The sequence below is a fragment of the Aulonocara stuartgranti genome (genome assembly GCF_965226115.1).
Source record: "Aulonocara stuartgranti genome assembly, chromosome: 12".
Lineage (NCBI taxonomy): Eukaryota > Metazoa > Chordata > Actinopteri > Cichliformes > Cichlidae > Aulonocara > Aulonocara stuartgranti.
The window spans coordinates 21,033,946-21,156,368 of record NC_138948.1 but is presented as its reverse complement, the minus strand read 5'-3'; the positions used below and the strand labels follow the sequence as shown (position 1 = coordinate 21,156,368).

The 122,423-nt window shown below is 40.2% G+C and overlaps 7 protein-coding genes and 1 long non-coding RNA gene across 21 annotated transcripts in view; 3 read left to right on the top strand and 5 right to left on the bottom strand.

The window, feature by feature from the left end:
- The first annotated feature begins 743 nt into the window (after positions 1 to 743).
- Positions 744 to 8,007, top strand: LOC309719060 (ceramide transfer protein-like). Of its 2 annotated transcripts, XM_082554870.1 has the most exons (8): positions 744 to 1,094; positions 2,937 to 3,029; positions 3,816 to 3,911; positions 4,146 to 4,278; positions 4,369 to 4,439; positions 4,548 to 4,676; positions 6,831 to 6,960; positions 7,538 to 8,007. In XM_082554870.1, the coding sequence occupies exons 1-8, from the start codon at positions 972 to 974 to the stop codon at positions 7,663 to 7,665; spliced, it is 903 nt and encodes a 300-aa protein (XP_082410996.1). In that variant the 5' UTR covers positions 744 to 971; the 3' UTR covers positions 7,666 to 8,007. The 2 variants fall into 2 exon arrangements, with proteins under 2 accessions (XP_082410996.1, XP_082410997.1); XM_082554871.1 differs by lacking the exons at positions 744 to 1,094; positions 2,937 to 3,029 and adding an exon at positions 3,049 to 3,643.
- A 66-nt stretch (positions 8,008 to 8,073) lies between these two features.
- On the bottom strand, positions 8,074 to 40,405 carry pip5k1bb (phosphatidylinositol-4-phosphate 5-kinase, type I, beta b). 3 transcript variants are annotated; one of them, XM_082554867.1, is made up of 15 exons: positions 40,129 to 40,405; positions 30,168 to 30,263; positions 30,005 to 30,067; positions 29,379 to 29,509; positions 26,253 to 26,370; positions 24,080 to 24,232; positions 22,623 to 22,922; positions 16,436 to 16,632; positions 15,998 to 16,081; positions 15,509 to 15,557; positions 15,259 to 15,343; positions 14,398 to 14,556; positions 12,432 to 12,558; positions 10,462 to 10,585; positions 8,074 to 10,375 (listed from the first exon to the last, which is right to left on the bottom strand). In XM_082554867.1, exons 3-15 carry the CDS (start codon positions 30,065 to 30,067, stop codon positions 10,373 to 10,375), a joined length of 1,593 nt encoding a protein of 530 aa, XP_082410993.1. In that variant the 5' UTR covers positions 30,168 to 30,263; positions 40,129 to 40,405; the 3' UTR covers positions 8,074 to 10,372. The 3 variants fall into 3 exon arrangements, with proteins under 3 accessions (XP_082410993.1, XP_082410994.1, XP_082410995.1); XM_082554868.1 differs by having other exon boundaries at positions 30,168 to 30,260; XM_082554869.1 differs by lacking the exon at positions 40,129 to 40,405 and adding an exon at positions 32,369 to 32,647.
- An 11,435-nt stretch (positions 40,406 to 51,840) lies between these two features.
- On the top strand, positions 51,841 to 69,825 carry LOC309719460 (cobalamin binding intrinsic factor-like). 3 transcript variants are annotated; one of them, XM_082555601.1, is made up of 5 exons: positions 65,780 to 65,957; positions 66,317 to 66,411; positions 66,523 to 66,658; positions 67,105 to 67,220; positions 67,328 to 68,254. In XM_082555601.1, the coding sequence occupies exons 2-5, from the start codon at positions 66,345 to 66,347 to the stop codon at positions 67,420 to 67,422; spliced, it is 414 nt and encodes a 137-aa protein (XP_082411727.1). In that variant the 5' UTR covers positions 65,780 to 65,957; positions 66,317 to 66,344; the 3' UTR covers positions 67,423 to 68,254. The 3 variants fall into 3 exon arrangements, 1 of the variants encoding a protein (XP_082411727.1); XR_014280249.1 differs by lacking the exons at positions 65,780 to 65,957; positions 66,317 to 66,411; positions 66,523 to 66,658; positions 67,105 to 67,220 and adding exons at positions 51,841 to 51,955; positions 52,544 to 52,659; positions 69,565 to 69,825 and having other exon boundaries at positions 67,328 to 68,606; XR_014280250.1 differs by lacking the exons at positions 65,780 to 65,957; positions 66,317 to 66,411; positions 66,523 to 66,658; positions 67,105 to 67,220; positions 67,328 to 68,254 and adding exons at positions 51,841 to 51,955; positions 52,544 to 52,659; positions 52,773 to 53,594.
- LOC309719458 (uncharacterized protein) lies at positions 55,571 to 74,621 on the bottom strand. Of its 2 annotated transcripts, XM_082555600.1 has the most exons (4): positions 73,459 to 74,621; positions 58,348 to 58,996; positions 57,831 to 58,113; positions 55,571 to 57,649 (listed from the first exon to the last, which is right to left on the bottom strand). In XM_082555600.1, the coding sequence occupies exons 2-4, from the start codon at positions 58,578 to 58,580 to the stop codon at positions 57,131 to 57,133; spliced, it is 1,035 nt and encodes a 344-aa protein (XP_082411726.1). In that variant the 5' UTR covers positions 58,581 to 58,996; positions 73,459 to 74,621; the 3' UTR covers positions 55,571 to 57,130. The 2 variants fall into 2 exon arrangements, with proteins under 2 accessions (XP_082411726.1, XP_082411725.1); XM_082555599.1 differs by having other exon boundaries at positions 57,831 to 58,996.
- On the top strand, positions 71,915 to 76,633 carry LOC309719461 (cobalamin binding intrinsic factor-like). The gene is made up of 5 exons (XM_082555602.1): positions 71,915 to 72,223; positions 74,633 to 74,704; positions 74,789 to 74,918; positions 75,580 to 75,695; positions 75,809 to 76,633. The coding sequence occupies exons 2-5, from the start codon at positions 74,638 to 74,640 to the stop codon at positions 75,868 to 75,870; spliced, it is 375 nt and encodes a 124-aa protein (XP_082411728.1). The 5' UTR covers positions 71,915 to 72,223; positions 74,633 to 74,637; the 3' UTR covers positions 75,871 to 76,633.
- A 24,408-nt stretch (positions 76,634 to 101,041) lies between these two features.
- LOC309719777 (uncharacterized protein) lies at positions 101,042 to 111,939 on the bottom strand. 5 transcript variants are annotated; one of them, XR_014280316.1, is made up of 8 exons: positions 109,946 to 110,204; positions 105,076 to 105,132; positions 104,737 to 104,973; positions 104,345 to 104,365; positions 104,175 to 104,261; positions 103,948 to 104,023; positions 103,706 to 103,872; positions 101,042 to 101,824 (listed from the first exon to the last, which is right to left on the bottom strand). XR_014280316.1 is itself a non-coding variant. In XM_082556148.1 (7 exons), the coding sequence occupies exons 1-7, from the start codon at positions 111,806 to 111,808 to the stop codon at positions 103,824 to 103,826; spliced, it is 534 nt and encodes a 177-aa protein (XP_082412274.1). In that variant the 5' UTR covers positions 111,809 to 111,939; the 3' UTR covers positions 101,924 to 103,823. The 5 variants fall into 5 exon arrangements, 2 of the variants coding, with proteins under 2 accessions (XP_082412274.1, XP_082412273.1); XR_014280315.1 differs by lacking the exons at positions 101,042 to 101,824; positions 109,946 to 110,204 and adding an exon at positions 110,230 to 110,462 and having other exon boundaries at positions 101,924 to 103,872; XR_014280317.1 differs by lacking the exon at positions 101,042 to 101,824 and having other exon boundaries at positions 101,924 to 103,872; positions 109,950 to 110,204.
- A 2,014-nt stretch (positions 111,940 to 113,953) lies between these two features.
- Positions 113,954 to 120,076, bottom strand: LOC309718433. Of its 2 annotated transcripts, none has more exons than XR_014279977.1 (5): positions 119,868 to 120,076; positions 117,317 to 117,382; positions 116,811 to 116,966; positions 116,266 to 116,358; positions 113,954 to 115,968 (listed from the first exon to the last, which is right to left on the bottom strand). It is a non-coding gene; the product is annotated as an uncharacterized lncRNA (long non-coding RNA). The 2 variants fall into 2 exon arrangements; XR_014279978.1 differs by lacking the exon at positions 119,868 to 120,076 and adding an exon at positions 118,963 to 119,314.
- A 905-nt stretch (positions 120,077 to 120,981) lies between these two features.
- Positions 120,982 to 122,423, bottom strand: part of unc45b (unc-45 myosin chaperone B) — a 6,841-nt gene continuing 5,399 nt past the window's right edge. For all 3 annotated transcript variants that reach the window (XM_082553474.1, XM_082553476.1, XM_082553475.1), the window contains exons 18-20: positions 122,197 to 122,314; positions 121,946 to 122,101; positions 120,982 to 121,594 (exon numbers count right to left, since the gene is read on the bottom strand). In XM_082553474.1, coding sequence (XP_082409600.1) covers positions 121,322 to 121,594; positions 121,946 to 122,101; positions 122,197 to 122,314 — 547 coding nt within the window. In that variant the 3' untranslated portion in view covers positions 120,982 to 121,321. The remainder of the gene's footprint in view (positions 121,595 to 121,945; positions 122,102 to 122,196; positions 122,315 to 122,423) is intronic.

Sequence of the window (122,423 nt, the reverse complement as noted above, 5' to 3'; positions counted from 1 at the left end):
ATGGTTATTCCACCAGAATATGCTTGAATATTGTTACTGCATTCCTGAACAACACTAATTTTAGTGGTTGTATGTGATACTTGATTAATTTCTGACTTCTCAGAGACGTTCAGTGGCTTCAAATGTGGGTAAAAAGCTTGAATTAAGTTCAGTTAATGTAGTCATTTTTATTTTAATCAGGTTGTTTGATTGTTTTTTGACAGATTTCGAAAATATTCTTTTTTTCTTCTTTTTATAAAAGGTAGTTATTTTTTTTTAACTTTCAGCTGTAGTCTGTATTTTACTTATTCATCAGTCCTTAAACACAATCATGGCAACATTAGAAAGAATAACTACTGACATCTAGCGGTGAATACTTTACACTACATACACTTTAATGCAAGTTAGCTCCGGTGTTGGTGCGCCTGCTGAAAATGCAAATCAGATCGCATCCAAAGGAAAAAGAGACTGTAGCCTGTGTCCAGGCAGCAAGAAAAACAGGAAAAGTCAGTTCCCCGGTCCTTTCCATGATCCAACTATCCGGATAAAAGCGGCTACTGTAAACATGTTATGAAATTCAACTCCTACAGTCACTGCTCAGTAAACATGAAACAAGTGGACAGTTTGAGGTCCTGTAACACTCTCTGTTCATGTTGACACTGATTGGCCTGTGCCTTTAAAAGAGCTCCTCATGTATGTCCTGATCTCAGCTGATCTCGACAAACCAGTTCTCTCTCTCTCTCTCTCTCTCTCTCTCTGTCTCTGTGTGTGTGTGTGTGTGTGTGCGTGCGTGCGTGCGTAAAGGTAAACCGGGAAGTATTTCCTGTGAGTTAGACTACCTGAGTCAATCAACCACAAACTTATCAGTGTTTGGTTATGTATGTGAAGTTTAACTGCGGGTGTGTGGGGTAGAGACATAGAAACAGTCACAGAGCAAACACACGAGGAGCGGGACACACCTACCCACACTTGTTCAGAGAGTAAGTTAGAAAATGAGTACCGGGACTTCGTTGCACAGTTCACCGAAGCAGTCGCGGAAAAGTAAGAAGAAACAGCTGCTGAAGCAGGAGACTCAAAGATGGATCCCTGTGCAGACCTGCAGCCATCCAGTTACAGTAGGTCTCTGTGTCCTGGTTATACGACACATTCTATTTATTTTGTGTTGTCTGGAATGCCGACACCTCCCTTTATACCTGTTTGTTTGTGTTTGTGTTTGGTTCCTCTGACTTTAATAGTATTACTCTGTTGTTAGCATTACAGTTCACCGGTAGCCACACTTGATTTGTTAGTTTATCCACACAGCAATTAAAAAAACAAAGTCCAGATACTTTAGCTAGTTTGCTATAATTCCTTTCTTCTAAGTCATAGATCTGAATAATACTAATTGGACTGGGATAAACTATTGAATATAATCTAACCATTTTACTTCTTCGCTGATTAGCTGTTATGTGGAATGGCAGCATTTCTTCGTGTAGACAAGGAGAGATAAGATCCAAACGGATTAATGGACAAAGATACAAAGTAGAACAGAAACAGTCACGTGGAAAGGAAAGTCAAGTCCTGTGGAAAACTGAGTGCATCCCCCAATCAATAGCTTCTAGAAGTACCTTTAGCAGTAATAACCTGAAGTCCCAAAATGATTTCTGTATGACTTTATCAGCCTTTCACATCATTATAGAGGAACCTTGGTCCACGCTTCCTTACAGCGTTGCTTCAGTTCAGTGAGGTTTGCGGGCATTTGTTTATGCGCAGCTCATTCTGGACTTTGACTGAGCCATTGCAACACCTTGATTTTTCTTCTCTTTTTTCCAGTCATTCTGCTGTAGATTTGATGCTTTGCATCAGATAATTGTCAAATTGCATGCGGGTAAAGCTTTACAGTAGCTGTGGGACAAATACTTTTATATTTGACTGAAGAAGACTTTGTTATAGAGAGGAGTTCTTGGCTGGCTGTAACGTGGCCAGATCCTGTGGCTGTAAAACAAACCCCAAATCATCACACCACCACCACCACCACTATGTTGATGTTTTTATTGATATGCTGTGTTTGGCTTTCAACACACATAGTGCAGTTCTTCATGGACAAACATTCCCACTTTGGTCTTGCCTGTCCAAAGGTCTTATTAGTGATTTGTTCAGATAAGCTGTGCAGCCATGTTCTTCCTTTTTTGTTTAGAGAGAGACAAGAAGCTTTCTTGTGGCAACCCTTCCAAACAAGCCACACTCTTTCAGTGTTTTTGCACTGTCGTGAACTTTAACATTTAACATGCTAACTGAGGCCTTTAGACTGAAATGTAGCTCTTGGGGGACTGCATAGAGGCCTGTGCAAAACTTTCTTATGATTAAACACTCAAGCTATAATATTATATTAATTACTGTTCATTTTAGGTCAAAATTAGGCTGCCTCCTCCTTGCATCTTCACTGTTACACCTGTCTCCCTCTCATTCACACACACATATTAGGTCTTTCTTCTACTGTCTTTCATGTCTCTTCACTCCAGAGGATACCTCCACCTCCCCAGGCTCTCTTCCACCTGCTCCCTACTCTCATTATAGAACACATTGTTGTATGTGAACATCATAGTCAGAGCAAAATATTTACTATATTTTATAAATATTTTGCTCTTTTACAATGTTTTTCTTTTTTTTACTGTACTATACTGCTGAGTGACTGTCTTCTGCTCGTCACATACATTTCATTGCAATGTTGACCCTGTGCTAACTTGCATATGACAAATAAAACTGAACTTAAATGAACTCATAGTCTGCAGAGACTCTTCTCTAAACTCGTATATCAGTCTGTCCATCACGAGAAGGGTCTCAGAGCCCAGCAACACCACCTTGAACCCATCTGTCACCCTCCTCACTGCTGTCTCAATGTTCTCATTCATGGCCTCCATAAACCCATTTCTGTCTCCTTGATCTTCTCATCTTAACTCATCTGCTCGTTCCCTCAGAGCCAGTCAAGGACGGTCTGGAAAGTTCAACTGCCTTCAGCTTCCTCCGGTCATGAATATTCCAGCATCGGCACACACAGATTTGCCAACAAGGTGCGAACCATATTTATGTTTGTTTGCTCTGTGCTATTCACCCTCCTCCTGTCCACCTTTGTTAAAATTTAAGGTAACAAGTTGCTGCTCTTATCTTTGTCTTATCATCCCTGTACAAATCAAGGTCTTCTTGGTGCTGATGACGCTGACATACCTGACCTTAATCTTAATCACATCATTTTGTGCTCACTGCAATATTAAAGTACAGATTCATATGAAATGCTACTTTTTTGGGGTTGTTATGTGTCTTCTGCTCTCCTGCTGTGGAGTCTTTTTCAGTTTTTGTAGTTTATTCCTTCTTCTTTTTAAAATCTTTCTCCGATGTACAGCTCTATATCCACTCTCCTTCCTCGTCCTCGATCGAGCTAATCAGTCATCTGCTTCAGATAACATTCACTGATTCAGCCCTCAAGTGCTGTGTTTGGGAACGTCACATAAACGCCTGCTAAACCACTCCCTGCAGGATTTCACAAACGTTTCCTGTGCTCCGAGGATCAGAGTCAGGTTGCGCTCAGTATATAGCACCACCTGACTATACAGGAAGTCAAAATTCTGGGAGAAATCAGGGACCGTGACGCGTTGTTGAGGTTTTGAACACACCCAAGCAATATCAAGTGTGTAATATTTATTTAGTTGGATAGTAAATTTGCTTAAGACATTTCTGGGATTCATGGCTTCTCTTATTTTTATCAACACCTCTGTTTAAAAAAACTAAATACACAGGTAGAAGGTGTGATGATCGCTCAGGCATATAAATACTGTAATGCTATAATATCTGACTCTTAGGTGGAGGAAACTGTGCAGAATCACATGGCTTACTCCATCCAGGAGGAGGGTGGAGGTGCCAACTGGCAACTGGTAGCAGAAGAAGGGGCGATGAAGGTGAGGACAGAAAACATGAATTATTTCTGTTGTTTGCTGTGAATATTTAAATCTCATTCACATTTTAAAATGTACTGCAGTAGTAACTTATTTGTGCTACAGTGAAAAAATACGCCGCTGAAATACACGGTGATTTAAAACTTTTAAAAGCCTGAGAAAAATCATCTTAGTTTTTAGTAACGGGTGAAGTTGTTAGTGTGTTTATAATATTCTGTCTGTGGTGCTGTGTAACAGGTATACAGGAGGGAAGTGGAGGAGAACGGCATCGTCCTGGATCCCCTCAAAGCGACACATGCTGTGAAGGGGGTAACTGGACATGAGGTCTGCCACTACTTCTGGGACACTGCAGTCCGATTGGACTGGGAGAGTAAGATCTGTGTTTTAGTCCAACATATTATTACTATTTGACTTTCCTTGTGTTATTGCCATGACCTGATGTGAACTCTCCCTCCCACAGCCACCGTTGAAAATTTCCACGTTGTGGAAAAGCTCTCTGATAATGCCGTCATTGTCTACCAGACGCACAAGGTATACTGAGTGCACACTGCACAGTGAAACACAATGCACATTTCATCAGTTATATTGCACAGCCTGTTTTTGATTGATTGAATTGATCACGTGTCTCCTTTGTTTTAGACAGTGTGGCCTGTCGCTCAGCGAGATGTGCTCTTCCTGTCAGTCATCAGGATGATTCCACCGAGAAATGAAAGTGAACCCGACACATGGATCGTCTGCAACATCTCTGTGGAGCATGATGATGTACCTGTAAGATTAACCCTCAGAGGCTTCCCTTGTGTTTTTAGCGCTAGACTGTTGTGCTGTGTTCATTTAATTAATAGATGATGTTCAGGACATTTTGTGCCATTCAGTTTTTTATTTTCTGTTATTTCTTTTATTTCTTTTATTTTCTATTTTCTGCTGTGCTGAATGAATATAGCTGATATTTGCCAAAAGATATATTTTTTAAATTTTAGAATAGTTGTCTCAACTCCTTAAATTAGCTTAAAATGGTTAGGCTATGCACATCCACATTTGATCTAAGGCCAAAAAATGCCCCATTGAAAGCTATTGAAATTCGCTTCAATTTAAAATGTTTAGATTTGTCCACCAGATGGCGCTACTCTTCTGTTTTCTGCAGGGGTGTCTTGTCACTGAACTGATAAGTTAGTGCCGCTACTGATGTTGGATAAGTGTGTGTGTGTGTGTGTGTGTGTGTGTGTGTGTGTGTGTGTGTGTGTGTGTGTGTGTGTGTGTGTGTGTGTGTGTGTGTGTGTCCAACTTAAAGTCTTCTCTTTCTTTTTTTTCCCAATTAGTAATTGTTTTGGTGAAAAAATCTGACACTGTACAAAAAATGCATGAAAATCAACAGTACGGCTAATCATTAACCCATCTCACAGCCTAACAAAAATAGTAATAATAGTCGTATAATCATAATAATAAGTTTTTTTACATGTATATTTCAGGCTGAAGTAGTTTTAAAACTACAGCATATCAGCATTAGCACATCAAACCAACTGTCAGACACAGTGGTGGAGGAATGATGTTTCGGAGTCACAGGAACCTGAGCACCTTTCATGAACTCATGAAGTATTATAGAGTCAAATCTGACACTGGCAGCTAAAGCTTGGGTCACGCGACAGGACAATGATCCCGAGCACAATCATGTGAGAGGCTCATAAAGTCATACACAAGACAATTACTTCGGGTTACAGCAGAGTCCCAGTGCTAAGCACTTGAGTTAAAGGCAGCTTTACTTCTTTTTAGGTTTGTGAAGGTGAAACATCTTTCCTTTTGACATGATGACAGGGTGAGTCAAAAACTCTCAGGACCACCCCCAAGGTGACAATCAGAACAGAATCAGAACACTTTATTGATCCTTAGGAGAAATTATTTTGGTTACAGTGCTCCAGTACAAACAGTAACAAAGACAGACATTACAAAAAGTAAGAAATACCACAATATATACATACATATAAGTTACTTATTGATAAATATCTGAATAAGAAAGAAGGGAATGTGCAAAAGGGGTGTAGCTATTGCAGTATACAGTGTGCTAAGTGGATGAGTTGTACAGGGAGATGGCCACAGGCAGGAATGATTTCCTGTGTCGTTCAGTGGTGCTTTTTGGTAATCTTAGTCTCTTGCTGAACTTCTTCTGTGACTGACCAGCATGTCATGGAGTGGGTGGGAGGAATTATCCAACATTGCCTTCATCTTGGACAACATTCACCTCTCCAACACCACCTCAAGAGAGTCCAGCTCCATCCCCACAACATTACTGGCCTTGCGGATCAGTTTATTGAGTCTCTTACCATCAGCAACCCTCAATTTACTCCCCAAGCATACAACAGCATAGAGGATCGCACTGGCCACAACAGACTTGTAGAAAATCCCAAGCATTGTCCGGCAGATGTTGAAGGACCTCAGTCGCCTCAAAAAATAGAGGCGACTCTGGCCAATCCCAGTAGAGGTTAAATATTTGGGCCTTTATGACTGAAGAAGACTCTCTGATGAGATGTGAAAAATCTTAATGAAAGTAAAAACACGTCCAGTTGCCTTCAGCTCGAGTGCTTAAGCGTGCCATGACCTGGATGACTGAAAACAGACATAAGCACTGCTCCTGGTATAAGAACAACTCTTACATTTGAGGTTTAATACATTATGCCTGACAAAGAAAGCTGGGTAAACATACTGCTTATGCATATTTTTCTCTTCACACCTCCAAGTGCTGTAACAGTGCATCTAGTTCATGTTAGTATCAAACATCATCTTGTCAAACAAGGCCTTATTGAGTAAATGGGAGAACAATGTTAACCAAAGTCTGTCAGTCATATCAGTTACAGTGAGATATGTGTCTGTTTTGGGGGATTTAATTTGTTTTTACTCCTATTTATTTATTCATGTATTTTTCACTTTCAGCTAACAAACCGGTGTGTTCGTGCCAAACTTAATGTTGCAATGATCTGCCAAACGCTGGTTAGTCCACCAGAGGGCGACAAAGAGATCAGCAGAGACAACATCTCGTGCAGGGTCAGCTATGTTGCCAATGGTAAGTGCCTCTTAAGAGCATCTGGATTTGATCTCAGCAGACAGCAGAACAAAGCCTCTATTTAGTCTTACAGTCCTCACATGTATCACTAGATTTTGTACACGACAGATGAGAAAAGCACACTTTGAATGTCTGAATGTTTGGTTATTCAGTCTAATGGAAGCGTTTGTTAGACCATCAAAGAAAATATAGAATTGGTTATTCATTCGTTTGAATGACTGACATGCCATTCTTTGTTTTGGCCCTTTTTTGTTTTTGTTAAATGAATTTTGGAGTTTTGACACGAGGATGACCCAGCCTGGGGTATTACTTTGAAATTGTAGTCCAGACTGCAACTTCTGCCCCTGCAGACAAGCAGGTTATTACATAAAGCAGCGCTGCAGGATGAATAAGCCAGTTTATTGTCAGAGATGCCGTGCGAGTCGAGGGAGTTCATTTAAAAACATAAATATTAAATCACCACGTCCCGCCAGAGGGCATCCCACACAGCTGCCTGTGCAGGTTTATTATTAATAGTTTTATCATAAGTCAGCGGGAACACACTGTTTCCTGATTATATTTCTCTGTGTGACTGCAGTGAACCCCGGAGGCTGGTTTCCAGCATCAATCCTCAGACCTGTGGCCAAGAGAGAGTATCCCAAGTTCCTCAAACGCTTCAGCTCCTACGTCCAGGAGAAAACCGTTGGGAAGCCCATCCTTTTCTGAATTCAACGAGGTAACCAGGACCCCAAGCACAACTTGACTGGCAGCTACATCTTCTATAATTATAATTAATTATATTTGTATATTTTTGTTTTATTGGGTTAATTTAATTACCATGCATACCATCTTTGACCTTTTAAGTTTAACTAAGTTCATGATTTTTTTTCTTTTTTGAGATTGGATTGATTTTATTGAAGTGAACGAGGTAAGATCTACAGAATCTGTAATTATTCAGATGCCCCTCGAGCTTTAAAACAAAAGTAGTTGTTTATGATCTTAGCTAGATCATGCTGGTCATGGGCGCTTTTGTATGTAACCACAAGAATTTCATGAGGTGATTATTTTTTTTTTTTGGGGTAAATTATTTCGTGCATTTCTATTGATTATCCATTTCCTGACTTTTTTTTGGGGGGGGGGGGGGTGTCTTGCTCTAATTGGTAATATTACAGCTGCTTTTTTCTCCTTTTTTGGTACTGCTAAACTTCACTAAAGGTCAATTAAACAAACAAACCTAAACTGATATTTACAGCAAAAGCACTGATGAGGTGGGAACACTTTCACTTCTTCCCTCCCTCTCGTGACGACTCTTTGCAGTTTGATGGCCTAAAGCTTTGAAATCTTTAATATTGTTATAAAGTAGCTTTCAGAGAGCACAGTGGACACGGTGTATTGTACAGAGAAAACTCTAGATGTCAAATAAATTATCACTTGTGACTCTTAAACACTTGAATTTATTGACAGAAACAGTCAGAAGAAATATAGCTTGGGCGATGAGGAGCATTTAACTTTGGTTTGGTGCCTTTTTCATATGAGTGTTAAAAGGCTTAAACTAAAACCATACCTCTGAAAATGGTCGGGTACAAGGAATGGACTGAAACTGTATTTAAAATAAATTAAAATTGTATTTTTTTTATTTTTTTTTTTTATAAAAGCAGCCAATGTCTAAAGAAAATCTTTGGAAGAGCCCAGAGAGCCATTTCTGAAAACCACTTTAAAAAATTACAAGAAAATCTGGAGGCAAATGTCACGAAATGAGGCGTGGCTGCAGACGTTTTGCACAGTGTTGTAGCTACATGAGCAGAATGCATTTAGTGATTTCAGTTTTGTCTGTATTTTAAATAGTTTGTATATTTTTAAACTGTATATGAGAAATTTTATTTGACAGTAAATGTTTTGCAATGTTCTGTAAATTAAAGTTAATATACAGCAGAACCGATCGTATTCTTTTCCTCACACTGGCGTGACAATGAAACTGGTTTCTGTGGAAAGCCGCAATAATCAGCGTTGGAACAGAATCAGGTCACGGCCGTTTCTACGTGGAGTTTACGTGTTACCACCGTGTTTGCATGCCTAGGGTTTCTACCCATACTCTCACTAAAGACCGCCACTTCCTAAACATCCACAGCTATGACCTGCAAACGCATGACATGAAATGTTTTGAGCATTCACAGGCAGACACAGAGTTTAAATTTTTTATTTATAGGAGTCTCTTCTTTATATAAATACGCATTGTCTATACATTCAGCGATGAAAGTATATTTTCAGCAAATGGTAAAATATTGGGATTTACATAATAAATTATGGTCTCAACTGACGTGATCGTGGAGTTCAAACACTTATAGCTGGATATGATTTTGATGGCGCGGTACTGGACCGCCACCGAGTGTCTCAGAACTTGAACTTAAAGAGGACACACTTATTCAGTATCAAAGGATATCCTGAGTAAAAGCATCTTCAGTCATGACGCAAACCTCATGAAACTAGTAGTTCCACATCAAACAGAAAAAAAAATATCTACAGTGTTGCTTCATTGTCTTTGTACATGTAGTGTCAACGACAAAACAAGTGTGCATTTGAATAATAAAGATTTTAAAAAAAGTGCATGTTCACACATCTGTGCTTCTATCAGGTAGCCCACCCGCCTAAAGCAGTGTCCTTGGAGAAATCATAACATGGCAAAAGTGCCTCCTGCTCCGGGCTTCAGACGAGGCCTGGCCGCAGTCTTTGCTCGCTTCACGCTCCTCTCCGGGCGGCACAGTTAGGAAAAAATGCAGGCCGCTTAAACCGGATCGCACCTCGGGTTTGGCCTCGGCAGCTTCAGTATCTAGTCTGTTCACAGGAGTCTTTCCTGGTAGGTGTTGGATGCGGCTACAAAACCAACTTGTGTCCTTCGTTTGACAACGCGGCGTCCCTCCTCATTGGGGACAAAGATGCCACCATAAATTCAGTGTAAACATTTCTCATTTTAACAGCAACTAAAGCAGTCGCGAATCGTAAAAGTGTCCTTCATGTCTTTCTGAACAGCAGGGAAAGAAAAAAACCCCAAACCAAACATCTAAACACATGAATGGTTTGCATCTACCGTCTCCTCAAATATGCTGAAGTTGTTTTGTAGGCCTTGAAAACAGTACACACATATAAAACCTAATGGTGCCGCGGCATTGACGCATGTTCCCAAAGCTCAGTCTGATGTACAGCACGTGACACGGTATGTTGCATGGTTCCTCGCAGATCTCCTTCACTTTGACTTTTCGTCCAACAACCAGTGGAAATCTCAGTACTTTTTTTTGATGTGTTGGCAAAGACAAGTGGTAACATGGATCTAGCAGCACTGAAAGTGAGTCAAACGCCAGCATGGCCTGTCCAGTGGGGGTGTGGCGATTGTCTTATGCTTGGCAGGAGAAAATGAATGTTTGTAAAGCTGCTCCTTTCACTGTGAAACAAAGAGAATAAGTCAGTATATCCAGCTGAAGCCTAGTCAATATTTAAACAAGAATAACCTGAAATAAATGAACCCACCAGGTAGACGTCAAGAACCGATCCGTCATCTCGATCCATGTCCACGTCCATGGTGCTCTGCTCCGACGTAAGGCAGATGGCACTGTCCTCCAGGGTGAAGGTGGAGCTGGATGCGACGTCATCCCTGAAAAACACGGTCGCACGTTAACTTGTAGACGGACCTGAGAGCTTATCATCTGCGTCAAAGCCCCGGTTAGAGCAGGGCAGCTGTATAAACAGTGCTGGAAAAGGGATTGGAAAAAACCCCTTAACAAACGAACCGCAGATTTATTGCGGACTCTGACGTAAAGAGACAAAGAAACCTGTCTGGTGTCGGGACGTAGAGGCTCATTGTCTCAGAAACGCCAAACGGGAGGTTGAAATTGAGAGGAATTGCTGGGAGAGAGAGTCCTACAGATTTCTCAATGTGGAGTAAGAGATACAAGTGAGCTTTAAAAGAGATTTCTTCCAGGAAATTACAGACCTAAAAAGTTAACTCCTTCATTTTGGTTTCCACTGGAGGGAACTTACATCCACAGAAATTCCAATTTTCTATCCTTTCTAATAAAAACTGTAGCATATTGCACTCTGACAGAAAATGTGTTCTTTTTCATGCATGTACGCATTCAACGAATGAGATCCAGCTAACGCGCAGCCCACAGATCTTGGAAATTCCTTGCAGTAGTTGAATTGGACGAGGAGGAATGGGGGGAGGGACTTATTAAAAATGGATCAAAAGCGTAATGCTGAAATAGAGTGCTATTAGACTGAATCCATACAGGAGTCAGATAAATGGATTTGAACGTAGCTCGCACATTCGTACTGCAAAATTCATCCTGCCTTTAGTTGCAGTCTCTGGTTCACCACTAGGGGGCAACAAAAGATCGTTTTCCCTTATATGCACATCAGCAGACTTCCTGATAAATTCAGGAATGTGTTTTTGCCCTTTTCTAACATATGACACACTATGTTAGGGGTTCAAAGAGATGTAATCCAATTAGAACAAGAGCAGCATGTTGCTATAGTTGTAGAGATAACAGATGGATGTGAGACATACGGATAAGCTACAGCTTTATTAATGATAGATAGATAGATGTGACAGATAGATGTGACACTTCAAAAGTGTGTTACTAAAATAAAAGGCAGAGCGGCTGTCAGACAGGGATTATTGTTGGCTGATATACAGTCTCCACAGCGCCGCTTGTCCTCTTTTGTCACCGTATTTGTGCAGCGTAATGGCACAGAGTAAGAGTGTGTCAAAGCTGCTGTTTAAATATTTATAAAAACAGTTGACAGAACAATGTCAGGGCAGCAGCAGGTGACTGATGAAGGGACAAGACCGGGCAAGTCACACAATGCAGCCTCAGAAAGCAAGCTGAACTCGACACTGTTGGACAGGAGGAGCACTGAAAGGTGGAAGGGAAGAAAAAAATGCAAAGGGCAGGGGATGCAGGGCTTAGAGGCTTTTAGCAGGACAGGAAATAAAGCTTTAACACACTTTCTCTCTCCACACTGGTAAAAGTCACAATGAAACCTGTTAATGTAACACTCTGATTGTGTTAAAAATCAGGGTTTCAACTATTAGTCAATGCTGTGCCATTAAAGCATTTCATTAAGGGACGCTTGAGCCATCCAAAGTCATTCCTGCCACAAGAGTCCAATCAAATAAAAGTTTTCCTGGCATCCACTACAACACCACGCATCCTGATTCATATGTTGTCTATGAAGCGTGCACGTGTACTTGGATGCATGCAGGCAAACTAAGTGAGTAACATGCTCCATGACGCACGTCACCAATAAGACCGTGTGACGTAGACGCACAGGTAACAATAAGGCGGGAGTGCCCGAGCATGTGCGTGAGTGTACATGTTAGGCGTGACTTCCTTCTTTTCTTCGTGGCCTTGCGTCATGGTTTAAGGTGATCAGCTTAACATTTCAGGATCATGTGAGTGTAGGAAAACAAGGAAACGTCAACACAGGAGACACTGTACCTGTCCTCTGTTTGGTTTTCCACGTTTACAAAGATGGAGGAGGTGGAGATAGTTCCCATGGAGGAGCCCTCGTAGAAGGATGGGTTGGCTGGGACAATGTCGGGGCGCAGATATGAACCGAACACGGCTGAGGAGGAAAAAAGAAAACTAAATTTTAAACATGTGACGGTTTCCTATCTCAGGTGCGCTCAGTTTTAACTTACATGGTGCCAATAAATACAAACAGTCATCTAAAGATGCTTCCTAGTGACGGGAAAGGCCCCACAAAATCACAGAGAAAAACCTAACGATTCAGCAATCTAACTATGAGCAAACACTTGGCGACAGGAAGAGCGAGGGCGAGGGCGGCCATCTGCCACAACAGCCTGATGTTAGAGCGCACCATAAAACAGTAAAACAATAAACACTCCTGTGCCTTCAGACTTTCAAACTCCACAATCCAGGTAAGCGCATTTTGACCTCTACGGTTGGGCGATCCCACACATTTTACAACTTTAGGCTGAGTACTTCGGCTCCAGATAAGTGTGGGAACACCAAACGCTGTAAAATCAGAGTTCCCCCTTAAAAGGAAGCATTTCCTGGAAGCTGAGCTGAATAAAATCTAAAGCTGACACTGGATGTATCCTAGGAAAAGTGAGTATGTTTTTCCTGTAATTCTGCCGTGTCTTTGCAGACTTCAAAACCTAATCATCGACACAAGGCAGCGAATGAGAGTTTAATGCAACTGATTAGATTAGGGTGTCAAACATAAGGCCTAGGGGCCAGAATCGAAAAGGCGAAGACTCTGATCCAGCCCACGAGACATCTTTGGAGATTGTGAAGCAGAGCATAAATTTTGGACTTTTACCTGTATTTTCATACATTTTACAGATGTCCTACTGATAAAGATCCCCTCCCACAGCCATTCATATGACACCAAAGTAATGAAGTAATAGATAAATGACTGAATGACATTCAAGTTCCTATAGACATTTCTGTGAATTAAACATTACAGGGCAGTCTGGGGAAATGAGCTACTACAATTCTGTACTTTTACACATTTTGTTTTTACCATTAAAGGCCAAAGAGTCGTAGTGACAGATTTCTTTCATTAACTACAGCCGAATTTCTTTATCATGAAAAACAAAAACCAAAAACGGAGACATACTGTTAAACACACACTTTTTTTCTCATATTGAGATGGAAATGGATTAAATATGTAGATAAAATTCTTTACACTGACAGAAATGGGATTTTCGCTGGTCCAGCCCACTTCAGATCAAAGCAGCAGCATGTGCGACACACTTTGTTTAGATGCTTCCGGTTAAACTGACATACGAGCCACTCCCTTTAGAGTGAAAACCGATTTCCTGCCCTTCCCGAGACCCCTTCAGTGACCATAAGAGCGAAGGAAAGTTTAACAACCCAAACGGATTTATAGTTTGTTGCATCACAGCTGGAGATACAGCTGGGGCAGGGCTCGATTAGAGGAGAGGACAAATGACCCCCGTGACTTATCTTTCTGCTCCACACCCACATTTCTTCCGGTGTGCTGTTGGCTAAATAACTCGCCTTATCAAACACAAAGATCACACAGATGTAGCTGCTTTATCACGTAAGAATGTAGGGGGAGCTCAATCTAAGGATGGTTTATACACAGTTTGTACACACAAATACTGTAACTGATGTAATGTTAATAGGAAGGTAACCTCTGTTTATTTCCATCAAAGCCAAACAATACATCAACCACTGACTGCTTCCTCCTCTTGGGAAGTGCTGAGAGGACAACATTTTTATGGCTGAGTGGAAGCAGCTCTTTAGTGGCCTCGAGTGTTTCTAAAAAGCTCTAATAAGCCGCAAAACGAAGCTTGAAGAGGCAGACGTGGCGAGGATTAAGGTAAAATGTCAAGTGCTTTTTATGATCTACCAATCCCACCCCCACTTCCTTGGCACAGATGCTGATCTGTCAAACTCTTGTTTTGTGTACCTTGTCCATCCAGGCTGGCGAGGCTGCGCGCTCCTACCAGCCGGTCCCTCCTGTCCTCCTCGTTCCTCTCATCCGCTTGCGATGAAAGGATCTCCTGTGAGCACGACTTCAGAGCAGGGATGGAAGTGCGGGTCCTCTTTGAAGGGGAGAATCGAATTGCTGTGGAGCCAAAATTTAAAAAAAAGGAGCACATGAGTCAGGTAAAGGACCACAATCTGATATTCAGGGACTTGGAGGCGAGGGAGACAAAAACTGCAATAATTAGGGGGGAGATAAATCAAATCAGTGTTCACACAGAGGAAAACTTCAATCCCCTGCTTCCAAAATTAGAAGCTATTAAACTGTTAAAATGCACAATGACGCTGACACAAATGTCCCCTAAGCCACTTCTTATTCTGCCTCCTGAGCAGGGCGTGAAATAAAATCCTTTCCTGTCATCTCCCTCTGTCGGGACTTGGCAATGGTTAACAGCGCAGCTAAATCCTCAAATCAGTGCCTCAGCCATATGTATTTCCACAGAGGGGGTCCGACATGGTAACATTTGTTTCTATATTTGATGTTCCAAAACAGCTTCCTGGTTTCACCTACAGCCACACCCAGGACACTGAGAATAGATGCTACGGATAAAACTATTAAAAAACTATTTTCCTATCTCGGAGTTTACGGATCATGTGCTTCAAAAGCTTATCCAATAGCCAACTCTAAAAGACCCAGTGCCATTTCAGTGACATCAAAATACCCAGTAATTCATAAGATAAACTGCCTACAGTTTCATTCCTGTTACCAGAGCAGGATTTCCAGCTTTCCACATTTTGTTTCCTCCTTTAGTTTCACATGACCATGATCAGTCAGCTGACTTACGCTGAGTCTTCCTGAAGACCCGTGTGCTCATGAACTTCAGGAAGCGGCTGGCGTAAAACCCGGGCCGGTGGACTGAGACGGAGTCCTGAGGACAAATCAGAAAGGGAGGAAAGAAATTTAAAAAAAGAAAAGAAAAAAAGAAGTCAGGTTTTTATCAGACAGCCACGGGTAATTTTAAAGAGGACGTAACAAAATAAAAGGCTCATTCATAAAAGCTGCTCCATCAGATTTGAGCAGGCTATCAACTTACACCATCGTACACCAGGGCTTTCCATGAGTGCTCCAACTTTTTAATGAACCTGCAGGAGAAACACAACAAAAAGAGGCCTTGTTACGAAGGTTATACAACAAATTCCCCTTTATGCCCGATCAAACCTAAAAGGTTTCACTTTTCCCTCTGGGTGCAGCGCAAAGCTTTGCTCAACTTAAAGTTCTGCCTTTAAGTTAAGCAACATTTAGCTTTTAAGAGAGCAAAAGTACACAAACTCTGCCTTTTCATCATATCTGACCTGATCTGACTTCGCCTTCGCTGTCAAGAGTCTGATGCCGACAAGGCTCACAAAGGTTTATGCGATGCTTTTAAAGCACCACGAGTAGGAAAAGCTGATGACCCAAAAGGCTGTTGGATCTCATAAGACTTCGTGGCACAAGAAGTCAACATATTAATCTATTTTCTAGACAAAGTAAGAAGGAAAGGCAGTAAAAATCCAGTGTTTTTCAGTTTCATTAGCATCAGTACCTGTATGACTGTAGAATATCTATGATGCCCAGGTAGATGAGCAGCTTTTCATCTTTGTGTGTCCGGGCTGGGATGCCGCCCATCCTGAAAAAGAAGACAGAAACCAAAACATGGCAGCATTTAGAAAGCAGCTGTAGTTCAAATGAACGTTCAAACGTGCCTCTGCACTTTTTACGAGTGTTTGTAAAAGAGGCTCCTGCAGTATTTACATTTGTGTGTGTGTGTTGCTGTAAATATGCAGACCAGTGTTTGTATTTTTGTAGCTATGGTTATGCGAGAGCCCGACTGTGTGTTCGAGCGTTCTGTGGAAGGTTGTGTAACGTCTGCGAGGGAAAAAGTGGACATCAGGAGACAAACAGAGGAGGTGTGCGTGTGCATGTGTGTGTGCATGTGTGTGTGCATGTGTGTGCTTCGCCCCCCCAGGCTGAATAAACTCACGTGTCATCAGTGGTGAGGGCTTCAGCAGCCTTGCCGTCTCCTTGAATGGACTCCATGGCGGTGGAGTAAAGCACCCTCTGAGCCACGGGTCTCCTCCCATCACCCCCTGCCTGACCCTGCTCGCCCCCCTCTCTGTGGTCCAGGACGTGCACGCCCAGCAGAAGACTGTAGTCCATGATCTTGAAACTCTCAAGCACCTATTGCAAATTACAAATAAAAAGAGTTCACTCAATATCACAATCTGGATATAGTTACATGATTCAATCTCCCACCTCTCAAAACTTTGAAAAGTTTTCTACTAGACTCTCATGAGGAGGGAGTTGTTTCCTTCCTAAAACACTTTCATCACCCAGCTCAGTCAAAAGTGTGTCGGGTGATGAAAGACCAGAAAGCCAGCAACAGGAAATCTCTGCTGAAACCTGTTCAGAGCCAAATACACAAGGTGTTTCACCACAGAGAGCCAAGTGTTACACACCGACCCGTCTGAGGAGCCTTTTACCAAGCTTCCCATAAACCCTCTGACTTTATGGGAACCCAGCGCTCAAGAAAAGCCACCCTGTGGCAGGAAAAGGGCAGAAAGTGAGGTGGGAGCTTGTTCTGGGAATGGGATTGAGGTCACTGCCATGTACTGAGGCTTACTTTATGACCCAGACTGAAACAAACAACCAAGAAAAATAAGACAAGCTATGGTAACGGTTTAATATTCTTAGCTTGAAGCCATTTGCTTTTGCAAATACAGTCGGCAGAATAAAAATGACACACATCTTCTGATGGGATCGAGCTTGCAGCTACGCCACGCCTACCGCTGAACTCTGCCTTCGTTTAAGGTCAAAACAATGCCAGTTGAGCTTTTGAGTCATAAATCGCGCTTCCCTCGACAGCTTTAATGTGTTTATATGGGATGAAAAATCAGATGAAACAGGCTGTCTAAACATGAATGAATAAACCAGATAAATGCTTTAACACTATGCATTCCCACAAAGATTTCTATATTTACTGCAGAAAAAACCTGACATAATCAAAGACAGTCATGGCCCAGAATCCAGAGCAAAATGAAGTTATCTATAGTCAGAAGATTTTATTAGTGTTCATTGTAAATCAAGTTAGCATTTGCTGATATTTAAAGCCAAAGCGGCACACACTCATGCACACAACTGCAAGCAGACTTAATGAGTGACTCAAAGCAAACACAGGGCCTTTTCACCGATCACCCCCCACCCCTCTCTTTTTTCATATCAACTATTTGCATCCCCTCGCTCAAACTCCCCCAGCCTATTCAAACAGCAACCATTTTGAATAGAGCCATACACATCACGCTGCCTACAGAAAGCCACGACCGAGCATCCGGGCCCCAGTTTTCCCCGACGGACAATCAAAGCATCACAGCAGACAGAGAACACCCACGTTTGTGTGTTATTTATGCAAAATTTCTCCTTGTATTTTTTAATCTGACTTATTCTGAGGGGCATACCGGTACAGTCTTTAGTTCCTGCTTTCAAACACAACCGTTCTTGTCTCATAGTGAAAGTAATAATAATACTGCTCTAAAGCTCCCGTGAGACGCCAGCTTTGTCATAGCAAAGCTTAATCCTCAACAAAATTCGATTTTTCTCATCATAGTCTAGCCTAAAGCGCTCCTCCACCCATTCAGCTCTGAGCCAGTAGAGCCGCCCGACTTTGCACTAATACATCAATAATACACAAATACATGTGTTCCCTATTCATTGAGCAAGCTGAAGCACTTTTTCCAAGTATACACCGACTACGAGTCCAGTTCAAGAACGCTTGGTTTGTCGCAGAAGTCGTGATGGGGCAGAAAGGAACAAACACCAACCCGCCACCTGAGGAGGTCACAAAAGCCACAACTCAAATCCCGCAATTCCAGCACCTTTGTGAATCTATGCTATTCTATGGCACTTCTGAAGGCATACAGGGGGCCAAACCAGTACTAGCAAGTGTATCTAATAAAGTGGCCAAAAGTGTATATTTCTTAATGCTTTTTTGGCCTGAGTTGCCCACAAGATGACAAAGTGTTGACAGCCAAGCATGTGTTGTGAAGAAAAGTCTCCTAACAGCTTGATTTCATCTTCAGCATCACAGTCATTATGTTTGCCTCACTGCACAGTCACTGTAATGTGACAGCAATGCTCTTCACCACGCACGCACGCACGCACGCACGCACACACACACACACACACACACACCCAGAGTCAGACTGGTAGATGCACACACACTCTACAATAAACCCTCTCTGTCTCACTCTCTCTGTAGAGTAGAGTTCAGCATGAATTATTAATGCCTCGTGTTGTTTTGGCATTTGGGGGAGTATCAGGGGAGCTGGAGAGTAATGGAGAGGAGAGACTTAAGAAGAGAGCACATTTCTCGTATCGGTTATTTCTGAAATGTCACAAGCATTGCTCATTGCTCAAACACCATTTCTTCTTTTATCTAAACTGACTTTCCACATTCCCACATTCCCTGAAGGATCTGGAAAAACAGCTGAACATTACTTTTTTTATCATAGCTATTAAAGGACAACTCTTTCTTCCACTTCCTCGTTCCCTCCAAAGCCCCCTATGCCCCCTGTTGCTTAGCTTCTGCCGACCCTTACTCTGCGTTCTGGTCCGCAGCCTCTCCTGCGGTGACGGGGTTAGCTGCTTACTCATGGAAATGGACAGAGATTCTGCTTAGAGGGCACTTTGCTTCCCGCTTAGGAGGCAAACGCAGGAAGCCATGACAATAAACTATACAGCACAGTCTCTGTAACAGCTGCTGCAAAACAGTCCAACTTGCATACACCATATAGGTTTTATAAACTATATACATTAATTTTATACACACACAGACAGCCAGTGCATCTCTGTTGTACTTTGAGCTTGTGAACTGCTTGCGTGCGCTGCCAGGTTAAACATTAAGAAATCACTGAATTAGCCAGAAGGGAGGATGTCGGTGTCAGTGTGCTTAAGAAAACAGAACTTTGAGAAAGTCAACACACTGGTTAATGATAATGAGAAACACTCTAACTTGAGGAGATTACATAAGGCTCTGAGTTTATGGTAGCCTGACTGTAAGTCAACATCACAAGACCCAGATTTACCGCAAAACTCGAGATAATGTTTGACTTAAAAGGAGGGAAAGCAAGAGGTGATCACACCTGTTCATGCAGCAATCCTGTAAGAGGAATCAATTTCCCCTAAAGAGGAACAAAAAACTACAAACTAATGCAGCAAAAGATTTTCTGTAAAACTGAGCTACCCATGTCATTACTTGTTTTCTGAGTATACAGAAATTAGAGGACACAGATTGTGTTACATAATAGGCTGATTTAAACACACAGCATCCCACTATTCATTAGCTTTAATTCTTTCAATAAAAACATCATGTTTGTTTCCTCTTCTTCCAAATAAAAAACTGAATCATTTACCTGAAGTTTGGTGTAATGGAAGTCATTAAGTTGTTAGCTATATGGAGCCTCACGAGGTTGCCAGGTCTGGCAGGTTGGCACGACTCAGCAGGAACTTTGCCAGGAAGTCTTTCTTTTGCTGTTCCCTGAACTCATCTGATGTACCCATCAACACTTGCTGTAACATCCAGGTCTATTTCCAGGTTAAATACAGCAGGCTGTTAACATTTTTTTTCCCCCCAAAAACAACGATTGAGGTCTAGATTTTCTGCACTTTGAAATGGCCCTTAAAAACATAAGTGGGCAATTAACTTTCCCAAGAGACCACATGACAAGCTGGGGCTGTTGTGAAGCGACACACCAAAAAGCCCAACTCAATTTTACTTATTAATTTTCTTTCTTTATAAAGTGCTACTAGAAAGAGTCGTCATTGCAGTTAGACGATGAAAATGTGACACAGTAAAAACGTCAACATTTAATCACCATTTACTCAACATTCCCCAAAACAACTGTGAACTGTATGCGCATATTTTTGCACAAGACTTAACTTTATACAAAATACTGTTGCCATCTTGCTTGTAGGTAAATGAATTAATCTGTGTTTTTTTATTTCTTTTTTTTTTTCCAGTGCAGTAAAACTAGCTGGCTTTGGTCTTAAATAAGTGCATTAAAATCATCAGATTCAGTGTCTAAAGTTGAAATGTGAAGGACAGTCACAGCGACAGCAAATGCAAGATCTGCCTTCTATTCTGCATCTGAGAGCTCTGGAAAGTCTGTGCCTTTCTTCTCATAATGCTCTTGACTTTCTGGTCTGAGGTCCCATACTCTTTCCCCAGGCTGAGCCACCTGACAGCTGTGTGGTAGCCTATGTCACCATATTTAGTTTCATGTTCCTTCAAAAGTGCAAAAAACAGTTCAGCGTTCTCGCCCCCAATTAACTCTATTAGTTATGAACATGGTTAATTTTTAGCACCAAGTTACACACCTCCTGCTGTATCGTACAATGCTAACATATGAATTTCAGTTCTGGGTTCAGTTCAGTTACTTCTGTCTAAATCTGCCTTCAATCATTTTTAAAGTGTCCAAATCTGAAATTTGTCAGATTTGGACATAACGTCTGCCAGTTATCTGTGAACAAATCACTCCCTGTTACAGTCCCTTTCACTAAGGTCATTCCTGCCAGCTCCTCTGTAATATACTTGGGATTTACCTAAAATAATAAGTAACTGGCCTGTGTAATTGTCACTGGGTGGGATTGACACAGCCCTCACCCAGAGCCAAAGAGAAACACTCAAAATCATCTCTGTGTGTTTAGTCTCAGAATGGCGATTCAAATTGTACTCCTCAAACACACAAATGAGCTCTCCACAAGCAAAGCACACAGTCTTACCTCTGACCTCAGTAAATACATACTTACATACATGTCTTGTTAAAAAAAACTCTACACCCTGAAACTGTCTTTTTATTTTATTTTTAGTGCGAGCTGACATTTACATATCGTATCATATCTCTCATAAGTGTTTCCACGAACATGTTCACAGTGAAGCTCCATTTGCTTGCACACATGTACATATATAGATTTAAAAACAAACAAACAACAAAACCCCAAAGGTGACTTTAAAATAAAAGCACAACTAACTAGAGGCTGTCCGATGCCCAGGTCTGCTCTAACCTGATTATCTAGCGTTTGATCATGGTGTATAAATAGCTTCACAAATATGCCACCTCTCTGTGTTTAGAAAGGGTATTTTCCAAATGGAAACTTCTGCTGTAACCGACAATGAGCCAAAGGTTATGTATGCTTAGTGCTTTATTAGGGTCTTAATTCAACATTTCAGAAAGCTCTAATGTAAAAAAGCTTAATATACAGCCATTTGTTTTATGAGTTTATGGTGCACAACGCCTGAATTGTTGCCTTGGGAGGGGAACAGAGGCTGCAGACATCAGTACCAAGTAAGTTTTGTGTCTTTTGCTTTTTAAAACCTAGAGGCTTCTTATTTAATCACAGCTATGGCCCACAAATCTGAAAATTTACTGTATACGATCCATCAGGCTCCATGACTAGCAACAATTCTTCCTAACTAATGTAATGCAGACAGACAAAGGGATATGAAAGGATGAAGTTTATGTGTTTGCAGCATAACGTTTTCTTTTTTTAAAGATTTGGTGAATCGCCAGATCACAGCTCATGTCTCTTATTAAGCTCAAACTATCCTCCTTCAGTTGAACAATTTCACGGTGTCTGCATTAATACAGAGAAGAATGTGAGCCTTTAGATTGGAAGACTATCTTTGGACAGGGCTCTGAGTCTCACGCTACCAGGATCATGCCTTAATCACATTCAGTGTTTGGAGAGCTGTCACGTAGTGAAACATAGCCGTGCAAGGAAACAAGAACAGAGACCCGAGGCAAACTGAAAGTTTAGCTGAACACATTGTCTTTCTCTCTGTGGCAAAGACAAGGAAAATTCTCTTTTCAAAATATTTCGTCCCATCTAGGATACGCACTTATTATCCCAAAGCAGTATATAATGTGATTAAGTTACAAGGATGCATGTTGCTGGTGTTAGAATACATACCAACCCTTTAAAAAGATATATTTTCTCACTAGACTAAGATTTCCAGCTTGAAAGGATTTCACCAGGAAAGCGCCGTGCTATGAAACCAAAATGAGATCATCCTAGACTTCCTTATTTGTTGTAGGGAACAATAGAGAGCTTCCTGTCATGATACGACTGCCATTTCAAAGCCAGTCTGTGAGAAGAACATCCATAAAACTACCTACCCGACAGTCTCTCTGCAGAGTCTTCATGAGGTTGTTGTACGTCTCGGCGTCAAAGTAAAGCCCCTCCTCGTGCATGTCTTGAAAGTCCAAGTCTTTGTAGGTCGGACAGGCCTTCTCTCTCTCTTTCCTGGACGCTCGTCTCTTATAGGTGGATCCCTTCAGGTCGTATTTGTAGTGCATTTTGACAGAGCGAGGCAACACATTGTTCATCACCACCAATCGGATGTTGATGCCTCCAGACTGGATGCAGTACAGGCCGTAAAACTTGGGAAGCAAAGTGCGTGGATTCTGGTTCAAGTTCTGTGAATTTAGAGAAAGCACAGGGGTCGCAACGACGTTGACTTTTGTAGACTGGGTGCATTTTTTAAAAGATATATTAATGTGTGGGATAAAAGGAAGCAGTTTGGTAACTAATTTGTGCATGGTCAGAATTATATTGCAGATAACTGTGACGTACCTACCCCAGATAAGGAGCTCTGTTAGTGTTTGTAGATAGAGCTATAAATTGTGGACCATCTGTTTAGTATTTATACTACTATAAAAAAATCTGTAGCTCCGCTGATTTAAAAAAAAATAAAAAATAGACCTTTGCAGAGGACTTTAAACTTGTGCAAAGAGCAAACTTCTGTGTCAGACATATCTGATTTTCATGCCAAGAAGAGTGCTGAGTCTTCTGTTACGGCTCAGAGCACAGCAGTTTTCAGTGGAATGGCACATAGTGCCCAGTGAGCGTGCTTTTCGATTTTGCTATAACATTCAAGGAGCTGTCCAAACTGTCTCCCAAAGTTAGACTGCTGAGGGAAAACATTCAATAGACAACTCAAAATTTTGTGAGTGTATTTTTTTTTCCACATTAACAAAGTCTTGGCTCAACACCTTCAATTCTTGCCGGATATGGTTCCCTGCGACTTTACCTTCTTCTCCAAAAAGAAAACATTCAAGTGAAGGGTTGCCGTTTTGACACAGTGGATCAGATCTAAAACACACTACTGGAGCACAAGTTTAAGTGGTCAGAACAGCACTTCTATGAAAGGATATATCTAAAAATAGCAAGCGGTGAATAGAAGTGGCGAATTGCTGCAGAAGAGGACTAACTGGAAGGGGAAGACTGCGTATGGTTTAAACTCCATATGTGGAAAACTTGGCACCATGTACACTCCATGCTTCACTGATGTCAAGCAGAATGTGGATGCAATAAATAAAAACATGAATAACAAAATGAACTGATCAAATTTTGGACTTTTATCTATGCAACTGCCACTGTCCTCAGTCAAGTTGAATTGCTATTCAGGCTCCTAGTGCAGGAGCTAAAGGGCATTTTCACTCCATCTCATTTTTGCCTCTGACGCATCTCATGAGTAATCACTCATTTAACACCGAGCGGGTTTTAGACACCAATCAGCAACAATTTTCACATGCCATCACGAACTGTAATGAAGTAACATTAAACTTCTCACCATGTAGTATCCAGGTAGCAGCCTCTGGAGAAACTTGGCCTCCTTGTGCTGAACGGTTTTAATGATGAACTCATCGTCGCTGGTCAGGTAGAAGAGAGAGCCGCTGGCCCCGGGGTTGACCAGCTCAATCAGAGGCTCGTTTACCAGGGAGTACTGAGGAAGAGAGCCATAAACATTTCATATCTAATACATCAAATTCACAAATCAACTCTTTATGGTATAGCTTTGCATGCAGCAGAGCAGGAAACAGAGGTCCCTCGGCTGGTGCCACAAAATTGGAGGGCCGCTTTTGTAATGAAAAATCAGCCCCAAAGTCTACAGTTGTTCACATGCGTATCGGAGAAAGCTGTCTACATTGTTTTATTGTTCCATTAATGCCAGCTCTGCTTCACATCAGTCTACTGTTTATCTGTTTGTCAAACTTTATAGGCGCCCACGGACATGTGAATCTTCCTGCTAAGAAACGAGAGCCTCTGTCCCGCAGTGCCCATCTACATACAAGAACCCGCAAGACTGTAGAGAAGCGTTAGATATTAATCAGTGCATTATGAGAGCCACATTTTCAAAAGAGAGAAACACTGGAGGCATCCACTCTCCCTCTCCAGAGACTCTTCCACTTGATGACCATCCACAGTCATGTTGCGTTACCAGCACAAACACATCCACACTTTATTGCATTTGCACTGAGGCTGGCTGTGTATGCGTGTCCACATTCTCTCTTAATTAGACACCGCAGTGTGGCCTCCGCCTGAATGAATTCATCATCACCTCAAGGACATCAGTCATTAGCACTACTCCTCAACGCTGGCGGGCCTTATGCCATCAACCCTCTTCGGCCTTGAAATAACTTTTTAATCTCCGACTCTCTTCTGGAGCTTTTTGTCTCTCATTTATGCAGAAAAGAATCTGGCCATCAAAAGGAACAATGTAGCCTGATGGGTTTAGGAAAGACTTCGAGGCATAAGGAACGCAGGAAGATGCCGCCACAGCAGGATAAAGGTCAGAGGAAATCACACCTTTTTGAAATCTAATTTTATTTATATACAGGTAGAGTATCAATTTAGCATTAAATTAGAACTGTCAAACGTTTGAAATGAACACCAAAGACTTCAGCCAGGGAATATTTTCACAGACAAAAACACGTGCAAACGAGCAAAAACAAAAACATGAATCACACAAAATGCTTCTGTCTAAATGTCAAAATGTGCACCTGTGAGTCTGCTGGGAAATCACTGCATGTGTGAGGATTACAGCTGTGCTAATGAGGGCACATGCTCTGTCATTATTAGCTCCAGTATCTCCACCACCCCAATGTTTTGCCTTGACTTCACCCTCCTGGGGACTGCAGCATTACTGAACCTATTGGATTCTACATTAGTCAGCATTTAGTTGGTGGAAAGAAATTCCAGACAGACAAAAATAACGAGGAATTCTCTCTTCTTTATCAGACTTACAACTGATTATCTATGTCAGTTTGTGACGTGTGCATGTAAGAACCAGGTGAATCTCGCTGTAACACAGGAAATCTCAGCCTGTGTGGTTGTTTCTTTGGCTGCCCACTCCTCCTACACAACCAGGGAGATGACAAATCAAACTTGGCATGTAGAACATCTTAAAAATGCATCTACGTCATTACGTAGACTGGCAACCGCCTAGCAACAGCCTTAAAATGATGCGATTTCAGCATTTATGCCCCTGTAACACCTTACGTTGAATGTGAAGTTATAGCACCTAGCAAGCAGTTAGCTGAGCTTTGCATCGAGGCTGGAACAGGTAAAAAATCAAAATCCAATGTCATAGATCTCACTAATTTATAAAAATGATCTCTGTTTAATCTCATAAACAGCAGTGAGTTTATGCGGGTTATGTGCAGGGAAATACTGGGCAGGCAGTCAGTGACAGGAAGTGACTCAGCATATTTTCTTAAATCTCCTTTTTTTTTTTTTCCTTTAAGTCTTGAAAGCAAAAACTTAAAATGACCTTTTTTTACCCCCTTGAATAGGACCAGCAGGTTAATTTCAGTTGCTGTGCTGAGAAATGAGAGTGCACTAGATTTGCTTCCTGCGGCATGGCTCCATACAAATGAGGTGGTGATCCAGACGGAGCTGAGGTCTGGATTATGAGCATGAACACAAATAATGACCTGCAAGGTCTGCCAGGTTTTTAGTCTTACCAGGTAGTCATCTGGCTTGATGCCGAACAGATCTCTGAAGTAGCGGAAGGCCAGCGGGGCGTACGTCTTGAAGCGGAAGTCAGGATAGTGATGTGCTGGAGTCAGGTTGCTTCCCTCACTGGTAATATTTGACCAAGACAAGATGAGACAAACACACAAACGGGTATATTAGATACATCTTTCAACACTAACTGACATGAAATTTAAAAAAGAAGCTTTAACATTACAAAAGGAAACATGTTAGTGTCAGTAACACAGATGCATTCTCGCGCCCCCTGGAAAACTGGCACTACCGCGGGAAATGAACACCAGCACCTAATCTTTGTGCCTGGTATCTACGCTATTGACTCTGGGTAATTTTATCAGAGGGCCCTTGTATTTTCTTCCATTCCTGCTTGAACAGGCTTCAGTAAGTCCTCTATGGGAACCCAGATCCACCAGCATTGTGCTAACAGAGATAGGTCTGTATAGAGTTCTTCGCCTGGAGACTGAAGATGGCTCTAATTACTGGATCGAACAATACCAAATAAAAAACATGCACTTCAGCTCAAATGGGGAGAAAATGGCTCAAATAAAAAGGTTTAAAACCAAACAAAATGAGACACAATAACCTGCATGTTTTTTTTGTTTTTTGCCAAGCGTGGAGTGGGAGACGTTTCCAGACGGGCTTCGACAAAGGCTGACCCTGTTTCTAACTAACCTAACCCATAATCCTGTAAGCACATTGGATAAGGGTAGCGTGAGTCAGCCGTCGAGTCTTTTTTTAAAGCTAAACTTTCATTGGAATCAGTTTTGTAGTTGCAGAAATAGGTTAATAAAGGTTTTGTTTCCCAGGGCACCTCTAAATCTGGTTACTTGGAAGCTGCTCTGGGTAGAGAGGCCCTTTTGTTGTTCCCTGCGTGTGCTATATTCAGTGACACGGAGGCAAGGCGCAGGTGTAACACTATATCTGTGATCACGCAACAATGGCATTTGAATGGTTTGTTTAGTGCGCGAGGACAACGGGAATCATTTGCCACTGATTGAGAGTCTACTTAAAAGAAAAAAAACATTAAGCAACACAAGCGCCCGGAAAAATTTCAGTCTAATCAGGGATTCATCTCCCTCTCTGTGTCTGCGTGAGTCTGCGGAAAGGTGTGAGACAAACTGAAAATTAAGCGTGTGGGAGTCAAAGCGACATCTCCGTTTCCATCGTTTAGTCACTTGTTCAGGGTAGTCCTGCGGTGGGAGGAAAGAGAAGGGTTTGTGTGCTATTACAGAACAGAAGATAAATGCTGAGGGAAAGCAGAAAGAATAAAATAGGAAACTGTTATGTCAGAATAAAGATGTAAGACATTCATTTTCTCCCCTCACTCATTACACTCTGTTTGTTCTGTCTTGTGTAATTTTATTTTCTTCCTAACAACATGGCCTAGATTCTTTCTCCCCCTGTGAAAAAGGTGGCCCTGGAGACTGCCACCACTTTCATTTTAATTCAAACTTGGGCTGGATGAAACAAGCCTCATTTTAAACCAATTGTCGCTCGTCATTTTGCGCTTCAGAGCCTCAGCTAGTGTTGCCAACTCCTCAGTAAGGAAAATCGCTATTGGTTGTCCTAAAAGTCGCTAGAAGTCGCTAAATGATGTCATCGCTTAATTTGCATAATTGGTCATGCTAATCTAAATTGTAACCTATGTTGTTGGAGAGAGAAATAACATCGTGGAAGAGACATAAAGTGAGTAAAAACCGTCCTAAATGCATTTAGAGTTTATTTAGAACTACAAATTAAATTTCTTTTAGCAATTATTGTTTTTTTTAATGTCACAATTCCAGCCCTGCTTCTTTACCCGGGCTTGGACCGGCAAAAGTGACCCGAAATAGGCACTCTGGTGGAGTTACTTTGTGTGTGTGTTTATAAGTAGTTTTAAACCTTGTGATCCACAAAACAGCATAAGAGTAAAAGAGTAAAAGAAGAACTGACTGCGTTACAGCACCCGCTGCTTGTTGAGAGTAAAAGCGATACGCGCTTTCACGTCTGTTTTTAGCGACTTTTTTTAGAAAAAAAGTCGCTAAGGGGTCTGAAAACTCGCTAAATATAGCAACAAAGTCGCTAAGTTGGCAACACTGGTCTCAGCGAGAGATGTGGAGTTTTCATCAAAGTCTTGAAAGTCATCAGGGCCTTTATCAGTCAAACACAACAAGAGCTTTGTTTGGCTGTTGCTGAGGAGCAGGACTGGTGTGCGTGCCAGAAGGAGGTTTGCATAAACCATGCCCAGTTTGCATATCCTGGTGCAGCATCTCTAAGGTAAACCACAAAGTACATCCTGATAGGACTGTAATTCTCCTCCTGACGTCCAAGGGTTAAACACAACATTGAATGACCTTGGATGTATTTACACTGGGATGGACAAACAGCAACTAATAGACATCTTTTGCTCAGCTGCTCCTGATTTAATTTGTTTTTGTAGTTCCTCTACAGCTCTAAAAGAAAACAAAAACTGATAAAGTATGTGCCGCAGCATCAGCTGTGTGTTAATAAACCATATGTGTGGACATAAGGCAACACTTTCGATGAATTCCTCGTCCTGCTTTAGATTATATAAAGCATTTCTTTGAGCTGATGATGTAATTTTGAAGATAGCTCAGCGGCGCGCCGCCGTACGTTTTGCTCTGTGGCAGTTAAGAGGCACACAGTAAGCTGATTCCACAGTTCTTGGCAAGATAATCCACTAGAATAGTTTTATCCCTGCGTCATGACTTAGACTAGCAAAACTGTTGATAAATGATGACGCTGGCAGTTTGAGGTGGTACCACATTTTCTTTGGAGTGGATTTCGAGCGCATGTAGTTTCCACCGAGCGGGATTAATAACAGCGGTTAATGTTTTTCATTCGAGATCCAAACATATAATATTTGCGGAGGCCGTCCAGGCGAAGCGTGCCCTTCACTCACTTCCCATTCATTCATTCACAGCCAACCTACACACAGTCTGTTTTTACGAAGCAGCTCTCCTATTCACCAAGTCCTGCAGATAAATAACCTTGAGCTTACGCGACAAGGACGCAAACCTTCAACGCACAAAAACACATATGCTGAGAGAGTGTTTCTGTGAATGTAACACTGTGGATGTGCGTGTGGGATCACTGACCTGGGCAGAAAGACACTCTCCACCACATAGAAGTCTTGCATAAGAACATCTCTGTCAGGCTTGGAGGTGAGGTTTCCCACTGTATAGCCAATACCAAGCTGAATGGCTCCCTTTAACGCCGAGGATGTGGTCTGGATGGGAAATTCGAAAAGAAAATATCACATTAGTCTAGCCGTGGCACACTTGCTCCCTTGTTTACCCTTTGATTTGATTTGAAATATGAGAATTTCCACACAAACACATCCAACTGCACTTGCAGACTTGGACACAAATCCAGTTTGTGTTTTTATTGCATGACACCTCTAAAACATATTTCCCCAAACCTGAACAGAGGTAGCTAGTATAAAGAAATGCATTATGGGTGAATCTTAAAAGAAAAGAAAAGAGAGAGATGTTTCCATAAGGAGTGACGTCTACAGTACAAGAAAGAAAACAAATGTACCCAGCACTTGACTGACTGCTGGCAGCTGGCTGTGGGAGGGTCACGACATAATGTGCTGCAGAAGGAGTTAAGGGACTCGAGTGGCTCAGAAGCAAAAGCTGACTCTAAACAGCAGCATTAAATGTTAAGGGATCGTGCTCATATTCATCATAACATGAAAATGTTACCAAACACACTCCTTTACCTTCTTGTAGGTTTTCTCTGAGCTCCGATTCCCTCCTGTCCCATTTTCTGTGGCCGTAGACATCTAAAAGTGACACAAAGTCATTCAGGCAACAAACTATAACACCGTAATTCTTGTCAATTGTCGTATCACTCTAAAATTTACTGAGCAGTCAAAAGCATACCTTGCTTAATGAAAAGCTGTGCCTGACGAGCAGCAATCAGGGCAGCAGCTCTTGATTGTCAGGCTGAGCAATCATCAGGAGTTGTCACAGGACCTTCTGTAAGAGAACGGGTGCCCAGTAAGTTACTATAAAATATTTTTAAAAAGGCACTGACATTGCATTAAAGTAAGTGAATCTTGCTGATTCTGCTAATCTCCACCTGATAAAAAAGGCACTTTAACTCTGATAGTCACTCCTGACTCATGAGATGTACATCTGTGTTTTGTAATAAACATCAGAGTTCTGCTCGAGTGCCGTGTTGGAGAAACAGTCCTTTCCTGCCTGTCACTTCACCACCTCACAAATCACAGCGTGCAGATACAGAAATCTTGTTACACTTTAATCTAATCGCCGGCTTCTCTGTTTTCATATTGCCTCCATATTCAAGACTTTGTACGTGCAGAACAACACCTCATAAAGGAGTGGAGCTGCACAGCGTGTCACTGCCCGGCTTACAGCTCATCCAAGTCCTCCCTGAGCCACAAAGCACCAGTCTGTCTTGTTTCTACGTATGCTCTCCATGAATTTTCCACTCCTCCTTAAAATGTGTCTGTTTTTCTCCACTAACACTCCCAGAGAAAATGAGACAGAGTGGCGTAAGTCATTTAAATGTTGCCTCAGGACACACTGAGAAGAAGTGAGGAGTAAGAGCACTTGCAAAAGTTGGACTTTGACAAGCTCTCGCAAGGCTGCAGTCACCACATCACCTGCATATAAATGCGCCTGCTGTTACTGGAGCTTTGAGTATCGCACAATGTCTTGCTGCCCTCATGCCCTGCAGTCACCTGTTTTGTGACCAGCTGTCACATCATCATCACATCATCGCCATGCAGTGGAACACTAATTGAAAAAGTCTTGTTTGTGTTTGGTTCTTGCAAAGTAAAATCCTCGCAATATGTTGCACCTTTGTTGGAAATAGTCTCCAAATGGAGTAAGGTGCACTTGGACGAAAATACGCTCACACGCAGAGATTCAGATATTGAGAGTGTAGCAGACACTCAGCTCTTATCTCCAGACTGGCTCCTAATCTGCACACCAGCTTCTCTGTTGCTATAAACACATAAGAGACAATAGCACAGACCACAGAGACCATCCTGGCTAGAGGCTTACTCGGTCTTATTCTGCCTCTGTGAATCATTCATAGCTTTTATATCACCTTAAAAACAATTTCCTTCCTTACGAAAAGGACACGAGCACATTCGCTCACACAACAAACCCAATATGGTTTTTTGTGCGAGCTCCTGTTTTTTGTAAAGCTCACGTCTGTCATAAAATCCTGTTATTGATCTCGAGCCTCGTCAGTCAGTGTAATGAGGTGTTGATCCACCTGAGCCTTTACACTATGTGCCCTGAGCCTGAGGAATGTTAATAAGCCCGTAGGCAGGCCTGTCTGGCTCTCAGCTCAGCACCGGCCTGAGTGTCAGTGTCAAAATGAATTGTGCGGACCTCTCTTTCGCTCTCTCTCTCGCGCTCCAGCCACCTCTCCCTCACCTGACCCCACAACCCAGCTGGTACTCTAACAGACTGCTTCGAGAACAATCCACGAGAGGCCCGCAGCTGCAGTGAACAACAGCAGGTCTCTTGTTCACCTCTCAACAAAAGAGAGGCAGACAGATGGTCGGTAAAAATGGACGGAGGATCCTAATCAGGAGCGTCTCACCGCTGTCAAACACTCCCATCCCATGGTAAATGCCACTCACACAGGACTCTAACGAGGAAAACAAGAGTACACTGTACACGTGTAACACAATACCTCGTGTTTCACAATTACATTAGACGACCTCGCTAACACAAAAACGCAGCTTTGTTAAATCAATGCCTCTGGTAGACAGTGGATGTGGATATTTGTGGTCTTGGGCGAGAACCAAATGGGGAAAGTGATCCAACGGGTCAATAAAAAGGAAACTTAGTACATGAAAGCCTGAGTCTGAATGGAAAACTCACACAGGCGTGTGCATAGGGAGTTGATATTTCGATGCCTTTGTGAAAAAGCAAGTAAGGTCAAAGATAGCCTATGTTACGATAAGACTTTGCAATGACCTGAAGAAAATTCCTAAGCAATGCAGGAAATGTCATTCCAGGATCAGCTTTCAACAACTTGATAAACTAAACGCAGACATTAAAGCCATTTAGTAAAACATTAAACTTTTTCCCTGACTTACCACAACTTCATTATGAAACGTTACTTTTCGAGCACCGTGTCCTTCCCTTCTTGTGAAGCTTTTTTTGTTTTTGGTTTTCTTTCTAAAACTTTGCATTTACCTCTCATCTCTCCCTGAGCCTCACTGTACGTAAACAACTCCATTCCCACTCGTCCCTACAGCCTTGTCAGAAACTCTACCACCCTTCAAACAAACACACTTGAGTGCAGCTCAAACACTGGCTCTCATGCCGTATCTCCTCCGCGGCTTCGGGGTTATTGCCAAGGCTGCCATTCTGCCCCTGTGGAAGTCAAATAGCCACTCTGCAGCCAAGGCAGTCCTTGAAAGGAAAATATGTTGCAGAGAGCAGACGTGGGCTGTCTGGTATGATGATTATGCAGATTGAATAAATCTAAGCTGTCAAAAACTCAAAGTAGCTGTGCTAATATTCCCTCAATGATCCCAGCGGGCAAACCAGTAGTAATAATAAAGGCAGTGGTCAGGCAGATCAATCAACACATCATTAACCATGCTACGGAAATTATACTCTCTTCAAAATGATCTATATCTACCAGTGCCCTTCAGTAGAATAGCTAGGCTAAAATTAGGACAATCTGGATCACAATCTTTTTCAAAACCATCTGACTATGACTTCAAGGCTGTGAGGTATTCAGTCAACAAGGCTCCCACAGTCTCCATCTCCAGAGATATCACATATGGGTTCCTTTTGCTCTGCTTCAGTCCCCGGATACTATTGGATTACTGCTGCAGATTGGAGACATAATGGAAAATCAATAGCAGAGCAGCAATGCTGAGCTTCAAGGACTGGGCTGCTGGGCTTTCATGACCCATGCAATCCCACAACTCAGATGTTAGATAAGCACCGAGATCTGGATTTGGGTGGATACAATCAAGAAGATGCACGGGGAGCCAGCTTAGTCAGCCTGAAGGGGATCAGCTTCATCAACTTAAATGCTCTCATCCTTCACAGAAACTCGGGATGTAGGGCATTCAAAAAATATATACTCAATATTCCCAATAAATACACAGAGAAAAGGCTCATTGTCTGTATGCATCTGTCATGTGGGGCAGTGATCATTATACTTTTGATACCAGTGCTCTTTTGGTGTGTCAGTGTGATTACCTAAGGACTTTGTTTCCCCCATCTTGATACAGTAAGGCAGACAAAGACCATAACAGCAAGGAAGAACTACAGTTTAGCATGTATAGATACATATAGGTTTTCTGGTCCAATGCACAGCCACACACACACACACACACACACACACACACACACACACACACACACACAACAGAAGAAGCCATTATAAAAGAAGCCAGGTATCATTTTGACCTGTTTTTGGCACGTTGTGTTCCATATTTTACGACGTGCTCTGGAGGTACGTTTCTTTTCATCTTTGCTCAGATGTAAAAGCTGTGATGCTGCTTCAGAGTAGTGTTTGTCCCTGAACACCAGGCACTATGCAGCACTGCAGAGCTTTCCAAGTGTTTGCGTATGTGTGCAGCAGGAAGGCTACATGATGAAATCAGACTAAAACGGCAGCCCACAAAGATGGCCGACAGGCTGGAGTAAGATACAGGTAGGCTACGTGACTTTTGATGGCAAAAGTGGCCAAAAAGCGTGGCTAAATGAAAAGACACAGGTCAAGCTGAAAGAAAATATTTCGGTTAATTACTGATATTAAGCCTGTATGTTACCATGAAGGGGCAACCTCCAGGCTGAAAGCCAGCATCTCTGAAAACAAGTCGATTGAAATTAAACTTCCATCTTAAAATAATCAGCTGGTACAAAAAAACTGTGACAATACTGACCTGGATCTCCAGAGTTTGTGGTGTTGGTGCCTTTTGGAGCATTTTCAAGGTGAATATCTAAAACTAATATGGCTTAATGTGCTGTTATTTATATTAACAGCACATCAGAAAGTGGGCTCTCCAATTTTTTTACTCTTTTTAAAAATGTTTTTGATGTCTTTACACTAATTTGCAAGTACAGGTATTGATGGCTGTGTGATGCACCACAATACAGTCTATAGGTGGAACTTGCTAACATTAGCTGATAACTGAGCACTGCAGTCTCCTGTTAAAACATGGTCACCTGGGGTTCAAAACAACCAGGACTGATTGATAAAATGTGCTGACGTTTTAAAAACAGCACTCCACTACCCAACGAAGAAAGCCATAGTGGCTATGGCCATCTTTTAGATACAGTCTATAGTAAACATGTGCATAATGTATTAGATGTTGATGGAAAGTAAACACTGAACACTGAGGTCTATTCATGAGGTTTACACTGATAAAGTTACCAGAAGAGCTTGTTTGGATTACAAAATAACAAACACCGATCTGTTTTAACATCTTCATGCTGCAAGGAGAGCCCTGACACAAGTGTAAAAAAATGGGAGCTCCCTTCACTGAAAGCAGCTACCATCAATCACACAAGACGGAGCGTACAGCGTGTACTGAACACAGCATCCTTCTGAATCCTAAAAAAAACATGTTTCAGTGAGCTCGGCAGTGTGCATGTGAGCACAGTGATGTTCCCCTGACCATGCGTTCATCTCTAAACCTACATTTTATTCTGTGGTGTTGCATATTAGCATGGTGTTTGACCTTTTGATGACAAGAAATAAAGCAGAAAAGAAGGCGGGTGGGATTACACCTACAGAGTGGCCTTACCTTTGAAATGCAACATGAACAGAAGAAACAAGCTACACGGGGCGAGGGACGTAGGACAAAAGATGGAGGACAGCGAGAGGCAGAGATTCTGAAAAGCTGTCTTGTAAACGTGTAGTCGGGAGTTATATCAAGTTTTATTCTATGTAAACCCCCTTTTCTTGAGAGAAGAGATAAATCTGTGGTAATAAAGTCACAAAAAATGTCTCCATTTCATTATATAAGATAACTTGAGCAAGAGGAAACCCAGGGAGAAGATTCGGTGTATTTGTAATTCAGAGAGCGTCTCGTTCTAGCTCCACTCCGCATGAGAAGCTGTGAGGAGGAGGTCACCCTCTGTGTCCAGTGTGTCACATGATTCGGCTGAGGGCATGGGGGAGGTGGGGAGAAACATAGAGATGAGTTAATGGACAGAAAACAGAGACAATGTTCTTTAAAGACACAGAAGCAGAGACGCTGCTCCGATGGGACGGTACAGTACAGCACGGCTGTACAGAACGTACTACAGCAGGCTTATTATGCTTAACTACCAGTGATAACTAACCACAGCGAGCCTCTGCTCCCAACGTCAAGGCCCATGGATATCGCTACCATATGGAACAGAAACAATAGGAGACAGACTTGCCCATGTCAGTTTTACTAAAGCCTGCACTGTAGTCCAAAGGTCCTCATATTTCCCTTTAAGCCGAGAGAAGCCGTTTTATTACCTATGCATATCACAAACGTAAATGCTCTACTTCTGAGAATCCATAAATGATGTACTTCTCTGAAGTAGACTATCACATGATTAAAAGGGGAGTATATGGCCAGGCCTTTATTGACCTGAAGTCACAGGTTACTAAAAAAATAAATGAATGAATGAATTAAAAAGAAAAATAGAAGATTTATACTTTGACGACCGTCTCCATCCTCTCAACTCATTTCTACTTCCTGCCATCTCACTCTGGCGCTCTAGTGTCCCCCAAGTGGGCCTCCGCAAACCTCGTCATTATCAGGGCATGAGAGTGGGAGGGGGCCACAGGGGACTCAGCCGGCCCAAAACAACAACAACAAAACATCACAACCTCCAAATAATCGGAATTCCTGCGATGCTGCCAACGGATCGCTCTGCCAGCAGCCTCCAACCGGCCAACACAACCACTAATGGTTATGCAGTGTAGAAGAACTATGAGCCAATTATGTCTGCAGGTCTCCTTTTTTTCCACTCTTTCAAAAGCTGGTGTTGACGTGCCGCTCGCCCACAGAGATGGGAATTCCCGTTTGGAGGTCATTAAGATCAAAACGATAATACCGGGAAGTTCTGCATCTGCTGCAAAGTACATGAAGACACCATCGCGGCGATGATCGCTGACGTTCTTTTAAAGATTGTCTCTGTATTTATAAGTATGAGGTTAGAAAGTCATTTTAAGTTTGTAGTAAGTTTGAGTTGGTCGCAGAAGCTGTGACATCCTGGCTTTTCATCACTAGAACGGCTGCCACTCAGCAGCATCTTTTCATCGTTCTTCAAGCAATAATTACAACACGCTGAACTTCAAACCACTGACTTAGTGGGGAAACAGCAAAAAAACACTAACATGCTTAAAATAAACACATGCATCACATTTATATCCAAATAAGATCCAACACTTCGATCAATTTAAATGGAGGGTTGCACAAAAGAAGCTAATTCAAGGCTATTTAAGTGGTTTAACTAAAAGAGCAACAAGGATGAGGGTGACGATCTGGAGATAACACATTAACGCTTTGAATATTGTGAGGTTTTCTTTCCATTCGGCAAACAACATGTGAATGTAGCTGAACTGTCATGAAATGCAAGTGAAGAGATCTACAGACGCCTTTTTTAGGGCTCCATGCCTAAAATAAATGATCAGATGGTACAATTGATGATGTGTCCCTTTAACTATCAGTTTGACTTATTTCACTTTGTATGAGAAGAGAAAAACTAAACTAAACACTTTTGATGCCGTGGTCTGCCAGACAAACCTGAACATATTTAATAAATTTGAACTTTTCTGTTCCTATCGCATATTCTCTTTGCGGTTTTTCCTCTTTCTTAGTTCCTGTATCTAACAAGTCACCTGGGGAGATGATTACCTCTTTGCTTATAACTCACAAAGTTTAAAGGGTGTGGCACAAAAATAGATAAGAGACTCTAGATTTAATGTTCTCACTGCCGCTGGTGGCCGTCAGTAGCAGGCCTATGTGGTATGTGCTGACACGAGTGGAGCCTGGCCAGTGAATGAGGACAATAAAACAGAACAGAAAGAGAGGGCGAGCCCACACTCTGCTCAGGAGGTCATGCTGGACAGACGTATGGAGCCTAAACCTCCAAATATGACTCGAGTGTGTCTGACTGGCTTGTTTGAAGGACATACATTGTTTTATTCACCGTCATCTGTATTATAGATGGATACCATTTAGCTCATTTTCTCTGTCCGTGTTAACTTCACAACCAAGGAGACTTTTTAAACCCGGAAACTTAGTGCATGTCGGATATTTAGACTCTCAAATGATACCATTATCTGCCTCAAACATGTACAGCCAGACTATACTAAAGATACTTCAGCTCTGGTATTTGGTCACTTTGACCCAGTGTATTAAATTGTTAATTTAGCAATTGATTAACCAAAAAGACCAACCAATAAAAAAAAAAGTAAATAAATTTCCAAACAGAAACTTTGCTTTGTAGTTTTTCTACTGTACTAGAAAAACTACAAAGCAGTTTTAACCCCATGAGGAGCTGAAGGGCAGAATACTGCTCTTCACTACACTTACTTCAGTACTTCACAAGCAACAAAGCAGGAATTAGCTTGGATTTCGCTACAGCGGAGCATTGAGGAGAAGCAAGAAAAGGCTGACATGGTGTCGGATAACCCAAGATGACAAACTCCAGAAAGAAAGCAAACACTCCCGTTATGCTTTCAGCTCGTTGCAACTGGAGCGCAGCATGTTAGACAGCTTCAAAACAGACTGCAGACAATAGTGAGGGAGGATCCTCAGAGAGAAGAGCTAGAATGGCTGTAGTGGGAGGAGAGGTCGCACTGAACACACACAAACATTACCAGGTACCAGATTTCATTTTCACAACACAGTGAGACTTTTTTTTTCTCTAATCTGAACATGTTGAATGTGACCAGTGTGGCACACAGGGGTGTGGCACACAGGGGTGTGGCACACAGGGGTGTGGCACACTGGTCACTCAAACCATTATCTGGAATGAGAGCGCTGCAAGCTAATGTTCAGACCACTGACTTATGTAACTGTCTTAATGAGTCTCATATGCCTGTTATTTTGGTCATATCACAAGACTGAACTTAAAAACCCTACAGCTGGTAATTGTGCTACCTTTTTACACAGGGTGCTCATATATTTGGGAAAAAAAGCTGTATGAGCGCCCTGTGAGGCCCCTCTGCAAACAAGTACCTCTGTTTAATTACTGAAGTAAGAAAGAATCCGGTAAAACTCCAGGGAAAGACACAAAACTGCAGAAAGTCACAGAATCATCAAATATGATTTGTGTTGACAGTTTGGGCTTCGCGGTGCTGAGGCACTTCTGCTGCCACTCAAATGGAAAACATTATGTAATGCACAAATGCTTTTCACTCTTTTCAGTGCAAAGGCAGCAGGCAGCACAGGACAGGAGCACAGGTGTTACTCCCAAGGAGAGAGCAGGGGATTTGCATGAGCCATTTTCCTGTCAAAAATCCTGCGGCAAGCTGGTCAGCCTGGACAAACCCCACCTGTCTCCCAGTCAAATGAAGCAGGAACAGGAAGTTAATGAAGAGATTACACATTTATATATAGATGCTTTGTCTTTGTAGTATAGGCCGGCTTGGAGCTAGTCAGATTTGACTGATTATTCAAATTAGCGTCTAATTTCTGCAATATCTCAAGGACCAATGAGAAGATATTTGAGCAGCATTTGTTGCTTTATGAACCACAACGTGAATAACACCAGAAGCATTTCCAAAAGGAGGAATTTATCATCAACTGCTCCTCATAACCGAGAGAAAACTGCACTCTTATGCTTTCCATGTGATTATTCACAGCAACAAAGCAAAACTCAGTGAAGTCAATCATATATCACGTAAAAAAGAAACTCGTTAGCTGAGCCGCAACTAAACAGTATCTAAAGCAGCCTACAGGTTGTGGCTCTTCTTCTTTTGGACTCTTAAAACTGTTTCACAGTGGTCGCAGCTCAGGCCTTTGGTGTGGAGGCGCATCGGGATGAAAGGGGCTGTCTGTGAGGAGCTCAGCTGCCAAATACCAGCAGAGAAATGTAGCACCTCGCTGTAGAAAGAGCAGTGAGAACGTGGCAGATGCTGAGGCGCGGGCCAGCACGTACAGAGAGAAATTTGGTGTTTTGCATGTCAAATGCAGGAAAGGTTCCTGAGAAGTGTATCCACGTGCCAGGCCATGAAATGTGGAAATCTAATTGTCGTTCACCAGGCTCTCAAAACACACACAGGAAGTTAAAAAGATCACTTCACCCATTAACTGTCATCACATTTCGAACCACACTTTCCTTGCTCCATCCTCAGTTGCACAACTTCCAACTATGCTTGCCTCATTTCCCATCAAACTGTCTGTTTCTCTGTAAATGTGCAAGCCCAGGCTCACATGTGCAGATACATGAGGGGGGGAAACTTCATTTAATAGAAAACAGCTATAAAATATATATAAAGGAAGACAGAACTGTAGAGCAGCACTCATCTAAATAAAATCAACAAGATTTACATTCAGAGTGAAGGATGGAATTCACCTGATGTCACACGTGAACTTAGCATGAATATGTTAAGAAGATCTAAAATTATGACTCTTTCGGCAGAACATATCTTTTCTTTCTTTTTTTAAACTGAGTTATTCAGAGAAATGACACCTCCACCTCTTTATCAGACAACAAACGGAGCAGCTGGCTGACTCGCACACCTGCAGTTGTTCACCTGTCGTGACAACACCTGAGAACTGACGCTGTGAGACACAATGTCCACAAGGTTGTAAAAGATGTTGGGTGAACATCTGTGTCGGTGGCTACTGTCATTTTGTTTTCGTCTGTACGAATCTTTGGTGTGACGCATCAAACTCACAGTAATCGTCTTCTTCTTCTGCGCAGTCTTGTGGAAATATTCCCGTCTGAGCGGCTGCTGCAGTCTTTACCTTTCTGTTTCTTCAACGCGACTAGCCACCGATACAAAACTGCGGTTTAGAGTAGGACACGCAGCGTTTATTTCCACCGCAGGCTGGCTATGAACTGAGTCCTCCTCCTCTGCCGAGCAGACCTGTGTCGTGTGTCTCTGCCTCCCAGCCCTGCCTCTTTACAGCCGTGCCATTCAGTGCGCCACTGGATTCAAGCGAGTACGAAAAGTGGCACGAGCACGCCCTCTGCTGGCAGCAGCAAATCTCACAGTTTCGTTAAGCATCAATTTAGATCCAAGTTCAGCAGGGGCAGCAGGTGGTGCTGTGTGCTGGCACCATCCACCTTCTAGCAAGAAGGTCCAGGGTGGAGAGTTTCAGTGTCGGCTGTGCGTGTTTTCCCCGTGTCTGCGTGGGTTCCTCCCCAAAATCCAGAAACATGCACGTTAGGGTAGTGATTCTAATGTGAGTGTGTTAGCCCTGTAACAGACTGGCGACCTGTCCAGGGTGTACCCTGCTTCTCGCCCTAGGAAAAAGGGATGGAAGTGACATTAATATAAAGTTATCTTCAAATTCACTGGAGGGTAACTCATCCTGTTAACAAATATTTATTTATCGAAACACACATGATAAATCTTTGCGGTCAGGCTGGGATGCAGTGCTGCAAACATCGTCTGAAAATTTGCATACTTCCATCTATACAGAGTGTGAATGCATTTAATGTTCACTCAGCTCTCAGCGGTGTCTCCAGAGCTGTGGACTTGTGTTAGGTGCACAGTCACAGCAGGCTCACTGAAACATGGTGATATTAATATGAATGATATCACAGTAGAAAACAAATAAATGTTAACAGTTGTTTTGTTTTTTTTATTTTAGTAACCTTTGTTGTTGTTGATTCTGTGGTGTTGTGTATAGGAGCAAACCAAAGACCAGCAGCCCCCCCCCCCCCCCAAAATAAAAAACTGTGGAAACAAGAAGTTGATATTTACAACTTCTAATTACACAATAAATAAAATATGTTAAAATTTAGATCTCACCTGACTATCATCATATTACAAATATTCTGGCCATCAACAAAGTTAGAAGCATTAAATTGGCATAGTTTAAAAAAATGCTGTGTTAGTAGCAGAAGCGATTGTTTTATTAAAAAGAAAACATGTATGAGAAAGTATGGCAACTAAAATCTCCACCACTTACAAACAACACATGTCACAGCTTAGGGTGACTAAGGGTGTGGTGGAAAGGGAGAAACTTCATTTAGAAAGAACAGCATCAGTTACTGTACATTTAAAAGGTACCCGAGGATTTTTGTCAATGTAATTTCTCAGTTTAATTCAAGTAAATGGCTCATTTATGATATCAGCTAACCAAGAACACCACACAGAGCTCAGAGATCCTACATAGACAGAAAAGGATTTACCAAACCCTTCAAAGCAAATGTTTGAACTTTTTTCAGGTAACTTTCTTGAGTCATTACTGACTGACATATATGATACTTGACTACCCTATTTAGATACGGGAAATTGTTAAAAGTCTGGAATGTCTTTGAACACTTTCCTTTCAACAAGTTTAGTTAGTAATTTATTTTTTAGTATATCACTTTCTGATGGTAACCCACTTTCTCTTTAACTGCTCAATCTAGCACTTCTTGTTTTGCTGATAGTCAAAATATGTTAAATATGCTGTCAGGTGTGATGTAAATCTATCTTTCTATTCTTATTGGTTCTGGAAGAAAGCATCATGTCACCCAGTTATTCCTGGAAGAACAGTCAATTCCAGGAATGGCTGGCCTACTGAAATTACTCCAACAACTCATCCAAGTTGATACCAAAAAAAAGAAAAAACCCTTAAAAAACAACACAGAGCAAAATCTAAAGAAGTGCAGGCCTCACTTGTCTCATTTATAGTCAGAGTTTATGATTCAACAATAAAAAAAAAAGACTGGGCAAAAATGGCATCCATGGGAGAGTTTAAGGAGAAAACCACTACTGACCAAAAAGAAGATGAAGGCTCATTTTAAATTTGCAAAACAAAAACAAAAAACCCATCTGAATGATCCCCAAGGATGATTTGCTCTAAGTGATGGGTCGATGAATTCTGCTCTCAGAAAATCCTCAAGGAGAATGTCCAGCCATCAGTTTGTGCCCTGAAGCTCAAATGCACTTTGGTTATGCAAGGACAATGAAAAAACAACAGACACTTTTATGGTATTTTCATTTTAATGGAGAGAGACTATGAAAGAAAAATCCTTAAAAGCAAATTACATCCAAATGACTGGCCCTAGGGGTCAGTTCATTTATCTATGAAACTGAAAAAAAAAAAAAAAAGTTGTTCACGAGGCTCATAAAACTATTAATGATCCATCCAATATCCTTTTTCCAGAGCACAAGTTCTTACCCTTATGGAGACCAAAAGGTTGATTCTGTTCATCTGGATGTTTCAGTGAGAGAAATGTTTCATCACTCATCCAAGTGTTTCTCCAGTCTCAGCTGACCACATCTTTCTCATAGTCATCCTCACATCATGAGGTAAAATCTTGCATCGTGCTCCAGACTGAGGGTGTTTGATGGTCATTTTATATTTCTTCCATTTCTGAATAATCGCACCAACAGCGGTCTCCTCACCAAGCTTTTTGCCGAGGGTCTTGTAGCCGCTTCCCGCCTTGTGCAGGTCTACACTCTTGTCTCTGGCTCTGATGGTGGTGAGGCTGGAAGGTTTCTAGAGCTCTGGCTGGGTTGTAGGGGATCAAATAGTTACTTCACTCAATGAAATCCCAATCAATCCATAAATTTTATATAATGTGGTTCTCCCCCCCCCCCCCCCCCCCCTTTTTTTTTTTTTTGGTTGATATTCTGTCTCTCAGCATTGAAATGATGCTGCCAAAATATTAGAGACTTCATTTCTTTGCATATGAACAAACTTGCAAATTCAGCAGGAGATCAAATAATTATTTCCCTGACTGAATTTGTTTTTCTGTCAGATTTGGAGAAACTTGACTTCGGTGCTGTGTCTGGTGAGTATGGGTGTATTGTAAAGCATAATTTAACTTTTTAAATTTGAAGTATTATAGATTGATACAAAAGAATATTGTTTGTGTTTTTGGATTGCGTTATCAGCAGTACTCAAAAGTGTCCACAAGAGGTCTCTCAGGTCCACAATAACAAATCATAAAAGGTTGCATACAGCAGAAAACACATCTGGTAAAAGTGTATAGAATGGTTTTATAGTGGGCCACTTGGCCTACTTGGTACTGAGAAATGCCCACTAGAAGAATGGCCACCAGGGCAAAACAATGGTTTTGACTTAATCAGCATTAACCTCGATTAACCCCCTGAGTTTGATGACTGAGGTTGACCAATAAAATTAATTCATTTAGAGTGCTAAAAGAATTAATTGAATACATCAGAGGTCACTAACACTGTGAGTCTGAGTCCAGACCCACAAGCTGTCCCATACAGACATGGACCCACAACCAAAACAGATTTAAAACCTGATGGGCGCTTCTATTTTAATTGGTGCAGTTTTTCTGCTCTTTACGGTAGCGGCTCTCTGGCTGAAGAAACACAGGCAAATTGGATACAAGTTCAGCCACTCAGTCAATTAAATTTGTGCATTCCGGGTGCTAAACACTTGGACTCTGCAGCCCTGACAGCGTAGAGTTACATGTGAAAAGAGTAGAAAGAAGAAGAAAGACAGCAATGTAGAAAAAAAAGGGAGAAATACAGACGATAGCACTGGAGAAAGTGGAGAAAAAGAAAATAGAAAAACAGTGAATTGAAGAAAGGGAGCGAAAAATCAGGAAAAAATATGGTTGTGCAAAAAAAGAAACATGGAAAGTGAAAATAGAGCATTTAATGAGTAAATGCTGGAGTTCTCCACATGCAGTCGGTTGATCGCCTAATAAAACACAAAAGGGGAAATACAAGCTTTTCCTCCATTTATGTAATTTTTCTGTAGTTAGTTTATTTCAAAATGCATCATTTTCTTATTTTCTGTTATTTTGAAAAGGACCTCTACTTTAAAATTTTTAATGTGCGCATTTAACATGTCACTAGTCAAACATATATGTTTAGTTCTATGTTGCGTGAACAGAATATTTTTTTATATACTACATATAATGAAAATGTTTTTGATACATTTATCACACTGTTTATGTGATTAGACATTGTGATGTTTGCTTCAAGAAATTTTCTCCAGCTGGAACTCTTTAAATTTTAGTTGAATACCCCTGAAATACACCATTAAAGAATTAATAAATTAATAATTATTTAATGAAACAGATAATGAATTCATTAAATGTGATTATAAATTAAAATTTGAAATGATAAAAAATTTTTTAAAAGATTTTCAATGACATTAATTGTTATTTAATTATTTATTTATGTAATTAATTTATTAATACCTGTGGCTGCTGTCACCAGCAGTTATGCAGTTTAAGATAATTTCATGGTTTTAAGTTGCAATAAATAAGTTAAGATACTTTACTTTTAATAAATCAGATTGTAATGTATACATTGTTGGTTTTAAAAACTCACATTTAAAGGTTTTACAGAATGTTTCCAGGGTGGAACCAATGTTCAGTTTGTTGTTTGGGTTGACAGTATTTTCAGTTACACGCCACACTCGGTAGAGGGCAGCATGCTTTCCTTTCTTAGTTGGTGCCTGGTACAGATTTGGAGACACATGCAACGAAGTTTTCCACCTGTGGGTAAAGAGTGTGCACTGCAAGATGTGTTTTCATTAAGAACAACTTACTGTGAAAATTGATTATTTTATGTTGTTTATACAGTTCTCACGGCATCGTTGGTAGCACCTGTGTCCAATAAATGCCAGTAAAAATCAAAAACACATTGTGTTTGTTTTTCAACTTAGCGGGAGCTACAAAACCTATTTTAATTAATTAACAACACATTTAATTCATTATTTAAATTATGTATTTATTTAAGTCATTTTGGCACTACTTTGACACGCTGTGAAATAGAGCTACAGATCAAAAATAACTTATGTGGTGTGCACTACATATACCATGGCAGCAGTGGCATGACCGAGCAAACAGTATAAGCAAGACTGTAGACTGACAGAACAGGTAGTGAGAGACTATCGGATGGCCCTGATGAGGGCTTTTTAAGGGAACTAGCTAAGCCTCTCGGTGAGGCTGGTTAGGTGAGGCTGGCTGCAGTAATCGCTGCCAGTCTGCCGTAGCCATACGAGAGGTGAGTTGTATTGTTCCGCACACGATATAGCTAAGTAGTACAGCCACGTAAAACATGTTTGATTAGCTGACGAGCACCGAGTCTAATAAGTGCTTAGTGGACACATGTCCAACATCAGTTTTATGTACTTTTCATTTGTTTGTTATTGTGTAAAACTGTATGCTAAAGCGGAATGCTAACGAGATGTTCTGCCGTAGTGTGCTGTGCGGAGTGGTGTGTGGCGAGCCTGTGCACTGATAATACACCATTGTTTCCATTCAGGCAATAAAGTGGCAACGATCGATAAGAGACTCCTTGTCTTTTTTAAAAACACAACACAACGCAGAGTCGAGGAGTCTGTTTGGGCCGAACTGTTGCAGCGGGATGAAGCAGAAACCGGTTACACCAGTTATCCGGCACAACTGGTTGGGAAAGAAAAAGGAAAGAATAATACACGGAAAATAGTCTTCTAAGAAGTTTTGGCACCAAACTGGAAGAGCAATTGAAGCCAAAAAATGTTGGCAGCACACCTTACTTTGTGAAGCATGAATGCTGACAATGTGTTATTCATGTTCCAAATGATACAACTCAACACCAAAATATTAGCATTTCACAATGTAACTTAAACATCTCATTCGAGATGACTGATTGTTTCATTATAGTGATTTAATTATCAATTGATACAACTGCTCAATTACATAATGAAAAAGACCAAAGTCTGAAAAATATTTAATATGCAACTTACAAATAGATTACACAAACATGATACGCTTTCTTGGTCCCCTTCCTGGTCTACACGCATGGTTACTCAGTGAGGGCAAAAGGTAAAAGTGAAAAAGTGTCTCTGTGCTCCCACTAAATAATGTCCACAGTTTACACCAGAGCAAGATATAGGGAAGCACCTCAACACAGTTCACACATTATTCCTCAATGGCTGAAGGGAAACCCGCAGCCGAGGTCCGGTAAAGACACGCTGTGAAATGGAGCTACAGATCAAAAATAACTTATGTGGTGTCTACAAACATCCTGAGTGAAAAAAGATCAGTGCATCATGGAAAGCCCCCACTGAATCATAACTAAGGAAGGATTCACGGTCACCTGATCTAGCCCAGTGCCCATAGCCACTAAATGTTCTGTCAAAAAGAAAGGTTTTACACCTAATCTTAAAAGTAGAGAGTCTGAGTCCCAAATCTAAACTAGGAGCTGGTTTCACAGAACCTGTGCCTGAGTGCTGAAGGCTCTGCCTCCCATTGTACTACTATCCTAGGAACCACAAGTAAACCTGCAGTCTGACAGCAAAGTGCTCTACTGGGATCTTACAGTGCTATGAGGTTACTGAGATAAGATGGGGCCTGATTATCCAAGATCTTGTATGTATGCATGAGGAGAAGAACTTTGAATTTGATTCTGGATTTAAAAGGAAGCCAACAAAGAGAATCCAGCATGGGAGAAATAATATTAGAGATCTGGAAGAAAACAGTTCTACACATTTGTTTAATATACAGATTGACGGACATATCCTGGTCAAAACTGACTCCAAGATTCCTCACAGTGTTACTAGAGACCAAAATAATCCCATCAAGAATAAACATCAGGTTATAAACCACATGGCTAAGTACAATAGATAGTTGTATCTGAATTTAGAAGCAGGAAATTAGAGGTCATACAGGTTTTTACGTCTTTAAGAGATTCCTGCAGTTTAATGAGTCATTGTGTGTTATTTGGTTCATGGATAGATAAGTTAAATGACACTTTGTGTGGAGAAACAATGCGATGAGAACAAATGAGAAGAAGCAGAAACTTTAGTAATCAAAACATCACCCCTGCATTATCAGAACAGTTTGAACTTTTGCTCTATTTCAGATAAAGTGTACTAAATCTGAATCACTGATTTGTGTCATGTCAGAAAGAATGAAGTAGTGCTGGCACAGCCTTCCAACATCTCTCTAGCTCTCACTTATATGTTAAAGCTAGTTACCAGCTACGAGCAAAACTTGGAACCCAAAGCATTAGCAAGAGGTCTCCTTACTGTCACAGGGCTGGGTCTCTGACCCAATGTTTTTTGTATCTTTTTTCCTCTTTTGTCATTTTTAGGAGATAATGTTGATTTAGGATTATTGATTTGTTTACCTTGGGTTTATACAGTTCTCACGGCATCGTTGGTAGCACCTGTGTCCAATAAATGCCAGTAAAAATCAAAAACACATTGTGTCTGTTTTTCAACTTGGAGGGAGTTACAATACCTATTTGAATTAATTAACAACACATTTAATTCATTATTTAAATTATGTATTTATTTAAGTCATTTTGGCACTCTGTGCATTCCATATTCCATGGCAGCAGTGGCAAGACCGAGCAAACAGTATAAGCAAGACTGTAGACTGACAGAACAGGTAGTGAGAGACTATCTGATGGCTCTGATGAGGGCTTAAAAAGCAGAGGCAAAGGGAACTAGCTAAGGAGGAAGAACTGAGACTAAAAGATCAGACTAAAGGCATGCCAGTTATCTGGCACAAATGGTTGGGAAAGAAAAAGGAAAGAAGAATACACGGAAAATAGTCTTACAAGAGGTTTCAGCACCAAACCTGAAAAACAAATGAATGCACACAAATTAAGTCGGGAGGAAAGACTGAGACTGAAAAAAACAAACTCAGGGCGGACCAGTTATCTGCCACAACTGGTTTGGGTAGAACAAGGAAATAGAAGAGTCTTCTAAGAAGTTTCAGCACCAAACCAGAAAAGGGATCAAACCCACACAATGTACTTTCTGTCGGCAGCACACCTTACTCTTTGAAGTATTCATGAAGTATTTATGTTCCAAATGATACAGCTTAGCATCAAATTATTACCATTTCTCAACCTAACTTACACATGCATTTGAGATGACTGTTTGATTGTTTCATTACAGTCTTCACACAAACTTCATTATCTGCCCATTTACTCACCTGCTTCTTGCTGCTCTGTCCTCCCCTTCTTCTTTGCACTGACGGTCATGCACAAACACATTTAACTTCAAGATTACATAGTAATATAATCTGATCAGATTATGATGATAATATACGATATAATATATGAGCAGGTTGGGCATTCATATTTGCTATCAGTATAGCAAACTGCTTAGTTATGTGAAATCATCATAGATGAATATGGGGAAAACAGAAGCTATACTCCCTTTACAATTTTAGTCGTAGAAAAGAGTTTTCTACAGCCATTGCTCTCTCCCTTTCTCTCCCTCTCTTTCCTCTTCTGTCAGTCTTTGTGCTGTCTCCCAAAAGTTAAATGTAACACTGAAACTGAATTTAAACCCATGTAAATTTACACCAATATTCAGACTGAATACAGGCTGCTACTGAACAGAGATAAGTAACACCCTTTGACTCGCTATAACCTGGACCTGGAGCTGTACTGTAAACAAGAAATGAAGCCCAGAATAGGAATAGAAATCTTTTACAAGTAAAATAATAAAGCACATCAGCTCCTTTACTGGTAACTCGCGATACACAAGCAGACCAGTGACTCAGAAAGCTGAAATTAGCTAATAATCTTTAGCGACATAGGCAACCTTAGCTAATGTTTTCGATGTGATGAGAACAAATGAGAAAAAGCAGAAACTTTAGTAATCAAAACATCACCCCTGCATTATCAGAACAGTTTGAACTTTTGCTCTATTTTAGATAAATAAAGTGTACTAAATCTGAATCACTGATTTGTGTCATGTCAGAAAGAATGAAGTAGTGCTGGCACAGCCTTCCAACATCTCTCTAGCTCTCACTTATATGTTAAAGCTAGTTACCAGCTACAAGCAAAACTTGGAACCCAAAGCATTAGCAAGAGGTCTCCTTACTGTCACAGGGCTGGGTCTCTGACCCAATGTTTTTTGTATCTTTTTTCCTCTTTTGTCATTTTTAGGAGATAATGTTGATTTAGGATTATTGATTTGTTTACCTTGGGTTTATACAGTTCTCACGGCATCGTTGGTAGCACCTGTGTCCAATAAATGCCAGTAAAAATCAAAAACACATTGTGTCTGTTTTTCAACTTGGAGGGAGTTACAATACCTATTTGAATTAATTAACAACACATTTAATTCAGTATTTAAATTATGTATTTATTTAAGTCATTTTGGCACTTTGTGCATTCCATATTCCATGGCAGCAGTGGCAAGACCGAGCAAACAGTATAAGCAAGACTGTAGACTGACAGAACAGGTAGTGAGAGACTATCTGATGGCTCTGATGAGGGCTTAAAAAGCAGAGGCAAAGGGAACTAGCTAAGGAGGAAGAACTGAGACTAAAAGATCAGACTAAAGGCATGCCAGTTATCTGGCACAAATGGTTGGGAAAGAAAAAGGAAAGAAGAATACACGGAAAATAGTCTTACAAGAGGTTTCAGCACCAAACCTGAAAAACAAATGAATGCACACAAATTAGGTCGGGAGGAAAGACTGAGACTGAAAAAAACAAACTCAGGGCGGACCAGTTATCTGCCACAACTGGTTTGGGTAGAACAAGGAAATAGAAGAGTCTTCTAAGAAGTTTCAGCACCAAACCAGAAAAGGGATCAAACCCACACAATGTACTTTCTGTCGGCAGCACACCTTACTCTTTGAAGTATTCATGAAGTATTTATGTTCCAAATGATACAGCTTAGCATCAAATTATTACCATTTCTCAACCTAACTTACACATGCATTTGAGATGACTGTTTGATTGTTTCATTACAGTCTTCTAACTGTCAAGGAATAAAAGTGCTCAATTATGTAAAGAAAAACAAAGACTGAAGTCTGACAAATAAGGTACGTGTAAATTCAAACAGAGATCCTGGAAACACGATTACCTTTCTCGGTCACCCTCCTGGCCTACTTGCATGGCTACTCAGCAAGAAGGCAAAAGTGAAAAATTCTCTGTGCTCCTATTAAACAGTGTAAAACAATTTCCACATTTTTTACACAGGACCAAGATAAAGGCAAGCAATACACAGGATACACAATTCATTAAATTACAATTTAATATAAGGTTATACTTTATAAAGGATTTGCAGACACAAGCACGCAGGATTTTCTCACTGTGAAAATCCTTAATAAAAATTGCACATTACATTTTTAAATTAGCATTATTTTTTGTCCTTTTATAGTGACAGGAAAGCAGCAGGAGAGAGAGAGAGGGGAACACATACAGCAAATTCAAACCTGCAATTAAACAATTAATTGCAGAAAAAATTGCCAGATGTAGCAAATGTTATATGAATTAAAAGTCCTCCTATGCAATTTAATATACATGGTCACCTTTTGTCATTCGATAACATCCATGGTTAGTCAACACAGATATAAGCTTCTCTTTTTTTTGATTGCACAAGTAAAGGGCTTGGTTATTTTTCTGTATCATCATTGGTTGTTTCTGTATAATGCTATGTGTGGCACAGAGGTATAAAAGTTCCTAATCTGTAGTTCAGCTTCAACTTGAGGAGGAGGAACTGTTCAACTGAAAAGTTACAACCTCCACGGCTGCATTCTTACACATTTATTGAAAACAGAACTTGAAAAAGGTAAGAATATCTTTAAATATCATTGATAATAAATAAAAGCAGTTTACCTTTGATCTACTAACATACTAAAGCGATTTCCATGTCTCCTTTTTTTTCAAAGGCACAGTAACCTTTAATATTTAAATGTATCCAGTCTAACGTTTCAGATTTCTAACATGCAGTCTTTATATTAGAAATAAAAGGCAGCACCCAAAGCGGTCAAAATTAAAATAGTTTACTTGAATTAAAATGTTTATTTTACTGCTCTGTGCGGTTCTGTTACATTTTTCATGTTTTTTACAGATTTTTGTCACCATTTTATCATCTGCTAACGTCTCTGATTAGAGTAGGCTACACTCACAGGGATAACATGACACATGAAATCCTGGGCATTCAGAGTCTGAAGCAGAAAGCCTGACTTAACAGGGAAAGTTGATGACCACTAATGAGATACTCTTTATCTCCAACTTAGACTTTAGGGTTTATCAAGCAAGAAAAGCTTAACTTTGTTGAACTTCCTTAATATTGCACACCTCACTTTTAGATGACTTGATAAACTCACGTACCAAATAAAAATAATAATAAAACATGAAGAGGTTTTATTCCATTATAAATGCTGTATTTTGGGATGGTGATACTCAGTGTTCAGGAACTGCTTTCCACAACGTATGTTTGTGTTCATGTTTGCATATCAAAATTTTCTGTTTGCCCTGCAGTTGAAATGAAGAAGCCTGCTCTCCTCTCTGCAGCCCTGCTGCTGCTGTTTTTTGTTGGGACATCAGCTCAGGGTAACCTTTAGTGTTTTTTTCCTGTGTTGCTAAATAAAAAACAAAAAGAAATGCCAAAAAATCCTTGAAAAGTCACATAGATTAATCGCCTTTATTGTTTTTCTGCTCATCTTCGGTAAACTAACTTCACCCTCCTTTGTTATTTAAGGTAACACTAACTTCAGAGTGCAAGTGAATGTGCCACCCACTAACATTAAGACCTACAACACTTTTACTGCTTATAGAGGCAGCCTCTTCGGTGGACTGACGAGACTGAGATACTCAAACCAAGGCTTCAAGTAAGACCATCACATCAACTATTTCCTTACTAGAAGAAGCCATACATTTACTTTTGTTCTCTTAATGTTTAATTAAAATTGAGACCCCGTATATCTGGGTGTGAATTTTTAATTCCAGATGACTAATTGTGCCCTGGAATGTTTCTTGACATCTTAAAAAAACAAATCTTCATACTTTTTTCTTACAGTAGACCACAGAAACCTGTATATGTACAGTACAGTCAAAAATCACATAACATCTTTAGCTTTAAGAAATGCCTTCCTTTCATTAATGTTTCACATGGCCCCATATGAGCAAGCACTTGGCGACAGTAGAAAGATAAACTCCCTTTTAACAGAGAAGAACTTCGCACTGAACCAGGCTCAGGGGGACCCATCTGCTGTGACCTGCTGGGTGTGAGGGGAGGGAGACAGGACAAAAGACGCACCGTGGAAAACAGCCAGAGATTAATAATAACTAATAACTGAATGCAGAGTTCTGTGTAAAAACATAGAGAGTGAAACTATTTGCATTGTTAAAAAGGAATTCATAGTTATATTAAAAACTGTCCACTTCACTCTTTAAAAAGTCATTCCCTATGTTTCCAGCTTTCAGTACATACCACATGATGACTATGGACCATTCCTTCAGAGTGTAAATGGTTTGGCAGGAAATTCATCACACTACTGGCAACTGCTGAGTGGTACAACCCCACTCAATGTTGGTGAGTGAACCAATCTCACAATGTGTAAGATAAGCTGAGGTCAGACATTTGATGCACACAATCTAACTTGTCGTATTATATAATATTCTCTGAACTTTTACATTTTTTTACAGGTATGGGATGTTACCTTCCAACTGCAAATGAAGTCGTCACCCTGAAATACACGAAAATTTAAGACCATCTAAAGTCTTATTATGACTCATGGTCAACCAATACACTTTGATCTTTGGCAAGTTGAGGTGAATAATTGACTTGTGTCATTTTTTGGCTTGGGAGTCTTCTAATCATAAATCAGTAGCCTATCACTGGCTTAGATTCTTTTACTGGGTTTCTGTCAGACTTTATGAATTAAGATTACAGCGTTAATCTACAATTCTGCCACAGTGTAGTAATCTGGAGTAATAGAAAACTCCATTAGTCACAAGAGCAGTCAGTAAAACATATACAACAACTTGAACTGTTTTTTAATTTACTGCCTTTATGGCAACTTTTGTGTTTGAGAGCAATTAGTAGTTTCTCAACTTGCCCCCATGTATCATAATTTTACATTCAAATTCCATATTTGATGCTTACAAGTGGTCTCAGTTTTACTGTAAAAGGATGGTGTGGTTATACAGTAGACTGCCCAGAGACTGCTGGCCAGCAAAAACAGCAGGGGGGGTCAGCTGCTGACTCCATGTCAAAATAGCTTCTTTATCCTGCAAATCAAGTTATCAACAGCTTGCGAGTCAAAAGGCTTCTGAGATTGACTGGGCTGCTGACCTCCCCTATTTTTGAGCTTTTGGGGGTTTATTAGAGTGGCAAAATAAGATCAAATTCATTGCTGAATAATTTTTGTATGAGTGCATTTTTATTGTTGAATAAAATGTTACTGATTATTAGTGTTATCTTCCTCAGGCATTAAATAAAGCATGTAACTTGTAGTCCAAGTAAAATGTTTCTAGCCTTGGTTTGTTTTATTTTTACACAGGCTTATTTAAAGTGTTGTTAGCATGTCCACCATTATGTATCCTAAAACAATGACAGCTCTAGACCAGGGGTGTCAAAAATCAGGCCAGAGGCCAGAAACGGCTGTGAGATTATCATACTATCTTATGCCACCTTATCCTTCTAATCAAATAATTGTTGAATCATTATACGGCTATAGGCCACATTATGCCTTGGATTAAAAATTATGAAATCATTACACTGTTTTATGATGCATTATACTGCTGAGTTATAAGAAATGCTGCTTGTGTAGAATCATGGCCTTCCTTTTCTGATTACAAAGAGAACAGAACATACTGTAGAGGTTTTCTGCCCCATCTCATCAGGCAGAGATAAAACAGGAAGCCAAAGCCGTCACTTAGGCGCCGTAAGAGAGAAAGAATGTGGATGTTTATGTTTTATGACTTTGGAGGGGGGCTGAAGCTATAAGAATGTGAGAAACAGTCAGACACTTCCAGATCTGGCGGACACCCTCCTGTCCACATCTCCCATCCGGATGTTTATGCTCAAAGTGTTGTATGGAATAATGAGAATCGTATGGAATGAAGAGATTGTTGATTGAGCATTTATACACCGAGTGCTGTTCTTCCTTCAGCCCAAAGATAAAAGAATTGGGAGATTTAACACGGCCCGTCAAAGACTCCATTCCGACCCTCTGGATGGCTCAGGAAAATGTGAAGGAGTGCATAGATTTTGAACTTCTAACTGTATTTTCATAAGTTTAAAGCTTTTCCTATTAATAAAGAGCCCGCCTCATTTATACTACAGCAAAGTAATTAATAGATAAACAATTAAATGACAGAAATTTCTCTACTATATAAATTCACAGGAGAAAGTATCTTTTAGATCTTTAGAAATATGGGATAGTCTGGATAATGAATTACTTTTTGTGTAATTTTACACATTTATCATGTAAATTCACTGGCTGGCCCACTTAGGATCAAAGTAGCTTGTAAGTGGCCCACGATGTAAAATGAGTTTTACATCCCTGGGTCAAACTGCAAAACTAACATTTAGTTTACAGTAAAAGTATTCTGACAACTAACAACAAAGCTAAGAAGCTACTAAAAACTGTTACATTTAGGAGAGAACTGTTATTAGCCAAAGTGTTTTATATATATTCTTGGGGCAGGTTAACAGTGTCCCTATAAAAAGGTAGCAGTGGCGTCTTTGGAAAGATCATTAGCAGGTGCACAAATGTCTTTGACCTCAGGTTAATTCATGGACTGCTCAGCATCTGAGAAATCACCCCCACATTCAAACAGCCCCATATGAACAAGCACTTTTCTACAATGGGATGGAAAAAACAGAACCGTGTTAAGGATGGGCCAGCCAACTCCCCTAACCACGAAGATCTTCTAGATGAGCGCAAACCCATTTCCTCTTCAGCTTACTCATTATTAGACCAAGTCCTTTTCCACTGCTTCCAAGCACTTTGCTCTCCATTGTGTGCCTTTCTCTTCTTTTGTATATATTCCTCTAGTTTGTATCTCTTCTGTTTGATATTTGTTTCTGATGTGTTTACTATTAACAAGACAATTGAAAAGTGAATAAGAATAGCATTTCTATTTTATGACTAAAAATTTAATGTATTCTACATGCTTTTGCATTATTGTGAAATATATTTAGATACCATTCAGAAACTGTCACTAGTTGCTTTTTACAATGTGAATTTTTGTATTAGTGTTCTCAAATATTGAACTTCTTTGGGTGGTGTGACGTTGGTGGGTTTTTTTTGTTTTGTTTTGTTACATTCTAGTCAATACTCAGACATTTATATGTTTACATATCAGATTACAGATCCTGATTTATTTCGATGGTCAGGAAAAAATTGTGAGAACTTCAGGCTTTCATCTTCAAGAGGTTGAGCTGAAGGTGGTGAGAAACATTTTGTTCTTTGTTATTTTAAATTAGTCTAGCTGGGGCTTGTCTTTTATGGAAGGCCATGAGGGACAAAATTAATTAATTACATATGTTATTAAATAATTTAAATGTTTCATTGCTTAATTAAAATGGTAATTAATTAATTAAATAAATAGTTCAATAATTAATTAGATGCATATTTGTTTTATTTAAATCATTTAATAATGTGTTTATTTTAAATTTTGTTTAATTAATAACACTTTTCATTAATTAATTAGTAGGGGTGGGACTCAATTTAAAAAAATAAAATGCTAATTTAAGTACATTTTTAAAATGGTAGTGTCTCTTATAATAATAATAACATTTTCAACATAAATTGCAGTTTTTCTTCTTAAAAAACTAAGGCAGAAACATGAAAGGTTATTTGACCAGCTTCACATTTAAACTCTGTTATGACCTGTAACAGATGTTTTGTCTTGTAAATAAAGTGTTTATACCTGATTACACACTACAGTTGCCATTAGGATTCAACAAACAACAATGATAATTGTGTTAGACTGTATTAGATAATTGTATTAGACTGCAGTGGGCAGTCTTTATCGCTGATGGTGGATTCTGCTCAGGGCCCTGTTACACAGGGCTTCCTCATCTGAATCATCTGAATCAGAGTCTGGAGACATTGAAGAGAGGAGGAGGCTCTTTGTCTTTGCTGGCTCCTTTGTGGTGGCATCTTTACACTGTTCCTGCAGTAACGTCAAGGCTGATCCAAACCTCTTCTCCCTCTCCCCCTTGAGCCACTGATGGTTGAGTGTAGCTACATGTTGGAATAGGTTCTTTGTAAAGGCAGTCTTAAATTTCACCATGTAGTCTGGGTCATCATTGGAGACCTCCATGGTGTGATGCAGGTGGCAGTAAGCAGGTAAAACCACTGAACATGAGACATATGTCTCACCTCCAAGAAGCTCAGTCACAAACCTGTAGTAGACAGTTAAAGAAAAGAATTATTACAGTTTTTGCCCGTTGCTTGAACACATTTGGCAAAACGTCGCTCATTGTGCCAAAACTCTAAACACAAGTAAACACGACACAACACTGGGAAATATACCATACACATCTGTGCCAAAATGAAACTCCACTCCCAAAACCTAAACTCTGCTGTCAAAACCTAACATTCCTCTGTCAAAATGTAACTCTGTTGACAAAATGACACATACTTGCATCATATGCAAACACTTACAGATCAGGGGGAACACACTAGTCTTCTTTACATAAAACACTGCAGTCCTTGATTTCCATTGTGTATTCAGAAGGCACATTTACAGGAGACACATTTCCAAACAACCAAAAACGCAAATAGACCTACTCAATAGTGTACATCGCAGTACCATGAATTCAGATAAAGCAAAAAAAAAAAAAACCACAACACAATAATACTGCAATAGAAAAAACACTATACTGTAAACACAAAAAACCATGACAATTGTGCATAAGTGGGCTCATGGATCCCGCCGTCTGTTGGGGTCTGGCCACAGGACCTCATCAACATCGCAAGCAGTGTCCTCTCCCGCTGGGCACCGGGGAAAATATCCTCTTGCATGTCGAAACCATCCATGGATTGCTGTCACCTGAATGTCGCCGCAGGCCTGTTCCATTGCCTGCAGAAGAGGCATGCGGGCATGTGGTTGGCGGTCATATACACGTCATCTCCAAGCCTAAAAAAACCCTCAATAGGGTTTAAAAATGGTGAGTAAGGGGGCAAGTATACCACTTCAAATTGATTGTGGTTGGAGAACCAGGCCTGGACCAGAGCAGCCCGATGGAAACTGACATGATCCCATATCACCACAAACCTGGGCTGATCTGCTCTGTTCTGTACAACTATATCATGGAGAGCATCTAGAAATGTGAGTATGTGTTGGCTATTGTATGGACCTAGTATTGCATGATGGTGCAGAAGCCCTCGAAGGCATATGGCGGCACATAATGTGATGTTTCCCCCGCGCTGCCCTGGGACGTGCACAATTGCCCTTTGGCCAATTACATTACGACCCCGTCGTCTTGTTTTGCTCAGGTCGAATCCAGCTTCATCAATGAAAATGTATTCATGAGGCTGTGCAGCTCCATCCATGGCCGAGATTCTCTGAAAAAAAGGGGAACATGTCACTGTACTACAGTGCTACACATACGGCACCCTCACCCCATCACACAGGTACCTGTGTAGCTCTCAGAATAGATCCATGTGGTACTGATATGGTACATATTCAGCTGCTACTGGACTTCACCAATACTCTATTGTAAATGTAAGGGACAGTTACACGTACCCGTACATATTCAGCTCGAAGTCCTTTGACCCTGTCACTGTTCCTCTCGAATGGGACTCTGTAGAGCTGCTTCATGGTGATGCTGAGTTTACCCAAGATGCGTCTGATGGTGGTGATGCTCACATGGTTTATGTTGCTGAACACTCGCCTGTCTGCAAGTATTTTCCGTCGTAGCTGGTGGAGACGGATGGCATTGTCTGCCCTCACTAGGTCCACAACGGCAAGTTCCTGCTGTTGTGTGAACAGGCGTTGCCGTCCTCCCCCAGAAGGTCTTCGGGTCATTCTGGAGGAATACAACCACATATTGTCATCGGTTTGCTTATTTTTCTTACAGTACTTTACTGTATGTACTGTGTCATCCACTGTACAACACTGTACTTCAATATAAGGAATCAGCCACTTTGGCTGCAAAAGGAGCATTAGCACCCCGTACACTTGATATGGTAATGTGATATACTGTAGAACAGTGCTATGAAACCATCTGAGTAGAGCAGAAGGTATGGAGGTGAAGACATACCTGTTTTCTAGTCGGAATGTTCGTATTACAGATGCCACTGTGAAGCGGCTTAGATGTGGGTGGACTCTCTGCCCAGCTTCCCTCATAGTCAGGCCATGGTTGATGACATGGTCCACCAAAGTTGCTCTTATTTCATCAGAAATATGGGTCCGTTCATGGCCTCTTCGGCCTTCTCCTCCTCTTCCTCCTCCTCCTCTACCTCTTCCTCTTCCTCTTGCTCTCCCTCCATCCATGCTTGCAAAGTTCTTGAAATGGCTACGCTGAGGGCTTTTTGTAGTTGGCTAATTGGTGTTCGGTTTTGCAAGTACGTGCCTTCAGGTGTGTATTTGAGTGGTTGCAATTATCCGATGTGTTTTGTATTTTGGATACATGTGTTTTCCGAATGGCACCCTGAGATTTCATTTTGTGAGCGAAGTGTCTTATGTATGAAATAGAGTGTAGCATGCAGGACCATGTGTGTTGCATAAAGGGGTAGGTGTGTTGCATAAAGGAGTAGGAGTGTTGCATAATTGGTACTGGGGTGCAAAGCAGCGCTTTTGTTTAAGGTATGGGTACATGTGTTTGAGGTATGGTAACAAAAGCTTCACGTTGTGTTACTTTAGTCTGAGCATGGGTTTATAGTGTTCAAGCAACGGGCAAAAACTGTAATCTACACAATAACTGTCAACTATAGAGCTTTTAGAAGAAACAGTAACAATAAGTTAAAAATTGTTTTATTTACCTGAATGGCTTAAGGATAGTTGCCAGCTTTTGCCGGCTCTGATGGAGTAGAAACCAACAAAAAGTGGATAAATTACATTAAAGATTTGCTAATTTCACTAGACATTGAGCTGTATGAGAGCAAATGGATACAACTAGTTTCATGCAGTGTTGGGTAAGTTACTTTAAATTAGTAACTTAGTTACATTACTAGTTACTTCTATCAAAAGTAACTCAGTTACTTCAAGTTACTTGTTACTTTCAAAGTAACTAGTTACTAGGGAAAGTAACTTTGGTTTTTACTCAGAATTCTCCTGTTAATGTGTTGCTTCCGTAACTGGATACCCAGCAAGATTACCAGTCTTCTAGCTTGTTTACTTGCCACAAGTGCACTGTGCCACCTACCAATAGAAAGGAAAATATAATGTGCATATTTCCACGAGAGAAATCCCACGCCTGGACCGTCGTTGACCGCCGCCATGATTCTAGCCTACGTCATAGCGTCACGTGCGCTTTTTACATCCAACACAAAAACTGCAGTCGTGGTGCTTTGATTGTACTCAGAAATTCTGCCTTCTGAATTGGAAGATGTAGGCAACACCAGACTGCAGATGAGCTGCATACAGGTCTGAACTGGGACAAAAAAATTGGCCTGGGCATTTTGACTAGAGCCCGGCCCACCATTATAGGAAAAATCATAAAGCCTTTGAATGAAAACAAACGCTGTTGTGACAGTGATGTACACTGTCTTGATGGTATATATGCATCAATCTATCAATCGTTTGTTGAAAGATTCAGATAATTATTTTTTAAAAGCTAGACATTTTAAATGCAAATAAGAAAGTATTTCTTTGTGCCCCCCTCTCATTGTTAATGCCCTACCTGGCCCCCTGGCAAAACTTTGCTAGACCCGCCCCTGCAACGTTACCAGCTGTCAGCTACATAGAAAAGGATCCTGGTGTTATTTGTCTCTCAGAAACAGTTCATAACTTCCCTTCAACTCATTCATGTCACCTAAAGGTAAACCTGTTTCTCCATCACCTGTTCAGCTATGATGATTCAGTAAGGACATCTCCTGGTTTCATCTTCTTGTTTCCCTCTCACCACGTATCCAAACCGATATCATGACCAGCAGCTTTGCAGCTGTGGCTCCAGCAAACATCAGCTGATACTAGAAATTAATATTAAATAAATTCTAACAACAGCTGATCAAGCTTAAACATGCTGCTGTTGTTTAACGCGACATCCGCTGGTTTCTACTTTCTGGCGCAAAGTGGGCGATAAACAAACAAGAGAGACAATCAGCTGATCATTGATCAGTTTCATGACTGAAGTAGAAACAGGAGAGGGAGGGGCTAAAAAGGGTGTAATTTGTGTGTGTGAGCACCCGTGTGTACACCTGTGAGCATGAGTGCGCTTGTATTTAAAAGGTTCCTTCATGTAATGATCTGCTAGAGGGTGTGGGGGGGCCACTGCCCCGTCCTCCAGGGCTTGAAGCAGGTATGGAGGAGATCAAAACTCCAGACATCCAGAGGCCCCTCAGAACACAAGAGACCAATGAAGCCCAACAGAGGGGCAGCCGCGCCACTATCCCAGAAAGAGCTGAGGAGAGTCCCAGATGAGGGCTCACTCAGCAGCTGCAGAGCAGAAGCCAGGGGAGCTTCCTGACATTCCTTTTCACCTTAATATGAAACGCGTAATATTTTCTCTAAATGCGGGACGATTCCGTTTTTTAGAGGACGGTTGGCAACTAACTAACTAACCTTATGAATAAAATAAAATTCAGCATCAGTAACATCATAGCATCCACCCAGCTGTATAGAAACTCCGTCATGCTAGCTAGTACCCAGTATGAAAAAGCCAGCATAACGAAAATAAACTCCACCTAAACTTGGTTTATATCTGACCCAGATAGACTGCAGGTCATAACTTCTTACCTGAAGTTCAGTTCACCTGACACTCGGAGCGGATGGGTCAGAGAAAAAGAAGTTAATTCGGCTTTGGTGTTGTGCACATGCGCCGCGTGTGTGCAGAAACATTGGGTAGGATGTTTTTTGAGGTAGGATGGATTCCCAGAACACCCGGCCCCGCCTCGGGTCTCTCGTCTTGCCTCCCTTTTCTCTCATCCACCTGCTGGTCTCCACCACTTGCTAATGTTACTGAATCTGTGGAAGCTCCGCGATAGCCACCGCAAGAAGTAACAAATAATGACCCTATCTAAATCCCAGTAACGATTAATGCGTTCCTGATTTTGGCATAATAACTAGTTACCGTGCTCGTTACCACAATAATAATGTAGTTACTGTAACGCGTTACTTAATAACGCGTTAGTCCCTACACTGGTCTCATGACATAGCAAAACAGAATGGCTTTGGAGATGCTATTGACAAAAAGAGAGGGAGTGTATTCAATTTTTGAGGGAACTTGTTGCGCATTCATTCCAAATAACACTGCCCCTGTATGCCCCTTGTACAATCCCATGTCTGAGAACTTTCACAGGTAATAGCTCCCCAAAAATTAAGCCAAAATTTCTCTATCGCCCCCTGGTGTCTGGCTGCAGTACAGGTCACAAACCCCACCTCCTCCATTGTTAGTCGATGGGTCTGGGGTCACACTAAAATAACCAAACCTGAAAAACAACTGAACCCACACAATGTAGGTCAGGAGGAAATAATGAGGCCATTTCTCAAAGTTTAAAATTTTACTGTTTCTGTGACACAAAATAAACTTTTACAATATTTTCAGGCAAGAATGTAGATTTGTAAACTTCAAACATCTGCTCAAGTTATCAATATATTACTATTCGCTAAGATAATCTGATATTTTCGGAGATGTCTGTTACCCCACAAGGTTGATAGTTCAAGGCTCACTATAGCTGGTGAGAACGCCTGACTCCCTGCACACTGTTTTCCAACCCGCCGCGGGCGCGTCCTTATTGTCTGATGTAAAAATGTGTTGTTCTCATTTTAACAGCTTACTCTGAATTAAATCCAACATTAAAAACATTTTAATCCAGGAGGAAGTTTTTCACTGGGAGCAGAAACAGCATGTTGGTACATGGAGATACTGAAATGATCTCTTCCAAACACCAGCTGTCTTTTGTAACTTTTGAGTGTCTGCTACTTTTTGACCAATCATGTTAGCATTCTGTTTAACCACACGCGATAAAAGTGTTTACTGCTTGGGTGCGGCAGCCTTTATCTCTCGGAGCCATGTGGAGAGGCCGAGGTCAACAGCACAACAGCATCCATAGTCTTTTAGGAGATAAAGTTTGTGTTTCAGTCATGTAGTGACTGCAGTTAACTGCGTGAAGCTTATTAGACACAATGAAACAGAACGTATGTAAAAGTAAATTTTGTCAAAGTGCTTAAAATACTTGTTTAAAAATTATCCTTTATCTTTAAAAAAAAATCAGCTTATTACATAACGTGTAATTTTAGATCATGTGTAATTTCCATTGCAAATATTAATCACAGTCAAATTAAAGAGGGGGTGGTAGTAAAAACTCTGGGGCTGACGTCATCAAGTGCCATTTCAATTGTAAAATGATGGTGCTGTGATCTCCAGAAGTCCAGACTCCTGTGTGAACTTGCAAAAGCAAGGATCACCAAGAATGTGTACTTGAGTACTGAGAATGAAAAAACAGAATAATTTATCTGCCACAACTGTTTGGGGAAGAAACCGAAAAAGGAGTTAAACCCACACAATGTAGGTAATGGGGAAAATATGTTATGCAATGTTCCAACTAGTGTGATCTGTATGAGTCAAGTATACACTTTAGGGCTGCCACGAACAATTATTTTGATAGTTGACTAGTCACCAATTATTTTTGCGATTAGTTGACTAATCAGATCATCATCCATTGGACGTAAAACTACAGCTTATTGCGCCAGCATGCATCTGCTCTTATATAACTATCATTAGCTTACAGCTTGAAGTGTTTAAGGTAGGTGCTAACTGAAAATAAAGACAAGATGATAGTTTATTAAACTTTTAATTACATTTGCAGATTGTCTCGGTGGAGTTTAATAAACTCAGCCGTCTGCTCCTTGCTATCTAAAATATAACAGGAGTAAATTCTCGAGCATCTCACACTTCTGTTTAATCAGTTCTGTTTGACATTTATTCAGCTGTGTAAAAACTATAACTTTAATCTCAGCCAAACTGATTTACTCAGGAACAAATAAAACAATGAAAAAAGACAAACAACATTTTTAAGTTATCTAAGTGACTTATATATCATGTTTAACCTGAGTAGCGAAAGACGGATTTGCCGGCAGTCCGGTGTTCTCACGGGTTCTAGTGAGCCTTGCCCCCGGTTAGCTATCGAGCTGCTGGGTAACAGACGTCTCCGAAAACGTCGGGCACTTTTGCAAATATGTGATGTCTTGATAAACTGAGCAGATATTTGAGGTTTACACAGCTACATTCACCTGAAAATATGTTAAGTTCATTTTGTGACCCAGAAATAGTAATAAGAGCAAACTAAGTATTACAGTTTTTTCTGAATGCTTAAACCCTAACTGTGATTCCTGTAGCACAATCTCTAAAACTATTCAGACTTATAGCAAAACCACTCACTGAGTTTGCAAAACTAAAAGCACAAAAACTGCTTTGCACTCAGTTTGCAATTTTGTAACACACACTTTGCAAAACTGTAGGCACAATTCACTGCACAACACTCAATTACCAAATTTCCAACACACTCCTAGCAAAAGTATACACATGTATGGCTATCATTAACACTAACTTGCCAACTGTCTGGCACACTTTCACATGTGAAAACTTTTTTAGATAATTCGTTCACTTTGCAATCAGCCGAAGCACTATAATACAGGTAAGCTGTGTGTGCGGAGTACAATGGAGGGAGCAGAAAGAGTGAGAAGTAGAGGAGGCCGAGGAAGAGGACGTGGAGGTGAAGAAGTAGGATGAAGAGGACGACAAGGACAAGGAGGAGCAAGAGGAAGACGAGGAGGGGGGAGAGGAAGATGAGGAGGGGGGAGAGGAAGGGTAGGAAGAGTAAGAAATAGAATTGCTGATGACATCAGAGCTACAATAGTGGACCATGTAATCAACCGTGGAATGACCCTGAGGGTAGCTGGCCAACGGGTCCAGCCTAACTCGAGCCGCTACACTGTAGCAAGTACCATAAGGACATCTTGAAATGAGAATCGGTTAGTACAGTCACTTCGCACAAAGATTTGTAACACTGCCATATGCCAATGAGAAACACACCAATACCATTGATGTAAAAATACTGAAATTGTTACTTTACAGAATTGCTAGATGACCAGATGCTGGGGGCAGAGGAAGCATGTTCACTGCAGACCAAGTAACCCATATAGTCATTATGGCGATTGCAAATAATCCTATACTTGGAAATGAACACTTGTGTTTGTTTTGATGTGTTTCAAGTACACCAGTACTTGAAGTTTGGATCCCTCTATGCTTATGGATCTATGACAGAAGTATGAGCTCAAACTGACATAGCCTACCTTGTGCACAGAGAAAGCAAAAGCCAGATGTGTTTTGTATTCATACCATCAGTGTGCAGTTGGCGCATTGTGTGCTTAGTAGATGATGGCTTGTGTGTACTGTTTGATACGGAAACACCATTTTTACGAAGGTGTGAAGAGTTAATCTAGCTGTGTTTGCTTTTGCAAGAGAACTACAATGTTTTGATGATTGGGTGACAGGTTTTCTTATTTGTGGGAAGAGTTTTGCAAAATTAGCCAATAGTTACAAAAAATGTGCTTAAGCAATCAGAAAAAACTGTAAAACTAAGTAGCTGCCACCATTGTTGGAGAACTGGAATTGGCTGGGCCGCGCTATGAATCCTGGGATAGGTTGGGCCACGAAGGATGCACTCGACTTATCCTTCAAATCTGGGGAAATGCAGAATGCATTTTTCGGCCGCGTTTGGGAGTCTTCAAATTTGAACAGGCTTCGCCATGTCGCTGTAATGTAATGTAACTGCTTCTTCTTCTTTGGGGTTTAATGGCAGCTGGCATCCTTGTACATGCGGTGCTGCCATCTTCTGTTTCAGTCCATTATTACGCTCTTAAATCCTACTACTTATTCCGCGTCTTTCTTACAAAGCTTCAAACGATGCGTCGACTATTAAATTAGTCGTTGCTGATTTTGATAGTCGACGTAATCATGACTAGTTGACTAATCGTGGCAGTCCTACTACACTTAGTACACTTAGTGCCTGGAAGTACTCCCAGGTTGCAAAAAAATATTAGCTGCTTATTACAGTACACACGTTCATATTTGTTCTTCTGAGAAGCCTGTAGAAGAAAAAGTGTTTATGTGTGACAGTTTTAAGGCAAAGGAGGGTGGGATTGACAAAATGTAATAAACAGGTCACTGGGGACTTCCTCCTTCGAGCACTTGCATGAAACCTTGTATTTGATGTTTTTGCGCCCTTGGAAGAATGAATACTCCAGCTGTTGACTGTTGCTCGTTTTTTTTAAAATATTTATTCTGACAGTAGGTCCAGAGGATAGACTGATAATGAAAAAACAGACTCAGGGAGGGCCAGTTATCTGCCACAACTGGTTGGGGAAGAAACCAAAAAAGTACTAAAACTAGTCAGGAAGAAAATACTATTGTACAAAAAGTCTTTATTCAGTGCTTTAATGTAATGTTATAACTACTAAAGGTTTAATGCAATCAGGCATGCAGAGACATTTACTGGTGGGTGTGGGGATCCAAAGGCAGTCTGTCAGGAAGTATTTTTCTGTATCATCATTGGCTGTTTCTGTGTAATACTATGTGAGGCATAGAGGTGTGAAAGTTCCTTATCTATAGTTGAGCTTCAACTTGAGGAGGAGGAACTGTTCAACTGAAAACTTACCAACCTCCACTGGTGCATTAGTTGTATTTGTTGGAAGGAGTAGGTGAAGAAGGTAAGATTTTTCTAACTGGAGATATATATATATATTTGAATAAATCATTGTTCATTTTAATGTAAAAAGAAATTTTAAAAAAAGCTAAATTTTAAAAAAAGCTAAATAACCAAGCTCTTTGTCATTGTTGACAAAAAACAGCCAACAGTGATTATTATACTTTTATTGTGTTGCACACTGACCACTTAGAAAAATTTTAGTGATTTACTGATTATCAACATTTAGTTAATCGTACTCTTACTCTCATGTACCTAAAGAAAAAAAAAAGACTAAGAGGTTTTTATTTGCTTTCCACAATGGTTCGATTTATGCATTCCTGATGAATATTTGTGTTCATGTTTGCATATCTAACTTTTTAGGTGTGAATTGTGTTACCCACCAGTCAGAATGAAGAAGCCTGTTCTCCTCTCTGCAGCCCTGCTGCTGCTGGTTTGTGTTTGGCAGTCAGCTCGAAGTAAGCTTCAGTGTAGCTAAATTAAAAAAAGAAAAATAAATTTGAAAATGTCCTTAAATAGTCACGTAGGCCTGACCAGTCGCCTTTATTGTTTTTCATCTTTGCATACAGGTAACGATAACACTTACTTCAAAGTGGTGGTTAATACGCCACCCTTTAGCATTAAGAACTACAACACTTTTACTGCTCCTAATGGAAGCCTCTTCGGTGGACTGATAAGACTGAAAATGTCAGACCAAGGCTTTGAGTAAGACCATCTAATCAGCTATTTCTTTTCTAGAGGAAGCTATACAGTCTCTCTTGTTCTCTCAATGTGTAATTCTAATTGAGACCCTGTGTTTCTGGGTGTGGATTTTTGATTGTCAGATGACCAATTGTTTTCTGCTATTTGTTGACATTTAGTCAAGATGAAACAGCTTTGCTGACCTTTACAAACAATTCTTCACACTTTCATCTGATCATCGTAAACTACAGAAACCTGCATATATTTAGAGGACAGTCAAAAACCACATCACATCTTTAGCTTCAACAAAATGCCTTCCTTTCATTGATGTTTCATAAGTCTTTATGAGTTCTCAAGAGTGTCGGTGCTCTTGTACTTTTGCAATTACAATAACCTTCTTTTGAGCTTCGCAGTTATTTCAAAAACTGTGCATAATTTTGTCCATGAAAAGTCATACCCTGTGTTTACAGCTTTGAATACAAAGTAAATGATGACTATGGACCATTCCTCATCAGTGTGAATGGCTTGACAGGAAATTCATCACACTACTGGCAACTGCTGAGTGGTATAACCCCACTCAATGTTGGTGAGTGAACCATTCTTTCAATGTGTTAGATAAGCTGAGGTCAGACATTTGATGCACGCAGTCCGGCTTGTCCCATTATAATATTCTCTGAAATTTTTTTTTAACAGGTATAGGATGTTACCTTCCAAAGGCAAATGAAGTCATCACCCTTAAATACACCTCAACACAACAGGATCATCTGAAATCTCATTCTGACTTATAGTCAACCAACATGCTTTGGTTTTTGACAGGTTTAAGTTAATACTTAAACCTGGTAATTTTTCTGTTTGGAAGCTTTTCATGACAAAATGTGTCTAATCATAAGTTGGTAGCCTATCACTGTCTTAGTTTCTTTGACTGGGTTTGTGTTAGACTTTACTTTAAGATTACAGCTTTTATCTACACGTCTGCCACAGTGTAGCAACCTGAAGTAACAGAAAACTCCATTGGTTACAAGAGTAATCAGTAAAACATTTTAAAGTTTAAAGACATGCAAGATTTGCATATTAGTCAACTGAAGTTCTTGAACTGTTTTTTAATTTACTGCGCTTATGGCAACTTTTATTGTGTTTGAGAGTAATTAGTAGTTTCTCGACTTGCCCCTGTGTGCTATAATTTTACATTCAAATTCCATTGTTTGAGAGGTACTTATATACTGACAAGGGATATCAGTTTCAGTGTAAAAAGATTGTTTGGTTATACAGTAGACTCTCCAAAGGCTGCTGGCCAGGAAAAACAGCCAATAAGGGCAGCTAAGCTTTAAAATGGCTTCTGCATTCTGTGAATCCAGTTATCAACAGCTTGGGAGCCAGGAGGTTTCTGAGATTGACTGGGAAGCTGACCTCCTCTTGGACACCAGCAAGTCTCTAAGATCAGCTGTGAAATTACAACTATTTTTGAGCTTTTGGGGGCTCCTATGGGGTTGTGAGCAGAATAAGAACAAATAAATTGCTTAATAATTTTTGTATTAGTGCATTACTGTTGAATAACTGTTTAATAAAAGCCTCCACTAACCACTCTGGTTTGGTGAGGAAAGGAAAAAGAAAACAGTAAAATATGGTGCTATTTCTCGCATTATGTCACAACAAAGTAAAAAAACAACAACTGGAGAATGGGATGTATGGTGAGCAAATCCCCATAAGTCTTTATCTGTCAAAACCTTAACACTTATTTTTTTAAAGTTCCTATTTACTCCGGTGAATACTTTATGCTCTGTTTTTTTTCCTGGCTTGCTCTCTATCTGCTTGCACTGCAATTATTCTTATTACCTCATAATGCTTTGCAAGACAACTATAGTGCCATCACTCCCCTCTGCTGGATAAAATTGGTACTGCATATATTAAACATTAAAACTGGCTTGAATAGCAGTGGATAACTTTGAGAGGGTTACATTCTCTTCCTCTTACAGTTTTTACCGAATGCCTAAACACTAACTGTGATTCCTGTAGCACAATTTCTAAAACTAGTCAGACGTATAGCAAAACCACTCACTGAGTGTGCAAAACTAAAAGCACAAAAACTGCTTTGCACTCAGTTTGCAATTTTGTAACACACACTTTGCAAGACTGTAGGCACAATTCACTGCACAACACTCAATTTCCAAATTTCCAACACACTCCTAGCAAAAGTATACACATGTATGGCTATCATTAACACTAATTTGCCAACTGTCTGGCACACTTTCACATGTGAAAACTTTCTTAGATAATTCGTTCACTTTGCAATCAGCCTAAGCACTATAATACAGGTAAGCTGTGTGTGCGGAGTACAATGGTGGGAGCAGAAAGAGTGAGAAGTAGAGGAGGCCGAGGAAGAGGACGTGGAGGTGAAGAAGTAGGATGAAGAGGACGACAAGGACAAGGAGGAGCAAGAGGAAGACGAGGAGGGGGCAGAGGAAGCATGTTCACTGCAGACCACGTAACCCATATAGTCATTATGGCGATTGCAAATAATCCTATACTTGGAAATAAACACTTGTGTTTGTTTTGATGTGTTTGACTAAACACCAGTACTTGAAGTTTGGATCCCTCCATGCTTATGGATCTATGACAGAAGTATGAGCTCAAACTGACATAGCCTACCTTGTGCACAGGGAAGGCAAACGCCAGATGTGTTTTGTATTCATACCATCGGTGTGCAGTTGGCGCATTGTGTGCTTAGTAGATGATGGCTTGTGTGTACTGTTTGATACGGAAACACCATTTTTACAAAGGTGTGAAGAGTTAATCTAGCTGTGTTTGCTTTTGCAAGAGAACTAAAATGTTTGGATAATTGGGTGACAGGTTTTCTTATTTGTGTGTAGAGTTTTGCTAAATTAGCCAATAGTTACATAACATGTGCTTAAGCAATCAGAAAAAACTGTAAGCCGCATGCATGTGGAACTTTACACTGTTTCAGTGTCCTGGGGATAAGTTGATCTACACTACGTACACTGTCATGGGTCAAGGCTAAGGTGAAAGCTTGGTCTAACCCAGACAGAATGGAGTACATGACTCTCACTAAAGCGGACCTTCCCAAAGTGTGGGGCTCAGTTCAACTTCAGTTGACTAATATGCAAATGAAAAGGGGGGGAAAAAAACAAAACGCTTGGACACTGCTAGCACAGAGCGCCCACAGAAACGCAAAGCAGGAGATGAAGCATAGCTGAATATGTTTCCAAACCAACTTCATTCTAAGCCAAAGACTAGAAAATATGGTGAAGCATATCTTCCCTTTGGTTTCACCTGCACAAGTGCCGAGGTAGGTCTCCCTGCAGAATTGGTTTTCCCTGCTGTTCAAATCACAGACAAACAGGATCCCACAGTTGTTTATGTTTTTAAACACATTTTGCACAGAGAGGCATTTTTTGAAAAATGTATTGATAGCAATGTTGAATATTATTACACATGAAAAAAAAAAACGACTTGTAAAATAATCACACCATGACGCATCTGTCTTTCTAAATGGAAGGACAGTAACTGCGTGTGTATATGCAAGTGTGTAAAACCTGAAGATGGAGACGAAATACTGTTAATCTGACTATCTGCCATTCTGCAGTTCATCTCATGTAAAAAAATAACATGCGTGACGTGAAAAAGGCGCATACCTTTGACGTTGCGACCAACTCTGTATTCATCGTCCACATGTAAATGAAAAAAAGGAGTTTAAAAAATCTCCGTTTTCGGTGATTCAAAACGGCGTTTACGTGTGAACGAAACAGCTGCGTTTTCAAAAATACCGTGTAGGTGTGGACGAAGCGTAAAAGAGTTAGTAGTTTATTTTATTACTACCTATAATTTATTGCAGGTTACTTGTATTTGCTTAATTGTTTACTAAATGTTTGAGGTGTGAAATAAAGCGCAATGGAGCAAAATATGGGCGTGTGTGGTTGGAGGATGTGTGCGTGCGTGTGCATGGGGGGGGGGCGAGATCTCGCAAAACAAACTCGGGATCTCACAAAAGTTTTGCGAGATCTCGCAAAACTATCTCGGAATCTCGCAAAAGTTTTGCGTCTTAATTGTTTTTTCCTCCCATGTCCCCTGCGGGGTTCCGTATAATTGTGTAAATTTGATGTCCCCTCAAAATAACTCAACACACAGCCATTAATGTCTGAACTGCTAACAACAAAAGCGAGTAAACCTCTGAGGGGAAATGTCCAAACTGTGCCCAACTAGCCCTTTCCCTTCCCGTTGTCATGTGATTCGCTAGTGTTACAAAGTCACGGGTTTTAATAGGGGGGAGGTTAAACTGTTAAACTTGGTGTTATTGCTCTCACACTCTCATGCTGGTCACTAGAAGTTTAACATGGCACCTCATGGCAAATAATTCTGTGAGGATCTGAAAAAAATAATTATTGTTCTACATAAAGATGGCCTAGACTATGTGGCTAAGACCACTGAAAACTACTACTGCAACTGAAAACAGATAAGTAACACCCTTTGACTCGCTATAACCTGGAGCTGTTCTGTGAACAAGAAATGCAGCTCAGCATAGGAATAGAAATCTTTAACAAGTAAAATAATAAAGTACATCAGCTCCTTTACTGGTAACTCGCAATACACAAGCAGAGTAGTGACTCAGAAAGCTAAAATTAGCTAATAGTAGGCTACCTGAGCTAATGTTTTTGATGCTATTTAGAGAACAAATTTCTAAATTTGTAAGTCAAAAACATCAACCCTGCATTATCAGAACATTTTGAACTTTTGCTATATTTCAGTTAAAGTGTGCATTAAATCTGCATCACTGATTTGTGCCATGTCAGTAAGAATAAAGCAGGCCGGGCGCAGTACAGGAGCAGGAAATGATACTGTACTGTAGAGAGAGCCAATTTCAAGTTAAAGTCAAAAAGGAAGGAAAAATACACTAAAAATTCTTCTAAGACATTTCGGTACCAAACTAGAAATAAGGTTAAACCCACACAATGTCCTTTCTGTCAGCAGCACACCTTACCTTTGTGAAGCATGAATGCTATGAATGGTAACAACAACGTGGTATTCATTTTCCAAATGATACAGCTCCACATCATAGTATTACCATTTCTCAACATAGCTTACATATTGCATTTGAGACTGTTTGATTTTTTCATTACAGTGATTTAACTACCAAGCAATAAAAGTGCTCAGTTATGTAAAGAAGAAGGCTGAAGTCTGACAAATCACTTAGGTGTCAAATTCGCGGGTCGAATTCAAACCTGCAATTAAACGATTAAATGCAGAAAAAATGCCAAATGTAGCAAATGTTATTCAAATTAAAAGTCCTCCTATGCAATTTAATATACATGGTCACCTTTTGTCATTCGAAAACATCCATGGTTAGTCAACACAGATATAAGCTTCTCTTTTTTTTGATTGCACAAGTAAAGGGCTTGGTTATTTTTGTGTATCATCATTGGTTGTTTCTGTATAATGCTATGTGTGGCGCAGAGGTATAAAAGTTCCTAATCTGTAGTTCAGCTTCAACTTGAGGAGGAGGAACTGTTCAACTGAAAAGTTACAACCTCCACGGCTGCATTCTTACACATTTATTGAAAACAGAACTTGAAAAAGGTAAGAATATCTTTAAATATCATTGATAATAAATAAAAGCAGTTTACCTTTGATCTACTAACATACTAAAGCGATTTCCATGTCTCCTTCTTTTTCAAAGGCACAGTAACCTTTAATATTTAAATGTATCCAGCAGAGGTGGGACCAAGTCATTGTTTTGCAAGTCTCAAGTCTTTATCCTCAAGTCTCAAGTCAAGTCTCAAGTAATGTCAGGCAAGTCAGAGTCGAGTCTCAAGTCACTGGTGTAAAAGTCCGAGTCAAGTCACAAGTCTGAAACTTTGAATTTCAAGTCCTTTCGAGTCGTTAAAAAAAACGAAAAAAAGCATGTTGCAGTTATATGCTAAATGTAAATATTAGACCATGTAATTTTTAAATCTGTGTTTTTCTCAACACATGACAAAATAGTGAACTTAGAAAATATACACAAATTGTGAAATTGCACCTCTTTAAAATGCAGCTCAATTAAACCTAGCTCCAAGAATAATTTTCACCGACAGTTCTGAGATAAGCTGCATGTTATTCTTGGATGCGGTTGTAGGACCGGCTTTAAAATCGCATGACAAAAATATCATACATAAATAAATGATATTTTTAAAAAAAATATATCATTTAAAAAAAAAAACTGCATCACCAACGTAGCCTGGAAAACATTTGCTAGTTAGATGAAGTCAGCTATCTCATCGTAGCATATTTATATGCATATTTATAATCATATGGTTCTTGGAGTGAGCGCATACACTCATGAAGTTTAGTAACTTCAGGTCACTGCAACAAGCCCAGGTACAGTTTACCGACGGATGGGTGCAGGACCTTGAAATGCACCGTGTAGAACGAAAGACCATCGTACGTATCATAAGTTTACCAGTCTCACAAATCGTCATCATAAATACACATTCGTTAACCGTTTATTAATAGGACCTTTGAGCTCAACGGTAATTAATTAGCAGTGGAAATAATTTCTGGTACCCATCACAGAAATGTAGCAGTGACAATAATATTGTATGCTGTAATCGTACTGGGCAATTAGTGATACAAAACAACTGTTTTATCCTGTGAATAAAAGTATATGTTTTTGTCAGTGTACCATAATAACAGAAGCGAAACGCAATATTGTGTCAGGACAATTCACTATTTATGCACAATAAATAAAGGAGCATAGCACGACAATTTCTGTTCAGCGCCAGACTTGCTTGTAACCTATATCACCAATTATGTTATAAAAATGACGTATTAACTACTAAAAAACACTGACCTTCGTGTAAATGCTTGGAGCAGACTAACCTGTGAGCTGGAGTGTTCTGGGACGTTATATTTGATCTTTGAATGGCTGCAATCCAGACCATCCGTCGCGTCTTTGTTACTTCAGAAACATGGCTCGAACAATTTCTCCTCAATGACGTAATCCGATAACAACTGATCTCTTTACCCGTCGGCTTCCCGTGGCTGTCATGCGACCGGCTATTTGCAGTTAATAATACAACAGCTTCTTGACATTTTTGTGTTTCTTTTTATCGCTGTGTGACTGATTTTAATTGAAAGCCTGCGTGCGCTAGTACCGCTTGCCACGAGTTCCCAGAATCCTTTGCGGTTCTACCCGTGAATGACGTCACATTTTCAATCTCTATATAATATGCATGTTAAATTTTATATTTGGGGTAAAATATCAAGTCTTTTCAAGTAAACCGGTTCAAGTCCAATTCAAGTCCCAAGTCATTGGTGTAAAAGTCCAAGTCAAGTCACAAGTCTTAGAACATTTTTTCAAGTCAAGTCTAAAGTCATAAAATTAATGACTCGAGTCTGACTCGAGTCCAAGTCATGTGACTCGAGTCCACACCTCTGGTATCCAGTCTAAGGTTTCAGATTTCTAACATGCAGTCTTTATATTATAAATAAAAGGCAGCACCCAAAGCGGTCAAAATTAAAATAGTTTACTTGAATTAAAATGTTTATTTTACTGCTCTGTGCGGTTCTGTTACATTTTTCATGTTTTTTACAGATTTTTGTCACCATTTTATCATCTGCTAACGTCTCTGGTTAGAGTAGGCTACACTCACAGGGATAACATGACACATGAAATCCTGGGCATTCAGAGTCTGAAGCAGAAAGCCTGACTTAACAGGGAAAGTTGATGACCACTAATGAGATACTCTTTATCTCCAACTTAGACTTTAGGGTTTATCAAGCAAGAAAAGCTTAACTTTGTTGAACTTCCTTAATATTGCACACCTCACTTTTAGATGACTTGATAAACTCACGTACCAAATAAAAATAATAATAAAACATGAAGAGGTTTTATTCCATTATAAATGCTGTATTTTGGGATGGTGATACTCAGTGTTCAGGAACTGCTTTCCACAACGTATGTTTGTGTTCATGTTTGCATATCAAAATTTTATGTTTGCCCTGCAGTTGAAATGAAGAAGCCTGCTCTCCTCTCTGCAGCCCTGCTGCTGCTGTTTTTTAGTGGGACATCAGCTCAGGGTAAGCTATAAAGCAAAAAGATCACCTTTATTGTTTTTCTGCTCATCTTCGATAAACTAACTTCACCCTCCTTTGTTATTTAAGGTAACACTAACTTCAGAGTGCAGGTGAATGTGTCACCCAGTGACATTAAGACCTACAACACTTCTACTGCTTATAGAGGCAGCCTCTTCGGTGGACTGACAAGACTGAAATACTCAAACCAAGGCTTCAAGTAAGACCATGATATCAACTGTTTCCTTACTAGAAGAAGCCATACCTTTTGTTTTGTTCTCTTAACTTTTTATTAAAATTGAGACCCCGTATATCTGGGTGTGAATTTTTAATTCCAGATGACTAATTGTGCCCTGTAATGTTTGTTGACATCTTAAAATAAAACAAATCTTCATACTTTTTTTCTTACAGTAGACCACAGAAACCTGTATATGTACAGTACAGTCAAAAACCACATAACATCTTTAGCTTTAAGAAATGCCTTCCTTTCATTAATGTTTCATAAATCCTCATGAGTTTTTGAAAGTGTCTGTGCTCTTTTGTGCAGTTACAATAGAGGACCTTCTATAACTCTTCTTTTCAGTTGAATTTTATTTATATAGCACCAAATCACCACAACATTTGCTCAAGGTACTTTATTTTGTAAGATAAAGACCCTGCAATAACATACAGAAAGTCCCAACAATCACATGGCCTCACACAGGAGGGAGACAGGACAAAAGATGCAAAAGAGCCAGAGATTAATAATAACTAATAACTGAATGCAGAGTTCTGTGTAAAAACATAGAGAGTGAAACTATTTGCATTGTTAAGAAGGATTTCATAGTTATATTAAAAACTGTCCACTTCACTCTTTAAAAAGTCATTCCCTATGTTTCCAGCTTTCAGTACATACCACACGATGACTATGGACCATTCCTTCAGAGTGTAAATGGTTTGGCAGGAAATTCATCACACTACTGGCAACTGCTGAGTGGTACAACCCCACTCAATGTTGGTGAGTGAACCAATCTCACAATGTGTAAGATAAGCTGAGGTCAGACATTTGATGCACACAATCTAACTTGTCGTATTATATAATATTCTCTGAACTTTTACATTTTTTTACAGGTATGGGATGCTACCTTCCAACTGCAAATGAAGTCGTCACCCTGAAATACACGAAAATTTAAGACCATCTAAAGTCTTATTGTGACTCATGGTCAACCAATACACTTTGATCTTTGGCAATTTGAGGTGAATAATTGACTTGTGTCATTTTTTTGCTTGGGAGTCTTCTAATCATAAATCAGTAGCCTATCACTGGCTTAGATTCTTTTACTGGGTTTCTGTCAGACTTTATGAATTAAGATTACAGCGTTAATCTACAATTCTGCCACAGTGTAGTAATCTGGAGTAATAGAAAACTCCATTAGTCACAAGAGCAGTCAGTAAAACATATACAACAACTTGAACTGTTTTTTAATTTACTGCCTTTATGGCAACTTTTATTGTGTTTGAGAGCAATTAGTAGTTTCTCAACTTGCCCCCATGTATCATAATTTTACATTCAAATTCCATATTTGATGCTTACAAGTGGTCTCAGTTTTACTGTAAAAGGATGGTGTGGTTATACAGTAGATTGCCCAGAGACTGCTGGCCAGCAAAAACAGCAGGGGGGGTCAGCTGCTGACTCCATGTCAAAATAGCTTCTTTATCCTGCAAATCAAGTTATCAACAGCTTGCGAGTCAAAAGGCTTCTGAGATTGACTGGGCTGCTGACCTCCCCTATTTTTGAGCTTTTGGGGGTTTATTAGAGTGGCAAAATAAGATCAAATTCATTGCTGAATAATTTTTGTATGAGTGCATTTTTATTGTTGAATAAAATGTTACTGATTATTAGTGTTATCTTCCTCAGGCATTAAATAAAGCATGTAACTTGTAGTCCAAGTAAAATGTTTCTAGCCTTGGTTTGTTTTATTTTTACACAGGCTTATTTAAAGTGTTGTTAGCATGTCCATCATTATGTATCCTAAAACAATGACAGCTCTAGACCAGGGGTGTCAAAAATCAGGCCAGAGGCCAGAAACGGCCGTCATTGACTCCACTCTGACCCTCTGGATGGCTCAGGAAAATGTGAAGGAGTGCATAGATTTTGAATTTCTAACTGTATTTTTATAAGTTTACAGCTTTTCCTATTAATAAAGAGCCCGCCTCATTTATACTACAGCAAAGTAATTAATAGATAAACAATCAAATGACAGACATTTCTCTGCTATATAAATTTACAGTGGATTCACAGGAGAAAGTATATTTTCTTTGAATGAATGAAAAATGTATATTTTAGAATCACGGGATAGTCTGGGAAATGAATTACTTTTTGTGTAATTTTACACATGTATCATGTAATTTCACTGGTCTGGCCCACTTTGGATCAAAGTAGCTTGTAAGTGGCCCACGATGTAAAATGAGTTTTACATCCCTGGTTTAAACTGCAAAATTAACATTTAGTTTACAGTAAAAGTATTCTGACAACTAACAGCATTGCTAAGAAGCTACTAAGAACTGTTACATCTAGGAGAGAACTGACATTAGCCAAATGTTTGTAGATATATTCTTAGGGCAGGTTAACATTGTGCCTATGAAAAGGTAGCAGTGGCATCTTTGGAAAGATCATTAGCAGCTGCACAAATGTCTTTGACCTCAGGTTAATTCATGGACTGCTCAGTATTTGGAAAACATCCCAACAATCAAACAGCCCCATATGAACAAACACTTTTCTACAATGGGATGGAAAAAACTCTGACAGAACCATATTAAAGAATTTAAGGATTAAGCCATCTCCCCTAACCATTTGGAGGATGAGGGGAAAGAAAAAGAAGAAGAGAAGAAAGAACAAAAGACACAATATGGGAGAGGGAAAAAAAAATTTAATGACATAGTAAAGCATGCCACTGGTCCACTGTGTCCATTCCATGCTTTGCCTCTCCAGAGCGTGAAATTGACACACATGCAAAAGTTGCAGTACTAGCATATTATATTTGAAGTCAAGAAGTTGCTAATGAGCAAGGAAGGTTAGAGAATTGGCAAAGACAGCTGGACCAGGTAAGAGCTTTTTAACTAATAGGAATAGGAAGATGTCTTAGCTTTACAGACAGCTATGTTTTCAGAGTAAAAAACTATTTCTCCAGGCCAAACAAAGATCTTCTAGATGAGCGCAAATCCATTTCCTCTTCAGCTTACTCATTATTAGATGAAGTACTTTTGTACTGCTTCCAAGCACTTTGCTCTCAGTTAGGTTCTCTTATCCTGTATATATGCCTCTACACTGTATGTATATCTTTTCTGTCTGCTATTTATTTCTGATGTCTTTAATATTTATATATATTCTTTTACCCCTGCACAGCTGGCGTGGAGCACCCATCATTTTGTGGCACATGTACAATGACAAAAAAGGGCTATTCTATTCTAATATTTGCTTTAAAGTGTGTGTTTGAGAGTTACACAGTACCAGGAAATCAAGCATCTCTGTCACAGTCCCGGACTGTGTGATCCAGCGCTTTGAGTTTTCTTGTATTTTGATATTCATTGTTTATGTTTAGTCCTTTTGGTATTAGCTCCTAGGTTCCTCGGTTGTACTTCTTTGTTCATTTAGATTCCTTTGGGTCTTCACCCCTGTTTTAAAGTTCCCCCTGTTGTTGAGTGTGTCTTGCCTGTCATGTTTTTGTCTGCATGGTTAATGTTGTCAAGTTCATGTCATGTCTGCGTTTTGTCATGTTTCCTGTTTATTTTGAAAGTCTGGTTTCAATGTCCATTGTGTTTAATTTACATTTTTCTGTGCATCATTATGTTCATTCTAGTCAGCTGTTCCCTCATGTGTCTCCACTTCCCCTGATCACCTCATATGTGTATTTAAGTCCTTTGTCTCTTACTGTTCATTGTCAGGACGTCTGCCTATTTCCCTTCATATTGATCAAGTCATAGTCATAGTCACAGTACTAGTTGCAGTCGCGGTCATAGTTCAAGTCACAGGTTTACTTTTGTCTGTTTACCTTCATGTAAACTTGGTCTCGTTTTTAGTTTAGTTCATGTGTTTGGCCAGAATAAAGGCTCGCCTTTAGTTGAGAACGCAGTTCCTTCCTTCAGTGTCTGCTCTTGGGTTTGTGCAACAAAACACACCGGTGTAACCTGCCGTGACAATCTCTGACTTGTCTTGTTTTTCAGAGGAACCATTCAGGGCCGTACACAGTGAGGATGTAACACTATTAACAAGGCAATTACCTTTGTGGGAGTAACGTTTAGGTAGCTGATCTGCATTGTGTTGGCACGTGGCATTGAAGAAGATAACAGTGAAGGAATCATTTGTTGCTTTGCTGTAATCTTAGTTACAGCAAAGCAACAAATGAAATGATTCACTAACAGGGACTTGGAGGAGAGAGGCCTAATGTTTAATACTCCACACTTACTCAATGGTGCAGTTGAGGGTGTTATATTGAAAAGTGAACAAAAATAGCATTTTTATATTGTGACTAAGAATTTCATGTTAGGAAGTTTCATGTATTCTACATGCTTTTTATTTTTATTTTTGCATTATCCTGAAATGTAACTATATACCATTCAGAAACTGTCACTTGTTGTTTTTTACAATGTGAATTTTTTTTTTATTCGTGTTCTCAAATATTGAACTTCTTCAGGTGGTTTGGAAGTTAGTGGGGTTTTTTGTTTGTTTTTTACATACCAGCCAATACTCAGACAGCTTTCATCTTCAAGAGGTTTTTTTTAAATCTAGAAAAGTAGTTTTACAGCACTCATCATATATGTTCAACAAAATGTGTATGCAAATGGTTGTGCAGAAAACAGAACATAGCTAGCAGATGAAAATGTAGGGTGTGCGAAAGGTCTCGCAGCAGTTTAAACTGAAACCTCTAGTAATAATGACCCACACCCACCTTGGCTTGTGTAATGAGGCACATGATTAATAGTGGGGTACTACCCTTCTTAAGGGACAACCCCAACTAGAGTTTAAATACCTGGGACTTTCCACCATTTGGTTTTAGAACTGAAAAAGTCTCTTTGATGAGAGGTGAAAAACTTTCCCAAAACTTAAAGTCCAACTTAATTTTTACTTCTAACAATTTGTTATAAACACAAAAGTGTTAAATTCCAAGTGTCTTCTAATCAACCATACAAACAAAAGAGACCAAAAATTTAAAACATCTGGCAGCAGTAAAGGTTGCCAAAGATGCTTTTATACTAAGAGGACAGGGCAGTAGAAGGGTGACAGGAGACATCCTGATGATACTGCCAAGTGGCAGCATGTAAATAACAAAAAGTACTGGTCCCAGTACTTTTTATTGTGGAACTGTGACTGTGAATTTGGATAAATTTGTCAAAACAGTCATTACAAAGAGGCTTTGAAAACAGATTTGAAAATGGGACGTCTGACCGAGTCAAATCTAAAGATTAATCAGTCATGCAACAATGAATTTGTGCTGTTGTTCTGGTATTTTATTACATGGTCTGCGTTTTACAGGCCCAACTTTTACAGGCATTGCAAACTAGCTTAGGCTATAAAAGCAATGTTGTGTTGCTTGCTTCATGTGACATACCTGTCCCAGTGTAAAACTAAACTAAACTGCATTCAAAGTGGTTTATTTTGACGTTTGTCATGTCACTTCTTAAATCTTGTCCTGAAAACTCAATTAATTAAAAAAATCCAAACAAATGATAATGCTGGTGTTTGTTTACTGAATACTAATACTGAGAGGATGAAACAAGTCATATCTGATAATCCATATGTACTGTATAAACATATATATATGGTCATGGTCCACGGGAGTGTCTGGGGGTTTCCACCTATGGCAATTGATCTTCTGTCCACCCCTTTGGGGTGGAGCTTCCAGCATCTCACCTGGGGCTCATCTGCAAGCAATCAGTAAGAGAGCTTCTTAAACTGGTGCAACCTGCTACTCCTTGCCAGTTCATTATGCTCTCCGCGGAGGTAACTAGGCAACTCTTCTCAGTTATCTGCTTCTTACTCAAGCAATAACTCCTTCTCCATCTCTACAGCCATTACTTCAGTGTTTTGATGATGTTAAGGGTTGAACGTCTCTTAACTTTTTAAAATTCAGTCACAAAAAAAGAGCACAGACGACAGTCATGACCTAGTGATGGGCAGATGAAGCTTCATGAAACACTGAAGCTTTTCATCCAATTGGTTCACCCCAGCGCAAAGCGTCTTGAAGCTTCATTTGCTCTAGTAGGACACCTACTGGACGTAAAAATATTAATTGGCATGAATTTGAAGAGTGTGGCCTTTTGCACACAGCCTGTAAATGTCAACAACAAAAAGAGTGTGTAAAACATGTATATTGTAGTGATGGCAGTATACTGTGTATATTTATACTGGCAGTATGGAAAAGGATTATTTGGAAATGCTTAAAATGGAAATGATCATTTACTGTGAGGTGAGGTGTGTTTGGGGTGTGGACAGTGGTTGTGCTTTTGTAACGTTGAGGTATGGACAGCTACACACTGAGGCTTTGAGCCTCAGTCCTGCCCACATTTTATTCTGTAAAAACTAAATTTTCACTGCTTTTATGACCTTTTTAGTGGGGAGAACATAGCTAGGATTTAATGATTTAACAAATCTTTTAAATCCTTTGTCCTCCACAATGCTAAATGGCTGGGAGTCCTCAATCACCATGCTAACCAGGTCTTCATCAATTTGAGATTGTTCTCCTGAGGAAAGACAATAAAGACAAAGCACAGATATAAATATCACACACGTAACTTATAACAGCTGTATAATATTGTTATATCATTTAGTAACATTACGGCATGCTATATTATCATGGCATTTGATGGCTCACCTGGTCTTGCTCCACAATCAGTGTTCCCCCTTATTCTCACGCAAAGCTCTGTAGTGCCTAAGCATGGATGAGGTGTTGTTGTTATATCCCATCTCCCTGGCACATAGCAAACACTTCACCTTGTACAAAAGTAAAGACAGCTTAACATAAATTGCATTGCACCATCAGTATTATGAAAATACATCTTCTGTAGAAATTTATATACCTTGTTGGGAGGAATGAAATCAAAATGTTCCCACACAGGGGAGGACATCCTCCTCTTCTTAGCTGGCTCCATTCTCTCCTGACTTTCTCTCCTCACTCTCATAAACCTCCAAACTGTCTCCAAACTCTCACTAACCGCAACTCTCCATCAAACACCCACATTTTTGAATGAAGTCTGAGGGGTTTATATCGCTGTCATAGCTCGCGGCAAAGTTCGAACCACTTCATGAACCAGTCACGTGGTACAGCCGGGCAGCGAGGCTTCGGACGTCATCATTTTCAACTCCTCCCATAAATGAAGCAAGCATTGCGGAAACGCCCCCTCAATTAGTCGACACCAGCTTCGAAGCCTCGATACAGAACATCACATCACTATCAGGACCCATTCTCTGACCCGAAGCCTAAGGGAACAAACCCCCTCGTCCACTGGGAGAAACCCCAACATACCAGCAGCAACCCGAAGGGATACCAAGATATCCACCCCAGCCCGACACCTCTCACCAGGGGCAACTCCAGACTGAGACCGAGTCCAGCCCCTCTCCAGGAGACTGGTTCCAGAGCCCTGGCCATGCGTTGAGGTGAGCCCGACTATATCTAGCCGGTACCTCTCAATCTCACGCACTAGCTCAGGCTCCTTCCCCACCAGAGAGGTGGCATTCCATGTACCAATTGCCAGTCTTGGTAGCCGGGGATCAGTCCGCCAGGGCCTCCACTCCTGGCCGCTGCCCGACTCACACTGCACCCGACCCCTACGGTGCCTCCTGCGGGTGATGGGCCTGCAGGAAGATGGGCCTATGTCCCTTTTCCAGGCTGTGCCCGGCCGTGCACTATGGACTAAGGCCTGGCCACCAGACGCTCGCCCTCGGGCACCCTCCCCGGGCCTGGCTCCAGGGCGGGGCCCCGGTAACCCTATCCCGAGCAGGGTGAACTGTTCCCTCGATGGTCTTTTCGTAGGGGTCTTCTGAATCGCTCTTTGTCTGGTCCCTCATCCAGGACCAATTTGCCATGGGAGCAGGGGCGGATCTAGAAAGGTGGCATGGGGTGGCAAGTGCCACCCTAAATTGATCCCTTGCCACCCCAAGTGCCACCCCAGTTTTGCATATGACAGTGTTGTTTAATAAAACAAGATAGCATTAACAGATTGAGCGTAGTTACAGTCAACAGTGAATATAAATGCTAAAACTGAATATATTGCATAGTGTTCCCCCCTCCACCATTAACAAATGGTTCAGCCCAAAGCAGGACTGGCTTTTTTCTTGTTTTCAGTAGCAAGCGATGCTTATGATTGTGCCAGAGCACATTTTTAACAACACCATGGGAATTTCGGATTTTACACAGGTGGTTGGATGTTACACTCTAGAAATGAAAGGAAGGTGAGTGTTATTAACCCTCTGTGGTCCACCTACACGCTGCACCTCCAAATCACGTGACTATTTTAAGCTGACATAGCAACAAGCTGCAGCCACGCTGAGTCTCTATTTCAGCCCACTTTGAAAGTTCGGACTGCAAAGTTTTTAAATTTTAATTACAGGCCAGTAAATCCAGAGTTATGATATATATATAAGCCATGCTTTGTTCGAAATACTGTCATCACGTGTGTGTGTGTGTGTGTGTTTAGCGTTTTCTCACGAAAGCGCGAAAACAGTAAAGAAAGGAAAAAAGCCACCTCTTTCCTATCGGTGGAAAAATGTACCATGTCGACCAATTTTTTTTAAAAAAGTCAACAAGTGGGATTTGGTTGTTTAGGAAGAGAGGAAAGTTTTGGGAGTGACGGTAACGGCAGCGAGACAGAGCGAGCGAGTGAGAGAGAGAGAGAGTTTTTAGATGTGGGAGATTTGTGACGTTTAGCGTGGAGTGTTGTCTTGTGTAGTTGTTCTGTTGTGTAGTCGTGTCAGTGAGGGCACTAATAAATGTCACAGAGGCACATTTGCAATGTAAACACTGTCACTAAGTAGAAAACCAGCAGAGTGATACACCTCCTGTTGTCAGGCCTGCAGGTTTATCCCTGTGATGCTCTCCTCTGTCTTTTGGTGGACAAACTTTTTTTTTTACTGGCACACATCATTTGTGGGGCATCTTATTGCGAAACTTGATGGTTCTCTCATTTTCGTTTTAGTAATATTTTTAAATGGTTGTATAAAATGAAAAAACAGCAGGTGTATTGGCTGCATTTTTAGATAAATAGTTGTATATGTTTAGAAAATGTACCATTTATCTTTGCATTTCAGATCAGTAATACTAATGCAGTATGTCACTGAAAAAACAACTAAATTCAGTTGAGCTGAAAAGAATGATACCAAACAAGGCAAGGGGAAAAAAACAAAAACAATTTGAGGGTGAACTACAATAGCTCCAGATAAAACCTGGCGCTTTTCCTCAACATTTTGCCGCAACGTTTCAAAGAACCAGAAAGTAAATAAACGGCAGATGGAGTTGGCGCACGTCAAATCGTCTTACGTTTCATGCATGTGCAGTACAGGAATGTCGCGTTTTCAGTGTGGATGAAAACGACTGAAAGCGATAGTGTGGACACGGAGCGATTTTAGACAAAAAAAACAAAACAAAAAACATTTTTCAAATTTATCCGTATTAGTGTAGACATAGCCTCTGTTAGCAGCACACCTTGACTTTGTGAAGCACGAATGGGAACAGTGTGTTATTCATGTTCCAAATGATATAACTCTACATTAAACATTCCCATTTCAAAATGCAATTCACTCATTTCATTTGAGATGACTGCTTGATTGCAGTGATCTAACTATCAATTGATAAAACTGTTCAATTATATATATACACACACACACACACACACACACACACATATATATATATATATATATATATATATATATATATATATATATATATATACACACACACACATTCCAAGGCCTCAGGTATGGACAGCTTGCTGTATTTCTTAGGCACCTTATTTGTCGCACCTTTCTGCAACTCCGTTAGTTGGCTAACCTCCCTCCGTGCTACTTTGATCTTGCCCTCTAGCCTCCTTCTCCATGGAGGGTACTGCCCCTTGTGGCTGTTCAACTTGTAGCCAAGCATCTCACTGATCACTGCTGCTGTATTGTAGATCAGCTTGTTAGTGTCGGTAATCGTGGTTGTAGGTATTGCCCATAGTGCTGCATTAACATCATCTAGCAGACCTTCTGAGGGTACTTCACGTAATCTTGGTAACCGGCTACGGGGGATCCAGGTTTCAAGCTTGGCCATGATCCTATTTTTCAGGTCAGTTCCTCTCACACTCAACGATCCTTCTCCTATCGCACTTGGGGCTATGTACCCAATCTCGGGTGGGGGTGATGATATCTCCCCCCTGACCTGGCGTCCTGACTCCTCCTTGCCGTAGCATTTGTGTTGTATCTCGTCAATCTCTAGCTGTGAGAGCAGTCCCTTCTTTCGAATGTTGGAACACTGAGCTACTAGTTGTTTCGCCGTCATTGTGGATGTTGGGTATCGAAGAATCCATAGGTCCCTCATCCTATTCATGTAGCCCCTTCCGCCGGGGTTACTTGCGTAGTAGCATTCCAACAACGCCCTGTTTTCGTCTCTTGCCCACCGATGCCTTCTTGTTCCAGTAGCCCACTTTTCGTCAGGGTGCCCTGGTTCCTCCACACCTGACGCGGATCTTGTTGATCCGGGCGACGTCCGAGCCGGCATGCCTTCATATTTATCTGTCTCGCTCATGTCTGCGGTAGGCTTGCTTAGCATAGGGGGTCTAGCCTTAGGACCCTACTGGATATAGTGTACTTGCATGGTTACTCAATGAGGCTTGAAGGTGGGAGTTAAAAAAGTCTATGTGCTGCAATTAAATAATGTCCACAGTTTACACAAGAACAAGATACAAGCAAGCACTTCCACACAATTTAGACATTTTTTTTACACTTGTTGTTACACATGCTTACATATTTTGAAACTAGATTTTTACCATCTAAACCAGTCAGGGAGAAAATACTATTGCACAGTCTTCCTTTAATACTTCAATATAATGCACATTCTAAAGGTTTAGTGAAGTCAAGCATGCAGGTACATTATCTGCACCCATTAGCTGATGGGTGTGGGGATCCAAAGGCAGTCAGTCAGGAAAAATTATTTATTTTTCCATAAAGTCTTTAAAAATAATTAGTGACTACTTCATCTTGATGCATTCTCAATCATCCAGGAAAGTAAATCTCCAAAAGTTGATTCTGTTCATCTGGACGTAGCGTTTTGTGAGAGAAACGTTTCGTCACTCATCCAAGTGACTTCTTCAGTCTCAGCTGACTGCAAGTTTCCCCAATCTTACTGTCCACCGAGGATGTGGACAAGTGGGTGAAGAATTTGTCTGACAGACAGCTCGCCCAAACAGAGAAAAACATCCTTGCTAAAGGGTTAAATTTTGCTGTCACACTGAGACAAATCCCGCTAGTGGAGCTGATCACAGCCACAGAAACAGCAATTCGTAACAACAATATTGCAGAAGTGGAAGCAGAGCAACTACGGACGAAAGTTTCGCCCTGTCTCAGCAATGCAAAGCCCCCAGCATCCAACATCACCATGGAGGAGAGGAAGGCACTCACATCACTTAGTGATGACAACAACATTATCATCCTTCCGGCAGACAAGTATTGCTAAACCAGAAAGACTATCATGAGAAAATTTTGTCACTACTCAGTGATGGAAATACTTATGAGCCCCTGAAATGATACCCAGGAAGTGGCTACAGGAAGAAGGTGATAGACTGTCTGAAGCAGTTAGAACAAGACAAGGCTAGTGACCGGACCTCATACCACAGGCTATACCCAGGGAGTCTACACCAAGTCTGTATGGTTTACCGAAAATACATAAACAGGCACCCTATACCTTTAAGACCGATTGTCTGCATGATCAACTCTGTCACCTATAACATCTCCAAATTTCTGGCTTCGATCCTCAACCCGCTGGTGGGCAGCTCTGAACACCACATCCAGAACACCCTAGATTTTGTTGAGAAGGTGAGAGATGTCATTATGGAGGCAGATTAAACCATGGTCTAATATGACGTTACATCTCTCTTCACATGCATCCCAGTCACGGAAGCGTTGGAGGTAGTCCGTAAGAGATTACAGGATGACCCCAACCTCAGCAACAGGACCACTCTCAGCATCCACCAAGTATGTTTGCTTTTGGAGCTGTGTCTTCATTCCACCTACTTCACATACAAGGGTCAGTTCTACAGGCAGAAACATGGGTGTGCCATGGGCCCCCCAGTTTCACCCATCGTGGCCAATTTGTACATGGAAGAAGTGGAAAAGAGGGCTTTGCTATCCTACCCTGAAACACCACCAAGCCATTGGTTCAGATATGTGGATGACACCTGGGTAAAAATCAAATCTCAGGACGTACTACATTTCACGGATCACATTAACTCGGTGGACAGACACATCAAATTCACCAGGGTGGATATGAAAAGTGGCAGGTTAGCCTTCTTAGACTGTGAGATTTCCATCAGTAATAGGGGACATCTAAAAGCTGACGTGTACCGTAAACCTACACATACGGATCAGTATCTAAGGTTTGACTCTCATCATCCACTGGAGCACAAACTGGGTGTCATCAGGACGCTACAACACAGAGCGTACACCATCCCCACTGACACAGCGGCCAGGGAGGCAGAAGAACAGCACATCAAGAAGGCCCTGAGTAAATGTGGTTACCCCAGCTGGATAACCACATTCTCTAGCTCTAGCTTTCCAGCTAGAAAAAGGCCTTTCTCTAGCTGGAAAGGCACCTAGAGAAAGCTCCACACGATCCAGGAGAGAAGGACAACCACTGCCCAAGCGAAAACCTGTAGTGATCCCATATGTGTCAGGAGCAGAGATGGGTAGTAACCAAATTTGCTGGCACCCCCCCAGTGGCCCTCCCTGGCAAGGCTGTCCTATGTTGGTAATAATTTCTTCTGCTCAGCTCTGCTGAGAAACATTACAGCAGTGGTTGGGACTTCCAGTCAATCAATCAATCAACTAAAATTGATTACAATGGATTTTAAAAACTTATTTGATTTTCATATGTACCTATTTTCAGTGATACCAACTTGTAGGAAATTAACTAGGCATATAATTCCTTTCTTTTTCTCTTGTTTTCTAAATCTTTCGAGTAATCTGTATTTGACAACAGCATAATAAAAGTGGAAATTCTGTTTTTGGTGTATAATCTGGAGTTTCCCCTGCGGGTACTCCAGAGAACCACAACTGACTAGTAGTAAATCAACAGACTTACTGACTGACTGACTGGTAGCAAAGTAGTACATCCAGTTTGTTCACTGTTGCTGGGAGCTTGCCTTGGAAGCCTAAATAGACACTGAGTAGCCTACACAGGTTGTCGCTTGTGGAATGGCTTCACATCTCAGTGGATTCTTTGGAGTGGAGATCTATTAGGACGAAAGGAGATGTTTGTAAGAAGCCTGCCAGCAGAGAAATGTAGCACCTCGCTGTAAAGAGCAGTGAGAATGTGACAGATCCTGAGGCTCGGGCCAGCACGCAGACAGATATATTGGGGGAAGTGTATCGATCTATTGACAGACATAAGAGGAAATGAAATTGCGCTTACTGTGGACTGAAAACACACACTGGAAGTTAAAAAGTTCACTTTACCCATTACTTCTCATCATGTTTTGAACCAACCTTTTCTTGCTCCATCCCCAGTTACACATGCTTACCTCATTTCCCATCAAACTGCCTGTTTCCCTGTAAATGTGCAAGGCCAGGGTCACAGAGTAACAGTTATAAAAATATACAAAGTAGCACAGTGAAATGTAACGCAGCACTTACCTGAATAACAAGATTCAGTTTAGTTAAGGATGAAATTTAAAAACAGCCAAATCTCCTGATGTCCCACCTGAGGGAAAGCCTGCAGTTCTTTAATGTAGTTGTGGGTTTGACCTCCTGGATGACCTCCTTGTAGTAATTTTGGTAGGCCTGTAACTCCTGGGAAGGTTTACCACTGTTCTGAGTTTTCTCAGTTTGTGTTGAATGGCTTTCACTGCGGTTCACTGAAGTCCTAAAGCATTAGAAATGGGTTTGTAACCCTTTGCAGACTGATAACTGTCAGTGACTTTGTTTCTTAGGTGTTTCTTTGGATCTTGGTATGTTGTGTTGCTTTTTGATATCTCTTACCCTGCTTCCCTTTTAGATGGGTGAGTGTGTTTCGTAAAACTAAACTCACCTTTCCAAAAAATGTGGTTAATCAGTTAAGTTGTGATTTAACAAGAGGGGCAATTACTTTTTCACACAAGGTAAGTAGGTTTGGATAAGCTTTCCATTAATTAAATCATAATTTAAAAACTGCATTTTGTATTTACTCAGGTTGTCTTTGTCTAATATTAAAAATTGTTTGATGATCTGAAACATTACAGTGTGACAAACCTGTGCAAAACACTAGGAAATCAGGAAGGGGGCAAACATTTTTTCACATCACTGTATGTGGAAATCTAATTGTAGCTCAATCTGCACTCAAAACATACACACGGGGAGTTAAAAAGGTCACTTTGCCCATTAACTGTCATCATGTTTTGAAGCAAGCTTTTCTTGCTCCACCCTCACTTACAAAACATCTAATAATGTTGGCCTCATTTCCCATCAAACTGCCTGTTTCTTTGTAAATGTGCAAGGCCAGGTCACGGTGTAACAGTTATAAAAATATACAAGAAGAAATATTCGCCTCTAACAGGCTGGTGTACTCCTCACAGTATGCCTTTCTCTTCAATGCAATCAACAACTGATAACAAACTGCAGTTTACAGTAGGAAACATAGTGATTATTTCCACCGCAGGCTGGCTGTGAACTGCCTCCTTCTCTGCCAAGCAGCTGAGACAGGACTGGGACGGGAAAAAAAATCAACCCTGGCATTTTTTGTGCAGGTGACTCATGATCACTCAATATATGTACAGCGGGTAAAATAAGTATTGAACAGCTCACCAATTTTCTAAGTAAATAGGTTTTAAATAGGTTAAAGGTGCTGTTGACATGAAATTCTCACCAGATGTTGGTAACAACTGCTCCAATCCACACATGCATAGAAATCAAACCATAAATTATGTGTAATAATGAGAAATGACACAGTAAAAAAGTATTGAACACATACGCACATATACACATTTTCAATAACCCCATTAACACCTCAAGGATACACAGCCTACAATTATATATATATATATATACCCATACCAACAAACCCGTGCATGCGCACACACATGAAAATATTAGACAAGAACACCCTATCAAATCTCTACCTTTTCCCTGTACCCTATAAAAACCATATCCTTAAACCGCTTTTTAAACTGCGCCATGCTTGGACTTTGCTTCATATCTTTACTTAGTCTGTTCCACAGCTTCACTCCACACACAGAGATGCAAAAACTTTTTAATGTTGTACGGATACGAGGATGTTTTAAATTTAATTCCCCCCTCAAATTGTATCCCCGTTCCCTTTTAGAAAACATTTTTAGAATATTGTCAGGAAGCAGGTTATTTATTGCTTTATATATAATTTGTGCTGTGAGAAAATGAACCAGATCTGTGAATTTTAGAATTTTTGATTTTAAGAATAGTGGATTTGTATGATCTCTGTAACCAGTTTTATGGATTATCCTTATGGCCCTTTTTTGTAATATAAAGATTGATGATAGCGAACATTTGTAAGTATTGCCCCAAACCTCTGCACAGTAATTCAAATATGGTGCAATCAGGGAACAATAGAGAATGTGGAGTGATTTGTGGTCCAGAATGTGTTTTACTTTACTCAAGATTGAGACACTTCTTGAAATTTTGTTATGTATATGATTTATATGAGACTTCCAGTTTATCATCTATAATCACACCAAGAAACTTATGTTCAAGTACTCTTTCAATTTCCACACCATCTACATGAATCTGCACTTGTGCATTTCTAAGGGAATTCCCAAATAAGATAATTTTAGTTTTACTTAGATTTAGCGATAGTTTGTTCCTGTTAAACCATTTTTTAATTTTGCACATTTCTGAAGTAATTGTATCCAGCAGCTCCTTTAGATTCCCCCCAGAACAAAAAATATTTGTGTCATCTGCAAATAATACTAATTTTAATATATCAGATGCCTTACAAATATCATTTATATAAATAATAAATAATTTTGGACCCAGTACAGAGCCTTGTGGAACACCACAAGCAATGTCCAAGCATGATGAGGAATGGACACCCAGCTTCACAAATTGTTTCCGGTCACTTAAATAATTTTTCACCCATTGCAGTACAACCCCCCTAATCCCATACCGTTCCAGTTTATTAATTAATATGTCATGAATGATTGTGTCGAATGCTTTCTTGAGATCCAGAAATACTCCAGCTGCATACTGTTTCTGATCTATAGCATTCGTAATCTCCTCAATTGACTCGATTAATGCCAGAGATGTTGATCTTTTTGATCTGAATCCATATTGACTGTCAGAGAGTAATTTATATTTATCTAAGAATTTGTCTAATCGTTTATTAAACAGGTTTTCTAGGATTTTGGAGAATTGTGATAGTAAAGAAACAGGCCTGTAATTTGTGAAGTGGCGTCTATCCCCGGTTTTATACAGCGGCACAACTTTAGCTATTTTCATTTTGTTTGGCACTTTTCCCGTCTGAAATGATAAGTTGCAAATATATGTTAGAAGTCCTACAATTCCTTCAATGACCTTCTTGACGATTTTCATGTCAATATCATTACAATCAGTAGATGTTTTATATTTACACGTGTACAATGTCAATTATTTCTTTTTCCTCCACTGATGTGAGGAACATTGAGTTAGGGTTCCTATCAATCAGGTTTTCACTACATTCTACTGATGGCAGTGACTCAGGAATTTGTTCTGCCAGTTTTGGTCCAATATTTACAAAATAATGATTAAAGCTGTTGACCTTATCAGCAGTGTTTTCCATAATATTGCCATTATCGATAAAGTATTGTGGATAACTTTGTTGTCCAGAATTATTTTTAATGATACCGTTTAAAACATCCCATATTCCTTTCATATTATGTTTATTGTTGTTCAATATTTTTACTATAATACTCTTTTCTACATACACGTATAATATTGGTCAACTTATTTTTGTATTTTTTATATTTATTTTCAGCATCTTTTGTTCTTTGTTTTAGGTATTCCCTATAGAGTGTATTTTTCTTTTTACATGCATTTTGTAAACCCTTAGTGAGCCATGGTCTATCTGAATATTTGTGCTTTCTGTTGTATTTTATTGTTGGACAGTTTTTATCGTACAACTCCATGAATGTTCCGGTGTTCCATTGAGTTTAATGAATACTTTGCAGTTGGTGGTCCATGTATTTTGAATTTTTCCCTGTTTCTTCAAGTAACGTGCTTTCCTGGCAATGTCCGCATTTCTTTTTATCAGATGTTCGTTCATGAAGACATCGGATCCTTTCAGTTTCTTTCCTTGTTTTAACAGTGCTGTTTTCTGTTTTCTGTTTGCAAATCTCACAATGATGGCTGGTTTGTCACTGTCATTTTTTCGGGGTAGAGGGTGGCAAGCATCAATGTTGTTATAATCCACTTCCACACCTTTGGACCGTAGAAAGGTAACCACTTGATGCTCCGTGGAGTTGACATCTTCCTCTCCTGGCCCTCCTACATTGTCAGTGGCGACCGCCTGGGCGTATGACCGGGGTTTGATGCGAAGCCCCGTGATGATAACATCGTTCATCCGGGTGTACTGCTCCAAATCCGCCACTCTGTTCTCCAGGTACGCCAGCCGCCGATCCTTCTCGGCGTTCTGGATGCGGAGAGCCTTAACTTCCTCGACCAGGTCCAGGATGGCTTTCTGCTGCAGTTTGACAGTAGAAATCTCCTCTGTCATAAACTCCAGCGACTTCTTAATATCGTCTCCTTCCTCGGCTGACAGAACTTTTTTCGGGCCCATGCTGAGAGACGCTCTCGTAGCTTTGCCGTGACGACCGGCTAGCTAGTTGATGCTAGCGTCCTTCCTCTCACTCACCGCTACGGTTCAAAAACATCAACTTATGAGTTTTCGAGAGGTCGCAAATGACGAGCCACCACAGGTTTAGTGCGCTGATCTTCAAAAAAGTCTCGAAAGTTAGAAAGACGTCAAATAGGTGTTGTAAAAATGCTTTATATCTTTCTAGTGCCGAGAGCTCGAAAAAACACTCCTCTTCACGCCGCCATCTTGCGCACTGAGCTTGACAGACATGACCTGTAACCCTAAAGATAGAACACATGAAGAAAAGGAGGTGCAAAAGGCATGGAAAGTCATGACAACAGCTTGAACCTATCAGTAATTGGAAGCAATCCTGCCACCTAGTGCAAATTAATATCAGATGGTTCAGCCCAACTGAAGGCCTACACACAAGATGTCTTATTACCAAGGTGTTACACAAGTACATCTTATGATGGATAAAATCAATGAGCTCACACAGGACCAGCAAAACATACTGATGGCACTGGTTACAAAAGAATTTCTAATTTTCACCATAAACTGGTCACAAACAGGTGCTCCCCGCATGATTTCAGACAGAGGACTAATAAGAATTATCAGAACAGTTGTCCAAGAGCCAAAGACCACTCCTGGAGAGCTGCAGAAAGACCTGGAAAACAATTATTTACTCAAATGCCATGGCCTGTATGCACGCTCAAGACGCCATTGCTGAAGAAAAAAGCATGTTGAAGCACATTCAAAGTTTACTGAAAAACATTTAGACAAGCCTGTGAAATACTGGGAGAATATAGTCTGGTCAGATGAGAAAATTAAACTCTTTGGATGCCATAATACACACAGTGTTTGGAGGTCAAAAGGTGCTGCATATCACTCCAAAAATTCCATACTAAGTGATGTTTAGAGATGGGAAGATCACGGTATTGAGCTGTTTTTCAACATATAACCCGGCACGCTTCATGTAACTGCTTCATTCAGTTACATGAAGCATCACTGATGAATGGAAAAATGTACAGAAACATTCTTGATTAAAAAGAATCTGCTGCCACCTAACAGGATGATGAAGATGAAACAAGAGTGGATGTTTCAGTAACACAACAATCCCAAACACACTGCCAAGGAAACTCTCAATTGGTTTCAGAGAAAGAAAATAAAGATGCCAGAATGGCCCAGCCAATCACTTGAAACCAATTGAAAATCTGTGGAAAGGACAATAGAAGGGGAGCACAGGACCTTCAGGATTTAAGGACTGTTTGTGTTAAAGAATGGGCCAAAATCACATCTGTGCAATGCATATGACTAGCTTCTCACCAGTGTCATTTCTCATTATTACACATAATTTATGGACATCTATGGTTTGACTTCTTTGCATGTTTGGAGTGGACAGGTTGTCACTGACATCTGGTGAGAATTTCGTGTCAACAGCAACTTTAGAAACATATTTCCCTTTAAAATTGGTGACTTGTTCAATACTTATTTTACTCACTGTGTGTGTATATTGTGTATATATTTAATTTTAAAAATCACGTCGGTACAGTTGCTGGGTTAGGGGATCTTAGTTGCACGGACAGTAATACCGCATGCGACAATTAAAACTAGCAGTGCATCATGGTCAAAGTAGCCCTTCATTTTACCTGAATCCTTGCATCTCTCCCTTCCTGATTAATTTCACCTTCCTCTTCTTCGCTCTGTTGTTGGCACTGCTCGCTCTCCTGCATTTCTCCACAGCTAATGTCCAATGTGCCAGATTACCAGTCCAGGCCTGGGAGGAGACCTGTGTGGTGTGTCTCTGCCTCCCAGCCAGCCCTGCCTCTTTACAGCCATGCCATTCAGTGCGCCACGGGACTCAAGCGAGCACGGAAAGTGGCATGAGCACGCCCTCTGCTGACCAGTTCATTTCTGTGGTCAGGCTTAGATGTAGTACTGTCATTTTTCAACCCAGAACCAGCTTGAGTGCATCTAAAGATACAAAAATTCCAGAGATGTGAATCTCTTAGGTGCACAGTCACACCATGCTCACTGAAACTGTGACGGTCTTGGGTCTGTGACCCAGTGTTTTGATTGTGTATTATTGTTTATTAGTCTGTTTTCTTCTTGGTTCGTGTTTACTAGTATTCCTGTTTTATTTATTACAAACAAAAGTTAGGGGGCTTTAGATTTAAATTCTTATCATGAGTCAATAAAATTGACATTGAAAACAACTCTTGTGAAACTGCTGTTTCCAGTAGTAAACGTGTGCAGTTTTTTCCTCTGAGACAAACAAACAGTTCAGAATGAGTCATGCCGGTTACTGTTACTAATACTACAGCTGCAAGTCCCGTGTACGAATCTTCATTCTCACCACTCATAATGGAGTTCTCAAAACAGGTATGTAGTTTCCCATCTGCATTTTTCGTTTTTTTGTAGACACTGCTTTTTCAAATATGTAATAAAGAGTAAGACCAGTAACACACTAGCAGTGGTTGCCATGAATTTGCCTTTCAGATGAAAGCAAATGTGAACGCTCAGAAGAGTCTTAGCCTGCAACAAATAGAAATGCAGGCTCTCAGTCTTGTGTCACAGGTGCACATCACTGAAGTATGGAGTATGTATACATTGTAGGATTTGTATAAAATATTGTATAAGCCATATAAATGTTGTCACTTGGTTTGCAAGACAGTGTTTATGCAAAGTTTCATAAAGATTGGCCCACTCATCTAGGGGGAGATAGGGAACATGTTTTCACAATTTGAAAGCTTGATATCAGAAGGCCTGTAATATGTTTCTTGGGGTACGGAAGGCATGCAAATGTCAGCCAGCCAGCCTGATTGCCTGCTGACTCATTTGACATGCTGACATTTCTTGGAAATGTTACATCAAGGACGTATTTTTTACTTTGGAAATGATCAATTCCAAAGTAATTACCACTGTACTCAATAAATATAATACAATATTTGATTTTACACAGTGATAAAAACATGATATTATACTATACTAAAGTAAAATATCTCAATCACATACTGACAGTACAAACAAACCACTTGGACAAGCTCAAATTGAATACAGTGTCCAAATCACAGACAAACAGTATCCCGCATTCTTGATTTTTACTTCACAAACACTTCTCATAATGATATTTTGGCAATGTTAGCTCTTTATACAGTAAAGTTACAGTGTGATACAAATAATATCAGGCTGATCCTGCCACAATTTGTTTTCCCAGTTCAAATCACTGACAAACAGTATCCCACAGTTGTTTATGTTTTTACTCATTTTTCACAGAGAAACATTTTTTGAAAAATGTATTGATAGCAGGGTTGAATATTCTTACACAATAAAAAAACAACAACAACAACAACTATACGTAAAATAATTTCACCATAAAGATGGTTTGTTTAGTGGTTTATTTTATTGCAACCTGTAATTTATTGCATTTTACTTTTATGTGTTTCATTGTTTACAAAAGGTTTGAGGTGTGAAATAAACTGCAATGGAGTTTGAAAAAGAATTATGGGTGTGTGTGGTTGAAGGATGTGTTTGTGCCCAAACTAGCAAAAAAAAGTTTGGGAACCACTGATGTGATACATAATGGAGGAATCATTGCTGAAAAGCACAAGTTTGCACACAACATTCAGAAAGAATTTCCACCCACTTCTCTGTAAAGAAATCCACTAATGCATATTTCTGTAGTGATATTTTTAGGTGCTATAATATATATAGGTGCAGGACCTGTACACCTCCAGGACATTGCGGCGTGCAGCTCGGATCTCAGCTGACCCTTCTCACCCTGGACACAGTCTGTTTGACGTGCTCCCCTCAGGCAGGAGGCTCCGGTCCATTCGCACCAGAACCTCTCGCCATAAGAACAGTTTCTTCCCCTCTGCTGTTGGACACATGAACAATAACCGTATGACTGTCCCCGCCACAAACACATGACCCTACGCTGTGTCACTGCATCATTCCATGTTTGCACTGATCACCACCTGCACTCATGTATATATCTTTCTACGCAGCACTTTTAATTCTTATTCTTATGTATATATCTCATGTATATCTCATGCACATATCTTTCTACATAGCACTTTTAATTCTTATTCCTACTTTTATTTTTTTTCATGTCTATTTAATCGCAATTATGACAGTATGTTTGCACTGAAGCACCGCAGCAATTTCCTAATGTTGTAAACCTGCACAACATTTGGCAATAAACCCCTTTCTGATTCTGATTCTATAAAGAACTGTTTTCTTCTCAGAAAAGGCCAAAATAATTACTGTTTAACAGCCTTACACATGTTCAGAAATAACTAGTCTCCTTGTCTCTAATAACAAAGTTTACTGCATATAGCTGTAAATACAGACTACATCCCTTTTTTTTTTAATCTAATATAACTTCCCTTCCTGCTTCTCATTCAGTACACCACTGGATTTTAAAAAAAAAGTATGTAAAGGGGCACAAATGAGCCCTGACAGCCAATCTCATAGAGAACATAATAAGAAGAAGAATAAATAAACAATTTTAAGGAGGGAAAACCATTTTGGTTAGAAATATGATTTTTTTTTTTTTACACACATAATATAAAGCTGGTTGTAACAATGGTTCTTTGTACAGAGTGGGCCATTTATATGGATACACCGCAATAAAATGGGAATGGTTGGTGATATTAAAGTCCTGTTTGTGGCACATTAGTATATGTGAGGGGCAAACTCCTCAAGATGGGTGGTGACCATGGTGGCCATTTAGAAGTCAGCCATCTTGGATACAACTTTTGTTTTTTCAATAGGGAGAGGGCCATGTGACACATCAATCTTATTGGTAATGTCACAACAAAAACAATGGTGTGCTTGGTTTCAACGTAACTTTATTCTTTCATGAGTTATTTACAAGTTTCTCTTTGTTGACATGTCGAAGAGGTTAACACGTGAGTCGCAGATAGAAATTGTGTTGATGTCTGGTGAACGCAGTAACCAGGTCATTGCAGCAAATTTCAATGCAAGACACCCTTTGAGACCACCCATCTCCCATACTACAGTTAGCAAACTGCTTGCTAAGTTTCGTGAAACTGGTTCAGTGTTGGATTTGACAAAATGTGGACGCAAGAAAACTGTCACTAATGAAGAAACATCAGTGGCTGTCCTAGCTTCATTCAGCAAGAGCCCACAGCGTAGCACTCGCCGCATGTCACTGGAGAGTGGCATTAGTCGAACATCCCTTCGGCAGATATTAGCTACTCACAAATGGCACCCTTACAAACTCCAGCTACTGCAACATCTCAATGAGGATGACCCAGATCGGCGCACAGAATTTGCAGAATGGGCAAAACAAAAATTGGAACAGGACCCTCAGTTCACGCAGAAGATTTTGTTCAGTGATGAGGCAAACTTTTATCTGAATGGTGAAGGTAACAAACAAAACCACCGCTATTGGTCTGACACTACCCCACATTGGATGGATCCCTCCAAGACTGTTGGACCAACAAAAGTGATGGTTTGGGGTGGTATATGGTAGGGGTGCAACAATACTCGTATCGATATTGAACCGTTCGATACAGTGCTTTCGATTCGGTACACATATGTATCGAACAATACAAATTTTTTTATTTAATCAACTTTTCTTCTGACGATGCTGTCTGTGTTGAGCGCTCAGTGGATCTGTGTTCGAGTACTCCGCCTAGGCTGCACTGTCGAGTGCAGATCCACTGAGCACAGCACAAGCTAACAAGTCAGAAGCTAAGCTCGTTGCAACATGGCAACTGCCTCAACGCTACCCAAAATTGAACCTCCCCCACCCTCATTCAGATCTGGCGTTTCAAACTATGGCCAGATAGTTCGCCCCACGCACAGGGCGATCCGTGGTAACTCGTTAACAGAGATTTGCCGCGTTATGGCGTTAATGTCATTTTAACGAGATTAACACTGACAGCACTAGTGGGAACACAACAAATATGACTGCACATTTACGCCAACATCATTCTAGTGCAAAGATAAGTGGAAGCAGACAAAAACAACAAGCACGCATGCTACAAACTTTACCCGCGTTATTTAGACAGCCGTTAGCACATGATTCTCCTTATGGGGACCTGATATGTTTAATATGCTGCTGAGAATATAGCCCAGAAGAAGCGTATAGTATAGCTTTTATTTTGGAAAGAGCCATTTCTCTATAATAAACTCTCTTTTCCAAAGATGAGTGATTTCTCGATCAGATAGATTTATTTTTTTTATTATTTTGTTGTTTCAGCAACATTAAATTTAAAAACTGTACTTTTGAGTTAAAATATATATTTATAATTTTAATAAATGACAAATTAAAAAGGCATGAACATTTTTTTGTATCAAAAAAATATCTAACCGTGACACCAAAGTATCGAACCGAACCAAACCGTGAATTTTGTGTATCGTTGCACCCCTAGTATATGGGGTACACGATAGTAGAGATGGACCGATCCGATATTACGTATCGGTATCGGTCCGATACTGACCTAAATTACTGGATCGGATATCGGAGAAAAATAAAAAATGTAATCCGATCCATTAAATATCACGAAAGCACCTCACAAAACTTGCAACACGCCGTAACTCGCCTCAGAACGTCGGAGCAGTATGCATCACGTGATAGAGCAGCTGTGGCATGCGGGACCTGTCGGTGGTCTGGATAGCATTTGGAGCTTCGCTAGCAATCTGGCATTTCATCTCCGACAAAGTTATCCCCGAGAGAAGTAAAGCAAGTGTGTAAGTCCATCTCTGAATGTTTGTAAAGCATTCCCACGTTAAGCTTAACGAGCGACTGCCTCTCGCTCTCCGGCTGCTACTTCAATCGTGAAACTGCTAATGATCAGCTGATCGGCTTTTCTGTCGTGAGTCTCTCTTGTTTGTTTTTGGTCCACTTTGCGCCAGAAAGAGCAAACCAGCGGCTGAACAACAGCAGCACGTTTAAGCTTGATAAGCTGTTGTTACAATTTATTTAATATTACTTTCTACACCAGGATCTTTTTCTACGTAGCTGACGGCTGGTAACTGTGCAGGGGCGGATCTAGCAAAGTTTAGCCAGGGGGGCCGATAGGGCATTAACAGGGAAAAGGGGGCACAAAGACATACTTTTCTTTCTTATTCTCATTTAAAATGTCTAGCTTTTAATAAATAATTATCTGACACCCAAAGTTTTAATTTGATGTAAAATGAATAGAAGTCAATTACTGTATATAGTGACTATTAAGTCTAATATATATACCCTAGTAAGCTATAGTACATTTTCCTTTGGGAAGGTACCATCTGTGCAGTCTGCAATTTTGTTGAAGAAAGATGTTGAATCTATTTTATTTTAATATTTCTTGAAAAATAATTGATTTCTGTGCATTTTTTTTCACACTGCATCAAATTAAGGTTGATTACGTTGATTAAGCATCATGAGGTGGAGCGTGAGGGGTGGTTCCCTATTTTTTATTTATTTATTTTTGTTGTTGCTGGGAGTTGGAACCCTATTAGTTAGGTTGCTTAATATTTATGCTAAGTACTCTTTAAAATACCAGAATAGGGAGGATGGTGTAGGTCTAAGTTTATTAGATTGATCAGTATTGCTGAACTATGAAATATTTTTTTTGTATACAGGTATAACAGAATAGCTTTAGTGTAGTTGTTGTTTTAAACTTGAGTATGAACTTGCAGACTTGCAAAATGCAGCAAGATATTTTAAAAAACAGTTTTGTTGATTAAAAAACACTATATCGGATTCATATCGGTATCGGCAGATATCCAAATTTATGATATCGGTATCGGTATCGGACATAAAAAAGTGGTATCGTGCCATCTCTACACGATAGTGGGTCCATTCTTCATCAATGGAAACCTCAAGCCCACTGGATATTTGATATTGCTACATGATGTGTTTCCCTCTTTATGCACTGAAGCTGGCATGTTCCCTGAGTTTTTCCAGCAAGATGGTGCACCACCACATTATGGGTGCCAGGTCCGAGCATACCTAGATGAACAGTTTCCTGGAAAGTGGATTGGTCGTCGTGGGCCATTTGAATGGCCCCCAAGGTCTCCCGATCTGGCCCCCTTAGACTTTTATCTTTGGGGTCATCTGAAGGCAATTGTCTATGGTGTGAAGATACGAGATGTGCAGCACCTGAAGCTACGCATACTGGATGCCTGTGCTGGCATTTCTCCTGCGGTGTTGCTATCAGTGTGTGAAGAGTGGGAGAAGAGGGTTGCATTGACAATACAACACAATGGGCAGCACGTTGAACACATGTTATAAGTGGTCAGAAACTTGTAAATAACTCATGAAAGTTACGACTAATGCCACTCTCCAGTGACATGCGGCGAGTGCTACGCTGTGGGCTCTTGCTGAATGAAGCTAGGACAGCCACTGATGTTTCTTCATTAGTGACAGTTTTCTTGCGTCCACATTTTGTCAAATCCAACACTGAACCAGTTTCATGAAACTTAGCAAGCAGTTTGCTAACTGTAGCATGGGAGATGGGTGGTCTCGTAGGGTGTCTTGCATTGAAATTTGCTGCCCGGTTACTGCGTTCACCAGATATCAACACAATTTCGATCCGCTCCTCAAGTGTTAACCTCTTCAACATGTCAATGGCTGTGAACAAAGAGAAACTTGTACATAACTCATGAAAGAATAAAGTTACGTTGAAACCAAGCACACCATTGTTTTTGTTGTGACATTACCAATAAGTTTGATGTGTCACATGGCCCTCTTCCTATTGAAAAAAACAAAAGTTGTATCCAAGATGGCCGACTTCTAATTGGCCACCATGGTCATCACCCATCTTGAGGAGTTTGCCCCCTCACATATACTAATGTGCCACAAACAGGACTTTAATATCACCAACCATTCCCATGTTATTACGGTGTATCCATATAAATGGCCCACTCTGTACTTCACTGTTGGAAAGCCTGTGTATTTCCACATAAATGTACCAAATTTGTGAGGAAAATACATTTTTGGGTTTCCCACATGAAAAACTCCAGCTTATTCTGCTATTAAGCATTCCTTCTTCTTGATGTTGCCATCACTTGGAAAAGCCCTATTTAAGTACTAGCCTATAGTGCAAGCACCAGAATGATGCTATCTGCTTATGAAAACTCTTCTGGTTCTTCAACACCTCGTGCAGACCTAATTAATCTTTTTTTTTTTTTTTTTTTTTTTAAATGACATCAGAAACAGCAGTATGCGACATTACGTGATGGCAGAGCTTCAGTTCATCCTTTGTCATTTTTTTTTTTTTTTTTTTTTTTTAATAAATAGGACAGGGGGAATGAATGAGAGAGAGAGGGGGCGAGAAAGAAAGAAAACCAAAGGGGAGAAGAGACGGTGAGAAGGGGGGGGAAGAGAGACAAAAAAAAAAAAAAAAAACTCCTGGGTCACCTGTATGGAGAAAAAAAACAAACAAACAAACAAACAAAAACAAACAGAGGAGACAGCAAACAACAAAGAGCAACATAATAATAGAGAAAACAAAGCACCATCACAATAAACTAGCTAGTCATAGATATCAGTATTTACTAAGTAATAAACGATATTGTGCAGCACGCAAGATAGACAGCGCACAGTGTGCTTTGAGGCAGCAGCCAAGAAAGCTTTAGTCCGCGTCTGTGAATACCCATGTGTGCATACCTGTGTGGATCAGCATGCTTGCATTCCAAAGGTTTCTCCATGTAATGATCTGCTAGGGAGTGTGGGGGGGCCACAGCCCCGTCCTCCAGGGTGTGAAGCGGGTATGGAGGAGATCAAAACTCCAGACATCCAGAGGCCCCCAGAACACAAGAGACCATGGAAGACCAACAGAGGGGCAGCCGCGCCACTGTCCCAGTAAGAGCTGAGGAGAGTCCCAGATGAGGGCTCGCCCAGCAGCCGCGGAGCAGAAGTCAGGGGGAGTTGCAGTGACGCGCCCGTGAGCTCCGCCGGCCCCCAGCTGCGCCTGAGTGACCGAGCCCTAGGCCGAGAGGCCGGGGGCACCCCACCTCCAAAGGGGCCCGAGCGAGCCCCAGGCCCCAGGCCCCGACAAGCGGCCGCCAAGGAGTGAGCCGGTGTGTACCCGGACGCCCACCCCCAGACACAAAGAACCACCAACACACCGACACCTGAGGGAGTCCGCCACCGGCAGGGGAAGTGGTGGTGGGTGGAGATAGGCCTCCAAACCTTGGAGGGCCTGAGGTGTCCCCAGAGAGGTGGCGTCTGATACCCAACCTGACATATAGACACAGACATACAGGCACACACAGACACAAACATCCATTCCCACCCTCATGCTCTCATATGCACTCACTCCACACTCAACCAACGTGGAGACAGACATAAAGAGACGCTGTACACACAATCACACTCCCCAAGCGTACTCTACAAACCGGGTCTAGGTACCCTTGCCCCTGGAGGGGGGAATTGCACCCAGACCCAGGTGGTGTTACCCTTTTCCCTGCGGTGGGGAGAGGCAGACCACCCCGACTCCGCAGCAGCAGGGAGGCCCCACACCCCAGACCGCAGTCGGACGGCCAACTCCTCCTACTAGCCCTCCCGCTCCAGCAGGCCGCAGAGAATGGGGGTGGGAGAAGACTCCAAACCTCCCTCCACCCGCTCATTGTAGTGTTGATGCATATGTGTTCTAAGGTGCAATTAAAACCCAGGAGGGCATGGAGCTACCTGCCAAGGAGCAGCAGGTAAGCGCATAGTCCCTCCTGCTAACCCTCAATGACTAAGTGTATTTAAAATTGAGAGGTGGGCAACGACGTCAGGGGTGAGGTATACACCCTGATGGTGATTTGGACTCCGTGATTGTGCCCGCCCCCAAGATCCTATATGTATGTGTAATGAGAGTGTGAATAATGTGAATGTCTAAGTTGTGGGATAAAATTGAGGCAGAGGCAGCCAGAAGGGGACAGGGGGGGGGGGTAGCCTCCTCTGCACCCTGGTGACATACCCCCACTCCAAGGCCCTGCATGTGTGGGTGGTTGTGGAGGAGCGGGAAGAGGGAGGCAGCTGGAGATGGGGAGGGAAGACGACGTCCGAGCCGGCATGGCTACAGTTGTCCCTCACAGTAGGCTTGGGTAGCAGGAAGGACCCCTAGTGGAGGCATGCCCTGGCCTCGAACCAGGAGTATGATGTTAGATCCAAGGCATTAGACTAAAGAGCTGTCATTCTGCAACCCAGGACTGGTTTGAGTCCGTCTAAAGATACAAAACATTATTTTAAATTTGGATACTTTTATCAAATACTTCAAGTTATTTTTTAATTTTAGTTACCTTTGTTGTTGCTGATTTTTGACTTTTCTGCAAAAGAAAACCACTAACAGCAGTACCACTAACAGCAGTACCACACCTATAGAACATGTTTCAAAAACAAAAAAGTAAAATAGGTTATAGTTTAGATTAAATTTGCATAGTGAAAACAAGCTGTGTTAGTAGCAGAAGCTATACTCAAAAAACATGTAGGCAGTAAGTATGGTAACTAACTGTGTATCCACACTTACAGACTACTGTGATTACAATGCCTGGAAGTTTGGAATTGGGCTGCGAAGATGTTTCCACAGTGCTTGGGGTGACTGCCGGTGTGGTAGCTGGATGGAAAGGGATAAACTTAATTTAGTAGTTAACAAAATCAGAAACTGGTGAAATGTGTACCTAAAAAAACAAATCTTACCTCTATTTAAAAAAGAGCAGTCTAATTGAGAAACAAGAGAAAGATGGTTAATAGCAAGAACAGCATCAGTTACTGGATATCAAAAAGGTACCAGGTATTTTGGATCTGACTAAGCATCAGAGGTGCAGAGAGTTCAGAGATCCCACGTAGATAAGACAGAGTGGTTTCCAAATGATATATGGGAACTTTTTCAGGTCATTTTTATGAGTCATGACTGACATGTACATATACATATACGTATACGGGAAATTACTAACACATGCATGGGCCATTTTCAAAAGTGTCAAACAGCCCCTGTCAGCTGCAGCAGCATCTCACAAACTAAAATGGAATTGGCAAGAGAAGAAAGAGCAAGATGGGAGAAAAGAATGAATATGTTTGCATGAAAATACCTGTACAATTTTTGGTCTCTACATATCCTGTGACACCTTCAAATTCACAGGACTTTAAGGAGGTGGAGACGAACAAGCGGCCTCTGTGTTGGCAGATGGTATTGGGTGGAAGCGGACCGTGGGAACAATTTGAAATCTCTTTGTTACCCAGGAGCTCCACGTCGTCACAGAAAACACGCTTTACATCATTGACACAGCCTTCAGTCTCGCAGTAAAATCCTCGCACACCATTTCCACCTATAACACCACACAGTTTATCCATAAAACATCACAAATGAGTTTTTAGTAATGTAAACATTTATTATGATAAAATTGTAAACAATGGGAGAGATTTCTGACCTGATGTGAGGGAAGAGCATGGAGGAAAGAGTCCAGCGATGACGAACAGCAAAACCTCTGTCAAGATAAAGAATACGATCTAAGCTGAATGCTCTTTGATGAGGGGTGCTGACCAGGGCCGGCCCTACGATTTTGGTGGCCTTAAACAAGATTTTATATGTAGTCCTAAAACACTTCCATGACAACTACCAAATCACACACACCGCTCATAACTACATGAAGAGAACACATACACACAAACTACAAATAGGCTAATTAATTAAATGTCTTATTTTAAAGTGTCTGTTAACAATATTTTAAATATGAGCACTAAAGAAAAAAAGAAAAATATTTGAAATGTTATTAGTAAAGTCAACATTTTCACAAGATAAAAGCAACACTCCTGCACATTACAAAGTCTAACCTGGAATAGTTTGGGGCGACCCCCCCTCCAAAAAGCTTGCTATCATATATGATGTTGCAGTTCTACTTAAGATGGTAAGCAATTAACAAGTATATTGTTCTACTGAAAAACACATTGCCTAAAATGAATATATATTCATTAAGTTCTAGCCACTGTTTGCCAGGTGAAAATCACTGTGGTTGCATTTGGTCAATAATAAAAGCCAACTTTAAAGCCCCTTTTCCATTATTACATACTCAGATTGCCTTGATGCAACTTGAGGCAGTACGACCTGCCTTGACTCGTTTTCCATTACAATCAAGTACCACCTAATATGCGAGGTAGTCGTTATAGCAATGAGGCTGAGTGTCCTGTCATACAATTAGTATGCAACAAAGGTGGACATTGAGGCGACAATATACCTGCTGCTCAGTGTGTGGTTTTTTGTCAGACTCGGGAACCACGGCGTTGCTTTCTGTAGTCATTTCCCTCATTGCCAATTTACAAATATGGTTTATATTACGCTCTCATGACTCATCGAGTGACACAACTGACCAGTCAATCGGTGGCATGCAGTAGTCTCGGACTGCTCGAAACCCCAGCGGAGTAGGTACTAAAAAAGTACTTGGCACCAGGTACTACGACCTGATTGAAAACCCTGAAAACCATGGCAATCTAACCCGAGTAGGTACTAATGCCAAAGGGGCTTAAGATGCAAAACAATACAACAGAAAAACAAAACACCCCAAAGGGCGGGGCGGCGGGGGATTCTCTGGCTGGCTGGAGCAGCATCTAATAACCAACTCGCAAAATAAAACAAAAATAAAAACAACCAACAAACACGAAAACACCAGACATTATGATACAGACTTATAATTTGCACCGATGTTTTTTCGAAATTCTATACGCGAAAAGTGAGCGCGAGAGCCCTCGGTGCGCCTGCTCGCTGCTGAAGTCAAAGTAAACTTTATTGTCATCTCCGCTACATACAGTCCAGCATATAGAGAGACGAGATGACGAGGCTCCAGTTACAGCAGTGCAAGTAAACAATAAATATAAGAAGAGTAAGAAAATAAATATACACTTTAGGACCAGGGGTAAAGGGATCAATAACAATTTAAAATTTATAATTTACAGTTTGATGATTTAAAGTCTCACACACAATCTGTCGAAAGGGGAGGGGGGCCAGCTGCTTCCAAATAGAGCAATTTCATTCATAATGTTGTAAATCCAAGCCCATTATGTATTCATGATTTGAATCCTGGGTTGTGCGAAATCCCAGGACCGTAGACAAAGCGAATCTGTGAACTAAGGTGTAGGTCTATTAGGTTATGTTGTGGTGATCCTCGGGTTGGGGGATTTGTGTTCATACTGGAGTCCAAAATTAAAACCGATGGAAGATGGACAAGAAAAGTTCAAAGCCATCAGGTGCTCAGTTTACAAAAAAGAGAAAAGAAGAGGAGGAGAAATGAGCAAAAGATACAGGTAAGCAGATGTGTCATTGGATAATGGCAGGTCATCCTGAAACAATCAGAATCAGAACCAGAATCCTTTATTAATCCCTAAGGAAAGTATGTGGGTTACAGTTGCTCCAAGAAGAAATGGTAAAAATAGTAACAGTAACAGACTAAACTCCAAACAATACATTATGTTACAGATTTTAATATTAATTAGTCATTGTCAGTTGTTGATTTGTCCTGTTCTCATTGTATGACGAATTATGATGGCTGTTTGGTAGCCGTTTGCATACTATGCATACTCTCTCTCTCTTCATATGTGTGTGTGTGCATGTGTGTGTGTTTCTCTGGTGAAATTCAGTATAGTTCCAACAGAGGTTTTATCCTTAATATGTTTTATGTGTGTGTGTGTGTGTGTGTGTGTGTGTGTGTGTGTGTGTGTGTGTGTGTGTGTGTGTGTGTGGCGGCGGCGGCGGGGGGGGGCGCCAGAGGGAGTGTTCGCCCAAACAGGCTAGGACCACCACTGACTGTAGCTATTTACTTAAATATGTTCAAGCATAATATTGTAAACTAATGTCCCCTTGTGGGACAATAAAGAATTTAAATATCAGGAAGCACTGTGTGGCAGGCAGGAGTTGACCCAAAATGCAGGCACTCAGACTCGAGGGATGAACTCAAAATACTCAGCTTTATTTGCTGCCAGGGGAAAAGCATACAGAGCAAACTCAACTAAACTGGGAAACAACATAAACTCACAGGGAAACACGGGGAGATCCACACAGCATGAGGGACAACGCAACACTGAGACAGAGAAACACAGGTTTTGAATACACTGCGAAGTAACGAGGGGAATGAGACACAGAAGGAGGGCACAGCTGGGAGAATGGTTTTGTACTGCAATGGCAGAGAAATTGAAAAAAAAAATTTACATCAAAGAGAATGAGATTAAACGGCTGACTTTGTGCATGCACATTTTTATCGACTGAGGTGTCAAAAGGGTGCAAAGTGCACCAACAAAGTATGGCTGACATGTAAGAGTAAAAAAAAAATGGAAAAATTTGACTAAAAAGAAGATCAAAAAATCAATATATGTGCATATGTTATGTTAGTAGGTGAAAAACTATCATTAAGATGTGATACATGCACATGATCTGCAATTGCCAACTATTAACAATGACTACTGATGACGTGAGTTTGTGTAAGGAAACAGCCCTTCATGTGACTGGTTATGAAAATGAAAAATAAATAAATAAATTAAGTGGAAATAAAAACACTGAGAAATAAGTGAAAGAGCTGTACTTACTTCTAGTGAAAAGGTACAAATTACTGAGGTCAAGTTTAGAAATCAGAGAAACAGTAAAAACATAATTATTAGACTTCAATAAGATACTGAGCTATAGCAAATATACCATCAGTGTTTAGATTGAAAAATGTACTTTGTAAATGCTTATTTGTAGTAAGTATCAACATTTGTTGCTCACAACTCACAGTACATTTCAAGGGTAATAAATGTTAATCTAAGCTCTAACTAAGGACAAAACATATTGTAAAGACATTCTGGGAAGATTATTGGGAAGATTTCTATATGGAGACAAAAGAGTAAAAGTTCCCCCATTCCTTCCAATGGTCATTGTTTTGTACTTCATTCTAAAACTCATAATCATGGAAAAGTTTCCCTTGTCATATTTTTTTCCTCAAATATTATTGAATTGAGTCATAATAACATTTTAAAGGTAAATTCCAGTATGAGACATCTGTTCGTCTGCTTATTAACTACATTCAGATGATAGGGTCAGAATTAAGCAGAAAAGGCATGAAAGCATGGATCCATCCATCTGTGATGGTGTGGGGGATATTTTATTAACACACTTTTAGCCTATTACTACCAACAGGGCATCGTTTAAATGCCACAGCCTACCTGAGTATTGTTGCTGACCCTGTCCATCCCTTTATGACCACAAAGCTTTACCAAGTCTCAACCCAATTGAGCACCACTGGGATCTGGTACAACTGGAGCTTCATGTCATAAATGTCTAAATAACAAATCCTTGTGATGCCGTCATGTCTGAGGAATGCATCCAGCACCTTGTTGAATTTATGCCATGAGGAATTAAGGCAGTTGTGAGGAGCAACAAACAGAGTGCACCTAATATAGTGTCCAGTAAGTTTTTCAGTCTTATGAGACAAACTCACCTAGTTTATCTCCATTATCTCAGTTTTCTTATTAAACTACAGTAACGTTGAGTCATGATCTTCCAGCACTGGATAAGAAAAACCAGAATCAGCATGAGACAGTTAAGATCCAGATTATATACATATAAAGTTTTATTTTATGTTATTTTTTTACTTTTGGAAACGTGTAGTTGGACACCACCACTGAAATCTTTATGAATACGCAATCAGAATGTTTTCTCCCTGAAGGTCTACTCTTGTTTCTATGACTAATATCAGAATCAGAATTGTGTTTATTGGCCAAGTATATGCGCAGACACATACAAGGAATGTGGTTCCAGTAGATGGTGGCTGTCAAGCACAGAAGACTAAGACTAAGACACTAAGACTAACACACACACACACACACACACACACACACACACACGTGTCTAAATATACGTTACACACAGTGTTGGGAAGGTTACTTTTAAAATGTATTCCACTACAGATTACAGAATACATGCCCCAAAATGTATTTTGTAACGTATTCCATTACGTTACTCAATGAGAGTAATGTATTCTGAATACTTTGGATTACTTAATATATTATCATGCTTTTTACAACTACATGAATGTACTATTGCTGTGTGATTTATTACTATTACTGAAGGTCCGCGGCTCCGAACCGTAGTAAAGGGACCTCTGGCTAATACTCGGTTCGAGTTGGGCTCGTAGCTGAAAACTAGCTTTACTTTGTTGTCTGGGTCAACTTTTCTAGCAAGAGACAGAGAGAGGAGTTGAAAGGCTGCTCCAACGGAACTTATTGTTTTCGGAGGAAAACACGAACACAGCGTACAGTCGAGTCTTAATAGCTTACTTACAACTGGGCTCCTCAGGCTCTCTTCTTGGCTGCAGTGGTTATTATTATATTTACATGCTTCCAGCTCCCATTTCTGCTCGATGACAGCTTGTACTTTTCCACTCTCCTTTTTCTTCCTCCTCACACTCACAGACACATAACGTGTCGCAGTCCATTCTCCTTGCAGCATGGACTACATTGCCCACGAGGCTACATTCTTTAGAGCTATGCCTGTAGCATTCTGCCTATTAGCTTAGCACAACAACAACAACAACAACAACAACAAAAAGGCGCTCTCTCACCCAGGAAACATGCAGAGAGAGAGCGTCACCCTGTAACCATAGCAACCACAACGCCGCATTCCCAGACATGGAAACAAATGCTCGACCATCATGCTGACAGACAGCTCTGTGTGGAGGAGGACCAGAGCACTCTGTCATGGATCTGTTATTGAGCAGGGCTTCATCGTTGCAATACACCCTAATTACACTGAGAGCACATTTTTCAGGCTCGCAATAAAACACCTGCACGCCGTTTCCACCTGTAACACCACACAGATTATTCATAAAACATCTCACATGAGTAGGGTTGCCAACCGTCCCTTAAAATACGGAATCGTCCCGTATTTAGAAACAAAAGTACACGTCCCGTATTGAGCTAATAAGGGACGCACTTTGTCCGGTAATACAGTGAGAATCAAAAGTAGTCTATAACTTTTAATGGAATTAACGCTTTGTTTGAAAACATAATTCCCAGCCCCTCTCCTGCTTTGTGACCAATGAGCTGACAGCACACTTATGACAATTCGAGTATGACAATTCAGATTACCGCTCATCTCATTGGTCGAGGAAAGGTCGCTTGCGGAGAAAATACCGGAAGACAACAGATGACCACAACAAGAAGCATGGCCAACAGGGGAACAAACGCCGACACTGCGGTGCAAGTCTCGGACGACAGTACACCTAAAGCTGGGCAGACACTGTGCGATTTTTTTCAGTCACGTTATTCAGCTCCTGCTCAAACTGCACGATTGACTCGCAGGGGTTAGAAGTTGGTAGGTCACGATGCAGGGTCTCACACTATACCGCCCGATGCTCTGATGCGACCTGAGTGCTCACACTGTGCCTCCATAACATGAAGGTTATAACAGAAAATCTGTCGCTCGCTCTGTCTTTCACTCACACAGACACGCACCACCACCATCAACTTTGCTAAATTGCTAATGAAAAACATTGATCAGGCAGCTGTGATTGAGCAGCAGTGTAAATCCAACTATTTTCACATCGAAAAGGCTCGGATGAGCTTTCCAAAGTTCTACAAGTTGTGCCTCCATCGCTTGTGTCCAGATCACACGCTGCACAGCCGTGCTGCGCCGTCTTTTTCACCAACGTTTACGTTTGCGAGCGATTGATGATCGGGAGCTGGTCGTGAGGTGTTAATCACTTCTCGTTACCCCACGTATACTACACGACGCACGATGAAGGCCAAAATCGGTCCGATCACTCAAAAATCGGCTCAAAATGGGCCAAAAATCGCACAATCAACTTCAAGTCAAATGGTTAAAAAAATAATTTCACACACAAAAAAAGAGCTAGAAAATTCACCACACTGGGAAGGGTGAAGACAACTGGGTCGCCCGGCCCTGGCCACGAGGTGTCCCTTATTTATTTTTCAGGGAGTTGGCAACCCTACACATGAGCTACTTTTAAAAAAAATCTTGAGATTAGTATAGCTGAATGAATGAATCACCTGCTGCGAGAGCAAACAGTCCAAAAGTAAACAGTAGCAGGTCTATGAAGAGAAAAATAGAAACTAAATTCGAGCCTTTCTGAGTATGAACACTTTTAACTTTAAGTAACGAATCAGAGACTTACTATTCATGTTCAACACCAACGCTTCAGGATCTGAGCTGGAATCCTCTCTCTTACACGGTTTGATGACAGTCTGAAGAAACTCACTGTTTAACCCTTCATTTAAGTGTGGCTTAGGCCCATCCGGAAACGCTGCATGACTCATTCAGTTGTGAATGTGAAAGAAGTCTGCAACCATCACAAACTAACATGCAAGAACAAAAAAGGCCTTTCCTTTGACACTTTAATTTGCCAGATTTGCATCTTGTGCACAAAAAAATGCATTTAAAAATATTTTAATTTAACATTTTTCATTTAGTACTCTGAAATGCTCTTTTTTAAAAGTATTCTACGGTTATATTTGGGAGAAGTCTATTTAATATTGTTTTAATTGATGGAAATGCACCACTCCACTTAATCAGTACTCTAACAAATTTTAACTGTGACACACTGAGCATTTATCCCCCAGTCCCATTTTTTTCACAACCCACTTGATCAGATGCCACTGGAGCGTATCTTTTAGCTCAGCTTTTCTGTTCTCTTCCCCCACCCTGCCCGGTTGTGGTAGCTGTCTGCCTACACGAAGCTGTTTCTTCCTGTAAGTGGGAGTTTCCCTTCCCACCGTAAAAATGCTTGTTGGGGTTTTCTAAAGTACGAAGAACATATTGGGCACTATATATAAACATACCTGACATGACTGAACGGGAGATAGATGAATAAAAGTACCACCAAATGTTGGTTTTTTGTATGGCAAGTATTAATGAGTAATATTATAATTATTAGATATTTTCTTGAATTAAATATATTTTTACTGGCACAAAATGTTGCACAAGGCTCTGCCTCCCATTCTACTTTTGAAAACTACAAACCACAAGTAAGCCAGCAGTCTGAGACTGAAGTGCTCTGTAAGGATAATGAAGTACTATGAGGTCTTTAAGGTATGAAAGGGCTGATTATTTAAGACCTGTATGTTATGAGAGGGATTTTAAATTTGATTCTGGAGCCAATACAGACGGTTCCACATATTTGTTTAATGTTCATGTTGAAATACATATGTTGGTCAAAAATGACTCCAAGTTCCAGAGAATTTTAGGAACGAGTAAAATAAGTTGAATGAACTGACCAACAAATTCGTCACTCATTAAAGAGTTTTTAGGAACATCATGTGAGCAGAGAGAAATAATCACAGATCTGTGATGTTGTAAATATTAAATCATGCAGATGCTGAGAGTGATGATGGTAAATGGCCTGTATTTATATAGCGCTTTACTAGTCCCTAAGGACCCCAAAGCGCTTTACATATGGACTGCCAGACCGTTGCTCTTCCTTTCTTCTCTCCATGGTTACAAAGGGACGGTCTGAAATAAAAAGATCTCTTTCAAAAACAAGAACGTATAGTAAAATTCATATATTACATATGCATATAGTGCTTATTACTGCTGTAGCCTTCATGGTACTGACTTTTTTTTAAAAAAAACATTTAGTTTTACACATCTAGTCAAAGATATGCTTGTCTGTGTATTCAGAGCATGCCACGAAGAAGATGATAGAGGTTCCTGCACTTTGTTATGTTTCATCTTCACTGTGGATTAATGAAATCTAGTGGACATTTAAAGTTTGAAATAAATCAAGCATAATGACAAAAATAGTGAAAGGGGAGTGATTGTTATGCTAAAATAAAATACTTTAAAATGAAAAGGAAACACAAGTTAGGAAGAGCAAGTCATATTGTGTAGTCTTCAGGGTGAAAGTGCACACTGTAAGAATAAACTGCAATAGCACATGGACTGCTGCACGTCTGCAGCTGCACTCAAAAAAATGAAACGTTGACTTTAATTAAAATTATTTTGTCAACAGGTTCCACGAAATTGAATTATGTTAGTTTAAAGCAAAAATCTTTAGTTCATCTAATTTAAAAAAACTACTTAAGATTAACAAGACATATTTAAGACTAACTAAATCAAGTTATGTTGTATGAACATAGATGATATATTTTCAGGTTAGATAGTTTAGATTAGTTACTTCAACACATTTCTTATTTGTGGCAGTAAAATGTTAAATTTAAGTTAGATTAATTCAAATATTATATTTTCAGCCACCTTGTGCTTTATTAATTAGTTTTACATAAATCTATTTTGTCAACAGGTTCCACACAAATGAATTAAGTACAGCCAACTTATTTTTTAAAATTTATTTTATTGCCAACACATTCAGTGAGCATTTGTGTAAACCCAGTCCAAAATAAAACACAACAGCTCATTAGGGTTAGTAATTAACAGTATGTAGACAGATGCAACATCAAGACTTTAAATTAAATGTCTGTATCTACCAGAAATAGAAGAAAAAAAACGCATTGAAGATCACATAACACATTGATAAGATGACACTTGAGTTATGCACATGTGATGCTAGTAAGGTCTGTGAGTGTTTTTTTCTTTTAGTGTCTAAAATGGATAGCAAAGTTGCTATTTGCAATGATTGCTTAGGGTCAGTCCAGTAACACAATGCCAATGAAGTGCTTTCCTTTAACAATGCAAAGTGAAGTGTCCACCTCAACAGCCACAATTAAAAAAAAATAAAAAAATGTAACAACAACAACAACAACAACAACAACAACAACAACAATAATAATAATAATAATAATAATAATAAATAGTCCACTGATATTAGCAATCAAAGAAAATTACATCACCATCCCAAATAAAACTTTAACAAAACATGCCAACATTATGGTCTAACAATAAAACAGCTTGTCAGCGTTCAGTTTTTTTGCAACAGCACAGCAGTAACCATTTAACACTCGCCACTGTCAACATTTATTTTACCAGTGTTTGGGCAAAAAACTTCAGATGGAAACATTTTAACATGGAAACAATTGTTCGTCTTTAAAAGTCCACAAAATATACATTCATCCTGCATTCCCAACTTGGATGATCTGATATCCTCGTGTTGGTGTTGTTCCCAGACCATCATGAAAATGTTGTTCCAGGTTCAACATTGCAAGTGACCAATCACATTGTTGTGACGTTATTCTATTCCAAGCCATTCGTGCATTTATGAAATTCCAATGTTGCAAGGACAATATCAATTCTGCTTACTGTTTATTAAAGGGTTACGGTTAGGGTTAGGGTCAGTTGATCGGCGGACAGAGGCGGTTTCACACAGCTTAAGTACAGTTTTTTGTTTTACGCCGGTTTTTCCCGAAGTCGCAAAAGTATGACGTCACAACATTCTGATTGGTCACTTGCAATGTTGATCCTGGAACAACATTTAGTATGATGATCTGGGAACAACACGAGGATATCAGATCAACCTCCTAACTTACCCTTAATTTTAGTATGTATTGCAATTACCTTTACAATGCACACAATGTAACACAAACTGAATATGAACATATTTCCACCTCATAACAATATGCCTTGAACGCTAATATACACACCACCCTTCAACATCTCTCAATTAAATCCTTTAAATCTCAATACTTTTGATTGTCTCTTAGCTTTCAGTCTTGAGGTTAACTGAGATTCAGTGCATATATCCCACCCATTAAGAGTGCACATGCAGAGGCCAGGTCTTCCAGGTCATGCAGGACACACTAGATGGTTATACCCACTGTAGGGTAATTTCCAATAAACCAAGTTCAAAAAAGAAGAGTCTATGGCTGACGCGTGTTCCTGGTTTCCAAAAGAAATGCTTCCAGTTGCATTATGATTTGAAGACTGTTTATTTATTACAAACGGAAGATGTAACAATGAACTCCTTCCTAAAAAGCATGAAAGTTCCAAAAAATAGCAGTTATCCAGAACTAGCTGTGCACACGGTCAGAAAACCGTGAGACTCCTAACCTCTCTGTCCATGCTCCTCCCCTTCCCTCTCACACAGGGTTTCATGCTACTATTGCACTTACATAATTAAAGTGAGAGGTACCCCCTTTTAGGTTCCAATCCCAAAACAGTGACTTAAAATTACTTTATGTAAACACATATATTTTCACATTTATTAATCCTGAAAAGATGACTTATGTAATGAATCTATGAATTATAAAACAAACATGAACTCAATCGTAAATAAAAATATAAAGCAGACGTCTGGCGCTTACACCCACATCGGCTGGAGGAGTGCTGGCATCAGCTCTTTCGATGGTAAAGATAGCAAGGGTAATTTGTTCCAGCTCCCTCTGAACAGCTGTAGCTTAGACACAAAAACATAGAAAAATGGCATCCAGTTTTAAAAAAAGAAAGAAAAAGGGCCAAAGCTACCCTTTAATGACGTAAACACAATATTAGGAACATGCACCCCAGTGCGCCACTATTTTAGACTACAGATTCAACGATAAATATAAATAGTTTGGGTATACAAGAAGATTTCCCAAAACATTTAAACAGGTTCCATGCAAATTACAACAACAACAACATTACAACATGCAACAACATTAGTTATTCAAAATTTGGTTTAATACAGATAAAAAACTAAACTAAAATTACCAACCAATTATTCTTTGAAGAGGATGCTTGGGTCTTCATTCAGGTAAAAAGGTAGTGCCCTGAGGACACACTCCCTCCCCTTTTCAATGGTTTCCTTCTGTAGAGAGTGGCAGAGATACAGGAAGAGAAAACAGATATACTTTAGGATGACAGAAACTCACATTATACGCAAAATGAATGACATATCCACTGCACAGATAGACATGTACACAAGACCAACTAATCATCACATGGACATGAATAGTTAACCTGTTGGGCAGGGTTTCCACCACATTAGATATGTCCATAATGGAGGTAAAGACAAACTAATACATCATCTTTTTTGCATTCAAAACATAACATAAAAACATTCACTTCTGGTTTAACCTAAATCAAGGGATCAGATTTTACATATGTTTAGGTAATTTAAATTTTCCAACGTTTTGAGTACCAAACTTTGTCTTGCTTAATATAAATGTAAGTGCACTGTGCAGCTACCATACACTAGCTGTTTAAATTTGAAAATGATCTTATTAGCCATAATATTTTGCTACCAACAGAATAACGCACCTGTGTGGCTGGGGCCAAAGTTTGTCTAATTTTCTTCCCTGCAACGCCTCCTTTTTTCTTGAAGACTTTTATGAGCTGGTCAGTGTATTGGTCAAGTTGTGTAAAAAGCCTTGGAACATGTGCAGCAGTAGTAATCCTCACATATTCTGCTTCCACCTGAAAATATGTCAACAAACACAACATACTGTACTGTAAATATACATACTATATGTACACATATACAAACTAAAACTAATGTAGTAAGACCTCATTAAAGCTATAATTTTAACACAAACATTTACACAAAATGCTAATGGAGCCATTACAGCTTTTATTGTTATTTATCAAGTTCCAAAAAATATTGATCACAGCTGATCTGAAAAGAATTTCATGCCTCAGGCCCTTGAACTGCAACCTTTACCATGGTTCAGATGTGGAGAAGAAATAACAGGGGCATGGGATGGGTCACAAAAGAAAACTTAACTTATAAAACAGTTTTGTTTTTAAAAGTATAACAGTTCACATACCACATACAAGCTCAGCAATACCACATACACCACATCAGTATAGGAGGGAGCAGGTAAAGGCAGGATCTGAGATTTATAAAGAAAAAAAATAATTAATTCCTTAATTTCAAGAAGCAAATTATTGTTTGAATTACAACTAAATAAAATACTACTCAGAAGAAAAGCAAGAGATTGACACTGCCATGTGCTAACTTTCTATAGAAGCAATTATCACCAGGTCTGTCGACCTCCATTGTCTGTCCACTCATATGTCTTGAATAATTTTATTAAAAAAATTAAGTGTGTACTTTCACAAACTGTAATTTATAACTACATTGATATTAGGGTTGCCAACTCCCTGAAAAATAAATAAGGGACACCTCGTGGCCAGGGCCGGGCGACCCAGTTGTCTTCACCCTTCCCAGTGTGGTGAATTTTCTAGCTCTTTTTTTGTGTGTGAAATTATTTTTTTAACCATTTGACTTGAAGTTGATTTAAGTACATGCATATTCTATTCTTTGTGATATGAACACATGTGAAACAAATGATCATTTAGCCATTTATTTTTAGCTCAAAATGACAACATTAACACAATAAAACAGGTCTCTTTCTTAAACAGAAGCCTGTCATGCTTAACTTTTGAGAATATAAGTAAATCTTTCTTTAAAAGAACTCTGTCCTGCTTAACTTAAAATAATAGAAAACAATAGAAAGAAAAATATTCTTGTAACAGTGCACATTTAGTGCATTTAGTACAATTGGCTTCAGTTGAGGTATTATTTCAGCTTTTCTAATGCTAATCAGCTGCTCCTGTTTGTAAACCCGCTTGTTCCCATGATTACGCATCTTAACTCATCATCATTATTCATCTATGTATTACTTTTATGTATTAGTCATCTATTTGTTGTAATCATCTATCCTTGCAGTTGTTTATTACACAAAATAAATTATATTATCACACTTCTGGCCACATAGCGCTGATATTCACTGCACATGCCCATATTAACTTTTTCCACCCAGGTGTTTTCCTTTTCCCATTCTTCCCTTTCTCTGAGGGGAACAAACATTGCTGCTCTAATGCTGGGCTCACACTGTGCGGTTTTTGGCCCATTTTGAGCCGATTTTTGAGTGATCGGACCGATTTTGGCCTTCATCGTGCGTCGTGTAGTATACGTGGGGTAACGAGAAGTGATTAACACCTCACGACCAGCTCCCGATCATCAATCGCTCGTGAAGGTGTCACCACAGGCGCTCACACTGCTCACGCGCAAACACGTAAACGTCGGTGAAAAAGACGGAGCAGCACAGCAGTGCAGCGTGTGATCTGGACACAAGCGATGGAGGCACTACTTGTAGAACTTCGAAAAGGCTCGGATGAGCTTTCCAATGTGGCCTCACAAAATGATCACGACCACAACAACCGTGAAAATAGTTGGATTTACATTGCTGCTCAATCACAGCTGCCTGATCAATGTTTTTCATTAGCAATTTAGCAAAGTTGATGGTGGTGGTGTGTGTGTGTGTGTCTGTGTGAGTGAAAGACAGAGAGAGAGAGGGAGAGCGACAGATTTTCTGTTATAACCTTCATTTTATGGAGGCACAGTGTGAGCACTCAGGTCGCATCAGAGCATCGGGCGGTATAGTGTGAGACCTGCATCATGACCTACCAACTTCTAACCCCTGCGAGTCAATCGTGCAGTTTGAGCAGGAGCTGAATAACGTGACTGAAAAAATCGCACAGTGTCTGCCCAGCTTTAGGTGTACTGTCGTCCGAGACTTGCACCGCAGTGTCAGCGTTTGTTTCCCTGTTGGCCATGCTTGTTGTTGTGGTCATCTGTTGTCTTCCGGTATTTTCTCCGTAAGCGACCTTTCCTCGACCAATGAGATGAGCGGTAATCTGAATTGTCATACTCGAATTGTCATAAGTGTGGTGTCAGCTCATTGGTCACAAAGCAGGAGAGGGGCTGGGAATTATGTTTTCAAACAAAGCGTTAATTCCATTAAAAGTTATAGACTACTTTTGATTCTCACTGTATTACGGGACAAAGTGCGTCCCTTATTAGCTCAATACGGGACGTGTACTTTTGTTTCGAAATACGGGACGATTCCGTATTTTAAGGGACGGTTGGCAACCCTAATTGATATGTATAACTCCGCTAGGAAACATGCTGTATTTACAGACCATTTTTACATAATACAGATTACTGATAGAGCAGAACAATGGTGTCACAGTGGCTTTCGCCCTTGACTTTTTGGATTTTAAATGTCACTTTATGCTATCCTTGCTATCCTATTCGATATTTCCGACTCTCGGATTACAGAAAAGGAATCCCAAGAAAGCAAATGGAAAAATAACCCCATGAACCCCTGTAGCTAATCCCTTAATAAAACAAAAAACAATAAAAATGTTTCTTACACAGTCCACAAAATAAGCATGTCCAGGACCCAGTAAAACTAATGTAAAACAAGCACACGCAAACGATATAACATGTCTTGTAAGACAAACGCAAAATATAACCATGCTGGACATATAGATACTACACAACATAGTCAAAGAAAAAAGTGGTCTTACCTCTCAAAGAAACAGCAGCTTGGCGCCAAAACAGCCTTTTTCAGTTAAATTTGAAGTCTTGCGCATGAGCAGGCACAAGCCGTGAAACCTTCTTGTTCTGCGCGGTTTCATTACAACTGTTTTTGCATTACTGCCACCTTGTGGATATACAAGGTATATCGATCCTAATTGACTTAACTTAAATGTTATGCGATCAAGTAACACATTAGTATTATGTACGTTGAATAATAGACACAATCACGTAGACTTGATTAGAAAAACATATGTTAACTTAACAAAAACATATATTTTAAGTAAAATGAAAATAAATAATTAATATACACTGAACAATCCACCTCATTCATGTTTTTTGAGTGTGTGGTAAACATTGACCAGCAGCTGGCACTCATTTCTTTGATGACTGTCGAGCTCTGTATATTAATAACTGTATATCAATGTATTGGTAACAGTATTACCTCTTAGAAATAAAATGACATGAAGTGATTAGAATTTTTAAGCTAAAAAAAGAGTAAGGTAATACTGCCTAATGCTTTGACATGCTGAGATATACTTTTGTAATCCTGGAATTAATTCTGTCTCATGTCCTCAGTATTCTTCTTTGTTTGCAGGAAACAATAATGGTAAATAATGGCAATAATGTTTATTGTTATGGCTTATTATATGCAGGAATCATGACTGCAAAATGCAAAACTACCTGTTTCTATGTAATTACATATTAATAACCTGTTAAAGGAAACATACTAATTACCTGTAAACATGTGGTAGTTTATGTATAAAAACAATGAATCAGAGTGTCAAAGTTACACATTCTACTGCATTTCATAGTTATTCATTTTGAATTTTGAATTGAAAACCCAAGAGCAAAAAAACACCCAAAAAACTAATAATTTGTATTTGCTAAACATAAATGTTTGATTCTTGTCTATTTACATATAGTTATTCAGGAGGAATGATAGTCTTACTTCAAATTATAATTCAAAAAAGATTTATTAATGTAAATACAAGATGGTGTTTGTAAAAAAGATCTGTAAAGATTTTTGATTTAATGTTTTCAGTCTGTGCTGCTTATTTGCACTGAGTTTAGAAAAGAAAAAGAGACACTGAAACATTTAGGTGTTATTTAAATGGTGTATTATGGCTCATCAACCACACAAATGGCAAAATATAAACACATGTAAATGCATCAGTCTTTAAACATTTAGACACAGTTACAGCTTTATCAAAACCAATCGCTGGAAACCCCCACCACATATATGATTCCTATATCACGCAACCCCTTTCTGTATATAAAAATAATCCCTGCTTCACAGTGTGAGGGGTTGTATTTAGAGATGGGGAGTCAGGGTGATGACTCCTAAAATCACTTATGTGAAAAAACAGTTATTTGGGTGGGGGGGTCTCTGATTAACAGAGGGGAAAAATGAAGAATGTCCTTTGATCTTTGATCTTTTTCTTTAAGAAGGGCTGGCGAAGGGTTTGATGAGACCAAGATCCATAGCTTTGACCAAACATGTGCGTGCTGCATCAATGGCCTCCTGCCTCTTCGGATTGTCCTCAGCTCTGCCAACCACTGAAAGGATTTCCAGTAACTCGCTCTCTATCAGTTTCTTAGCCAGGTCACTGTTGTCTGAGTTGAGCATGTTGTAAACAATGACAAGACCGCGGTGTTGAACCTGAACATTGCTGTGAAGGCATAACCTCTGCAGGATCTCAAGCCACTGGGAAGTCTGTTGGTACAGATAAGGTACTCTGTCAGTGACACTGTGTTTTTTTTTTAACATAAACATCATTGGCTAATATACACCTGACTCTGTAAGTCTGTGAAGGTGTGACTGTAGTGCAGACTTTTAGTTTTAGTTCACAGGGACTTAACAAAAGTGTTGCATGAACTGTTTAGAAATTACAGATATTTGTATATACACTTTAGCGGTAACAGAGGCAAAACTGTGTTATTGTCCAAAAACCTACTATGTAACTGTAGGAGTACCTCTTAAAGTTTTCAAAATTACCTCATTTATGTGATATCTCTATACAAAAAGAAAAATCAGAGAAGGGTTGTAGTAAACTGTTGCACATACCACCAGAGTCATTTTGGTGCACAGCTTTTTCTGAGCAGCTGTGATCATGGCCAGAGCTCCAGCTGCAGCTATCTGAAGTTTGTCGTCATCTTCGCCGCAGAGCAACACCAGCAACTTCAGCTTATCATTGCCATCTTCCAGGTAGCGATCCTGCACCTAAAGCATACAGAGTTCATTTCATTTTCCCCAACCTGTTGGAATGCCTACTTATTGTGTGTCGTCCATCAATATGTGTTTGCAGCTGTCCTCACCTCTTTACATGTCACTAGGTTGCACATGCATTCAGTGGCAGCCAATCTGATCTGTTCATTCTCTTCAAACATGTAGTTCTCAATCTCGGGCAAAGCCTTCTCTTTCACAATCTTCACTCTACAAAAACAGATGAAGGTTATAATTGAAAATGAAAAAATCTGCAGAATGTAGCAAACTGTTGTATAGAAAATGAGTTATTTAATGTCACAGTGTCCATTCATTCATG

What these genes read in the sequence shown, in the direction of transcription:
- LOC309719060 (XM_082554870.1), top strand. Translation starts at nt 972, where the DNA reads ATGAGTACCGGGACTTCGTTGCACAGTTCACCGAAGCAGTCGCGGAAA. An exon ending in CAGAAGAAGGGGCGATGAAG is followed by an intron (nt 3,912 to 4,145) that starts GTGAGGACAGAA and finishes GCTGTGTAACAG; the next exon opens with GTATACAGGAGGGAAGTGGA. An exon ending in GGTCAGCTATGTTGCCAATG is followed by an intron (nt 6,961 to 7,537) that starts GTAAGTGCCTCT and finishes GTGTGACTGCAG; the next exon opens with TGAACCCCGGAGGCTGGTTT.
- pip5k1bb (XM_082554867.1), bottom strand. Translation starts at nt 30,067, where the DNA reads ATGTCTACGGCCACAGAAAATGGGACAGGAGGGAATCGGAGCTCAGAG. An exon ending in GCCCTCACCACTGATGACAC is followed by an intron (nt 16,082 to 16,435) that starts GTGAGTTTATTC and finishes CTTCTTTTTCAG; the next exon opens with GATGGGCGGCATCCCAGCCC. An exon ending in GATATTCTACAGTCATACAG is followed by an intron (nt 15,558 to 15,997) that starts GTACTGATGCTA and finishes TTTCTCCTGCAG; the next exon opens with GTTCATTAAAAAGTTGGAGC.
- LOC309719458 (XM_082555599.1), bottom strand. Translation starts at nt 58,580, where the DNA reads ATGGATGGAGGGAGAGCAAGAGGAAGAGGAAGAGGTAGAGGAGGAGGA. An exon ending in TTCGAGCTGAATATGTACGG is followed by an intron (nt 57,650 to 57,830) that starts GTACGTGTAACT and finishes CCTTTTTTTCAG; the next exon opens with AGAATCTCGGCCATGGATGG.
- LOC309719460 (XM_082555601.1), top strand. Translation starts at nt 66,345, where the DNA reads ATGAAGAAGCCTGTTCTCCTCTCTGCAGCCCTGCTGCTGCTGGTTTGT. An exon ending in TGTTTGGCAGTCAGCTCGAA is followed by an intron (nt 66,412 to 66,522) that starts GTAAGCTTCAGT and finishes CTTTGCATACAG; the next exon opens with GTAACGATAACACTTACTTC. An exon ending in ATGTCAGACCAAGGCTTTGA is followed by an intron (nt 66,659 to 67,104) that starts GTAAGACCATCT and finishes CTGTGTTTACAG; the next exon opens with CTTTGAATACAAAGTAAATG.
- LOC309719461 (XM_082555602.1), top strand. Translation starts at nt 74,638, where the DNA reads ATGAAGAAGCCTGCTCTCCTCTCTGCAGCCCTGCTGCTGCTGTTTTTT. An exon ending in TAGTGGGACATCAGCTCAGG is followed by an intron (nt 74,705 to 74,788) that starts GTAAGCTATAAA and finishes TTGTTATTTAAG; the next exon opens with GTAACACTAACTTCAGAGTG. An exon ending in TACTCAAACCAAGGCTTCAA is followed by an intron (nt 74,919 to 75,579) that starts GTAAGACCATGA and finishes CTATGTTTCCAG; the next exon opens with CTTTCAGTACATACCACACG.
- LOC309719777 (XM_082556147.1), bottom strand. Translation starts at nt 110,117, where the DNA reads ATGCTGCAAGGAGAATGGACTGCGACACGTTATGTGTCTGTGAGTGTG. An exon ending in ATGCTCTTCCCTCACATCAG is followed by an intron (nt 104,974 to 105,075) that starts GTCAGAAATCTC and finishes GTGGTGTTATAG; the next exon opens with GTGGAAATGGTGTGCGAGGA. An exon ending in AGAGACCAAAAATTGTACAG is followed by an intron (nt 104,366 to 104,736) that starts GTATTTTCATGC and finishes TTTCTCAATTAG; the next exon opens with ACTGCTCTTTTTTAAATAGA.